The sequence below is a fragment of the Candoia aspera genome, chromosome 6, assembly GCF_035149785.1.
Source record: "Candoia aspera isolate rCanAsp1 chromosome 6, rCanAsp1.hap2, whole genome shotgun sequence".
NCBI classification, from domain to species: Eukaryota; Metazoa; Chordata; class Lepidosauria; order Squamata; family Boidae; genus Candoia; species Candoia aspera.
The window spans coordinates 80,417,280-80,561,458 of NC_086158.1; the positions used below are offsets into that span (position 1 = coordinate 80,417,280).

The following is a 144,179-nucleotide window of genomic DNA, read 5'->3' on the forward strand; positions in this document are numbered from 1 at the left end:
TGTTACCCAAACTTCCTCTCCTGTTTAATCTCAGTAATATTTATTGATTCAATGTTAAATGCAACACAATATGAGAAGATGACAATATAATAATAAGGCACACTATGCTGGGGACAATATAATTACAACAAGCTCATGTACCTTCCTGGCCCAATGCCTTCCAAGTCTTTGGGGCCTTCTTAAAGGCTTGTCATCTGAATCTCTTGAAGGATGCTGTTCTAGAGGGAGGCAGGTGCTGTAGCAGAGAAGGCACTTGTAGGTCCCATAATGTGACATTGCTTAGTTGATGGAACCAGAACATGCCAACCTGTCAGATCTTATACCACTGGCAGAAGTAACTAAAGACAGATGATGCCTCAAGTATTCAGGCCCTGTGCCAGGTACGCCTGTTTAGATGACTGACGGTACCTTGAATGGTACCTGGAAGCCCACTGGTAAGTGCAGCTCACATAGTAGTAATCTTAACAAGTATACTGACCATAACTACTTACCCTGCCAATTCTGGACGACCTTGTAGCTTCTGAGTGGGCAGCCCATGTAAAATAATTACTGTCGGCCCTTCAAGGCAGGCCAGGAAAGGAACAGGATAGCAGGGATTCCAGGATTGCTCTACATTGTAATGAAGTAGAATAACAATCTTGAAAGCCTAGCCAAGTTTTTTTCTGTCCCATAAACAAAATCAAGGTGGGGTTGTTTCGAGTTTCTTTCTCATGCTTCCTTCTGTCTCAGGACTGTGTAATCTCTTCTCTGAGTCCCACAGCCCTGAATGGCCTACTTCTTTCTCCTCAAAATGGCTCTTCCATATCTCCCCCAAGGTTAGCTCTAAATTCCCTTACAAGGCCCAATGAGAGGTAAATAAGGCATGAGTAATTGTGACTAGGGCCAACTGATCCAGAAACAGATGCAATTGGTGCACTGGATGAATTCGTACAAAGGGTGTCCTAGCCACAGCACTACCTTCTCTTTGAATAATCTAGGACGTTGCCCAAATTGTGGAGCAGTTCTATATGGAGAAGGGCAACTCCATCCAGAAATAACAATGGATGGTCATTGGAGAAGTGCAGCCCCCAAACCCACAGCCACTCAGTCTTGCTAGGGTTGAGTCTAAGCCTGTTCGTCCCCATCCAGATCCACACAATATAGTATAATTTGTGCCATTGTAGAGGGAAGAAAACATTGTTGCTGATAGTCTGCAATTGTAAACCTGAAATCCTTGGTGACTTTTTGTAAATAACACAGAAATCAACCAGAAGATTCAGATTGTCTTTCAGCCAACCATGCTCTAAGTTATGATCAATTATTTTAGAGCAGCACATTTCCCTTAGTTTTACAAGGACAAACTTTCTTTTACTACCTCAGTTTGACTGCAGTTCATTACTGGATGTGCCTTACCATCTTTTTTCTAGATTGTCATTATGCTGTTTGCCTTGGGGCATTTCCAACAATTTACTAAAGGTTTATAATCCTTTTCCAACCTTCATCAGACTATGTCCAAATTTCAGCTTGACTATTGTATGAAATTTCTGGAAATGAGATCTGCACCACAAGTGTGCAATATCCCGTCCATGTGTGATACATTTCGCAGTGTAAGGAGGGGATCTTCTTCATATAAAGAATACAAACACATATTATTAATCAAAGGCACAGATGCATTTGAACACTTAACAATTAATGTGATGAGAAAGGGATCAAGCATAAAGGAACTTGCTTTGTTCTTGGTTACTCAAACAACAGGAACCCCCTGCTTTGATAGAAGAGATAGGGAATAGGAAGCAAAATGTTAACATGAAATGCTCATTCCTTTTAGTTTCAATTCAGTTTTGCAGGATGGGATAAAAATATTGCAGAACAGGATGAGAGTGGTTTGCCATTGCCTTTTTCTGAGATTCTTTCTGAACTTCCCAATCTTGCCTAATAATCCTCAGATTCCTTAGTGGTCGTCCATCCAAATGCTAACCTTGCTTGGCTTCCGAATCTGGACATAATTGGCCAGGTGCTGCCATAGTCAAAGCTTGGTGCCTTCCCTTCCCTTCCCTTCTCTTGATCTTGCTAGTTACAGGTGGTCCTCACTTAACAACAATTTGGACCAGAAACTCTGTCTCTAAGTGACACAGTCATTAAGCGAGACATCACGTTTCACTCGCAATTTTACTGCTGGCTTCTCCATTGATTCTGCTTGACGGAAGCCAGCTGTGAAACATGCAAATGGTGATTGTGTGACTGCAGGGATGCTGCAATGGTTGTAGGTGCGAGGACAACTGTAAAATTACTTTTTCAGTGCCGTTGCAACCTTGAACAGTCGTTAAATAGGGCAGTCGTTACATGAAGATTACCTGTATTCCACCACTTACTATTTTCTGTTCAAATTGTAATTATACTGCTTCTAACAAGAGTAGTTGCAGCTCAGTTATATAATGTTGATTAATTCAATTTATTTCAGTGGAATCTGGACACTAAATTGTCCTTCGGACTAGTCCTAAACTGAATATAAAAATAGTTCTTAAAAGGCCCAGTAATGTTGGTATGTAGCAGGACAAAATCATAGTTCAAGCTTGTACAGAGGCTTGTAGAAAAACAAACACCCAAGTCACTAAACAATTGCCATTCAGGAGAGCCAGATTGGTGTAGGGGTTAAGGCACCAGGCTGGAAACCGGGAGACTGGGAGTTCTAGTCCCGCCTTAGGCACAAAGCCAGCTGGGTGACCCTGGGCCAGTCACTCTCTCTCAACCCTAGGAAGGAGGCAATGGCAAACCACTTCTGAAAAACCCTGCCAAGAAAACTGCAGGGACTTGTCCAGGCAGTCGCCAGGAGTCAACACTGACGTGAAGGCATAAAATACAACAACATTCAGGACATTATAGTAATATATAAAATGCACTTAAAACTTCAGAAAGGTTTTACGTGGACACTTGGATTTGTATCTTCCATCCTTCTGGAATTTACCAGGTACCTCATGTAGGAAGTTCATCTGGAACATAATGCCTTGCTTTGATAAAAATTAGTTACAATCTGAAATACACTGGTTTTCTTTCCAGGTAAAATACTGATTGGGTGATGCTGAGGAAATAAGGGATCTAGATAGTTTGTTAAACAAGATACTGCAGTTACGCAAAAGCCAATCCTTTTGAGAAAATCCTAGCGCTGGCAAGAGCAATGATGATGGGACGGTGGCTAGGGGCAGGAGTCATTTTTATTTTATTTTTATTATTTAAATTTGTATCACCCCCCCATCTCCCCCCAACGGGGGACTCTGGGCGGTTTACAATTTTCCACGGCTATCTGGAAGAACCCTCAGCCAAGGCGCTTCAGAAGCCGTTTCACACACCATACTATAATAGACTCTGTTGGGCTAGTTAGTGGCCCAGAGCCTGGGTTGGCTATGGTTAACCCAGAGGGGGGTAGTCCTGGTTCACTTATCACGGGTCGGGATGCTTTACAAAATACACCACTTTGCTAGGATGTTGCGGCCGAGGGGCACGCAAACAGAAGATGGGGTGGAGGGCTGGCTCCGGCAGGGCTGAAACCATCCTCGCTCGGGAAAGCGGACCGAGACTTGCTGCGCATGTGCCTGTCCCCACCGGCGCTGTCGTCCCATCCGTGGCCGGCCCATCCACCCTCCCGCAAGTGCAGCTCAGGAGCGCGGCGGCGGCGGGGGGCGGGTGGTACCAGGGGCTCCCGTGAAGCCGCGGCCCCGCCTGCAGGCTGGAACGGGCGGGCGAAGTTCCGCCTGCCTAGTCGGAGCTGCGCACTCTCGAGGAGCCCGGCGGCGCGTGGATGCGCGGGGAACAAAGGGCTGGCTCTGCGCCCCACCGCTTCGCTTCACTTTCCGGGCCGGCGGGGGATGCAGCCTTTCCGGTAAGCAGTCGCCGAGTTTCGCGGCTTGGGGGCCCCTCCAAGCACCCCCCCCTTCCTCGTTTCTCCCAGCAGGAAGTGCTGCCGTTCTCAGGCGTTTAGACCTCTGCGCCGGTTTGCGGCGAAGCTCTATGGGGAAACCCAGTTTCCCTGTGAATTCTGCGTACTCTCGCGCTCCGGCATCCGACTGTCCTGCGAACAGATGCCGCAGTCAAATTTGGACGAAGCGAGGGGAGGGGTTTCAGGTTTACATTCCAGTGCACCTCTCTTTACTCGTAAGTAAGTCTCACCGGATTCAGGGCACTGTACTTAGCAGGAAGGAGGATGGTTAGGATTGCAACCTTGCGGGTTAAGCTGGAGGCGCTATTCGCACAACAACGTTGGCACCAGGGGAAAGCTGTTAAGACTTAATTTATAATTTGAGTCCAGCTACTGTGATTAGTTTATGATCCAGCGGATTGTGCGAACCAAGGCTGTTGGATTAAATAAACGGCGGTACGTTAATCATGGTTTAGCGTGTTGTGGGAACGCAGATTCTGGCTAGGTTGTATTTCAGCCACATTTTCTCCTAGTGTGTTGTGCAAACCCAGTTGTGCAGTTGCTTTATAATCCAGCGTGTTACAGAAAATTAGGTTGAGTAAATTGCAGATACATTAGTTATGCATGTAGTCCAGACATAGCCTCTTCTAAGTGTAGCTGCAACTGAGCCTTTAAAAGCTTCATTGACTCTGTTGTGTATTCTTTGAAATGGGGTGGGGGGCATGGGTGAGGAAGGAGGATGTAATAAGTTTTTAATGGTTTTGAAAATGCAGGCGTGGGTAGCTTTGCATTGGTAGGGGAAGAGGTAGACAAAGCATTTGATAAAAACGTGAGTGAGCAGATAGTGGAATATGTAGACTTCAGACATTCAGGAGTTCATAGCCACGTTATTGGGGCTTAATTTGATATATTGCTGTTGAGCTCTGCTCTGGGACATGAAATAACAAAATGAGTCTTTCTTGGCATACACAGAAAACTTGTGAGCTGCCCGGGGTCACATAAGTGAGATGGGTGGCTATATAAATTTAAACAAACAAACAAACAAACCTCTTATTCGGGTTACTAACTTCTGTAAGCCCTAATAAAGTTACTGGACATAAAATGCAAATATTACTTCCAAATAATGCTGGATCAGTCAGTTTAGGAATTAAATATTAGCTTGGATGGATGGATGGAACTTCCTCTCTGGGTTTGAATTGGAGACCTGAATCCTCAATTCCTAAATCTCAATGAGTTTAGTGCAGGTATAGGCTGTTAGGTGTCTTCCAGACAGTTGGATTATAATTTGTCTAAACAGTAGTCAGGATTTGATGGGGGATGTGATTTAAAGTAGCTGAAAGTTATTTAGGCTTGTGTTTCACATTCATGATATACCAGCCACCTATGTTTTGAGGTATGGCCATTATCTAGAAATATTAGCATTTTGGTGAAATTTATTTTCTGGGTTCTGCTGTACACATACAGTCTTTATTAAGAAATGGCCAAATCACATTAAATGGCTAATTGTATTTAAAATAAGTCATCTATATCTTATTATTGCTCTTTTCCTGCCTGTTAGTTACCCTCTCTTGATGATCCACTCAAACTTTGCTTGCTATCTAGTGGGCCCCGGGTTTGGGGAAGAGTTCAGTATTCCAGTAACTATGTCTAGTACCTGGGGATGATGGGATTTGCATTCAGCACAACTGTAGGGCACCAGGTTGGAGCAAGAACAGTATAATTCATAATGCTGGTTAAAAGCAGTGCCACTTTTCCATACTTAGCAAAGTGTTTTCTCATTTCTGTTCCACTGACTCTTTCCTCAAACAGTATATATATTTCTAAAAATACTGGGGGGGGGGCACATTCCCCATTTTCCCTTGGGAAGGTTGATAAAATCAGTTATTTCCAGTTTCAACGTCTTCCAGCCAGAGAAGGCAGGGCATATATTTTTTTTTTTTCGTTTTTACTAGGAAGAAATTCTGTTTGCTCTGCATTGGAAGTTACAAGCAGTGTACAGTCTGGAAACAATATTTAACATTTTAAAGGTTTCCCCTGATGGACTTGGCCACATATCAAACCGCAGAGTGTGTTTACTATGGGAGTCCTGTCCAACTGCCATTGACATTTCTTTCCTTCTTTTCAGTGGCTGTGCTGAGGGATGCAAAGCCTTAACAAGTCAGTGTGTTGGTTAGTTTCTGTGATGTGACCTTCCAGGGTAGCCCATGGTCTATCCCTTGTCTTCTTATTTACATGGAGTTCTTCCAAATGTTCATACTGGAAAACTGATACCTTGGTGAAAAAAATTCTGTATGCAAACAAATCAGAGATCTCCTCCTCTTCTATCCCCAATTTTGTTTTGTCTCATTTTAAAAGATCTTTTAGAAAAGAAAAGGAAAGGAAAAGCAAAGCAAAGCTTGGGGTTAATGCTGCATGCCTTGATACTTTCAAATCCAGTAAATTACATACTTTCCAATATCTGTAGCTCTGGGTTGAACTGTGGAGTCCTTGCTGCTCTCTGAGCTTGGTTGTTTGCTTGCAGACATTTCTTTACCCAACTAGATAACATCAGTGCGGGTGAGTGCGAGGTTTGCTCCCTGTTTATATACAGTAGCTTGCCCTGCCAATGTTGGTGGGGGGGGGGGTGGCTTCCTACGTGGTGGTTCCTTGACAGAGTATTGTTTTCTGCCTAATTGTTTGTCTGGCGCTGATCCCTGCTTATCTGAATGTGGGCTGCTGGAGGGGATGTGCTGTAGTCTTTTTGTTTCCTTCCTAGGTTTTTATTTTTGTCTCCTTTGAATGGTATGTGAATGTGGTTTATCTCTGTGTGTCTATTGATGGCTGATGTGTCTGAATGCCAGGCTTCCAAGAATTCCCTAGTGTTTTTGGATTTAGCTTGGTCTAGGATGCTCACAGTTTCCCAGTTGAAACTATGGTTGAGTCTGTCCATGGGTTGTGAGATAAGGAGTTTCCATCCTGTCTTCTGACTGCTAGTCAGTGTTCATGGGTGGGCTCTGCTAGTCTTCTGCCTGTCTGTCCTCCATAGTGGCTGTTGCAGTCCTTAAACTGTAGGTTGTAGATGACTCCTGTTTCTTCTTCTTGGGCTACTGGGTCTTTTGGTTTGCTTAAGGTGTTTTGGAGGGTTTTAGTTTGGAAGGCTTTAGAAAACAACAACACACTACCCTTCCTGGATATCCCCATCAGCAGAGGAAACGACAGCAAATTAGAAATGCAAGTCTATCGATAAACAACCCACACTAACCAAGGGCTCCATTACCAAAGCAACAACCCAACCTCCCACAAGAGGAGCTGTGTAAGAACATTATGCAGATGAGCACAAATGCACTGCAGCAAACCCAGAACACCCGAAAAAGGAAACAGATCATCTATACAGCATCTTCCAGCAAAATGGATACCCATACAATTTTATCAAAAAGTGCCTGACCACTCAACCCACTACAGGACAACCAACACCAAGCTATGAAAAGGATAACTCTACCATACATCAAAAACATCTCAGGAATAACTAACAGACTGTTACATTATTGCAAATTTTATTTTAAAACAGGTAAGAATATAGGACAACGGGACGCGGTGGTGCTGCGGGTTAAACCGCTGAGCTGTCGATCGGAAGGTCGGCGGTTCGAAACCGCGCGGCGGGGTGAGCTCCCGCTGTTAATCCCAGCTCCTGCTCACCTAGCAGTTCGAAAACATGCCAATGTGAGTAGATCAATAGGTACCGCTTCGGCGGGAAGGTAACGGCGTTCCGTGTCGTCATCCTGGCCACATGACCCGGAAGTGTCCTATGGACAACGCCGGCTCTAAGGCTTAGAAACGGAGATGAGCACCGCCCCCTAGAGTAGGACACGACTGGACTTTACGTCAAGGGAAACCTTTACCTTTACCTTTACCTAAGAATATAGGACAGCCTTTCTCAACCTTCTTGACCCTGGAGGAACCCTTGAAATATTTTTCAGGTCTCGGGGAACCCCTACACATTCAGACTCAAATATAGGTCAGAAGTTACAACATTATTACATTAGTTTCATGGGCAGGCCTGTATATATGCATTCACAGTGTTCTTAAACTAAAAATAAAGAGTGAAACTTACAGTACCTCTGTAATATGAAGTTGCCCAAATTTGAAGTAAGTTTTTAAATTACTTTAAATCCTGATCTCCCAGGGAACCCCTGGTGACCTCTTGTGGAACTCTAGGGCTCCATGGAACCCTGGTTGAGAAACTCTGCTGTAGACAGTGTAGAAGGATACCATGGTTGATGATAATGGAAGCCACTGAGAGGTATAAAAGGGCCAGGAGGGATGCAGTCTTTCCATCCAAGTCCTGATGAAGGTCATTTGTCAGAACAATCAGTGTTGGTTCTGTATCATGTCCTGCTCTGACACCTGACAATAAATAAATGTGAGTGTGTTTGCACAATACACAAGTGTGTTATATGCACACATTGATGGTGGGGAGGTTTCAGGATTGTGGGTTCTGCTGGAGTTGTCAACCTTTTTTTCTGGAAGTATGTGTGTATAAAAGAATATTATTTTTATTTGGCTTTTTGCTTGAAGTGGGAGGGTTTCCTCATTGTGTGGCACTCCTGTGGCCTGGGGTAGAAGTTGTGAGAGTTCTCACAACTGATACTCTGTCTATTGTCAGACCAAGAGGCAGACAGAACCCAAGTCTCCTGTCCAGAAGAGAAGGACTGCTAGCCCATTGCATAGCTTGGGTGGGAGGAGGAGGCATAAAATATGAACCTTGATTTGACTATAAATAGAACTTGCTCTTAATAAATAACATTTGCTGGAATTCAGATTTTTACAATAAATTGCTTATTAGAGGTTCTTGGATTCTAGTGTACCTCTTATTTTGGTTTAGCACATCTTGCCAGGGAGAAGCCTAACAGAAATCTGAGATTTTATTTTCTAGCTGCACACAGCAATTCTCTTCTGTTGGCTATTGGAAACCATTGAGGGTGGATCGTTATGGGGGTGAATGGTCCTAATTAGGTCCTAATGGTCCTAATTAAAAATAACAGGATTTTTCTACTAACAGGGGAGTTCACACATTGTACAAAGGTACAGGTAGTTCTTGTTTAGTGACTGTTCACAGTTACGACAGGGATGAAAAAGTAATTTTGCGACTAGTTCTTGCTTTTACAACCTTTGCAGTTCTGTAAAGCAGAGGAAAGCTGAAGTAAAATTATAAGCACAGTCACGGTTTCACTTAGCAACTGCTTTGCTTAATGACTGAGTTGCTGGTCCCAATTGTGGCGGTTAAACAAGGACTACCTGTAATGTTGTTTCTTGAGTTTTGACTTAGTGTAATGAGTGAAGCCTGTCACAGTGCATTCATGGACATGCCCATGCAGTCATAAGACTTTCTTGGCAGCAGTATAGAAGAGATCAGTTGTCAGAATCCATCCTTTAGATGGCCTGAACTCAGTAGAAGCTACCCAGATGCTCCACATAGCTTGAATAAGTTAAGAATCACATTGCACAGTACACTGAAGTTACTTAATTTGGTTATTTGCCAGAATGAGGGTGTGGTACTCCATATATCCTCTGCAGATTAAACCTGGCACTTACTCCTGTTTTTTTTCCACAGCTTTCATGGACACCTTGTTTTACATTTCTCACACTTAGTGAGAAGTAGCAGTTGATTATTGACATACCTGGCATTTCTGCCATGGGAAACTCTAGCTTCCAGCATATCTCCCTCATCTGCCATTGCCGTCTTGATGTTTCTTGATTGATATTTTTTTCAACTTCTTGCAATCCTGGGATTTTCTTGTGTAGTAATCCATCTAGTCAGATATGATCCAGGTTGGCTAGATGCTGCCACCTGCTATAGACACTTGGATTCTGCTGTATTCCCTATAATAGGAAATTAAGTTACTAATCCTATGTTCAGCTGTGGTATGTCACTAAAATCTAGTGGGCTTTTTGTCCCAGCGTGTGACTAAATTTAATTATGTTTTGGAATCATCTACAGTCGGACTTTATAGTTTGCACTGAAAATAGTTAATCCAAGGACTTTGATTTGTTAGAAGGAAGGTTGAAGTTACAGCACAAGAATTCAAGCAAATGCACTACTTTCAAATTGGCACCCATATACAGACAATCAGTGATGACGAAGTTCTTGTTGGTTTCTTCCCATATTTTAGAAGGGAAGAAGCTTGCCTTTCTTGAGAAGGCCGCACAATCTGTATTTGGTGGTAACTGCTATTCCTCTTTATCGGTATGAGAATGCTTGCAACTCCAGTGACTGAGTCCATACAACCAGTTGAACCATCCAGGCATTGTTGATTTGTGGGAAGGAGTGCTCAGGTCTAACCCTTACCATATACCTTAGAACAGTGTTTCTCAACCTTGGCAGCTTGAAGATGTGTGAACTTCAACTCCCAGAATTCCCCAGCCAGCCTGGGAATTCTGGGAGTTGAAGTCCACACATTTTCAAGTTGCCAAGGTTGAGAAACTCTGTCTTTAGATCTTCAGTTCTTAGCTTGCCTATTGCTGCTGAATTAATCACCACTTAATCACATTTTTGTAAATCTACTGAAAGTTTGTAAAGGTATGCCATGTTTTGCCTGGAGGGGTCACCATTACACAAGTTTTCAAGAGGGCTTTTATGTGCCATAGAAATGAAAGTAAAAACTGTGACTGCATACACCAATGAATAAAAGGAAGGGCACCAGTATTAAAGCCAAAAATGCCTGCCTGAACAAGTGTTATATGTTCCGAAGAGCAGAGTGAAGCAGTCTGCGATCATGTTGAAAGAGCAAATTGTTCTGTGATTGACCTGCATTTTTCAATTAACACCTGGAAGAGAGGCTGCTTAGACAAGCCAGCCCTTCCTATTTACCCTTGCACGTTGTGAGATAGCAAACTTTTGGCTCTCACCCTAAGCAGATATTTATTTCCCAGTTTTGTCATAGCAGGCATCCAGTGCCTGCTAGACGCTTAATCCTCATTAACATGTAACCTTCCCTTGCTGATGCTTACATGAAACAACTCTGGGGGTGGAAGGGGAGGGAGAGAGGTTAAAGGGCTATAAAATGAAAGCAGCTGCTTTGTGAGTTGAATTCTGGAGATCATCCCTGCTACCCGGACTCACTGCGGTAATTGGGCAGGGCTGTTGGTGCTGTAAGTAATGTAACAGTTTAATAAACATAATGCTGTTTGTTTTGGTCCTGGTGCCCCCTTTAATGTCCTCCTGCTTCGGTATCTGTCCTGCAAATTCTAAATTGGCCGGCAGCGCAAGAAATTCAAAAAATGAAAAGGGAAGGAGTAAACGATGGGGCACCGTTACTGATGGCTCCTTCCACATTTTCATCCGCCACTGTCCTGCTTTTACGCCATCTTTGTTTTTGGAATCCCGAAGTCATGGGTCATTTTGAAAGTTATTTCGTTCCCCCGCCCCCGTTTAAAGCATTGTCCTTCATACTCTACCGTAAGACACATACTTTTTCCTCCTATCTGAATTTACTTTTGGTGAAGTGTGCCACAGCAGTATCACAGAAAGGTTAATAAAGCCACTATTTTTGTCAGTCAAAGCTAGGGCATTTATAATAGCATTAGTTGGAGGGTTTATGTGGAAACATCTCTCAAAGCGGCTTTTATTTTTTTGGTCACATCTCACTTGAGCTTTTCAAACCTCTAAAAGTTTCTAGTTAATTGCAAGCGGGTTCTCTGTAGAGTACATTTTTATTTGTAGAGATGTAAGAAAGGCTGGGTCTACTTTCCATTAAGCAAAACCAACTATAAGTCTTCATGTGTAACATACTGTTAGTTCCTCTGTCGTTCATCTGTATGGTGTCATTGGAAGATAGTTTGGCAGAGTCTAGGTAAAGGTAAAGGTTTCCCTTGACATTAAGTCCAGTTGTGTCCGACTCTAGGGGGCGGTGCTCATCTCCGTTTCGAAGCCGAAGAGCCGGCGTTTGTCCGTAGACACTTCCTCTGTGGTCATGTGGCCAGTATGACTACACGGAATGCCATTACCTGCCTGCCAAAGCGGTACCTATTAATCTACTCACATTTGCATGTTTTCGAACTGCTAGGTTGGCAGGATTGGCAGAGTCTACCTCTGCATAATTTATTTTTTTTTCCATCCCCTTAGGTCTGCAGGCTTCCTTTCATTAGAAAAGTTAATGCTGAGCTGTTTCCTACTTCTTTGCTTTAACTCTCTAGCTTTACAAATGGCATTGTGGCATAATAGCAAAAATCTGTGAGAGGAACTCATGGTTGCCTGGAAACAGCCTGGCAACCAATCTGTGTTCAAAAAGTCAGGAGAAGAGAGGAAATAAAAGGAATTTATCCTGTTAACCAGCAGTCATGGCTGAACTTCCATATTTTTCAAACCGTGGTGCTTTTGCTTGATTTGGTGTCTTAAAATGCTTGGTAAAAACCTTGTAAGTAATATTTTTGCTGAGCGTTAAGGTCACACCCTTTCTTCCCTTACCTGGGAATGACCACAGGGGTATTGCTGAATAGTGCTGTGGTGTACTTCGTTATATAAAGTCTTTAGTTTAAAAAGCTCTCAGAACAGAATAGTAAAAAAAAAATCAAACAGCCTCCCACTTCGAGTTTTAACAACTAAATTAAAAAGATCCAGCACCAGGGGTGGCTTCAGGGTGTGGTCAAAAAAAGAGTGTCGTACATAAAAAACAAGCAGGACTTTGATTGCACTATTGTGGGTGACATCTTGACTTTTTTAACTGTACCCTTGAATCCCCTGCCCAGCACAGGAGAAAAAAAGAAATCAAGATAACTCAGTCACTTTTTCTTGATGTTTTATAGCTACTAAAATGGTTGGCTATGGTGAAACCCCATGGTTTCATTTTGCAAAACCTATTTATTCTCTTTATACTGATCTTCAGCTAATTAGTGGGTTACATTTTATATTCCAAACATTGAGTTCTTGCCTGAAAGAACTGTTGGCATGATCAGCTTGACACTCGTGGTGGTAACTTGAGTTCCAGAGGTCCAGTTGATTAATAAGGAATGTGTCAGCCCTACAAGGTAGACCAGATTAAGAAACCAATGCCATATAGGTCAGGACTACTTTTATTGGAACAGCTGTAGTAACAGCATCTTGCAAATCTGAATGTGCTTCCCCCTACCCCGATCCCTTTATCTCTGTGTGAACTGGGAAGGAGCTTGTCTGAGACTTTTCTCACATTATTTTCTTGGCCTGGGTTCAAGCTCTTCTTCCCTGACCATTGCCTTGGTAGCAGCTCTTCCTCCTGTCCTTCAGGGCCTTTCCCTTTTTCCTCTTCAACATGTTTAACCAAAGTAAAATTTACTTCCTTGTGCCAGTTTGAAGGGCTGCAAGAACATCTAGCATCTATAATAGGACAAGGTATGCTTTGAAAATGGTTTGCAAGAGATGCTTCAGACCATTGAAAGCACCGCATCTTTCTGCTGTTAATTAAAGCAGCGATGTCGCTTTTTTCGGCGTTTAATGCTTTATGGAGTGAAGTCGTGAAAGTGACTTTTAGACTGGTGGCTTCTCTTTTTACTCTTGCATGGAAGCCTAAAAGAAGTGGCTGCTTTAATAAAGAGCCAAGCAATATGCTCATGCGAGGTCCAAAGCATTACTTCCGAATAATTTTTGAAAGGTGCACAGAGTACGAAGAAACTTTTAAGCCTGCACACTTTACCATTTTCGGGCACTGTCTGGGTCCCATTTACATTCCTCCTGATATTTATTGCCTTGGATCTTTTTCTCACTGTTTTCTTTCAGCCTGATGATATCTTGTAAATATTTGACTTCTGCTTGGCGGCTGCAGCGCAAGTCAGCAACGTTTGTGTAAGAAATACAGTACAGTATTTAAAGAGCGTGTTTCAGTCTCTGTGGTTGGCACTTACGCAGAGGGTTCCTCAGATTAAAATTACTGACCATCAGGAGACTTCCAAAGAGGAAGGAGAGATCTGGTTAAAATGTGGGTGTTCCTGCTATTTTTTCAGGATCAAGGTATAATGGGGCTTACATATGGTATTGACCATAATGCAGAATATTTGGGTTCTAGTAAGCATGTTGTGAATCCCGATATGCTGGAAAAATTCTCCGAGACATCTCTTTCTCTGTCTCTTCCTCCCTCTCCCCACCACCAGCAGTCTCTGGCAGGCCAGGCACATTTGCATCTGAATGTGAAACTAGGGCACAGCGTTTTTTTTTTTTTTTTTTAATGCAGGGTAATCAGGCTTCCCGGTGTATGTAAATAAGACCTAGGCTCAACCTCTTACAAGCATCCTATAGTGGAAGAATCTGTCTGAAATCCATGAGGGATCATGAGTCATCTCTAGTGACACCCTCGACAGGAGTTTCAGCGTTTGCTTTTCTTTCCGTGTGCAATTCTGCTTGTTGGATTGGAGGCAGCACAGAAGTTCACAGGGTTTGGGTGAAGATTGAGCAAATGGATTGCAGGTTTAGGAAGGTGGTAAGAAAAGAATACAGTAACATGGAGAGATGCATTTTGTAGTGTGTGTATCTTGGAAGGAGGAAGTGAAGGAAATTACTCATCTGCCCATCCTTTGTCTTTGCTTTTTTGAAAGTAGCTAAGTCAACATTCTGACAGCCGGCCCAGCAGGATTAGGAAAGTTTTACTGTGGGAATGGCCTTAATGATTCATTGTGGTAAGGCTGAATCTTTTGTAGCCTTTTATTTATTTATGCTTCTGTGCCACTTCAGTCCTGATGATTCCAAGTGGCTTATCTTTCTTTTGTCTCGAGTTTGTAAGTTGCCATTATCAAGTAGAAGAGTGGGTCCTGCTTAAAAGAAGCAAAGTGGTTTGTGCTGCTGTACAATTATGCCAAAAAAGCGGGGTGGGTGGGTGGGTGGGTACCTCTGCAAGTTTATAGTCTAATTTCAGCAGTGGGGAAATATCAAAGAAGATAGAGATGGATGTTAGCAAGGATGTTACCTGAAGGGTGCAAGCAAGTGGGGTTGGATAGACTTTGATTTCTTTGTGTTAAAGGGTGGCTGCTTTTTTGATGCTTAGATATGTCTGTGTGTCTGTGATTAAACATCAAAGCAATCCACATACAACCCAGCCAAGCAACATGCAGTGTTGCATTTTTAGTGCACCAGCTCTCTGCTGTTAAATATTGTTTATGGATAAGTTTGCTTGGAGGGGTTTTAGCAATTTACTTCAGAAGTCCCAAGGGGCTTGCCGCTTCCCCCTCCTTTCCTCCAACTTTGGGAACTGCTGACCTCTTCCCCCTCTTTTGCAAGAAAAGAGAATTAAAAGTAAGACGTGGACGATGGCAGAAAGGAACTATCTAGGAACTGTCATTGTTGCTGGAGCAACCTGGTTTCTCGAAGGTGCCGCGGATGCTTGCCAGCAGCTGGACGCTAGCGGCTCTCTTGCTCCGTCGCAACAAATGAAGCCAAGCCCTGCCTTGGAAGTCCCTCTGACTCGGAGGCTGAGTGCCTGTGGCTTCTGCTGCCAGGAATCTCCAGCTTTTCATTGGCAGAGAAGCCCCTGAGCTGGCCCTCACATGCTCCAGCCCACAGACGGTTCCGCACGGGGAGAGGGTCAGCCCCTGTTGCTCTTGGCTAGTCCTGTTTTAATTGGCAATGACTAGGATTTGATCTCTTGAAAACAAAGTGCTACAGTCTTGGTTGCTCCATCGGTGGCTTGCTTTCCTGCCCCCCACCCCCAAGATGGGCTTAACTGCTTCACCACCAAAGAGAAGCAGCAATGGCAAACTTTGATGGAACGTCTTGAGAATCGGGAGAAAGAATCGGGAGGAAGAACAGAGCAACATCTTGAAAGCACTGCTAGAAAGTTGGTGGCTTTAGTTTTGAAGCTTTGGGTTTGTCCGTCTTCCTTTTTAATTCTTCATTCCAAAGAGAAGACATTGGATGATCTCCCTTGCAACTAAAAATCAGGTACAATAAGAGGGGTTCTGTGGACTTTTTTTTTTTTTTGCTGTCGCCTACAGTTATAAAATCCTGCTTCCTTAACTCTGGAATTTAGAAAAGATGTGATGATTCTGGTGGGATTGTAAAAGAGATGTTTCTTGATGCAAGTTTCACTTGCTGTCTTCAAAGGCTGTTTTGGGGATTGGGGGGTTTTGATAGATCATAAACATCAAGACTTCTAACAGTATAAAATCTGTTTCCACTCATAGAATTTTGAAAAATTTCTCTGATAGTCTTAGATGTTGCTTGTTAACTTAATGCTGGGAATTTAACCTCTTCAGCATTTATGGCTATCGTAAAACTTCACGGGTGCAAGAAAGTTGCAATTTCGTGTATAGGCTGTAAGTGCATGTAATAATAGCCATAATTCTTCACATTCTGGCAGATCATGAGATGTCGCTGGTCAGATAGGCTGAAATCTGAAATGTTGGTATAGTTTGGAAAGTTAAAAAAAGCATATGCATATACAGAATTTGCTCCGCATTTTAAAGAGATCAACGTATTTTTTGTGGCTGATGGGTAATGATGCATTTTGCGATAGAATGGAAATTCTTTCTCAGTTGAAAGGGGTTTATTCTCTTAGAGGTGGGATTCCTGATTATTGCAACTTGAAATTTGGGTAGAAGAAAAAATGCCAGCGAGACCATTTATGTTATCCCTACCTACTGGATACAGTAGATTTGCACCCAGAATGTAATGAAGTTGATTCGGAAATGAATCCTGATCCCAAGGCCATGCATTTCCAAGTGGGTTTGATTAAAGCCTTCTTTTTTTAATTTCTTCTCTTGGCAGATGAGGAAAACTCCCAGCTTCCCCTGGCTTGCATCCTAGGCATTATGTGCCTCCTGAAGATTGTTCTAAACTGGTTATCAAAACATTATACAGCCCTGTAGCAAAGAAAAAGGAAAGTAGATGAACGTTTACCGCAGAGGCAACATGTGTTCAAAATGCCTTCTGTGACGTTTTGAGAAATATTTTAAGAAATGCTGTTTTGGCTGGAATCCCCAGAGAACTTTTTCCCCCCTGTGAGTAAACCCCAGTGGATGAAGTGGGGAGCCTGTTCTGTGTAGCTGGGGAAGATACCACAGGGAATATGGTGCAGAAAATGTTTTATTTATTCATTTATTTATTCTTCAAATTTTTATCACCACCCATCTCTCCCGAAAAGGGGACTCTGGGTGGTTATATTGACCTGTGCTCAGCAAAGGAGAATTGTTGGTTCCTCTGTTACAGCAAAAGCAACACAGCATCTTATAGCACCTGATTTATTATGCCATACATTTTTGTAGGCTAGAGCCTCCTTTGTCAGTAGAACAGAGTGGTTATATTTCTACAAATGCTTCCATTGTTTGAAGTTTTGGCCTCCTTTCTTGGGGAGACAGAAGGAATATTTGGGGAGTTAGGGGGCTTTTGGATGCCTTGACTACAACCTGCCATAGATAGCTTTGATCTCCCCACCCGCACCCGGCGTTCAGTTTTATTTCCCCGATAGGCAAGAAGAATTCCAGTTGGGGCAGGCCCAGGTAATGTACCATTGTATTTCATGATGCAGAGAGCAGAGAGCAGAGAACACAGAATAATGGAATTAGAAATGACATTAGAGGTCATCTAGTCCAACTCCCTGCTCAGTATGGGTTCTGTAAGAGCATTTCTGACAGATTAGTCACAAGTCTCCAAATACCTCCAGTAAAGAAGAGTTTGCTACTCCATATGTCTGCCACCACAGCTTTTACAGTTAGGAAGTTCTTCTTGCCTGAACCTATTATTGTGAAATTTTAAGTTGTGTGTTCTGGTCCTTTTCTCTGGGGCAACACTCCCCAGAGTGTCCACTCCCTCTTCTATTTGGCAACTCTTCATATATCTGAAGACTGCCATCACACCTTCCCTCAGTTATCTTTTCTGTAGGTTAAACTCACTCAGTTCCTTTAACCATTTCCTAGGGCTTCATTTCCAGGTCCCTCACCATCTTGATAGCCCTCCTCCACATCACTCCAGTTTATCAGATACACTTGAATCTGCGCTCTTTCCTCTAAAACATTAATTACCATCCCAGCTTTCAAATCTCTCCGTCTCTGAATATGATGTATGCAGTATTTGAGTAAGAAAGGGTAAAGGCTTGGTGAAGAGGAAGGTGAGAAAACTATGGGCAACAATCTGTGCAAGCTGTTGTCTTCAGCCCTGCCTATCCATGAGCTAAAAATGTGTCTTCCTGGTGAGTGATAATGTATGCTTCATGAAGTTGGACTAGTTACAATAGGAACTCTTGTTTAAGCACCAAGAATGGGTAGACCATGGGGAGTTGGGGGGAGGTATATTGGTGAAATGCTGAGATTAATTTGCGTGCACCGGTTCAGATGTCAAATACGTGCGAAATGGATTTGATTCTTCCTGGTGCTAGCAGCAATCCAACAGTCATGGTGGGATACTCGATCCTCGTGTCATTGACTGAGTCTGGCTTTATCATCAGGGGCTGGATTTGACATCTGGAAAGCCTTTAACAAATGGGTAACAACTGCACATTTGTAGTCAAGCTCAGGCCTTTCTCAGCCCATGATTGCATCTGGGTTACATGGAAGCCCAACTTGACAGTAGTAGTGGTGAGAATTTCAGGACTTTTTCTGTGGTTGGGAATTGTGAGAATTCAAGTCTAACCCATCTGGAGTCGCCCAGTGCAGAGAGGGAGGGTTCACTTGTCACCAAGCTGAGCCTTGAGATTAGCCATAGATGGTGAGGTTGAGGCCTGGCTTATGTTAATCGGTGAGTGTTGGTCGGAATCTTATAATTATACTTCTGCATTGAGGTTTATGCAAGTACCTATTGTACTGGGTTTATTGCTGACTATCTGGATGAGTATTTTTTTTTTCTTGTTCAATTTCCCCCTCCTCAAATTGTACTCAGAGAACACCAGGAGCCCAGCAATTCAATCGTGAGCTTCATATATTCTCCATTTTGGCAAATTGTACTTTTCAGAAAATGATCGTGAGGATCTGTTTTCAATAACAGAAGGAGGTGTGGTGGCCTGAAGACCTTTTATTTAACAGTTCTGCCGTGTTTCCTGTGCCAAATGCAAACCTCAAGGGTTCTGTATATGTATACAGTAATTGGTGTATACCAGAAGAGCAACCATTTTAAAAAATGAAGATTACATTCAAGCCCATCGTGTATCCTGAAGCTTCTATAAATGTTCCTGCTAGAGCTAAGCTGAAGGACATGATGTCTTTTCGAAGAGCCTTTGAAAGGGACCTAAGTGAGTTCCTATTGTGTGGGGCTGTTTTTAAGGGGGAGAAATATGGTGATCCTCCCTTTCTTGCTGCAGTGAGAATGGGCAGTTAGGGGATATATTTTCTTCCTTAGCATGCTTACAGGCTGCATTCACATATCACCTTGAGTCACATGTAGTTTGTTTGATTTTGGCTTAACATGTATGATGAACCCAGCGAGCTGGGGTGAATTCAGTGGACTTCATTTAAACGAACAGTGTGCCTTAGTGTAATTTGCAACCCCAAACACGGGGAGAGAAGGGTGCTCAGTTTTAGCCTCAGAGCTGTTGCCACTTACGCAATTGCTCCCTTACTGATTCTGGATTGTTGGGGATTATTTAAGTAGCAGTAGAACAGGTTTATTTTTCAATGAAGATACCAAAGTGGTGGATAGCTTCTGCCTTTTAGGATCAACCATCAACAGTAAAGGAACAAGCAGTCAAGAAATATGCCTCAGACTAGCACTTGGCAGAGCAGCTATGAAGGCCTTGGAAAAGATACTCAGATGCTGAGATATGTCCATATCTTCCAAGATCAGAATCATGCAAGCCATGGCATTCTTTGGAGACTCTATGGAAGTAAAAGTTGGACTTTGAAGAAGCTGGATAGGAAGAGTATTGATGCCTTTGAACTTTTATTTATTTAACACATTTATATGGCCACCCAACTCTGGTGTTGGGGAAGACTCCTGAGAGTACTGTGCACAGCCAAGAAAACAAACTGATTCTCAAGGCACTAAGAGACACAAATGACCAGGCTCAAATCATCTTGCTTCAGACACATTATGCGACTATTCAGCTCTCTTGAGAAGGCTCTAATGCTGGGAAAAGTGGAAGAAAAGAGAAGAAGAGAATGCCCAGCAGCAAGGTGGACGGATTTAGTTACAGTGGCGATGAGTGCACCATTGGGAGACCTGAAAGACCAGGTTGGGGAAGTGTCATGGAGAAAATCTATGTGGTCACTAGGAGTTGAAAATGACTTGATGGCACATAATCCAACAGAAGAGGTTTAACCATTAGACCGAGTGGCCAGGAAGTGCTGCATTGGCCTCTTAAAAACCTTTCGTTTTCCTTGAAAACATTCATCCACAGCTTAAATCCTTGCAAAGTGTGGCATGACAGTATTTCGATGTATTGACTGTCAAAACTATTTTGTTTCCCTTTTTATTTCTCATCAGGCTGAGGATTGAAGCACACATTTCATTTTTCTTTTTGCTTTTCAGATTTTTGCTATCCTCAGTTGTTTTTTGCATGTAGATGAAGTGTGTTACACAGGATTCTTTTCAAATAAGTAAAGGTCCTTCCTTTATTTGCCTAGGACAGTGCTTCTCAACCTTGGCAATTTTAAGATGTGTAGACTTCAGAATTCTGGGAGTTGAAGTCCATTCATCTTGAAGTTGCTAACGCTGAGAAACACATCCCATATTTTGGATGAATGTAGGTGTAGTGCTCACATTAGATTTATATCTCACTTTTTCTTCCAAACTCAAGGAGATGTACACAGATGTACACGGCACTATCTAAACGGTGCTGTGCATTCCTGTACAAGCTCGGCGCAAAGGGTATTCACAAGACTTCTAGTGAATAAGTGTTTCTGTATATCTGTCTATAGTGACCAAGTGTCAATATGTAGATTAATAATAACTATACCGTCTTTTAACAAAAGTTAACTATATTACATAAATTTCTACTTCTTTTCTCTGCAACTGCCTACCTATCCAAGCTATGCATCTGGCAGTCAGACCACTACAGGTAGTCTTCACTTAATGACCACAATTGGGACCAGAATTTTGGTTGCTGAGCAAAGCAGTCATTAAGCAAATCCAACCTGATTTTATGACCTTTTTTGCAGCGGCCGTTAAGTGAACCACACAGTCGTTAAGCAAACCACATCATTAAGTGAATCATGTGGTTCCACATTGATTTTGCTTGATAGAAGCCAGCTGGGAAGGTAGAAAATGGCAATCATGTAACCTCATGATGCTGCAGTGGTCATAAATGCGAACCGTTGCCAAGCGCCCAAATCCTGATCACATGACCGTGGGAACACTGCAGTGGTTGTAAGTATGAGGACTGGTCGTAAGTTAGTTTTTTCAGCACTGTTGTAAGTCAGAAAGAATGGTTGTTATGTGAGGACTACCTGTACAGAGAAAAAACTTTGACCATCACATATAATATTTTTCTGTTTCAGGGCCGTTCATCCCAAGATCCCAAGTAATCTAGCGAGATTCCATGCCTGAGGGTGAACTTGAATTTAGATCTCTCTAGTCCTGCTTCAGAAAAGGATAGAGGGAAGTTACAGAAAATGGGCTTATCGTTGATGATTAGTCTAAATTCAGGAGTGTAGGCGGAAAGTTGCTATTGGATTTGTATCCCTCTCGTAGGATCACAGACATCTGGTTGATCCCAGATTACTCAGGGCTTTGATTTGCTGATGCCTTCTGATTTTCTAATGCCTCTTTTCTCTCTTTGCTTTTTTATAATTTAGTGAATTACTATTTTAAAAAGCTGACTCCACTTTTCAAATTTGTTCTTCTCTTTGTGTTTCTTCTATTTCATGTAAGTGTGTCTCTCTGTAGGTTTTTTGGTATTACACTTAGCCCTTGATCTGGTCCAGCAGAGTTATTTTGTTCATCTAAACAAAGAATTTCTGTATTTTCTTCCCAGAAGCACCTGGCTAGCCATTGTTAGGAAGAAAATGGTCCTACTCAGCAGAGTCTTTACGTTCTAAGCTTGGAATGAAAACTCTGCTACTTTGGTGCAAGTACTGTAAGAAGCTGTTATATTGTGTATGTCTTAAAAAAGATTAAATCTCTGCGGCGGGATGGCCAAATCGGTGAATAGCTATAAAATAATATTAAAATAAGCAAAAAGAGAATGAAAGCACGGATAGCAGCAATTAAACATCTGAAGTAGGAGTCTTGGTAGTCCTGGCTTCAGACTATCTGCTAATTTCCTGGAAAGTTTGGCAGAGATGTAGGAGGCTCGGACAAACTGTTTTGCTCCCAATTTATCAGTCTGTGTATTGTGTCGGTTCTGCTGGCTCCTTGCTTTAGACTTGACTGCGATTGAAAGGTACTGCATTATTTTATATGGAAAATAAAATTGATTACTGATCTTAAGTGGTCAATAGCAAAGAAAGAAGGCAGGTTTGGAAAATTAAACCTGACAAAAATTCAGCTTTCTGTTCTTCAGAGAGTATATCATATTTTGCTGGTTGCAATAACCTTTTTTTTTTTAGTAGAAGCTGTATTTTCAACTAAGCAAAGGTTGAAGGGATTGGAACATTAGCTTTGTCCCATGTAAATCAAAACATCATAGATAAAAATGTCTATAATGTAGTTCTTTTCTACATGAATAATATAGCTAGATAAGCATATAGTTCCCTTAGAGAACAAATGAATGCAGTTTTCTTTTTGGTGCATCCGCCCACAGATCCAATAACTGAGAACCATTTGCTTCCAATCAAGTCATCCAGTGCTTTACCTATTCCAAGCAGAGAATATTGGTCAGGTATTTTTTGTTCATACTTCCATCATTCTCATTTTTCCTACAAACAACCATTAATAAAGGAGGCATATGGGCTCCTTGACCCTTTGATAATTCCTATGAAGAACAATTCTTGCACATGTTTTCTAACACCATTATCAGCAGCTGCTAATTGTTTTCTACAGCAATCATGTAAGGAAATAAAATGGTTTACTCTTTTGTTCAGCTAACATCCCATCAGCTCTAAGTCATTGTTTGGATTCCTCAGACAAAGGAGAATTACCAGAGTTAAAACCATCTGGGTCACTGTAAATTATTGTATCTCTCTGGTTTTTTCCCCCTACACTAATTAAATCAGTCTTCTAAACATGCTAATAGTTGTAAGGAACATAAGTATTATAAATAAATTTGTCATAATAAATAGAATCTCTGTCCTCTTCAGTGAAGACAGCGATAGAATGTTTTGCTGAACTGGAAGTTCTCTGGGTAACCCTCTGTTGAATGTATATCTATTAAGATATCTGATTTTCCTGAAAATAGAGTAAATTATCTGTACTTTTAGTTATTGCAGGTTTTCTGACAAACTATATTCTTTTGGCAATGCATATAACAGGACATATTCAATCCATTCTTAGCCTGTTTCAGTTGCTTTCCACCTTTTTTAAGCACTCAGGGTGGATTTTCAACTTACTGTGATCAAATGCCCAAATGTTCTAGCATTAGTCTCTGTTATGACATTTTATCCATTAAACTCTGGACATACTAACATTCGTAAGGACACATACTCTTTATTTCCAAAGACATATTCTGGTAATTCACCATGACACAGTGTTTGTATGGAAAATTGCAGTTATTCCCCATATGGCAAGGACTTCTGGTGGTTGAGGGGATAAATGTTGCAGAAGTTGCTTTTTCCTCTTTTTGTATCAGAAGAAAACTTCCAGATGGCTTTGGAGTATCAAATGGATGGTTTAAGGAACAACTTACCCTATGTCCCATTGGTAGTTTCTGGAATCTTCCTTTATCATAGGCACAGTAAGGTTTCCTTTTGTGTTTGACAACTGGAGAGAAAATATATCTTCTCACACTTGTCTCAAGATGTCTTTACCCATAACGTTGTTAATCCACTTGGCAAAAATGAGATGGGTTGTGGGGTGTGGAAGTCTATCCAGAGATCATATTTGAACACTTCGGATGCCAGGCCAAGGTCATCAACATACTAGCCTTCTTGCTTTTAAACTGTCATAGTCATTATTCAGGGAACAGATGCTCCTGATACTGATGCTGAAGAAGCAAGTAAGGCTAGAGTAACTTTTCTGACTCATGTGAGCAGGCTGCTTCTGATCCCAACACTCCAGCCTTTATGGGTGTGGTCTGATGCAGCATTCGTGATTTTAGCCAACATGAGTACTTTTGCTCTGGGGAAGGGGGGCAATGTTGAATTAGGCAGGCTCAGCTCCTCGATGTTAAAGAGCCATGCCTTTTCTCTATAAGGATAACTTGAATTGCAGAGGTGGTGTGGTGTTGTAATTCAGATAATGGACAGATCACAGTCAGGCAGAGAAGCTCAGTGGGTGAATTGGAGCCACTCGTTATCTTTCATTTAAAGTGTATAAGAAAAAGTATTCCCTGGTCATTGAATGGGTGACATTTTTTTCTTGTGACAGAAGACAATCTATTCATCCCTTCCCCTCCTTCTCCCCCAGCCTCTTCTTTCCAACCAGGGAGTCCTGAATCGCCTTGTGATGTTTACTGGGTGTGTTCCACTCTGTGAATAATCTGCCTAAAGGAGGAGAAGGAATGTGTTTGGATTCTTAAAATTGTTCTTTGCGCATTTAAGAAGCCCCATTTTTTTGCTTTCAGGAAAATTATTTGTAGAACTCTGGCCCTTTAATTGGAGCAACGTGAATAGATTATGAGTGCCTTGTAAACTTGATCCTTGTTGCTTTCAGGATCTTGAATTGGCAGGAGAAGTGGCGGTTTTGCTATGAATAGAACAAAAATCATAATGTTGAGCTTCCAAATATACATCCTTTTATATGCAGTGTGTTGTCCCTAAGCCAAAGCTTACATATATGAATGGTTTCATATTATCTGAAGTGCTATAGAGGGGTTTTTTTTTTTTTTTTGGCATGTGTTTCCTTTTATTCTAGGTCAAGAAAATGCATTCTTTCTTTTACAGAGCAAAACTCATGTTGGCACAAGAAGGGGGAAAAGAAAAGGAAATGAAATCCATAGAGGCAATACCTTCACTAGGCAAATGAAAATTTCCAAAATAACAGCCGACTTTTAGATGTCAAGATTGAAGAGTTCTTGAAATTCTAATGCTTCCTATGTAAAACTTCAGTTAGCCTATTGATAACATTGTCTCTATGGGTTTGGGATGATTGTTGTTGTTATTTCAATCTGTACTTCTATTTTGGCAACTCTGTATGGCATGAAGGACAAAATAACCATAAATAACCATTTATTTCTTTACATAGCATTGACAACTTTACAATGTGTTTAACTTTAGGCACCCCAACTAAGTTGTTTCTTTCAATGAAATCCTAAATAAACAGAAATTGACATTGCTTCTGCATGGTACCAGTTAAACACAACAACTTTCTGCAAACTTGAATGTACCCTTGCAGTTATTTACAGATTCAAAATAAGAAAGTGAGTGTGGCCGGTGCAGAAGTTTGAACATGTTTCCATTTAATATACTACTTCATTAGTGTGTGTGTGTGTTTGTGTGTAACGAAAACCCCGAAAGGGATCATAAAGGCCATAAGTTCCTCTAAGCAGCTGTAATTCACTTTTTAAAAAGAAGGGGAAAGCTACAAGAAGATATCTACATGCTTCTAGCTAGTAAATTGAACTGTGAGAAATATTGTTAAGAAATAGAATTTACAGGGAATGGTTGAAGTCAAGGGAAAATGTGGAAGATCAAAAACAAGCACTCTGTTAGAACTGCTCGAAAACTGGTCAGATATGCAAAACAAAGCCACTTTAGCTGACATTGGTGTAGATGTTCAGAGTCCATAGTACAGTGCTCCTTATACAGTAGTGATCTTTATGAGAGAGTTATCAGAAGGAAACCAGTTCTCCAATTTCATTAAAAAAATCCTCTCCAGTTTGCAGACAAAAACTTTGATAGACTTGAAGCATTTTGGAACAAAGCACTTTGGTCTGATGAAAAAAAGATTGCAAAGTTTAGCCTGTACTATACAATTAAATTGGGAGTAATAAGGGTGAAGCATCTGAAGAAAAGAACACCTTGTCAACCGTTAAGCACAGATGTGGCTCTAATATGATTTGGGATTGGGTGGCAACGATTGGCACAGGAAAAGGTGTGTGGGTCAAAGGTAGAATGGGTCCAAATAAATACCAACATATCCTAGAGGCTAATGTCCATTGTTGTTGAAGAAATAGAAGATGAAAAAAGGGTTAGATACTTCAGCAAGGCAACAATCCAGAAGACACCACCTAATCAAGCTTAAGTACTCACAGGAAATAAATATAAAGGTTTTCAAGTCCCCAGACTTGAATAGTGTTGAAAATCTGTACAGTGATCTCAGTCATGCAGTTTGTGCAAAGAGACCCCAGAGTATTTCTGAGCTAGAAGATATCTGCAAGAAAGAGTAGGGAAAAATTCCAGAAAAATAGACTCTTAGCTGATGACAAGAAACAAAACCTGTTATTTCTGTCAGAGCCGGTGTAATGAAGAACCGATATAAAAAGGGGGTCCAAATTTCTCTGCCTGCTGTATTCACTGTTCTCTTACTTTGAACCTCTAAACAATTGCTCACATATGATTTTGCAGAAAGATACCATTATTAACTTCATAACATGTAGACGTTGTGTCAATTTCTATTCACTTAGGGATTCATTGAAATGTACAATTTGGCCAATGTGTGTGTAAGATTGAGATAGCAAAGATGAAGATTTGGGGGAAAGAAATTACATATATCCTTTTCATGTAAGTCTACTATATTTTAGTAAGCACACTTCCCCTTTCCTTTTGGCACACAACTCTTCCCCTGTGTGGAAGAATTATATCCTATATCTAAGTTTCTTGAGAGCCAGTTTGATGTACTGGTTAAGGCATCAGGCTAGAAACTAGGAGACTGTGAATTCTAGTCCCACTTTAGGCATAAAGCCAACTGGGTGACCTTGGGCTAGTCCCTCTCAGCTCTAGGAAGGAGCCATTTCTGAAAAACCTTGCCAAGAAAACTGCAGGGACTAGTCTAAGCAGTCACCAGGAATCAACACTGACTCAAAGGCCGTGCACGTGCGCGCACACACACACACACACGCGTGCACAAACTTTATGTAATTTTGTCCTTATAGTGAGAACAGATGTTACTTATACTGCTTGTCCAACTTTATTGTTCCAAAGTTGTAAAATAAATGGGTCCCCCCACCCCCAAGCAACTGTTTCAGTTTAGTTACCTAATCCAGTTTACGGGAGAGATGATCCAATTTAGAGTAGTTATGTAGGCTTTTAAGTTGAAGTTGTAACATTATGGCTTGATATATAACACCAGAACTGGCATTTACTAGGAAGCAGCTGCACAGCATTTCCTCTGTGTGTGTATGTTGTTTGTGTGAGAAGATCAAGGTAAATCTTGGCCAGTTTATGGCTAAGTAAGAGCCTGCTTTCCATATGCGAGGAAGATGTGTCATGAGCTTTTGTGTTACTAACAAAGAGTTCAGTTCATTGATACTGTGTTGTCAAAAATAACCCAAAGCTCTGTTTGGTTGCCCGCTGAACACTTTCTTTTCAACAGTCCTTTCATTCTGTTCTTTTTTCCCCCCAGTCTTTGTGCTTAACGTAGGGATCACTGTTTGTCCCTTTCTTCATCACAGGTTCTACTTTCTTCTTCCTCAGTTGCAAGAGTGGTTTCTGATGCTACAGCTGTGGACTAGAATTTCATGACTTAGTCTAAACATAATTCAGTAGTCAGAGAGTGGTTACTCTATGCAAATTCCTCAATGGAGTGACCTGAGCAGCCCCTGATGTTGTTCTGGAATTTAGCCGGCTGCTGGAATTTACACTTCTCCAAATGCTGCAACACAGTGATTTTGATTATTCAAATCTGTGTAAATGCATGTTTAAATAATATGTGCAGATGATTTTTTTAAAATGTGCAGTTTAATGTAGAAGTAGAAAGGAACGGAATGATAGTTGAAAAGATGTGAAGGTGACCACAGACTGGGCAGCTTTTCCTACGTCTAATTGTAATACGATGAGATGCAAAACAGCCTTTGCAAGCCGCTTAAACGTATGGAGCTTATAACTTCTTGCATTTGACAAATCAGGTGTCAGGAAGATGGCCTGTAACTTTTTGGTGTGCTCCTTCATAATAGCAGTTCTGTCTCTGCAGTGGAAGAAGTATCCTTTGAGTGATTCTCCTGCTCTTAAAAAAAATAAAAAACAAAACTTACAGTCTGAAGTAACATGGTCTGGGAAGAGTTTTGCTGTATAAGAAATTTCAGTTGTGCCTTGTTGCATGATTGGGGTTTATTTGTCTTAGAGCAAAATGTCACTAATTTGCTCCCTGGAAATTTTGGGTGCATGCAGTGAAGAGACTGGGAGACAGAGAAATTGGCAGTATGGGACTCCTTGCTGGTGGGCTTACAATTCAACAATGCTAAGGACTGTTTGATATCAGAAGGCCAAGATGTTTCTTGCAGCATGTTTAGTGTTCTACAAAAAAGATGAAAAACCAGTGCTGACCTCATGTGAGAGCTTATGGGAAGGCTAGGAAAGTAATGGAAGGGAGGTGAGGCGTAATGAGTCAAGAGATAGAAAGGGAGTCCATTGGCAGCTAATTTTATAAATGGCAGCTCAGCCCAGGTGGCAAGAAACCTGGGAAGAAATGTTTCATCTCATTCAAAGAATCTCTCCCTGAATGAACTTGCTATAAATGAGGGTTGGAAATTCCTCTTGTGGTTTCCTAGGTTCTGTATTTACCCCAAGACTAGCATTAAAGATTTCTTCCTGAAGTCTGTACTTCTTGCTTCCTTGATCTTGCCCAGCTGAGCTGTTTATCAGTAGATAATTGCTATGGCAACCTTGCCCATGTGAATAAACTGTCTTAAGTTAAATATTATTCTGTAGAATTTGCAGTCTATCTCCTCTGGTTCAGGTATTCAACAGCTAGCAATTGGGTAGTAAAAGGTAAAGGTTTCCCTTGACATTAAGTCCAGTCGTGTCTGACTCTCGGGGGCGGTGCTTATCTCCGTTTCAAAGCCGAAGAGCCGGCGTTTGTCCGTAGACACTTCCGTGGTCATGTGGCCGGCATGACTAAACGAAACGCTGTTACCTGCCCGCCGAAGCGGTACCTATTAAACTACTCACATTTGCATGTTTTCAAACTGCTAAGTTGGCAGGAGCTGGGACTAGCAACGGGAGCTCACCCCGTCACGCGGATCCGAACCACCGACCTTCCGATCGGCAGCTCAGCAGCTCAGTGGTTTAACCCGCAGTGCCACCGCCTCCCTAGCTTGGGTAGTATGCCTGCCTAAATTGAACATATCATCATGGTTACTCCAAGCTAATCTCCCTGAAATCATTAAGACAGTACCGAAAATAAATAGTTGGAAGACTTCTAAGCCTTCAATTCTGACACAGACCATGCGTTAAAATATCACCTGTGTTGGACCTTCTCTATCTTAGGATATAATTAATTCGGTGTGAAGCATCAGGTTGCTGTATGTTTAGGGAGTGCAGTGAAAACTATGAAGAGGTGTTACAGATTACAGATGCTTCTCCTGCTGCACAGGATGTATCTCTTGGCTCAGGTCTCATTTCACTAAAGAGCCAACACAAGTTGCCGCTACAGCTTGAGGAGGAAAAACAGGAACCTTTCTTTCCCCTCCCCAAGAATGTCATGCCTCGTGTTCTTTCCTGCCTATATAAGGGGCAGATTGGAAGTCACTTTCTTCTCTTCCCTAGAAGCATTTCTCAGAGTTTCAGCTGACTTGCCAATGAATTTTTCGTGCTTATACAAAAGGACCTGGTGAAGCTTGCCACTTTGTAAGGGGATGAGTGGTCATCATCTATAACCTCTTCTGGTGTTGCGCTGATCCTGGGATTTGATTAGCCTAACTGTTAAGTGTAAAGAAGCTAGGTGCCTGTAAATCATGGTGTTATTGGGGTTTCTGCATCACTGCAAGGTCAGATATATTGAATCTCATATATTGTATTTTCACTGAGTTAAGTGCTATCTCTGCTCTAAACGGTAGCTGTTCTCCAGGCTCATGGGGTGGGGTGGGGTGGGGTTTTGATGTGATGCTGGTCAGATGTATCGCATCAACAAGGAGCCCTCAGTCATATAGGAATTTCACAAAATCAGCAAATGTGTGTCAAAAAACATTCTTACCGTGTCCACCGCTTCCATATACATAATTTGGCATTGACACCAGTCTTGGGTTGCAACAGGCAGTCCAGGTGTATATACCTTACGTGTATGCCTGGATAGCTACTTCATTACATTCAACCAGCCAGAAAGGTAAGCACAGAAACTGGTAACAGATGCATAACTGCCTTTTGTTCATATCATGGTCCTCACGAAACATACCCCCTCCTTCCCTCACAATATTTTTAGCCTTCTGTCAAGATACGTTTAGGACTTGTCAAGACGTTTGAAGGCATCCCTGCGAAACAGCAGAAGTAGAGTTTAAATGAATTCGCCATAAATCTCTTCTCTTCATACATATAGATCTGTCTAAGGGTAATATGTTTAGTAAAGATTTGGGTGGTGGGGAGTACTTTATAGGATAAATAGAACTCTTAACATCCTGCATAATTTCTTGCCACTTCTTATAATTAATGAAATTAGAATGGGTTGTTGAAAATTTTAAAAAATACTGTAAAAACTGAGAAAATAAGTATAACATAGCAAAACTAAAGACTTGAAAACTTAGAAGAAAAAATGCACAAACAGGCCCCTTTTCATATTAAAATGTGGTAATTGCACCCCTTGAATAAATTTATTTCTGTAGAAGTATGAATGGAATGTATGTCATCCTGGATATACTAATAAGTAAGTTTTTAAAGAATCCAGCATCCAAAACTTTTAATTGCAGTTTCCTGATTTTGACTTTTTAATTGCAGTTTATCCCAGCATAGGTTTTTCGGTTTCTGCTGAGAGAATTTGATAGTAATAATCTGCTTTTTGATAGGCTTGGATGATGATGGCTTCTATTTTTTCTCTACCCAGGACTGTACCATTGCGACAAGCCAAAGGGCCCCATGCTTGTAAAATACTCTCGTCTAATCAACACCCTCCACCCCCCCGCATTTTTTCTCTGAATTTTACCTGTCAGCCTTATCCTATTGAATTAAAATCGTTCAAAACGAAGAGTTCAAACTAGGATCTATAATGATAAAGATAAGGTTCCACTAAGGCCTTCTTTGTTGGAAAGAGGACTCACCATTGACTTTTTAAAATAGTTGACTTTTGACATAGGGCTTGAAAAGGAACAAACGCATATACCGGATGTTCCCTGGGAAATGCCAGAAGACAACCTGCTTGGTGAAATCATTTCCTTCTTGGTACTTTCAACTACTAGCTGCTGCTTTCTTCTACAATAACATTTCCCCTGTTCGCTGCCCTTTGCTGTTATTCCATTTTGCTTCCTGGGTTCAGGCCATGCACAGATGTGCCCCTGCTTTTACACACACTGCTTGAGGATGGAAATGCTTCTGGTCTCTCTTGCGTGACACTCTTCTTTCCTGTTGAATTAGTCCTCCGGGTATTGTAATCTTTACTTTTTTAAAAAAATAATAATAATCAAGAATTGAATTCTAGGAGTTAAAACCAGAGGATTAGTTTTGTTAAATATGTTCTTCTATGCTCCTATACCCACTTTGGAGAGGGTTTATACCCCAGCACTTCAGTAAAATCCCTGGGGTCAGATGTGGCGTGTAAGGAGTCCTTTAAACATGTGATTGCTTTTCCAAAAGTCTGAAGAAGTAGCAATCATCAAGAACCCAGTCTCTTTCTGATTGTATAGACCTGCTCCCTTTTGTGAGCATTTGCAGCCCTTCTCATTCTCATTACTGGGAAGAAGAGCAATCTAAAAGGAAAGGAACTAAATAAAAGAAACGGAGGCGAAGAGACGTTGGCTTGCCAAGCTACTGAAGGATGCCTTAGCTTGCTGAAAAATTGGATGAAATGGAACATTCACGCCAAGGGTTCCAAACAGTGGTTTATGATTTTCAGAAAATGACTTGTCTTGCCAATATTTGCAATGGCAAAACTCTGCTTGGCTGTCATGTAGACCCTTTTCCTTATTAGCAGATAGAAAGGAAGTTGAAGCTGTACTAGTCTGGCTGCAAAATATGGTAATATGCGTTGCACTGTCTTGAAAGGCAAAAACAGTGTTCGAGATGTCCTACTTAATTACTGTGTAAGCCATTGCAAAATTCTGGCTCAGATGAAGGGGTTTTTTTGAGGGGGGGGCAGCTAAAGGAGTGTTTGTGTGTGTGAGTGCTTTTTGTTCTTTGCACTGATTCTCTTAGCTAAAAAAGAAGGGCAAAGGGATCCTTCCACCGAAGAAGTAGAGTCCTAGACAGATGCATCCTGCAACTGTGGCCCTCTATTCTCTTCCCTGTTAGCCACACTATCTAAATTTAGTCCATTGTTAGGCTTGTCTCTGATTCCTGCCAAGCTCTCTTCTTCGGTGGAATGTAAATTCAAGATGTGTGAATAACTGTGGCACAGGACAATTCAGGAGAAGGAATGAAGCTCCCCCAAGAGGGACTGGCCGGGAAACAACAGCGCTGTTGTATCTCTCGAAGCAGAGATGTTGCATTTTGCTGTAGCCTTTTGGGGTCCTGGGCTATGAGTCTTTGTGTACAAAGACACCTTCTGATAGATCAGCGTTTCTCAACCTTGGCAATTTTAAGATGTGTGGACTTCAACTTCCAGGCTGGCTGGGGAATTCTGGGAGTGATGTGTGACATGTGTATTTGTTCATGGTCAAATGCAGTGACATTTTAATGATAAAATGCACTGACAGCCAGCATAAAGATTAGCTGTTTGTGCCCTGTCACAGTAACTAGAAAGAAGTGTGATTTATTCATCTTTTAGTTGAGAGAGGCTAAGCTAGGCTCCTGACTCCTAATATCTTAATATCAATGGGTTGTATTGACCAGCTCATCTTTCCCACCTTGCATTGGTTTAGCCATAATATGATTTTGTTTTGGTTTAGCATAGTATGTGAATCCAGTCCCTGTGTTTTATTTAAAGAGCCGTGATTAAGCAAACATGGCTTAGCATGGAATGGAATCCAATCAGTATTGGACTAGGAAGTCCAAATTCAAATTCCCACTTAATTACAAAGTTTGCTGGTTACTTTTGTACCAGTTACCATCTTTCAGTCCAATTTAACTGCTGAACTTACCTGTTAAATTCACCACCGTTTGAAGACAAAATGAGCTAACCCCTTTCATCAGGTTCAGAAGTGTAGTAACTTTGGGTCACTTGTGCTCTCTCAGCTTGTAGATACCTCCCTCCATACCCACAGTATACTTTCTATATCTGATTTTATTTTATTTTAATTAAGCAATAATACTGAATGTTAGCGTATCTTCCTCCTCAAACACAATACTTATTTTCAAGATTGTTCCTGGGACCCATGCATATTCCAGAGGCAACCCTAGGAAATGGAAATGATAGGGAGCTATATTCCAGTGGTCCATTTGGAAATTTAAATGTATCTACCTTGTCATGGGTGACTGGCCTGTAACCATGATAGTCATTTTATGAGAGTGCCCATAAATGTCTCCAGAATTCCTGACATGACAATCAGTTCAATGCATTGGGAACCTTGGTGGATAATTCACCAATGGGAATTTGCTACCGCAAGATGAGCTGGCCGCCAGTTCGGACAGTTCAGTACCAGTTACTGGGGAAGGTAAATGGGAGGATTCTGTTGTATTAATAATCTGTGTGTGAGTTTTTCATCAACATCTGAATGCCTATCGTGGAATAACCCATATGGGACTAGATTGGTCTGATCCAATGTAACTGTTCTTATCCTTGTCTCATGAATTGGGGTAAGGGCACAACACCTTTTGCTTCTCAAAGGAAATTTGGATATTGATGGAATAAATAAAAGCTTTCTCTTTTCTCCTTGAAGTCTACTTTCATACAGTGCCACCACGGGCTCCTGCCTCCCCCATCCACACGGACTTCCGCAACATTGGAGTTAGCTGGCTTTGGCATGTGACTTCCTCAGGTTTGGTTTAGGGGCTGTGGGATGGCAGAGACAATGTCAGTAGATGTATTTGTTTGGCCGTTAGCCAGAAATCTTGTTGGATGGGTGGTTAGGAGAGAGAGCTTGAGGATGTGCTGAGAGAAGGAACACCATAAATCAGTGTCATGGAGCGTAACTTCAGTACTAGTAGATACAGTGGATGGCTTCAGGTGATTTTTTCCCCCTTATGGATAAAAAGTGCTTTCATTAATGGGCTAGGAGTTGCACTCACAGAAATTCTCTCCATGAACAGGAGTAGAGACCGTGAATAGAACTGAATGGAAAGATCCCTTTGGCGAAACATTTTTTAAAAATTTAATTGGACAATAGAAGAGTGCTGATTTGTCATTTGTTCGGGCCCCTATTAATCCCCCCCAAAGGTGGGCAGATTTATTGGTTATTCTTCATTTTTTCTTTACATCTCCATAAAATGTTTCCATTGAATTTTAAGCAAGCTGAATGTTCACAAAGGTCCTTTTGAACATGCCTGGAAAGTCAGCCATCCCTCTTGACACTAGGAATCTTGTGATGACATGTGGTTAGAATGAATGGCTCAGCCAGGGGAGTAGGAACCAAGGAAGGGACAAAAAAGACAAGAAGAGGCCACAAACACAGGCTGATTTTATCAGTAGTTACTTTTCTGATGGTGCCATTGGGTCAGGTTGGTGTGTACAGGTAGTCCTTGCTTAACGACCACAATTGGGACCAGAATTTCAGTTGCTAAGTGAAGCAGTCATTAAGTGAATCAGACCTGATTTAACAACCTTTTTTGCAGCGGCTGTTAAGCAAATCACTGTGGGCATTAAGCAGACCACGTGGTCGTTAAGCAAATCACATGGTTCCCCATTGATTTTGCTTGCCAGAAACTGGCCAGGAAGGTTGAAAATGGCGATCACGTGACTATGGGATGCTGCAATGGTCATAAAGGCGAACCAGTTGCCAAGCGCCCAAATTGTGATCACATGACCATGGGGATGCTGCAAAGGTTGTAAGTGTGAGGACCAGTCATAAGTTGGTTTTTCCAGCACCATCGTAAGTCTGCACTGTCACTAAGTGAATGGTTGTTAAGTGAGGACTACCTGTAATCCAGTCCAGGTTTCTAATGCACACATCTCCAACTTGGTACACTCCCCCACAAGGAGTGGGGAGCTTAGGTTAGGGAAGGTATTCTAAGGCATCCCTCCTCAAGCTGCATGTTCAATCCCATCTGCTTATTCAGAGACGTCTCATGGGATGGATAAAATTAAACAACAGTCTAACTGAGCTTCCCATAAGCTGGTTTCTTTCAAGTCCCATTGTTCCCCATCAGCATGGCTGAGTACTGTAGGTTCTCCATCCTTGCTATCAGTAAGCTTCTAAGTGTTGCATGAAGTACAGAAAAAGTAGAACAAAAGGCATGATTTTAGAATGAAGGTAGTAATTTATTACACTCAATCTTTTTTGGGAGGGGGTGCAGCAGGAGCATCCAGGTTTACTGAGAAAGAAGGTAGGAAAGAATCAAGCATGAGTTTGAAGAACGTGGCAGTTCTTCCAAGGAAGTTAAAATGCTTCTTAGTTTATTCTCTTTGCTTTTTAAGGCTACAGTGTTATTCCCAACTGCTTTGGAAATAAGCGGCTATCTCTTTTTGCCTGGTTAAGACAAAAAGTAAACCACTTTGTCCTTCATGAAGATAGAATACAATTCAGGAAATAAAATAGTATCATAAATTGTTATTCATTCCTCTGTTAACCTGTTTTTAGCAGAGAATTTGAGGCTGTTGTGAAATATTTGCCTTGTCTTTCAAAAGCTATATTTTCCTAAATTATTCAGAAGAGCAATGTAGTACTTGTAACTTATGATGCAAAATATATTATACACGAAATAAATGTTAACAGAAATGACAGCATTTTAAGACACAAAAATGTGGATCAGTTACTGTAAAACTGTCTAGGATGTTGTTCTCCTGTTTTGGCTGTCTAAGTATTGTATTTCAAATTTGCACTCTGAACTTGTTCCCCCCCCTCAAAAATACCCCACAGATCCAGGCTTGGTGATAATAGATATAATCACCCATAGCTATTTTCAGTAAGTTAAAATAGTAAAGAAATCAGTTCTGCAGATTGATTGTGCAGATGACAGTGAACTTGAATTTGGAATTTTGCTCCTTAAGCTCACGCATAATTCTGATTTTTCTCGAGGTGTGGGGTATGCCTGTGCAAAGGAAACATTCAGTCTCTAACCTGCAAGGATAACATGTAGATGCAGGAGATAATAGCCAGGTGTCCTGACTTCTGATTGGCATTTAGCCAAGCTTGTTTCCTATTGATGCAGGTTAGTGTCACCTGAACCAGTTGGAAACCAGCTCAGCTATAGGCCAATCAGAAGTCAGGACACCGGGCTATAAAGACAGGAGACCATTCAACCCCTGCTCAGTTGCTTGTGACCTGTGTAGCAGATCACTTTGCCTCCGAAGATGGCGGTGAAATGTCAGGAAATCTGTTCTCTAGGCCATGGTCACTATACCCTGAAGCCCAACAGATGTCCCAACAGATGTAGGCCATGAAAGCCTACACCAGTATACAGGAGATAATATTTCCCAGCTCATGTTTGCAGCCACAGCTGTACATAATTAACTCATAAATCTACAAATTCTTTGTAATTTAATTTTTTAAAAAATCCTTACAATAATTTTACATGGTAGCAGAGTGCCTGTGAAGCTCACCTGTATTGTTCTGATAAATTTCCTTTCCCAAGCCAATGTGTTGGGTTGCAATTCCTAGGATGACTGAGAATTGTGGAAATGGTTGTCCCAGCACAGCTGGAGGGCAACATGCTGTGAAAAACTCTGCTAAGACGTAATATCCTGGAGTTACTTTTGTGTATTGATTTGTATGCTGTAATACAGACGATTCAATCTTGTACAAATCCTGTGAAGTATCTCTCTCAGCAAAAATATCTTCAGACTGTTTGTATGATTACCTTAATTATATTTGTTATAGGCTAATTTATGATGCAATAATTCCTATAGTTTTCGGTATCTAATTAAAAAAGACACCTTGGCCTTTCCAAATGTTAGCTTTTAAGTATTAGCTTTTAAAATTATTTTGGCAATTCCACTTTAATTTCAATGAGCCTTTTGTTGTGGTTCTTGCTACTTCCTGTGTCCTCACTGTCAGCTGATGGACTTTATTTAATTTAGCTATTAAGAGAGATATGGTGACGGTCTTTGTGTTAAGGATCAGTTGACGCAGCGCCTGGCTGCTGCCAATTTAGGTGCTTATCTTGAACTAAGATTTGTTGTTTTAGAAGCCTTATGAATCATTGCATGGATGTTGCTGTGGATTGGTTTTGATTTTGCTTTAAATTTGTGTTGGAACAAGTTTCATGTTGTCGCTCAATATTACAGCATGTGAAACAGCCATGCATATCATTCTGCTTAGTTATAACATAAATGTAGTGTGGATTGTCCTTCTGTGTTTCCTCCTCCACTGCAAGAAGCAATCAATTAAGTGGATTGAAATGTAGAGAAATCACAAAATAATGGCATGCTTTCATTCATTTGAGGTCTGTGCTCTAGTGTGGAAGACAGAGAGAGATGCGGCCCCTGTTTTGTACAAAATCTATGCCCCATTCCCTTAAAACTCAAAGCAATTTCACTCTCGCTCAGCCCAACTCGCCTCACAGGGTTGCGGTTGTGGGGAAAATAGGAGGAGGGAGGAGTATTAGGTATGTTTGGCGCCTTGAGTTATTTATAAAAATAATAAAGGCGGGGTAAAAATTAAAATAAATAATAAAATAATAATTTGTGTTTAGGATAGGGGGTGTAATGATTGCCCTAGCCCAAATACTCAGACTCACAAGAGGCTGCTAAATGAAATCTGATTTATTAGAGAACTAAAGACAAGTACAAAGAAAGCTGAGAATGAGCAAAAGCGCGCCAAATACAAACTTAAACCCTTGGTGCAAACGTATCCCGCCTCCCTCGTAACAGCCCCGCCCGGCACAGGTGCTAGCAATCGTCAGAGTCGCTAGCCTGGGAAAGTAACCTTGAGCGCAGTAGATAAGACAAATACATTCCAAAGCAAAGCTAAAAGATAACTGTTCCCATCCTCCCCAGAGAGATGAAACACGCATCCAATTAATGACATGCGAAACGTTACGATGTATCAAAGACATTGAAACGGCGAACATGACATACCGCCCCCCTAAAAATACACCTAGGGACCCGGCTTAGTGGGATAAGCAGAGTGAAAACGGGCTACCAGGACAGGGGAAGCCACATCTGGTGCAGCAACCCACTCTGGATGAGGGAAATGTTTCCAACGAACTAAATATTGTAAAGTATTGCGAAGGCGTCTAGAATCCAAAATTTCTTTAATTTCAAAGTGTTGCTGACCGTCAATCATGATGGGGGTTGGAGGTGGAGGTTGGCGATGCCAGCGGTCAGAAGGAATAGTCGGTTTGAGCAAACTGCAATGAAAAACAGGGTGTAAGCGTTTGAGGTTATGAGGCAAGTCAAGTTTAAAAGTCACAGGGTTAATCTGAGCGGTAATCGGGAAAGGACCCACAAATTTAGGCGCAAGTTTCTTTGAAGGTTGTGAGGACTTGAGAAACTTAGTGGAAAGGTACACCGAGTCCCCGACTTGGAATGCAGGGTGGGGGGCCCACTTTCGATCAGCATACAGTTTATAATCCGCTTGTGCATCAGCTAATGCCTGTTGAATCATTGGCCAGGAGTCAGCCAGTTGCGTTGTCCAATCATCTGGAGTGGCTGATCCTGCAGGAGGTTGCGGTAGATCAGGGATAGGTACAAAGTCTTTACCCTGGGCTACCCGAAATGGGGTTTGGCCAGTGCTTTGATGCACTGCATTGTTGTAAGCCACTTCAGCAAACGGTAGGAGGTCTACCCAATTGTCCTGCTGATAATTCACAAAAGCTCGAAGGTACTGCTCCAGAGTAGAGTTTAGAGCCTCAGTGGCCCCGTCCGTCTGAGGATGCCAAGCCGTGGAGAGGGCTTGCTTCGTGCCTAACAGCTTGAGGAACGCCCGCCAAAATTGCGAGGTAAATTGTGTGCCCCTGTCCGAAATTAAGCGGGAGGGACATCCGTGTAGCCTGTACACGTGTACAAGAAACAGGCGAGCCAATTGACGTGCCGACGGAATGGACACGCAAGGGATGAAGTGAGCTTGTTTAGAGAAATAATCTTTGACCACCCAAATGACCGTTTTGCGCTGGCTGGGTGGTAGATCTACAATGAAGTCCATGGAGATTTCCTCCCAAGGGGAAGAAGGGGCGGCCACCGGCTGTAGAAGGCCCTGGGGCTTGCCCACCTTGCGTTTAGACATTGCACAAACAGTGTAGGAGGCAATGTAGTCCTTGACATCTTTACGCAATGTGGGCCACCAAAACTGCCTCCGAACCAGGTGCAAGGTTTTTACAAACCCAAAGTGACTGGCGAGCTTGTCATCGTGTGAACGTAGTAACACATCTTTTCTGAGGCTTTCAGGAACATAGAGGCGGTTAGATTTCCAAGCGAAGCCTCTGTCAAAAGTAACACTGTCTTTATTCGCCAGCAACCAAGTATCCGTTTTCAGTTCTTTCAGACACTTTTGTTGCAACTGGGAGGGAATTGACAAAGTGCTTGGCTGGGCAGCGTCCGTGGTGGGCGGCTGCTGCGCGCGCGTTTGGCTTCGCGTCACAGCCTGCATGCCCAATTGGGGCGCCGTCCATAGGGTGCTAACCACTTCTGGCGCTGCCCCAGCGTCCTGAGGTTGCCTTGACAACGCATCAGCCAAGAAGTTCTTTTTCCCCGGAATAAATTTCAATTGAAAGTTGAATCGATTGAAAAATTGAGCCCAACGGACCTGTTTGGGGCTCAGTTTTCGAGGGGCACTAAGCGCCTCCAAGTTTTTATGATCAGTCCATACTTCAAAGGGATGATTTGCCCCCTCTAACAGATGCCGCCAAGCTTCCAACGCGGCTTTTACTGCAAACGCCTCCTTTTCCCAGACATGCCAACGTCTCTCAGTTTCGGAGAATTTGCGGGATAAGTAGGCACAGGGCTTGAGGCATCCTGTCCCGTCTTGTTGCATCAACAATGCCCCAATGGAATAATCGGAGGCATCTGCCTGTACTACAAAAGGCTTTGAGGGATCAGGATGCTGTAAAATGGGCTCTTTGACAAAAGCTGCTTTCAGCCGCTCAAACGCCGTTTGACAAGCAGGCGTCCAGCGCAACAGCGCCCCGGGATTCTTGACTCTCCGAGTATCTCCCACCCCTTTTGTTCGAAGCAGTTCAGTTAGTGGCAAGGCAATCTCGGCGAACCCCCTTATGAATAATCTGTAGTAGTTGCTGAACCCCAGGAAACTTTGCAGTTGCCTGCGGGTGCGGGGACTCTCCCAGTCCATGATAGCCTGCACCTTGGCAGGGTCCATCTCTATGCCTTTATCTGAAATTCTATACCCCAAGTAGTCAATTCGGGTCTGACATTTAGACAGCTTGGCATACAATTCAGCTGATCTGAGTTTACACAATACTTTCCTTACCAGAGCCACATGCTCTTCCATGGTTTCAGTATAAATCAATACATCATCCAAATACACCAGTACCCCTTTAAACAGATGTTCATGCAGTACCTCATTGATTAATTGCATAAATACCCCAGGGGCCCCAGCTAAACCGAATGGTAACACCTTATACTGGAAAGCTCCCAACGGGCAATTGAATGCAGTTTTCCACTCATCCCCCTCCTTGATTCGTACACGATAGTAGGCTTCTCTTAAATCAAGCTTAGAGAAGATCTTTCCCTTGGCCAGATGTGACAACATGTCCTTGATCAATGGCAAGGGATATTTGTTGGAAATTGAGACGGCATTTAATCCGCGGAAATCGGTACAAAGTCTCAATGTCCCATCCTTTTTTGGGCGAAAAAGCACCGGCGCCCCCACCGGTGAATTCGCCGGCTCAATGAATCCGCGCGCCAGATTTTTGTCCACAAAGTCTCTCAACAGAGTCAGTTCCTTTTGTGTCATGGAATAAATCTTTGGCTTGGGCAATTGGGTGTTGGGCAGCAGTTCTATGGCACAGTCCGTCTTTCGATGGGGGGGCAACTGGTCGGCTTCCTTTTCACCGAATACGTCAGCAAACATCCTGTACTCGGCCGGCAAGCCTTCCAGAGGAGGGACCGGGTAAGGCGGAGTCGCAGCTGCCGCAACCCCCACCATCTCCTCTGGGGCACCCTTCCCCTCGGCCGCTTGATAGAACCCATCCCTGAACGTGATAGTTCGGTAAACCCAGTTTATGTGGGGGTTTTGCTGCACCAACCAGGGTACCCCCAACACCACCAAGGGTCCCCCCACAGGAGCCACGACAAAAGACAACCCTTCCTGGTGGCTGCCCAGTTGCAAGGCTACGCGCCCTGTAAAATGGGTGACCGGTTTGCCCCCTGCCATGGACCCATCCAGTTGAGTAAAAGCGATGGGTCGTTGTAAAGGGAAAATGGGTAGCTCCAAAGCCGCTAACACGTCGGGGTGCATAAGACACCGGGAACACCCCGAATCAATCATGGCCCATACTTCTACAGTCTTGGATTGGGAGCCCAATTTCAATTTCACCGTGAGAATGCGGTAACAGCCACTCACCGATGGAGGCTCGCGCCCTTCCTCTACCACCTGCCCAGCGGCGCCCTTTAGAGCAGGTGGCTGGCGTTTCCCGCCGGCTGCAGGATTTCGGTCTCCCCTTCCATGTCGTAGAACATCACATCGTCTCCCTCGGCTTCAGCCACCGCGGCTTTCTGCTTCCTCGGCAATGCAGGGGACTTCGCCGACGGTTTGCCGGGCCGTTCCTCCCCCTTTGCCTTCGGGCATGCTGCTACTCGATGCCCCTCCTTACCACATCTCAAACACAAGCCTTTTGCGTACCGCTTCTCCCGCTCCTCGTCCCAGGGTCATTGTCCCGGTTTCCCCCCGGTGCTCACTGGGCGGCTGGGTTTCACCTCCCGCCCCGACTTGGCGGTCTTCCGCTGGGCAAAGATCTCCTGGGCATGTTCAGCCCTCCCCGCCAGCAGGATCCATTTGTACAGCGTATATGGGTCGTCCCTCCCCAGGGACCAGCGCAGCACCTCTGTATTCAAGCCATCCTTGAAGAGCTCGATAATGGTTGCTTGGGACCAGTCATCCACCTTCCCAGCTAGCGCTTTAAACTCCAAAGCATAATCTGCGACCGATCTGAACCCCTGCTTGAGTTCCTTCAGGGCTCGCTTTGCTCTCTCTTTTGCTAAGGGGTCCTCGAAGTGTTGTTTCAACGCCCAGAGGAACTCATCGAAACTTTCCAGTTCAGGCGCTTCCGACTGGCACATCTGGACATACCAGTCTGCCGCCCTCCCCTTCAGTTTGGTGGCAATGGTGATTATCCTTGCCTTCTCCGATTGGAAAAACGCCCCCCATTCTTCCATGTAAGTTTTCGCATTCGTCAGGAAGAACGAGAGTTTGGTCGGGTCCCCATCAAACTTGACAGGGAAGTCTCGCATGCCGCCTCCCGCCGGGCTGCGCCCCACCACTGGTGCTGCCGCGGCTGGTGCTTCCCTGGCTCGGGGCGGCACGGGGCCCCGGGGCGATCGCCCTGGCGATGCTGCGATTTCCATCTGGACCGACTGGTCCCCTTCGCGCCTCCGCACCACCCGTCGCCGTTCCGGGGACCTCCCCTGGGAAGAAGGGGTTGAATGCCTCTGGCTTGATTCTTCCCGGACCTCTCGCAACGAGGTCACATCCAAGCTCAGCTGTTTCAGTATAGCCTCCAACGAATCCATTTTGGACTCCAGTACTCGGATCCGATCCGGAGTGGGTGAGCCCTCCGTTGGCTGCACCTGCACCACGTTGGGGGATAATGGGTATCTCTGCTTCCAGGATGGGCCCCCCGCTACGGTGGCATCTCCTTGGGTCTCATCCCAGGTGAGCAGCTCGCCCGGAGAATTCACGGTGGTCTCCGGGGCCGTTTTCAGCCCCCCGGCTTCACTCTCCGACTCGGAGCTCGCCTCTTCCCGGATGGCTGACAGCTCCCCACCTTGGGACGGTCGGCCGGACTGCCTCACGGTCGAGTCCGGTTCCCCTTCTTCCATCATCATGATGTCGGGTTCGGTCATCGCAGGCTCTCTCCCTCACAGGGTTAGACACTTGTCTTTCCTGGACAGGGGCCAGCAGGGTTAGGATCTTAGATTCTCAGCTTTATGTAATGATTGCCCTAGCCCAAATACTCAGACTCACAAGAGGCTGCTAAATGAAATCTGATTTATTAGAGAACTAAAGACAAGTACAAAGAAAGCTGAGAATGAGCAAAAGCGCGCCAAATACAAACTTAAACCCTTGGTGCAAACGTATCCCGCCTCCCTCGTAACAGCCCCGCCCGGCACAGGTGCTAGCAATCGTCAGAGTCGCTAGCCTGGGAAAGTAACCTTGAGCGCAGTAGATAAGACAAATACATTCCAAAGCAAAGCTAAAAGATAACTGTTCCCATCCTCCCCAGAGAGATGAAACACGCATCCAATTAATGACATGCGAAACGTTACGATGTATCAAAGACATTGAAACGGCGAACATGACAGGGGGTAAATGGATTCTTCCAGGTAATTGGACAAGTCAGAAGGGCGACAACAGCAACTACAGGGAAAGGAGATGTCCTGCTGTTAGCAGTTCTATATGGCTGAATTTCCAGATTTGCCTCTCTCTCTCTTCCTTCCCTCAAAGGGAGCCAGTTGCTTTGAACAGCTGGGACCTGTCTCATAAACTTCTTGTTCTAGGGAATTGAGAGTGAGCTAGAAGGAAAAAATTATTTAATTTATTTAATCAATTTATATGGCTGCTAATCTCAAATAAATGTCCCTGGGCAGCTAACAATATTAAAAGTAAATAAAACCAAACACATACACAAAAATTAAAACACACAGCTGAGAAAAATCACAAACAACCATTAGCACAACTAGAAGATGGGTTCCTTCACACACCCGGGGCCTGAGGCTTGAGCACAAAACTAGGTGTTTAAGGCCTTACGAAAGGCCAGCAGAATTGAAGTCAGTCTGATCTCCGGAGGGGTGATGTACCAGAGGGTGGGGGCCACAGCAGAAAAGCCTCACCTTTTAGAGGGAGGTTGGGCCTATTAGACCAGTCCACCCCAGGTCCACCCCTATTAGACCAGTCCACCCCATCCAGAAGGAGCTGGGGTTGTTCCAGAGGATCTGCTGCATGGTCTGACCAAAGTCCCAGTGCCAGTGTTGAAAAATAATAAAGTGTAAAAGTTTAAGTAAAGTAAAAGCTGCCAGTGCTGAAAAATAATAAGTGATCAAATAAGTGATCAAAATTAAAAATGAGTAACTGAAAAGTGATTGGTTGGCCAGCCTTCTTAGAAGGGATGTATTTCATGGTGTGTCAATTTGAGACAGGATTGGGCGTTTTTATATTTTTCATGAAATTGCTCCTGGAATTCTGGATGCTACTTTCCAATAGTTGTCTTTCTTTCTCTATGGATGGGCAGAATTTTCATGGGATCAACTTTAAAAGGATCAATCTTAATTTGTTTCATCAGTCTTTCTCATTGCATGGGTATTTATAATCACATGGTTATGGTGTTTTAAAAATTCACAACCACTGATAGTGTTTTAAGCCATTACAGACAGTGATCTACTTCACCAAATCTTTCGAGTCCTCAGATCTTTCTGTAAGACACAGTTGCAGTTTGTTGTTTCTGTGATGATATAGCAAGTCATTTCTGAGTACTTTGGTTCATTTTTATTTTGTGCTACTATCACAATTACTGATGGCTTCTGGTTAAATTGTTCGGCCACTGAAAAACTGGCAAGAAAGCTTGATTTCAGAAATTGCACAAATTAGCATGAACAAAAAATAGTGTGTGATGATCTGGAGCATCTGCAAGTCATCTCTTTTATATACCATCCAAACAACCAGACATTAGGGGCATGCTAAGCGCATTCTTGGATTCATGTTGCATTGAAGATATATGGTACTTGGGTTTATAGGTGAAAGATTCTGCCTCTGAAATAAAAGTTGCAGAAGCAGTAGTAGAAGAGGGTCCCCTTGGGTGAAAATATCTAGCCTTTCCCAGAGCTCTTTGTTAAAGTTGCATATGTGTTATAAGATATGGAGGCAGTTACTCTCTCTATATCTGAGAAATGTTCATGGAGTAGGATGAAAACGCATGCTTACTATGCTACGTAATAAAGTTTGGTTCTTTGGAAGGTTGGTAAGACCAGGAGACCACTGGCAGTTCATGTGGATACTGCAGATGCTTATACCAAAATAAGCATATGGTTAAAATCTTAGAATACTTGGCCATCTTAGACGATTTCAACAATGTTTTTAATGTTTGGGCCAAGCAGTCACTACCTAGAAAGAACATGCTGACTCAATGTCTTCAATAAAGTTGTGGCACAATACACTGTTTTGTGTGCTACTGGTTTGACTAGTATCTCTTTACCTAATTGGACTTAGATGAAGCTCTGATCACATTGCAGGTCACAACACTGCAGGATTATGGATGGTTCTAAAGGGTTCACATACTTTCTCTCCACGCTATTTACCCAGGGTTTTACTTGTTTTATTAAACAAAAGGCTATTTTGGAAGTCATAAAAGTTGCCAGAATGAACTGTGGGTACAGCGATAGATCAGTGGCTTGTGATCTTTCCAGTTTTAGGCAATGCTTTCAGCACTGATTCATCTGCCAAGAACTCCTTGGTCATCTGCCATAGAATGCCTGGACTTTATATGCTAGATTATGCCCCAAATATTCTGCTTTTCACCCACACTTTTTTTTGGCATAGTTACATAATGCTAGGGGAAGTCTGTGAAAACTGTCCAAGGAATTCCCAAGGAATCCCCAGGTTTTTCTGGAACACAGTATGAAAGCCCCAGTTCTGAAAGAAGATACGCAACTATGTCAAATAGTAACACCACTGCTGCGTGAGCTGCACTGGCATCCAGTCGCTTTCCGGGTGCAATTCAAGGTGCTGGTTATCGCCTTTAAAGCCCTACATGGCACAGGGCCAGGTCATTTGCGGGACTGCTTCTCCCTGAGGGTATCTGCCCATCCTACTAGGTTAGGTAGGGTGGGTGTGCTCCAGGTCCCCTCCCTTAAATGTTGCCATCTGGCGGGACCTTGGAGACATGCCTTCTCGGTGGCCACCCCAGCCCTTCGGAACAGCCTCCCACCTGAGATGTGGGGGATCCCTACCCTTTTAGCCTTCTGGAGGGTTGTGAAGACCTGGCTTTTCCCCAGGATGGGGATTCTCCTAGGATGGGGGTTGAACTGTGAGGATGATCAGTCTGGCGCCCAGGGGGAAGGGTACTTTTGTTTTTGGCTATGTTTTTTAGGGATTGTTGTGAGCTGCCTAGGGTCACCATATGAGATAGGTGGCCATATAAGTCCGGCAAATAAATAAAAACAAGCAAATCCTGATTGCCTTTTCCTGAATATATTTCTTTTTGTGTTGTCTCTCTTTTTTTGCAGACTACTGAAATCTTAACCTTCCCCTTCTCTTTATTCATCTTCTGATTATTTTTATTGATATAGTTGCCTGTGGATTATGGGTACAACTGCCAGCACAGCTCAGCAGACAGTAGCAACAGCAACATTTGAGAATATTCACGGCAGTGGAACCATGGAGGATCACCATTCCCTCAGCATTCACTCCTTCCAGACTATTGGCCTCCACAATAACAAAGCCAAGTCCATTATTACTAATAAGGTGGCGCCTGTTGTCATTACGTGAGTTTCAACCACCAGTTATATTTATGCAGATCTTTTCATCTTTGTGCCAACCCGCTTGAGCTCCTTTGTCTTCTAATGGCTGTGATGTTGTCTACATAAAGGGTTAGGCTAAGAAAAGATGTCCAACATTTTTTCCCTTTTGCATCTTGGATTGAGAGTGTGATAGAAGAGACAGTGTGTTCCCTCTGCAACACTCCTCAACTTGGTACTTCCATGTTCCCTGGGGATGACAGAAGCTGATGTTTAGCACATCTGGAGAACACCAGGTCAAGAAAGGCCTCTCTAAAATGAGCCATCTCTGCTTGTGGCCTACTAAATTAATTACAGCCCATTTGCCATAGATTGTGGTTAGGAATTCTGCTCCCTCTCTTGTTTTCGTTATTTCAGGTGGGAATGACTTAGAGAAAAATATTGAAGCTCCAGAGTGTCAGTAGTTAGTGGTCTTTGTTGGTATAACTTAGGCACCGAAACCTGCCCTACATATGAGAATTTGAATGCTGTTACTTGCTTATACTTATTCCCCAATCCAAGAAAAATTGGATTGCTTATTCTTGCTTATTCTTATTCCCCAATCCAAGAAAAATTAGCCACAGCATAAAATAAAATTAGCAGGCTTTTCTTGCCATATATAGAACATGCAGGTTAAAATCAAGAGAGGAATGACATGTGTTTCCATCTGAACTTAAATGCTAAGCAATAGAGGTTAATGTCCATCTCATTCTCTTGTTTTTCCCAGTCAGCTCATAGCTTTATGTGTGTTATTGCCCCTTAAAGCTGACCTGCCTTATAATTGGTTGGTTAAATTTAAGCATATAAATCAAGAGCAGGCAGCTTTTATGGGCCAATAGCCACAATTGGAATGTTGAGAATAATAAGGACAAATGGCTCTTCTAGGGAGAGTGAATAGTCCCAAAGCATCACTTTACCAAAAGGCAAACTGGTGAAAGTGGTGCTGTACCAACTGCACTAGCTACTTAGAGTATCCTCTGCTGCCTTTTCTTAGTCTAACTCTAACTCTGTCTCTTCTCTGGGTATGTAGATACACATCCAAGCAAACCTCAGAATACAGCCACACACTGTTGTTATGCCTAAGACTGCCTGTAGGGTCTGTGGGGAATTCTGTGGTTTCCTTGGAGTTCTGATGATGCTGTTGGAGAAAATAGAAAGAAATAGCTTCCTATAGGCGCTGATCTTGTAAACTTATTCAGTCTTTTTGGATGGAATTTTTATATAAAAATAGGATAAATCACAACTCAGGCCAGTATATAAGATCCTATATTGGCCTTACTAAGTTGTTTCGATAATGCAACTAACACTTTGAAACATAAAGAATTAATAGTTTTCTTATTGGTTGCAGACAGACAGGTAGTAGCAGGATCCTGGAAAGCAGGAAGGGATTTGAGTATTTTCATATGGGGGCAAATATGCTCGAAAATTGCTGTATAGTAATGGAAAAATGGCTTAAACATATTAATCATGTGCAACATGACATAATGGTTGTCTCCTACGCAGTTCCAAGTCCATAGATAATCTAATCAAATAAGGTTGTATGTATTTTGTTTCTACATATCTGTCACTGTATTGTTAATTGTTAATATTTAAAAAAATAGAATAAGGATGATACAAGAATCTAGGGCTTATGCTAGATTTGCAGGATAACAACTTACCATTTAATTAGTGTGAAATAAATAGATGGGACAAGAGCTTGGTGGACACCACAAAAAGACACCTGTGAGTCTTTGTATTGCCAGTCTTTGATTTAGGTACACAAAACACATGTATAACTCCCTCCTTCGCCCATTAATACTGACAGCCTTGATGGGCCACTTGCTTCTGTTGCTGCATTGCAACTTAAGAGATGCAAGTTATGTTATTATCTTAACTGGGTTGTCATTTTGTACGGACTACATAATAGCATGTATACATATTCAGTGTAAAATAGTACAGCTACACAAACTAATTTTACTTATGGCTGTGAGCTTGTTGTTTGTTTTGTTACAAGACTTACCATCTGGGTAAGATGTATCAATCTTCTGTGGAATAGGAAATTAAGGAAAGGAATGTTATGATGCTTGTAGAGTGTGTAATCACAGGATGTATTTTAATTGCAGAAAATCCAACTATTCAATTTCTGTCATGTGTTTCTTACAGCTACAATTGCAAGGAAGAGTTTCAAATACATGACGACTTATTGAAAGCCAGCTATACCGTGGGGCGGATTACGGAGTCTACTCCAGAACACTATCTTGTACAGGTGAACGTTGTGGACTATGCATGGATATGCAGTAGGATGTGATGATGTAAAAACATAAAAAGGAGCCTTTCTGGGTCAAAAAATCAGCCTCCTGTTTCTCATAATGACCAACAGAGGCCTCCAGAGAAACATAATGTAGCCTTCCTATTCTCATTCTCTGTCCAATGAGTGGTGCTTAGTGGTATAATATTGCTGAATATTATTGAGCTTTAATGGATAATGGCCTTAATAGGAGTGTCTTCCATGAATTTGCCTCGTCATCTGCAGATTCTCGACCATATTATTTTGTGAAGACATCAATGGACTAATTGCTTACACTGCCTTCTCTTGCACATTCACACGTCTCCCCTCCTTTTTGTTGTTGCTGTTGTTGTATCTAGGGGAAATATTTTATGGTTCGTGATGTAAACAGCAAATTAGATGTCCTGAATACTTCCAGTACTTGTGGGGCTCCAAACTTTCGACAGGCCAAAGGGGGATATGCAGTGTTTGGGATGGGCCAGCCCAGCTTTGGTGGATTCAAGCAAGTCCTGAAGAAACTCCAGAATGATGGTCATAAGGTCTGTACCTGAAAGAAAGCAAAACTGAGATACAGTTTCCTATATGTAAGCCAGAATATGAATCTGGTTGATGCTATTATTATTAATTAAATTTATATGTTGCCTGACTCCTAATGACTCTGGGTGGCTGCAGATTAAAAAGTTAAAAACAAAAAAAATACAGCAGTAGTCAATAATGAAGAGTGCATATGGGAAGGGTAACAAACCATACAGGAACAAAAAGAAATAAATCCACGTAGTCCAAAGGGGGGGCTTCACTTACCCTTACCAAAGGCCTAGATCAGTGTTTCTCAACCTCGGCCATTTTAAGCTATGTGGACTTCAACTCCCAGAATTCCCTAACTACTTGCAGCAAAGAAAATTCAATTTCTTAGCTAGCCTGGGACATGGCTCACCTGTTTATCATTTGTTTTCATCTGACTCTTTTTTTCCCACAAAGTTCAGAGCAGAGAAATCTAGACTGAGAGAAAGTGCCTGGGCAGCAAGCTACCCAGCTAAAGCCAAGTTCTGCAGTTTCTAGGCTGTTTGGAGGAGACTGAGCTTTTCTATACGATTTAACAGTCTTGCCAACCGCATGCATAACCTTTCAGATGTTCACTAAGATGAGAGTAAGCTGCAAGGACTACAGAAGCTAGGCCTGTTGCACTCTCTGTCCATGTCGCGTGGCTGCAGTGACAGCACGCCCTGTGTAGAACTTCTCCATGTGAGGTGGGCTGATCAGCATAGCATCTTCTATGGGGGAGGGTATATCTGTAAATGCTTAAGGTCAGCACAGTGCTACTTTTCTGTTGAATCAGACCATTCGTCCACACTATCTCATTTCCGTCCTGAGTAGTAGCAGCCTTACTTTTTTTCTACATTAGGGTTTAGATACCAGGTGCTGGTTGAGCATGCAGTACTGTTTATTCCCTTAACAGTGGCTGAAAGTTCAGCATTCCTATTTGTGTCAGGGCAAAGACATGCTATACCACCCTTGGAACCCCCATGTATCCTTTCAACCAACGAGGTTCAAATGCACCTGCACTGTGTATATGTACACTTGCCTTTATGCACATATCAACGGATGGGAGAAAACAGTGAAACTCCATTTTTCTCTCCATAGGCATTTTGACGTATCTTTGACTTTTTCCTAGCAGCAATAGAAATTGTGTTTCTTGGAGTGCTTTGTTCTCTTGCACAATTTAGTGCTCCCTTGAGCAGTGTCCTGAAGGACAATGTGCAGAACACCCAGGGGTAGTCCAAACTTGTAGATAATTACTGTAGGCAGAGAAGGTTTTTCATGTAAATTAGTGTTTATCAACTATCTGTTGACAAGTTAGCCAACATAGTTCTTTGTCATAGCAGGAATGTATTGTGTTTTGCGTTCGTGAAGAACCTGTACTTTTTCTGCGTATGGACAATGATTTTATCCCCTACACTCCAAGAGGGAAGGAAAACTTGCATGAGAATCTTCACAGACTGCAGAGAGGAGTCAAAGTAGAAAACTTGGAACTCTCTATTCGGAAAGAGGTGATTTTTGAGGGCTACATGAAGGTGCACTGCATTTGAGATTTGCTTGAGATATATTTTCCCATTTTTATTAATGTCACTTATTCTGTAACTTCCAGTCCCTTTGGGCATAACACGTGTCTTTTATCGTGAATATCCTGAATTATTTTTTTTGGACACCATTGCTTATACATTCTTGTTTATTAAAAAAAAAAAGGTACAGCTTCAATCACATTGCTGTATAGTAAAAATATGTCTCAGGGATTTAAATTTGGAATTGGGGATGGCTATGGACTGCATGGTGTCCCTTAATATTTCTGTGCCATTGAGTTGAGATGCCATTTTAGATATCTGCACAATGTAATAGAAGCTTATCTGGCATTATTGTGGTATCTTAGTAGTCTTATGATCTGGTCTTAATATTGGTCCTATAATGTCTGCATGGACAACTTGAGATGCGTAGGAGCAGAGCTGTTTCTTTCGTATCTCTGCAGTGAGCCATTAGAAAGCCAGCAAGTAGGTCTAGGAAAGAAGATTGCATATAAGCATGTTGTGGATAATGTTTTATAAAGCAAGACTCTTCTCAGGTTGGTTTCTTGGATTTATCTGTTGAAGATACATGACTTTGCTCAGCTGAGTGAGAATATATATTATGTCTACAATGATATTGAACATTTCAAAGATGAACCGCATGCAGTCAAGATCCTCTGTGAAGAAGACATCCATGTGACGGAGGAAGTGTACAAGAGACCTGTCTTCCTGCTGCCATCTTACAGGTAAATTTCGCTGGAGAAGAATCTTCTCCTTACTGATAAATCAATTGTATTAACTTGGACATTACTTCTTTTCACCCTTCTTTGTTTTACCTAAGTAGTAGTTTGTCAAAACATTATTACAAGAATGTAGGCCATGTCTTTGAGCTGGTAGGGTTATTAAAATTTACAGAGAAAGTCATGGGTGCTCTTAACTCATAACTGGGATGCATAGCCTCAAAATGGCTGCCACAGTGGGTGTGGCCTGTCACATGCATAGAAAATATTTCCTCAAGGGCAAACTCTTACAGTTACTTGACTCTAATCCTTTTGGTCTCCAGGGCATTTAATACCATCCTAGCTTCCATGCCCTTTTTTGTGGGGGTGAACTGCAACTGCCTCCCATTTTTAAGAATGTTTATGGTTTCAGGTGCTGAAGGCTGGTTCCATGCTTCCCACTAAATTGTTATTTCTAATTGAGAGCATCAAAATTAAAATTAGACAGGGAGCTTTCCAGATGTCCAGGTGACAGATTGCTGCCCACAGATATCAGGTTATCTATTTCTGCATAATAAAGTGACTGGATTAGCATATTTCACTGGCGTAGTGTAGTTTGTTCAGTTTTGACTTAGTGGAGTTTGTAAACTCAGTCACTTTTACCTTATTCAATAGGGCATGGTTAAATAAAGCTTGGCTTTTTGTGATGGGTAAAATTTGTCATTGTTAAGAATGAAGCACCATTTTCTATTCAGAACTTTATAACTGAAACAGTCATATGAGAAAGCAATGGGGAAATGACAGTATTCATTCTTTTCATCGTGCCAATCTGTTGAATTAAATGTTTTCTAAGTGTCTCTGTCCAAGAACACTGTGCAAAGCTTGCCTGTATTTCGGCTGAGGGAGTTTTCAGAACCTGGAAATAATTCCTTTTTGTTGGTAGGTACCATCGGCTCCCTTTGCCTGTGGATGGAGCTCCTTTAGAAACACAATTTGATGCTTTCATCAGTTTTCTCAGGGTAAGGGCTGCTGCCAGATGTTCATCTACAAGCTGTCTTTTATTTAATAACCTCACTTGGAAAAGGAAGCACATGCAAGATGCTTGTTAGCAGAAGCTGGAAGTCCTTCCTGTTGGGTGGAGATACTACAAACATTTGCTTTTCCTCCTCCATACTTGCCTCTGCTGAGTGTTCAGCAGAGAGCTGTGTCTATTTCTGGATCTCCCTAGCTGGTGTTTGAACACATGCATTTGCTAGATGCCTGTATTTGCTTTAGGATCATGACTGCCTGTATGATTTTGTTGTGCAAAATATAAAAGCGTAATATCCCCCCATACTGTAGAAAGAATTACTGCACAAGCCAGCAAGAAATTAAACTTTTAAAGGCCTGTTGATTTATTTAGGAAACTGTTAAAATAAATTCTTAGTTTTTTGCTGGATCAAGTCTATAGTACTGAATTTAATTAATGGGCATCAAATTGCTGGCTACAGTGCCTGTGTTTACTTTGGAAGCTTCATTGTTTTGCTAAGGGTACAGCCAGTTTTGGTAGATACTAAAAATATGTAAAGTGTTGTGGAAACAATTCAGGGTTAGTGTAATTACAGGATAGATTTTGTGCCATGTTTAATATGTTAAGCTAATTTGATTAAGAGAAGGAGAGGGGCTTTCCTCATTTGAGGAACAATAAGCCATTCAGTTGCAATTCTGTGCATATTTTCTTGGGAGAACGTTTCATTCATTCATTTTTTTTTAAAGACTGACTTTTAAAAATCACATGAGGCCTCACATAAGGGTTTTTTTTTTAATCACATAAGATAAAAAGAGAGCCAGTTTGGTGTAGTAGTTAAGGCACCAGGCTAGAAACCAGGAGACTGAGAGTTCTAGTCCCGCCTTAGGCATGAAGCCAGCTGGGTGACCATGGGCCAGTCTCTCTCTCTCAGCCCTGAGAAGGAGGCAATGGCAAACCCCTTCTGAAAAAACCTTGCCAAGAAAACTGCAGGGACCTGTCCAGGCAGTCTCCAGGAGTCCACACTGACTTGAAAGCACAAGAATGAATGAATGAATGAATGAATGAATGCAAAAAGAGATTTTTTGTCCGCTTGCTAGTACTGTTGTTCTGTGTATTAAGAAATGTAAGTAGAGACTTAGGACATACTGAGTTACTGTCTGTCTGCCTGTCTGTCTATCAAATGTATATAGCCGCCCATCTCATGAATGTGACTCTGGGCAGAGTACAATAAAAATGGAACAATAAAGATGCATCTTAATAACCATAGAAAACAAGAAACATACATATAAGAAGGCCAGGGGAGAGTGTTTAAGAACTTATACATAAGCCATCTTGCGGGCTCCTTGCTTCCAAGAGATTCCCAGGCCTGCTGGAAAGACCATGTCTTGAGAGACCTCTGGAAGGCCAACAGAGTTGGGGCTAATCTCACCTCACCTTTTGAGACTGAATAGGTAGAAACAGAGTTAGAAGAGGCTGGGAGGCCATCAACTTCATTCCCCTGCTTGGGCATGGTGAAGAGGAGTTGACTAGAACAGCCATTGCCTGCTTTCTGGCCACCCAAGCGTGTTTCCTTCTCTTGATCTGGAGCAACAACAGACAATTTGCATGAACTTTAGGCGGGTGAAAGTTATTTTTCCTCTTACAAGGCTGTTTGGTGGTCAGTCTTTTGAGCAAATGGCAGCCCAACAAGTGTGTGCAATTCTGTCTTACAGGAAAGTCCAAACCTGCTCCTTCTCCAAGATCCCAGCAAGCCACCTCCTGCTCTGGTTTTTAGTTGCCAAACCGGTGTTGGGAGGACCAATTTAGCCATGGTCTTAGGAACTCTAATCCTCTATCACCGTAAAGGTGGCCTACAAAAACAGGAGTAAGTATAGCATCTCCTCCTGAGGTAAAATGAAATGGGCAGGAAGTCATGATTATTTATAGGTACTGGAAAGTCTGCTTATATCAAGAAGGAATGGCTCTGTTCCTGTCACAGGAACTAGTTTTATCACAAACTAAGGGGAGTTAGAAACTTGTTCCCCTTGTATGATTAGGATTTTATCCCAGTGAAGTGTTGATTGAACTGCATTATTTACATAAGGATTATCAATTTATTATTTTAGGTATCATCCAAAATGCAGATTTTCTGAATATCTGTAGGCGTATGGAATAGATGGCTTGGGAAACTTTATTGACTCCAGCATTATTTTGTATATGACATTAAGAAAACAAAATATAGAACAAAAATACAATTTCAATATGGGTATCAGGGTTTCATGTTTGGTCAAGCTGAATGCTACAGCTTCTTTTTAAATATTATTTTATTTAAAATAAGTGTAATAGTACCAACAGACCAAGCATGTACTAGTTCTTTGCTTCAAGTAGGAACTTGTATTTTTTTTTTAATTCAGTAGTGTGGATAAGTGCAGCATGAAGTGCATCACATACTTTTAATAAAAGGAAAATTAGAAAGTTTGATAAACTTTGTGAGATGCTGTGGATATTTTGCATTAAGGAATATTTTTGACATTATCTAATCACAGCCTTCCACAGTCTACCAAATATTCACCCAGGGAACAATTTCGGATTATTCAGAACTTCATCGGCATGGTACCCAATGGCCAACAGATAGTGGAGGAGGTAAGTGGAACATATTGAATATTGTTTCTTTTGCTTCAGTGGCCTTTCTCTGCTTCAGTGCCCCTTATTCTCATTGTAGCTAGTGAAGACTGTCAGAGTTACTAGTCCCAATCAGTGACAGCATCTGATAAAGATCAGGACATATAGTAACTGCAAATTGAGTGGAAGAACACAAGAGTCATAGAGGCAAACTTCACGGTGCCCTCTTTAAATGGTGTCTTTTAAACTGTGTGTGTGTGTGAGAGAAAGAGTGATTGCAACTCTCTGTGTTTGATTATATTATTAATGTAGCTATTAATGATGAAAACAGGAATGCCTGATTGTCCAGAAAGAAATGTGGAGTTCTCTTCGTTATGACTAGAGAGACAATAAGTCAACCTGCCTTAACCTGGATGCCTCTCCAGAAGTTTTTTGGACCACACTTCCCAGAATTCCCAATACACATGGCTGAGAGAGGCCATGAGGTTGGGGAAAGTGGTACAAAATAGTGATACATTTTATTGAGGAAGCTGTTGAGGATTGAAGACTTGAGGGTAGATAGTTACTATAAGTGAAAATTAAACTATGATAGAGATCCCATCTTGGCTGGAAGAGTTGTTTAGCATGTATAGCATAATAGTTAATTTGGCCCTGCAAGGGATTAAAAATGCTTTTCTTTTTGAGTTAAAGAACTCTTCAATAGATTTAGTGAAAAATGAACAAGCAAATAGGTTCACTTAGTCAAAGTAGTTTGTTCCTTCTTCTGGTGGTTTTCCTCTACCCTAAAGTCCTTTTTTCCATTTTTCAATCAGTTAAAGCTTTTTATGCTGACGATTTTTCAAATAAACACTTCTCATTTCAGCTGTGTATTTATGTCAGCATTTTGGGTATGGGGTGAAAGGAGGGATATATTTTTGAGAGGGGGAAGGAAATGGCCGTTTTTTCCTACCAAAAATTATGAAAAATTGTCCTGCATTTCTTGGGGTTTCACCATCATAAATCACTGGTACAAGTTCTGGAGATGCACAGAGGTTGAAGGACCACATGGGTGCCCATGTCTCATTTCAGTTAAAAAAAAACTTCCAGGTGATCATAGGAACAGAGGAGGCAGATGAAGTAGTCATAAGATTGAAGGGAATGAAATCCTGTCTCTCAATATATTTTGACATTTTCTCTTTGGCCTTCAAAGGTGGATGCTGCCATTGTCTTGTGTTCAGAAATGCATGATATGAAGGAAGCTGTCTATGAATATAAGAGAAAGTTGGAAGGGATTGGAGAAGGTTATCAAAACCAGGTACTAGTAGTTCTTTTTATATGGTGACAAGATCCATGGCACTAGTAACTTCCCTACAGTGCTTTACATATTACATTTCTGATGATTGTTGGCCCACACTGTTGTGACTAGGAATTGCTGTCTTCTTCAGAAAATGTGGATATCTAACTACAATGGAATTAGAATTCTTAGGTTTTATTAGAAGAGTGTCATGAATGGTAAAAGGTTACTTGAATTACAGATCTTCCAACAGCTCATTCGATCAGGAGCCCTTCTTGATAGATGTTGGGGCTGGCGACCTTTTGATGGCTAAGCATTTGTGGGTACCCAAAGCAACTGTGGGATCATAATGCAGAATGGTGGATCCAAAGTTTAAAAATCTGTTTGAAGATTTTGGATTTTTGTTTCTGATTTATACATTATACTGAATCTCTTTTAGGGTTTAATGTCTTTCTGTGTGTGTGTGTGTGTGTATGTTCATGTGTGCACACACTTCCCACCTCAAAATGGTAGGAACCTATGGCACCAGTTTCTGGCAACTATGGTTGGAGGTGGTTGAGGGACAGGGGAGCACTACAGGAAAAGGAATTGGTAGCCCATCTGGGCTATATAGGCCCATTTTTTCAGATTTCCAGAAAGCTGCTATCATTTGGTTGCCCAATAATCATGTGCAAATTTAGATATGATTCTTGGCATTTATGTACATTTCAAGTCCATCTGTCTTGTAAGAAAGGTCGATAGGTTTATACTCTTACAGGCAAAGTGGAGGTCGAACTTGACTTGAGGAATTACATCTTGTAATGAGTTCATTACAGATTTGAACCAGGTACATTCAGAAGAAACATAGCTGCAAATCTTCTGAAGATTTAATCCCTGGCATCTCCAGTTAACAGTCTCATGTAATAGATGGTGGGGAAAACATGTTTCAGGTTCTGGAGAACTGGTGCCAAAGGTGATACTGAGCGGTACTGTTTTAAGATTAAGAAAGCCCCATGTGCACTATCTTCAACTTGATGCTATCCAGATGTCTTGGAGTTCAGTTCTCCTAATTCTGAGCCATTATACATCAAGCCTGGAATCAAGGGAGTTGAAGGATAGATAACCTCAGGTAAGGAAAGGTGGTTTTGTATCCTTGTTACATTTCACAGTGCAGCTTTTGTGAGTACCTGAAACTGGAAACTTACAGTTGTGTCACAGAGTACATAGGTTGTTTGTTCATGTAATGCTAAGTTCTGAGTTTCTTCTAAGAAAAATGATCCATTTGCTAGTTATTTCAATTTAGATGCTTGCCATTTTATTTATTGGTTGGCTGTGTTCTGTGAAGCCTTTCATGAACTTTGCTTTTCTTAGCAAACGTGTAGAAATACATACTTTTGTGACTCAATAACTTGCATTTGGTCACCCCAAATAAGTTGTTGCTTTTACTGTGTATCATAACTATTTCAGTGTGCTAATTATTTTATCTTTTAGTGAGAGAAGTGGTTTTCTGTTACAACCTGTAGCATCGTCTAATGGTGACAAACACTTTGGAGAATTGAAAAAAGAAAGATAAAAACAGGGATATGCGGCTTTAATTCTTCTTTTAAAAGCGCCCCCTCCCTATGCCTAAAGATATATAAACAGGATAGACTATAACATTCTTGAGGTGTAAAAGATGACTATAAACAAAGGACTGTTTGTACTGAAAGCCAGAAAGATTTCCACTGGATAAATGTTTATCCAGAATATCAGAAAGATATTTTGAATTTCCATGTGAACGCTTGGAGCTGAAGATACAAAATCCTTGCTCTTAATTGTTCTATCACTGTTGTGATTTATTATTCTTCCAAGGCATCATGCTTGAAATGGTGTTAGGTCATGGCCTCTGTGCTCCACCTAGTTCCGGCCATAGGAGAGAAGTTGTAGAGTGACCCCACAGCCCAAATGAAACCTTTCTGTATCAGGTAACACCCATGGCTTAGTTAGGTCTTCGTCTTGCTTTCTCCCCTGTTGGTGTTTCACCCTAATTTAATTGTATCACAGAGGTCAGTAACTCAGTTCCTCAAGGCTCCAAGTTCCAGTGACACCCCTCTATGACATCCGTAGAACCCCCGCATTAAATACTTTATTTAAAAAAAATATTTAAAAATGGCTGAAATATTATGAGATTGCCAAGTTCTGTGAGATTCTGTTGTTGTGCAAGGTTGTTTTGGTGGAAGTCCTTTTGAAGATGTTGGCATTCTTTTGTAAGAGGTCTAGTATCTCATAAGTGTGATCTCTAATCTTGCAATAGTTTAGCCATTTTAAAACTTATATTATTGTACTGGAGCACCAAGAAGTTGAAAGGAAGACTAACTCCTGCAGTTCAGGATATTTGGTGTTATGTTCCCAACTAACCCATGTGGTAACCTCAGCTGAGAGATGGAGGTATGCCATGATCACCTGGCTGAGTGGGATTTGACCATGATAGGTGAAAAGCTTTATTCTAATCCAGGAAGATCATTTTTACATTCTTAGTCCTGCTTCTGCTTAAGATAAACAGAGGAGACTCAAAACTGTTCATCTGTTGCAAACTATCTGATAAAGTGGTTGTACGTCAGGGTTGGCTCAAGGCCTATTGCAGCAGTGGAAGACCAAATACCACCCCATTATTTCACATACAGAAGCTTGACTAGTATCATTTATACATGTGATTGGAAGGCATTCTTCATAGCAGTTAAGAATAAGTTTATGAGTTAAAGGTTGGGCTGCATTGCATATTCTATTCTCTCCTCTAGCAGAAGGAAATAACCAAGGACTTCAGCAGAAGAAATTGGGGCAAGAGGACTGCCAGCATCACTGGCCAGTAGTTGCTGCTCTTTTCTGCCTAATGATAATGCCAGCCCTGGGGAGGCTGAGATTCCAATTTCTATTGGGACTTTAGGGCAGTCACCCACTTTTTGAATAAATTCCCTTACAAGTTTGCCTGGTTTCAATGAGGAAGGAAAAGAAATATGTACTGTACACTGCATCCAAACTCCTGGTAGAAAGTACTACAGAAATATGCTAAAGAATATTTTCCTCAGGTCTGTGAGTTATTCTGGACTTGGCCATCTCTTTGGAGAGTAGGTCTAAAGTTACTATCTCTACTGTGATGTGAGACCCTTTCTTTATAGCTGAAATTCACCTGCTGGGATCTTCTCCTTTTGCTGTTCTTGAGCAGTGGTTTTATGAGAACAATTTAGCTTTTCTTTTGAAGTGACTTTCAGGTTGCCCTCACAGCATGTAGTGTATGTCTTCACCGGCTCTAAAAGTCAGCCTTTGGAAGTCATTTTATGTATAAACACAGTTAATGTTTATATGAAATTCAAGCACAGCAACGGCTCTTCTTAAACAATGGAAATTTTTTCTTGAAAAATATTCTTCAGTCAAGTACATCCTTGTGAAAAGCAGGCAATACTTAATTATCTGTAACTCATGGCAGGTCTCTAAGCCAATGCAGCAACGCAAGGTTGACAGACCTCCTGTTTCTGTTGTTACTTTCTGGGGCTGCAAAAATTGGAGCAAAATATCCGATACCCAGCCCATCACCACAATTTATTGTTATGCTATCATTATGTGGTAGGTTGCACAGGTTGTGGAAATTTGATGTATGCACAATCCAGTCTTTCTTTAATAAATAAGAAAAGGCTTAACAAAATACATAATTTATGCACATCTAAATGTATGATATTCTAGAGGTGACGGACTCGTCCCTGGGGGAGCTGGGGGTGTTGACGACCGACAGGAAGCTCTGGCGTGGGCTGGTCCATGAAGTCACGAAGAGTCGGAAGCGACTAAACGAATAAACAACAACAAAATGTATGATAAGATCTCAATAAATATCCTTTCAAGGGCAATCATGAAATATGTTACATTTATTATTTTTTAAACTCTGTTGCATAATCTCTGCGTTTGAGAGTAATGAGGTTTGAATAGGCTTAAATTTGGATGGATGGAAATAGTCTGTGCAGGAAAATATTCAGTTCTAAGCATATTTTCTTAAATCTTTTTGATAAATGACTTCAGGCTGGATTTCTCTTAGAGGATAACAATATTATTGAAAGGCAATTATGTAATCTAAGATTCCAACAGATCCTTGCCAAATTCTCTCTCTTTCAAAACCAAATGAAGCCTCTTTGCAATTGTTCAAGCTCTATTTTTTCCATCCAGAGAGCCAGCCCAGTTAAAAACTGGAGGCAGATCAGGAATATTTTATCTAAATTTCCACTCAGTTTTGAAATTCATGGTGTGGTATTAACAAGTCATTATCTCTGAGCTTAACCTATGTCACAGGAGTTGACATGAGGATAAGTGGTAGGTAATGAGAACCATGAATGTGTTCTTACATTTTTTGGAGGGAGAGTGGTGCTTTTGGAGTTGAGTTGCCTGAAGAACAGAAGTCTTTGGGAAGACAACTTTGTTAGGAAATCATGGTCCTAAGTCCCCAATCTTTGTAGAATCCTCACAAAATGGCTGTTAAGAGATTCGCCCATTTACAAGATGCCTGTCGCAGTGACATAACCACATACAGAGTTGTTGTTGTTCAGTCGTTAAGTCATGTCCAACTCTTCGTGACCCCGTGGACCATAGCACGCCAGGCCTTCCTGTCCTCCACTGTCGTCTGGAGTTTACTCAGATTCATGTTCATTGCATCGGTGATGCTATCTAACCATCTCATCCTCTGCTGTCCCCTTCTCCTTTTGCCTTCAGTCTTTTCCAGCATCGGTCTTTTCCAGTGAGTCCTCTCTTTGCATTAGGTGGCCAATGTATTTGAGCTTCAGCTGCAGTACCAGTTTGCTAGCATGCCATCCCCACTGGTGCCCCCCTTGGCTAGAATATTTTGTACTCCTCTTGGTCCTTTTTATTTTCTAAGACCTTTGGGGTTCAATGAGATTCCTAGAAATAAAAGCTTAAGCTGCTATTTTGCTTGCTTATCATTTTTTTTTAATTAATACTTTAAAAGTGGGTTGCAAATTCCAAGCTGGGAAGCCCAGTTTTTTAAGAAAAAAAAACTATAAAGAATTGTGTCATAGATTATAGAAGTAGAGGAAATAGTCTTGGGACTTCCAAGGTCAAAGATGGGCAGTGCTGCAGCCCTAAAGATACTTTTGCTGAAAAGTATAGATCAAAGAACATTTGTAGAGGTGCTAAGAGGCTGGTGAAAAATCCTGCGATTGTGTAATTGTGATAACATTGAAAGAGAAGTCATAAAGGTGGTTATAAAAGTCAGCCTGTTAATACACTTCGCTCTTACTTAATAAAAATGGAAGCTTTGAATAACCACAGGGGAGGATACATTGTCCTGTACTTGTAATCTCACCATGATTTGAGAAGCCGCATTAATAATACTAAATCGTTTTCTCCAAAGATATCTAGTGTGCCTTGCTGTGGGTTATTTGTGGCATAGTGTAAGTAGTAATTTACATTGAAAGACAAATTTAAATTATCTGCACCTCTTTTTCTCCCTCAATATGTGTATAAATGTATTTGATTCATTGTGATAAGGTAGGCACTGAAAACTACGTTTTCAGTTTAGCATTCCGCAACACATATGCAATTGCCTGGATTGTTATATCTATTTGTGTTGTAGAAGAACAGCACCAAAGAGTATTTCCTTCAGAAGACTTTACAGAGACTTGAACGCTATTTCTTCCTGATTGCTTTCAATTATTACCTTCATGAACAGGTAAGCATTCCTCCATGAATCATCATCTTGCAGTGTGCATTTTCCAATCCCTGCCACAGCCAGGTGGCTTACAACAATCATGTTTGGCCAAGTACTGTCTCAAAGACCCATCTTTTCCCTCATAGTTAGGCAAGGTATAGCTCAGATGTTCAGATATTACTAAACTCCAGCTCCCATTAACCCAAGGCAGTAAGGCTAATAGTGAGGGATAATGAAAGTTCATTTTGACAACATTTAGAGAATCCATCGTGCCTATCTCTGTTAAAGCTACTTAACTGGAGGTGGGGAATAAAATACACAAGTGGGCTCTCCTATGGGAAAACAGTTCCACAGTCTAGGCAGTACAGGTGAAAAATCCATGTAGTTCAGTCATCAAGCTTCAGATCCATTAACAAGTTACTGTAAGTATGTGGGGGCAGGCCTTTAGAAGCTTGGTTTCAGAGAACTGAGCTCCGTCCTGAAGAATTTTGCACAAATACGGGACAGAAGCTGCATGCTCTACCAGTGAATTGATGTGAACATGGAACTCCTCACCTTCCTTGATAGAGAAATGTCTGATGGTAAGACACTTCCATAATTGCTTCTTGACGGTAATCTCTTGGATCTTGATCCGTCAGACCAAATTGCTGAAAAAAGTTGCCTTATGTTGCCAACATCACTCAAACATTGTTCAGTTGTATTAAAATTAAAACATACATAATGTTAAATATTTTGAGGCCTAATAAAAGAAAACTTCAGCACCAATATCAAATCTGCACATAACTTTGGCACTGTGTTTGCCCACTAAATCATCCAAAACGTTTGAGTACCATCAATATGCAGATCATACCCATCTCTCGTTCTCTTTGTCATTAAAGTCAGAAGAGAGAGTGAAGCGGTTGGACTGATGTCTGGATTCTGTAAAGGGCTGGCTAAAGAATGATAAGCTATGATTGAATCTTGATAAGACAGAGGTACTGTGGATTGGGAGCCTAAAGTTCAAAGAATTTGGTGAAGTCTCCAGTTCTCGATGGGGTTGTGCTCCATCAGAAGGAGTAGACGTGTAGGTTTAGTATTCTTCTGAATCTCCTATCGCTTGGGGTCCAAGTATTCTCATAGCCATATGTGTGTTTGGCCAGCTGATTATCATGGACAGGAATGGTCTGGCCATAGTAGTACATGTTCTAGCTACCCTCATAATTAGACGCTTGCTGAGCATTTTACATGAGGCTTCTCATGAAGTTGACCCGGAAACTGGGGTGATTTAACTTTTTTAGAGACTGTGATAAAGGAACTGCAGTTGGCTACCTATACACTGCCAGTTAGACTTCAAGGTTTTAATCATGATATTTAAGATCTTAAATGTTTTAAGACTAGTACTTCAAGGAGCATGTTTCCTGATATGTATATACCTGAACATGAAGGTGTGAGTAGCAGCAAGGCTTCTTGGTGGAGGTATCACAAGTGCCTTTTCTGCTATGGTCATCAGCCAGACTGGTGGTAACATTTTCTTTCTGGAGCCAGGTGAATATTTGGCTTTTTACTATACATTTGGAACTTAATAGCTACTACCTGCCTGTGACTAATTACCTGTCTCTGGAAATCTGTGCCTCCACTATTAAATTGAGGTCATTACAGTTCTACTCCTTTTAAGATTTTAACATGTCATTTTATTTTTATCATCGATTTATTGAATGTCACCACCCTGAGACTCTTGGACTGAGTGGGCTATAAATACTTTAATAAATAACACCTTAGTTTGCATCTCTAAGACCTGAAGCAACTTGTGAATAGGCTCCCTGATGGAACTTTGCTTGGATAAGCCTGGTTGAGTGCCTCCCTGCCCTGTGTGCTGAAAACCTCACAGTGCCATCTTGTGGCTGCTTGCCTGTTGACTTTGTTATGTCATTCAGAAGCCTGTTAAAACATCTGTCTTCAGCATTCTTTCACTGTCAAAGTTGGATGAGTGGAAATGGAAGGCTCCTCAATGGCCTGAAAACCAGATCTTTTGATGAGCTGTTGTGAGGATGACTACAATTCTTGGGGTCATCACATGTTCCTGAAACTGTCCTTTTCTTCTTTCTTCTGGGCTGGCAGTATCCCTTGGCTTTTGCTCTCAATTTCAGTAGATGGATCTGCAGACACCCTGAACTGTACAGACTTCAAGCAAATATGAATCTGTCAGAACTTACAATCACAGGGGAGCAGATAACTAAGGGAGTACGGGTGCTGGTGAGTGTCCTGTTTTGCATCCTCTTAATCTTTGCATTTCTCTGTTAGTGTCCCTTCCACAGTGTCAGAGCCATTGTGCACAACGGTTCATTTAACATATTACTATAACAGTATTCTTGTTGCTGCAGTTCAGCTTAATTCAGTGCTAGGATTGTTTTTCTCCTCTCAGTTGCCCTGAAAATAATTTGTAATCTTCTAATGTCAGGTTCTTAAGATTCTTCCCTACATTTATAAGGAAAACAGGTTTTTTTTTTTTACTTCTAAGGGTTTCATCAAACTTTGCACATGCTAATATAGCTCACTTCTTCCATGATTATCTGCAGAGAACAAAATAAGCTTGTGTATCTCAGAACAACAGTTTTTTCATTCATGTAACCACAGCTATTACTGCCCTTTCTTTGGAATTTGGATTGCTTGAAAGAAGACTGTTTTTCATGACAGAAATTAGAAATATTCAGTTTATCCCTAAAATGAACAAAGGCTTCATAATTTTATCTCTGCTGCAGGTTGTGGATGAACGGTTTTCTCCGGATGTTCTTAGCACTGTCAAAGACATGAATGTGGCCAACTTCCGAAGGGTCCCCAAAATGCCTGTGTATGGAATGGCTCAGCCCAACTCCAAGGTAAGTACATTGCTGTGTGGTTTCCAGAAAGAGATTGAGATGCAGCCAGGTAAATGCAAACCTTATTCCCAAACTAGGGAATACTTTGTAGAATCAGTAATACTTTGTAGAAATAGAAGTTTGTATCAATTGAAGCAAATATTTGTAGCTCAGGGTTGAACTCTGGAGTCCTTGGTGCTCTCTGAGCCTTGTTGTTTTCTTGTAGACGTTTCATTGCCAGACTAGGCAACATCTTCAGTGCGAAGAGGGAGTGGGCCTTGCCACTCCCTCTTCCCACTCCCACTTCCTCTTTGCACTGAAGATGTTGCCTAGTCTGGCAATGAAACGTCTACAAGAAAACAACAAGGCTCAGAGAGCACCAAGGACTCCATAGAAGTTTTTCTTTGAAACGCTTCTTTGTGGCACTCCTTGAAAACAGTTGTGGAACTTTTTGAAAGTCGTAATATTTTTCCTACTGTGTTGGCCCTGATCAGAATTCTCAGTCCCATTGTCTGTCTCCACTCTGTCTCATGTGGCAAGGCCAAAGATCTCTTTCAACACCTGCCTGCTCGCTCTGATGCTCAGAGATGCCTGTTACACTAACTTCAGAGTGCCTCTTATCAAAGCTGATCTGAAAGAAACATGAGCAGCTGAAGGTTTCGCTACAGGTTCTTTGATTTATTCATTTGATTTACTTGTAATAGCCTGGGGAATGGGAAGATGAGACTTATCATCTGTAGACCTTTGTAGATAATTTTTCTTGTTTTCCTTTTTAAGACATTATGACTTTGTTACCATTTCTGTTTAGGCAATTGGGAATGTCTTGAACTACCTGACAGATGCAAAGAGGAAACATTCTCACATCCTATGGATTAATCTCCGTGAAGAGGTAGTTCTAGAAGAGAATGAACAAACCTATACCCTCCGGGAAAGTGGCAATTTGGAACAGCATATAACGGTACCTGTAGCATCATCAGAACAGCTAGAGGTAAGACCTTGGATATTTGCAATTTCTGTTCCTTGCTCTGCACACTTGTACTACTGACAAATTTCTTACTATCCAAAGAGGTCTTGATAGTATATCCAGTGAGAATGAATTCAGTGGTGTGCTGTGGAGATGGTGCAGTGACGGAGAATAAGCTCTGGTAGGTAGGAATGATTCAGGCTCTCTGTTTGTGTTCTCCTTCTTGAGTAATTTCCCAGGTGAAAAGAACGCATTTCCTTGCACTTAGTCTTCTGCAAGTAAAAGGGTGAAGAGAAAGTGCAAAATCACTGATGTTTCCTCTTCTACATTTACAGTCTTAAGACATCCATTGGATGAGTTCACTGCTTAAAGCAGATAAATGTGTTTGTCATATTCGTTTATTGACGTAACAGTTCTTTTCATGTCCACATAAGTGTATCTGTCGTCATCAACAATATTTTAAATCTAAAATGAACTGGAAAATGTTTTTTTAGTTCATTTTCAGAATGGTTGCAGGGTTTGCTCTTCCTGTAGAATTTATTTATTAATTAAAGCCAGTTTGCTTTAGTGGTTAAGGCAACGGGCTAGAAACCAGGAGGCTGTGAGTTCTAGTCCCGCCTCAGGCATGGAAGCCGGCTGGGTGACCTTGGGCCAGTCCCTCTCTCTCAGCCCAACTCACCTCACAGGGTTGTTGTTGTGGGGAAAATAGGAGGAGGAAGGAGCATTAGGTATGTTCCCAGCCTTGAGTTATTTATAAAAATAATAAAGGCGGGATAGAAAATAAATAAATAAATAAATAATAATTCAGTTTGTACCTGCTGCAATCAGCTACACACTTGTTGATTCACAACATACGGTAATAATTCAATAAAACATTCATAGTAAAAAAAAATCAAATCACTCAACAGGTGATTGGTGTCATTTCAATCACAGCATGGCCCTCTGAAGCAGTGTGATCTTTGACAAACTGATATCAATTGGGAGGCTGTTCCATAGCGTAGATGGAGCCCCTTTCACGTCATGAAAGATTCCTAACCAGCAGTCATCTGGAATTTGATATTCAATGTTTAGGAATAATTCACTATTGATATTTTCTCTACTGTACTTGTAAGATGCTAAGTCAGGATTTTGTAACCGTGAATTGTTGAATAAGCCTTAGTGGCCTAGTTTGCACGTAACATTAAGTTGTAGTGAATGAGTTCATATATCATGCTAATCAATAACGCAGCAACTTTCTGACTTCATGTGCGGAAAAGAGAAATAACCAGACATAATCATATGGAGTGGATGTTTAGAGGTAGAATGCTCTTTTATATTATTCAGGAAAATATGGGTTAGTCAAATATTCCTTGGCATGGGAGCAGAAGAAGATAATCTTTTATTCTCCAGTGTGTACTCTACAAAAATAAATCTTGTGAAATACAGTATTTTTGGCAATAAGTGATTAAAGATAGGCATTGATTACTGTAGAAGTAGTAGGCAAAGTAATTTCTTCATGTCATGTTGGTGCTTCTTGGCAATAGCTGGGTGCATGTACTTTTGTGTGTCTGTATAAGACAACAGCCCAATTCAATCATATTCTGAGGGACCTTGATATAAAATGCTTTTCCAAATTCTATAAACCCTTGTAAAGGTATGTAAGGTGTGTATCATAACATGTTCTTGGGGTGGAAAGACAAAAATAGGCATCATTAATACTTCCCTTCTGTCCTTTCAAGGCACTGCAAAGCAGATGTTGTTCCTAGTCTTCGTCCTGTTGAGTTGCAGGGCCTGCAGTTCAGACAGTGAAATAATCAGTGCATTATGAGATGAGGATTTTAGTTTTTCAGCTGGCTTTTTGCAGAGCCTGATGCTGATTTGAGGAAGTGACTGGACCAGGTCACTCAGTGGGCTTCTGGATGTACGGCAGGACCAGAACCTGGGTTTCGCTGCTCCTAGTCCAGCACCTTACCTACTACACCACACTAGCATAGCAGATAGCGACAAAAATGAAATCTTACAGATTTGGAATTATGTGAGTTTGATATATATAGGCTTTGTTAGAAACACTGTAACTTTGTAGGTGACAGAGATTCTATGCTGGACAGGAATGAGGCTTTTTTCCTTGTGAAGTTATACAGCATCTTTTTGTCAAATGAATGGTTTTCCATACATTTCTGCATTGTAAGAAAGCCCAATCTCCCTGTATGCATAATAGGGAAATACAAAGCCAGCAAGTTCCTCATGTGAGTAGTTGGTGTTGTGTTTCTTTGTATCAGTGTACACTCCAACCTGGCTCCCTCCAGATGTGTTTCTATAACCCCTTTCACATTGGAAAGATGGGCATTCTGTTCCAGTATACCTGGAGGGCACCAGGCTAGGGAAAATTAATCTCGAGGGTAGAACAGAAACAAATGAATGACTTTCTGGTTTCTTTGGCATTGCTGTACACATCTTCAGAAACTGGAATCTGTCTTGAAGAATGATCTGTTGAAATCCCAGAAATGGATTGAGGTTTATTTGGAGCAGGAGAAGCAGATGAAAATGTTTAAATCATGCCTAACCATGCAGGAGATATTTAACCAGCACAAAAGCAGTTGCCAGGGGCTGACATACAAACGGATCCCGGTTCCAGACTTCTGTGGACTGAAGGAGAAGGTAAGCATCACAGAAATGTGCTCCTTGGGTAGGTGAAAAGCTTTGCCTGGCAAGTTTCCCATTCTATATTTCAGCCTCTCTTGACATTGTTTGTGTGTATCTGTGTGTGCGAGAGAAAGAGGGAGAGAGAAAGAAGTCTGTTGTGAAACTGTAATGTGTAGTTTGATCTTTAGATTGGTTGTTTTAACTACGTTTGTTCTTCTTTTCTTCCTTGAGTGTGCCCTGGGGTAGGCAGTTTCACACTGCCAGATTTGCCTGGTTTGTAGCTGTTTCTGGGAAGAAATGTGTTTGTGTTTACAAACACACAATCCCAAGCATATGTTGATACCTTGTCTTGTTTTGTCCTGTTTATGCTTATTATTTTATTTTATTTTTGTAACTCAGTTTGTTAGGACACAAATGCTATATAAATAAAATTTATAATGACTACTGCTGCTACTATAAGCACATTGTGGCCTTCTGTTGTTACTGAGGGCCCCAGAAAAAAGATGGGTCCTGCTTGTTTTATTTGAATATTGTTAATGTACTCACATTTGCCCAGCATTTGGGTACATTCATCTCACTTCAGCAACTTCAGCTACCAGAAAAACAATTTTGATTGTGAGACTTCAGCTGCTGCTTACTTAAGTAACCCATCTTCATGAACATAAATAGGTAGGAAGTTTTAAGAAAATGACCTAATTTGAAGGAAGTTAAATTCCCTGCTCTTCTATGCTCCATAGTCAGAGAAGCTTAATGTAAGTGCAACCCATCATTTATGATAGGCATTGACATTTGAGGTTGTTTCCTGTGCCACAAAAGTAAATTGTAGGGGCTGCTTTGGAATGATTAGCAAACTGTTGTTAATTGAAATCTATACATCTGCCAATATCTGTGTGATCTTACTACATTAAAATATATTTATCCTAACACTAACAATATCTCCGATGGTATCTTGCATATGAGGATAGGAACTCACCCAAGAAGAAGGACAGATTATCATACTTCTCAATAACCGGGAGCTATGCTTAAGTGATTTGGAAGTTAACAGAAAAGTTTCAGTTATTTTGCTATCTGAAAAAAAGAGTAAGTTTCTCACAATATCTTTGATTTCTGTCGATAGGATTTTGATCAGATGCTGGAAGCCATGAAAGGCGCTTTGGCTGAAGACTCCCACGCGGCCTTTGTGTTCAACTGTCACAGTGGCAGAGGAAGAACCACAACAGCCATGGTTATCGCTGTCCTCATCCTTTGGCATTTCAATGTATGTGCTTCTTCGGGGAGGAGTGGTCCATTCTCTGAACAGTCTAGAATTCTGTAGGGAGTGGTACTGATATTTTGAATGAAATCCTCAGTGGATTGTGCAAGGAGTATCAGATCCCATATTGTTTCAAAGCTTGCTGGCTTCTGGGTCATGGGTTTTAATTCTTCAAACTACTTTGGGAGCTGCATATCTGGAAGAGAAAGGAATAAAACATAAAGTGCGGCGTCTTTCCATTGATGTGTGCAGATGTTGTCAGTCTTTGTGATCCACCTCTGAGGAAGTGTGTTAAGCAAGAGCTTCCATACTTGTCTCTTCAACCAGTTAGAAAAGCTTGTCATGACTTGCTATTCCAGATGGCCTTTCAAAAGAGAAATTATCCTAGTTCTGATCATGTTGTCCCTTGTGAAATATGTTGCTTCATTTTCTGTTGGAATTTGATTTTTAAAACAGGAGTTGTTTCGAAAAACCAATTAGGTTTATGTGGGTTTGTATGCTCACGTTTAATTTTTGTTATGGATCATGATTTTAGTATAAATATTCCAAGCTGTGCTAAATTGAGGCAGGGGTATTCAGACTGTTTCCCAGGAAACTGGAGTTCTGTGAAAGCTAACAAGGTGGTCGTCAGTGAGAAATTAAAGAGTAACAGAGTTCCATAGGAAACAGCTCACTCTAGCCAGAGGATAACTTGCGATGTTTTTCCAGAATGAATGCTTGTTTGTTTGTGGGATAAAAGCATTTAGTCTATTATCATGTCAATTCCATCCTTAAGAATGTCAGAGCCATCTGAAGGTTGTTCCAGGTGGAGGAGTTGGAATTTGGTCAACCTGGGCTTGTTGCTTAATCCTAACTCAACAAACTGTGGCTAATTTAACAGTTTGACAGTAAGCCAATTTCGATCCCTAGGTTATGAACCTGATGTGTTAACCACAGTTTGAGATTTGGGCAGCATGTTGAATTGCACATAATCAGAAAAAATAGTTACTATATTTCTATACCAAATTATTCCCAAAGTTATCTGCCATTTACAACCTAAAACATCATCGGTCCTCCAATATACCATAACAGTACTCTTTAAGTCATACCCATTATTCTCAAAGTTGTTATTCTCATTATCACATCTTAATGATAGGTGTGCTGAATGACAGTGACCTTAACTTACCAAGGCCATTATGATCAGCTTTGGACCCATCTTGCAGCTGGGCCAAGGGAAGAGGGGAGAAGAAAGGGTGCCTGTAGCTGAGGCTTGCAACAGCATACTCTTCTCATGTTAGACAGACTGCTAGAAAGTTTGCCACATGCACTTAAGAAAACACTTCAGAATCCTATGCAATGTCATGGGATTTCTTGGTGGAGAGAGGGATGTAAAATGTTGGGTTTTTTGTGTGTGTCTGTGTGTGCCCTTGAGTCAGTCTTGGCTCTTGGTGACTGCCCCTGTAGTTTTCTCATAACGGTTTTTTGGAAGTGACTTTTGCCTTCTTCCTAGGGCTGAAAGAGAAGGACTGGCCCAAGGTCACCCAGCTGGCTTCATGCCTAAGGCAGGACTAGAATTGACTAGAACTCACGGTCTCCTGTTCTCTAGTCTGGTGCTACTGCACCACTGCATCAAACTCTCTCTCTGCAAAATGGTTTATCAGTGGTTTGATTATTTATCAGTGTCAAAAGCTTTTTGAAAACCAAAAGATGTAGTGGTTTACAAAAGAATACATTTATTACAAATCAACACAGAGAAAGAAAAGTACCCGAAATTGTTAGTAATCCTGGTTTTGCTGTATTTCTTAAAGAGTTTATTACCAACTTCTTAAAAGAGGGGCCACTGTTTTAGCTTTTCCATGACCTTAAAGTTGAGGCTAAGCCTGTCTTGTTGCTGCAGGGAATTCCTGAGATAACGGAGGATGAGATTGTGAGTGTGCCTGATGCCAAGTACACAAAAGGAGAATTTGAGGTTGGTGTCTTCTAATTAATATGTGCTTTGTATATTCTTAATATAATATTTTTCCAGTAGGGAACCTTCACATTCATAAATAAATGCATTGGCTGAGTTTGTGTTTCATGCCAACCCTGCTGCTTGTAATTTATTCAGTAAAACGTATTTTAATTTAGCAGTGGGAGCATGCATGAAACAGAAGCCATCTTGAACAGCCTTGAACAAAAGAGCCCAACCTGAAATGTTATATCAACATGAGTTCTAAATTGGTTGTGCTCCGACAGAGCGAAATTCAAAAACGTTTTAAGCTTTCTGGCCAGTTTTTATGTAGGTTTCGTTACTGTACTTTCTTAGTGATATCAGTAATAGATTTGCATAATTTTTAGCCTCCCTGCCAGGCACTAGTGCAATAAAAGCAATTGTGGGTTGCTCCTATGTAAAAGTAGTGGCCAACTGCAGAAAAAAAAAAGATTGCTGGTGCTTTTAGATGATGGATAGCATTAACATCGCAGCAAGAGACAAGAGCCGGTAAAGCGTGCACACAAGCAAAGCTTAGCAAGTCAGCCAAACCAATATACCCTTTGCATTTTTGAATGCATCCTGATGCTAGCATGAACAAGGATGGAGAGGATGAACAAAATGCCAAAGCTGAATAGATGAATTACGCTAATAGCGTGCTAAAAGCCTTTGTGTTTACGCATTAAGAACAACACTTCTGCATTATTTGTTTGCAGAGTGAAACTTTGCACAATGCATGAAGACCCACATGCATTCTAATGGCAACCCACCCCAAAAAACTCTTAATGATTTTTAGCAAAGGTTTTTTTTTAAATAGTCTTGTACCAGACAGATCAGCTGATAATGCAGCTTCCAACTATCTTCCTTTTGTGCTTAACTATTGCATTTCTTTCTGTTCTCCACTCCATTTGACCTTCCCAGTGTAAACCCATAACAGCAGGGACATGGTTGATCCCAGCAACTCTACTGATCAGGCTGGAAAAACTTTGGCAAGAAGCAACACAGCTACTAACCGGACAATAACAGAATATTGGCAGCACACAGAACAGACAACACTTGAAAAGTTGCTCCTCAAAATGGCTGCGGCATGTTTTGATTGAACAATTAGCATTTCCCCATCTCTGCTGCTGCTGCCTCTACAGTCACAGAGTAGTTGGAGGAATGCAAGAGATCCCATTGGAGCATGAATGTCAACAGTGGGGTCAACATCTGCCAGATGGCAGGTGTGGCATTGCAACCCAAGCCCTGACATTTTTGTGCTTGTGTGCAATGTAAATGCATGTACAAAGGGGGCAGGTCTTAGATCATGAGGTTGCATCTGCCATCTCACAGGGTTTCACACAGTTACCATGAGAAATGGTCCACAAATTGATCTTACTTAACTACAAGGGTTCAATAAGCAAAGGTTATTGGTGCAAATACTGTATAGTGTGGCATTTGTCTATTTTTTTTTAAAAAGTGAGTCTTCAGTAGATGAAAGGGTAGCATTGACCATGTGAAATATGAAAACTAATGCAAATTCCTGGAGTTTTGGTAGGGATAGGTTTTGTATTAGCAAATGCAAATCAAGGTCTCTTTCCTTAAGCTGTTTTTTTTTTACAATGCAAGGATTGTATTGTACAATTTTTTTACAATATAAGTGCTAAACTTCGAGACAAACTGTTTTTCTTCTTGCACCTGTTGGCCACGTCTTCTTTGCTGAGGTTTTAGTCCCTGTATAGGAAAAGAGATTCCAGAAGGGAAAGCTTCATGATAAGCTGTAAGTTTTGCTTTTATCTGCCAGGTGGTAATGAAGGTGGTTCAGATATTGCCAGAGGGACACCGAATGAAGAAGGAGGTTGACATGGCATTGGATACTGTGAGTGAAACAATGACGCCTATGCACTATCACCTGAGAGAAATCATCATTAGTACTTATAGACAGGTAAGGTTGACCTTGGAGAGAACAGATACAAGTTACTGGATGTATTTCCTGAATTTTTGCTCACTTCTGGACCAATCTGCTATTAAGACAAATAAGTAGATTTGGATATGATATGGGCTTAGTCAGCCACATAATTGAAATGTCACAGAATGCTGCAGTAGACGGATCAGAAATAAGAGGAGGTTGATTAGTCAGGATGAGGATCATCTATGGAGTGAATACCCTGGGGCCTGAGAGGTACATGAGGACCTCCTTCTAATTTCATGGAAGTGATTTTAGCTGTCCTGTTTCTGGACTTCCTAAACAGAACAAGAGTTGGACTTAATGGCTTAAGTCCATATGATCACTTCCAGCTCTCTTTCTTTGTAAACTTCTCAGGGTTGTGTGTTATCTGGGCTTAGGAAAAAAGGAAAAAGGAAATGTCATTCTGTGTCTGGGGAATAAAAGTCCTATAACTTCCCAAATTAACCCTATTAAACTAATTTGCATGATTTCACATATCATTTTGCATAATTTCTTTTAGCCTTGTTAAACATAGTATGATAGTGATGAAAAAGAGTTACCCAGAGTTTAAAAAATTAAAGTTTTTAATTTTAAAAAATTAAAAGCTTTAATTTTACATTTTCTTAGTTTTCTGTAGGTTGCTGGTGGCCATTCTATTTTTTTTTCTTTTTCAAGTTATTGGAAGATAATTTTGAAAATAGTGCAGTATTGGGTTTGTTCTTGCTATCGTTTCTTTTCTTTGTTTGGAAAAGTTCTTCCTCTTTGCAAGATATGTATCCCCATATGGTTTTCCTTTAAAAATAGAAGGATCTTAAGGCCAGCCAGTTGCTGTCACCTGCTAAGACATGAGGAAATGTACTTACATTCTTAAATTTACTTTAAAGGTGCAAATAATCCATGTTGCCTGTAAATATCCCTTCACTTGCTTAGAAAGACCCAGAAATGGAGCAAAAACTGTGGTCCTGCCAACTCAAGTCCCCTGGAGACTGAACGGGTGTTCTGGGGACTGCAGAAAGGATGCTGATGGCCACTTGTAGACCACGATTTGTACATCTACCACCCCTGGTTTTGCGGTCATATGCTGTTGCTCACTTCATTTTTGTTGTTGCTCAGTTGTGGAGTTGCTTCTGATTCTTCATGACTGAATGGTTTCACCAGGATTGTCCATCAGTAACGATTTCTTTGAGTTCTTAGAAGCTCATACTTGTATGTGATAATTATAGCTCACTGCGTTGTCTTCTGTTGCCCTCTACTCTTGATTGCCTTTGATGTTTCCAAGCGTGAACATCTCTTGCATGATGCTTCCAAAATATGTAAGCTTTAGCCTCATTATTAGGATTTTCAGGGAGCGGTCTGGTTTTATTTCATCTAGTACTGACTGATTTGTTCTTCTTGCAGTCAAAACAATTTTCTCCAGCACCACAATTCAAAGACCTCAGTTTTTCTTTCTTAGCCTCCCTGATGGTCCAGCTTTCACAGCCATATGTTACAGTTGGGAAAACCATATTTCTTGACAATATGTATCTTTGTTAATATGTTTCTGCACTTCAGTTTTTTCTCTAGATCATTTGCAGTTTTTGTCCCAAATAGCCAACAGTTTTTTATTTCATGGCTACAGTCAACATCCCTGTTAATTTTGGGGCCGAGGAAGATAAAATCTGTTACCATTTTAGCTTTCTATCTCTGCAATTGGTTGGTGTTGCCTGTTGACATAATCTTAGTTTTTTAAAGATTGAGCAGCAGAGTAGCTCTTCTTTCACTTTCAACAGGATATTCCTTAAGACTGTCACTTTCAGCCATTGAAATTGTATCATAGCCATAACAGAAGTTGTTGCCTCATATATTTTAGTATGTCAAATGAATAAGGCAGTAGTAATCAAAGTGCTCTCTTTTCCTAGTTTTGAACCATTTGGTTTCTCCATATTCTGTTCTAAGTAATGCTTCCTGGACATGGTAAAAATTCTTCCATAGGGAAATGAGGGGAGTACCACTCATGTCTTTAAGAGCTATCAAAAGCTGTGATATAATCAATAAGGCAAAAATAAAGCTCCTTTTACGATTCCCTTGTCCTTTCCATTATCCAGTGCACGTTAGCAGTATGAACAGGGCGGGGGGGGGGGGGGAGAGGAGAGGCTGGCTCTTCTGACACTGGCTTGTACATCTGGCACTTCTTGTTCCACATACTGTTCAAGCCTGGATTGCAAAATTATTTTATTAGTATATGAGACCAGTACAATTGCTTGGTAGCATAAGCATTCTTTGGTATTGCCCTATTTCAGTATTGGAATATAAATCCGTCTTTTCCAGTCTCTTAGCCACTGCTGGGTTTTCCATACCTGCTTAAACCACAAGTGGCCCTAACTGCACCGTCTTGCAAGGCTTTAAGCAGTATGGCTGGTATTTCTAGCTGCAGTGTTAACTATACTTCTAAAGCCCATTTAACGTTTGGCTCCAGTTCAATGATTAAACCTTCATGTATATCATCAACTTGAGGTTGTTTTTCATACAATTCTTTTATATATTCATGTCATCTCTTCTTTATATCTTCTTTCTCCAGTAGATGTTTACCACCTTTGCCTTTTATTGTGCCCATCTTTGCATAAGTTTCCCCAAGTTTTTTGTAATTTTATTCAGTAAATCTCTTCTCCTTCCCATTTGATCGTTATCTGTCTCTTGTGTTTTCCTTGAACTCAGGTGCTTAGTTGGACATATTTTCCTCTGTCACTCTTGTCTTTTTCTTCAGGTACTTTCAGTGTATAAGTGGAGAACCATTTATATTTCTGTGGCTTTGTCTACATATAGTGTAAAGTGTATGCAGTGTGTGGACAATACCACTAGATGTCAGGTTTGAATGCTAATATTTTCCTTGAGGCTACAAGGACAGGATTTTTGGACAATACATTGAAAACATAATTTTAAATCCAATTGTCACTGTGTCTGAATCTTATATATCCTGGTCAGAAAGGCACAAATAATTTTAATTTTACATGTGACTATACATCCTGTAGGGACGCGGTGGCGCTGCGGGTTAAACCGCTGAGCTGTTGATCGGAAGGTCGGCGGTTCGAAACCGCGCAGCGGGGTGAGCTCCCGTTGTTAATCCCAGCTCCTGCTCACCTAGCAGTTCGAAAACATGCAAATGTGAGTAGATCAATAGGTACCGCTTCGGCGGGAAGGTAACGGCGTTCCGAGTCGTCATGCTGGCCACATGACCCGGAAGTGTCTATGACAACGCCGGCTCCAAGGCTTAGAAACGGAGATGAGCACCGCCCCCTAGAGTCGGACTCGACTGGACTTTACGTCAAGGGAAACCTTTACCTTTACTATACATCCTGTATTATGAAGAATGTATATCTAATATTGTTTGAAATGAGAAAGCTCAGAAAGAACGTCATGTAAGACTTACTAAAAATGGAATCCAGAGATCCTTGTGTTGCACAGTGAAGAAAGCCACCATTTCCTTTGTCCCTTGAAGACTCAGGATAATCTGATACTATTGCTATTTAGTTATTTAAATATATTTGTAGATCACCACAGTCCTTAAAACAAAGTACAAAAGATGAACAACAAAGTACAAAAACAAAACAGAAGAATAAAAAGCAATTGACACAAATCATAAACTAATTCAGTTGGTTCCAAGTGGTTAGATAAATTGGATGGATGGATGGATGGATGGATGGATGGATGGATAGATGGATCTTTTTTCCAGTGACCTTGCATGAACCCTCTTCCACATGATGTTTTGGAAAAAAGAAAGCTGAAATATTCCAAAATAACAAGCGCTCTCCTCATAGGCCTTCACAGGAAATTATCAGGTAGCCTGTGCTTGTTGTTTAGGATTTATGTCACTAAAGTAAATGTAACATTGTTATATCATCCTTGTGTTTGTTGTTTTATGTTTTCATTATCAGCATTCCTAATGATCCCCAATGCTGGCAGTTTCAATACTCCTCTGCTCTGAAAAAAAATAATGCTAATTTCTGTTCAGGAATATCAGAAGAGTATCTCTTCTAGAGTAGTCTGGTAGTTTTGTCATTCTTTGAAAAATGATCAGTGCAAGCAATTAGCATCCAGACATCTGAAAAACAGTAGATTCCCTGAACCTGTTCTGGATTCTCTTTTAACTTTGTCTCTGACTCTAATTTGTGGTTGCTGATACTTACAGCAGGTGTCATAAGACTTTGACAATATATTTGGTAGTGTGGGAAGGTTTCCTTAAAATCCCAAGTTGTACTGATCTCTCTCCCTCGCTCCCTCTCTCTCTCTGTATGTATGTATGCTTACATACACACAGAGTCCTTACTACACTTTTTGAGGTATGTCTCCCAATATATCACTTCAAGATCAAGCATGGCCTTTGGCCCTAAACAGGGTTCCCCATCCTCTGCATCTTCTGTTTTAGGATGTTCAAAGTCCTTCATATACCTCATCATAATAACCCTGAGTATGATGTGGTAAACTATTTTGTGGGTATCCCCATATTGAAGATGGGTGGAAGTGCTAAGATTGAGAGAATGGATACTTGTCTAGGGCTTCCTATTGAATTCATGGCAACAAATCAAATCAAATCAAATCACATCTTTATTACAGTCATAGACCAGCATAAGGAGGGTGGGGTACAGTCAATTAAAAAGCATAGAAAATATATCAGAGTCATATATATATATATATACACACACACACACACACACACACACACACATACATACACACACACACACACACACACACACACACACACGAAAAGCTAGAAGATATAAAAGATATATGTATTGAAACAGAAAGTGTATATAAAAAACAAGAGTTGAAAAGAATCTAAAGAGAAGAGGTAGGAGCATTACATTGGTGTAGGGGAGCATAAAAGGTTAGTATGTGGAAGACTATTGAATTCATGGCAACAATGGGATTTGAACCAGGTGTGTAGTTCAATCCATCTCGTAGTAAATAAGCCACACCAGGGTTCTCATGCCTTTTAATCTGATTCTGTCATACAGAACACTCTTACTGTACCCTGTTACTTGGCTTTCTCTGTGTGAAAAGTGGAAATGATAAACCGTTTTTTTGTGGTTACTTTTAAGATTAGCCTAGGCTACCAGTCTGAAAAAACATAGGATCTTTGGGACTCTATAACTTGGGAAAAAAAGGACAACTGGGTGGGTGGGGGGTATGATTGAGGGGTAGAAAGTTTTGCATGGCGTGGAAAAATTTGGCCTGAGAGAAGGCTTTTTCCTTCTCTCAAACCTCTAGGACCAGAGGTTATCCAATGAGTATGATTGGAAAGAGTTTTCTGTTGAAGGCACTTGTTTCGTAGCATGAGACAAGTTAACACGTGGCATTTATTATCTCATGCTGTAGTGATGGTCACCATCTTGAATGACTTTAAAGGGGGATTAGGACAGATCTTTTAAGGCCTTATTAATCTTGAAGACTCAGTATTACTTCTGAATTGGGGCAGCAGGCCCCCAGATGCCAGTTGTAGGAGATCAGTGTTGGGAAAGGACAATGTCTCCATCTCTTGCTTGCAAGCATCCCAGAGGCATCCCATGAATCTTTGTGAGAAACAAAAATATGGCTTGGCACCAAAGTGGTAAACAGGACTGCCTTTAGCTCACAGAAGAAGCACACCCAACTTGACCAGTGTGCACATGCAGTCAACATCTTTTAATGGTCCTCCAGGTAGATAAGAGGAAGGGGGCAGGGGCTCACAGGGAGCATCTTTTTAGTTACAGCCCTATATTATGAAATAGCCTCCCTCTGGAAATTGGACTGGCATCCTGGAAACTAGAAAGTGAGAGCTTTTCTGGAAGGGTTTTGGGGGATGAAAGCCTTTCTGTGAGCATGCTGGTTGGGGAATTCTGGGAGTTGAAGTCCACACATCTTAAAGTTGCCAAGGTTGAGAAACACTGCTCTAAATAAACATATCAGCACCTTGAAAGTTATCTTCTCTTTTCCCATCCCTTTTTCTTTGTCTGTTAGATACATTTATTTGGGGGCTTGAATTACTAGAATCACATACTGGCCATGTATGATTCTGGCAAGCCAGATAATAAAGCCATGGTGAGGGAATGCAGGGGAATTCATTTGTTTTAATTCATTTGTTTCATCAGTTTGTATAGCTGCCTATCTCACAAAAGTGACTCTAGGTGGTGAATGGAGGGTTAAAACCAGACCAGACCAGAGTACACAATAACAACAGACGGACAATATAATCTTATGTGCAAGGTCTAAAATCATTCAGCATTGTTGGAAGAGCACAATTTTCCTGCTCTCCGAGCTATCCCACCATGCTAAACATGTCATTTACATGAAAGTTTTTAAATGTAATTGTATGTGCAGGGATTCCAGGCTTCATAAGGACACACATTGGAAGGAGAAGGAAAAAAGAACTCTTTCCTTTTCAGCCATGTTTTGAAGAAAACCCCGTTTTTTTCCATGTACATCTTAGAGCCCAACAGGGAGGGATGGGTTAAATCTCTTATCCTCATATGGTACAGCCCTGATGCAAATGCAAACTTTAACCAATTTCAGTTTCAACTGATTACAATCAGATATCTGCCCAAAAGTTTAACCATGTTTGCTATGATTTCTTTTTTTTAAATCCTCATCTTGCATCAAACTATGCATTTAGTGTCATGTCTGCATTAGCCACAGATCTTTGCTGCAGGCGATGGGTTGTAATTTGAGCCAATTCTGTTTATAATTATAATGTATTCAATTATAATGCTGCATATAAAGTATTCAAAACTTTTGAATAAAGGAAGGCCCCCCCCACCCTACCCTAAGTATAGCCACTTTATCATAATTCGGCTTGTGATCCTTTCTGGTTTTTATAAAGGTACATTCCCAGTAAACCTGAACATTTGCACAGACTGTCATAACATGTGAAAGAAAGTATCTAGCCAATCTTATGTGTTGTATTAAATAAGGTCATTGTTGCTTGGCACCCAAGTCCTGCCGAGATTATCTTCTGAGAGACTGCTGGGAGGAAGATGTGCACAGGCAATCTGTTTCCTCAGCTGTCACTGTTTCCAGTTTTCATGGCTTTCATGTAGCAAAGCCAAGAGGAATATTTGCAGCTCAGAGTCATGAGAGAGTTGTGTGGTTAGATTTGCCTGTGTTTGTCAGGAGAAGAGCTGCTTAGACTAGCGGGCTTCCTTGTGCAGTTGGTTGGCCACTCTGAGAACAGACTGGTGGACTAGATGGGCCATCTTATTTTATTCATGCACTTATTTATGTATTAATAGGTACGATTTCCATCACTTGCATGCTACTTTTTTGGATACAGATATTTCCAAGTCAGTTTACAAGTCTTATCTGCAATTAAATTAATCCCCATAGACAACTTTTTAAAACATGATCAGGATCCTTTTCATGGGTCAGGGCATAGTAATACTTGCATATGGAGATGTTGGCAAGGATTACTCATTTTATCTGGATGATTTCTGTTCCTGATGGGAGTTCTGGATGTTTGTTTTTAATCCCTCTAAGTTGAATCCAAAAGTACTTGACTGCAGGCCTCCTTCCGTATCATTAAATGATGCATTTTCTCTCCCAGTGCTATACTTGGGAATCTGTTTATGACTTTTTAATAGCTTTAAATGTTAAAACATGGAAGAATCAGTGAGCTGCAGGAAGGGCTACAAGGATGTTTTTAAAGAATAATCCACAAATTCAGTAAAACTCTCTTTAGAAATCTGTCCCTGCTGTTGAAGTTCTTCAGACTTTTTAATAAAATCTTTTTAAAATGTTATTTTACTGGTTTATGGTCTGAGACCAAACCAACATACTGAACATTAAAACATACACAAAATTAATTATTAATTCTATTTTTTTTAAAAAATCTTCTAGTTTATTTGATTTGAACAGTCCATTTGAATTCAGATTTGATATACTGAAAATAAATAATATTTAAACAAAGTACATGACATCTATATGTGTTTCCAGCCATCTGCGCTGTGTTATTTCAGTCACTCTGGTTTTTCCTTACTTTGATCAAGACTCTGCATTATCTCTTCCCTTTTCTTTTTGTGGATTGCATTTTATGTATTGCTGTTAGATATTTCACCCTTGCAGGTTTCTTTGGGCATCAGCATATTTATTCCAGGGTATGGAGTTTATTCCAGAGTATAGAGACATTGGATTTCTAGACTTCTTTCATCAGATTCCCACTATTCATGGTAAAAATACAGAGTCCTGGAAAGTTTGGGTGAATGATTACATTAGTTGAAATATATGTTTCAAACCTGCGTATCTTGTAGGTAAGATCCACTTGTAAAGTCTAGGGGATAGTTGGGGAAGTTTCTAATGGTGCTTCACATTTCTAGAATTTCTTCCCACATTATTTTAATGTCATCCTATCAGTCCAAACTTTTAAGTGGGCCTTAAAGTCATACTAAGTTTAGATTGCTTTCTTTAAAGGTATTTATAGTAGTGTTGATAGTCTGTTCCAAATTCTTTTCGCTAATTCTGTTCATTACTACATTTGCCTGGTGATTACAGAATGTTTTATAACACTAAAGCTAAAATACATAACCAGGGAAGATTTGACAACAGGATAAAGAACACCCCTGCTCTGATAATTGTTTTACATCTCCTATGTTAAAGTGTTTTTTAAAAATGCTAACTACCTTGTGAGGAATTTAGCCGTCAATGAAGCATGCGTGTGTATACTGTCCTACATTTGTTTCTTCTTAGGAGGAAATTACTACAAGTAATTTAGGTTTGGGGCAAGACTTAATCTTTTCAGATGTTCATATTCCTTGAACTGTGTACTTACCCCAGGGAAATTGATATTTTGACAAAAAAATTGATTCTCTGTGTTCTACCTATAGTCAAAGGACTTCAGCATTGGAGAGATAAATAGCTGGCCCCATCTGCTGAATGGTCTGCAGATCTGATGTTATAAGCACCAAATGAATTACTTAGTGATATAAATTAGCAACGGATGGTTACAATGAAGCATGGCTACCGTTTGTTGAAATCCTTAGGTCAAATTTATATATACATTTCTCTGTGTGAATATATACATCCTGTATGTTTTGTTCTATTTTGTTTTAGATATATTTATCTGTATTTATTTATTTAATTAATTATATATTTTGCTCCATCGAGTCAGTGTTGATTCTTAGCAACCACATAAATAGATTTTCTCCATGACAATTTGACCCTAACCTAGTCTTTCAGGTCTTCCAACAGTGCACTTACTGGCACTAACTTAGTCCATTAAAAAAGGACTTCAGCTTAAAGGGTGACCTAGAATTACTTGAAAGAATGGACTGTAATACCCCTGGTCCAGGACCCACTGGTATCTATGAATATTGGGTGGGTGAAAGGTCTCTAATAATCCAGGTATTTATCTGAGGGTAGCACTAATAAAGCTTTCTAAAACTGGTGCCTTCCAACTTTTTGATGGCCAAATGCTAGACAGTAATGCCTACGAATTCTGAAGACTGTATTCTCAACACATCTGGAGGGCAGCAAATCGTGAAATGCCAACACTGTTTGAAGCTGTGGGGAACAACAAGGATGTTTCAGCTTTGGTTGAATCTCTCTGGTTGATGAGATTCAAGAAGCTATAAAGAGGCTGAGCAAACAGGAGCATTGAACAGAAGTTGGAAGAAACTTCACTGGGTTCCCCAGCAGCTGCTCCAGCTAATAGTTGCTTCAGCTGCCTAGAGTTTTTCAACACACAAAGGATTCTTATCTGGACTGTGCAATTTATGTTAATTATATTCGTGTCTAACAACTGTGCAAGGGAACCAGAGTGGCAAAATGCTTACAGTTCGTGATAGGCTTAGATGAAGAAGTCAATTTATGGTGACTTCTAGGATGTTTCTTTAAGGATGTTTCTTCAAAAAGAAACCCAGTGTCTAAAAAATACGGGGTCTATGCATGCTGTTTTTCAAAGGACATACTGAACTATCCATGCCTGCAACTGATTGTATAATAGCACAGTCCAAACCTTATTGAAAAGATGGCCCATCTTCACTGAGTCAGCACTGTCTTTTCATAGTGTGAATAGCTATAAAAGAGATTGCAAGCCTGTTCTAGGCTCCCCTTTCTGAATTGGGCTTTTAGATCAGAGGAATTCTCTGGTTATAACTTGGGAGGGCTCCATCTTCCCTTGTTGCTAGCCACACATAAATATAGACATAATTAAACAAGAGTTTCTCATTACCATCTGTGAGCAACTCACTGGGAGGAAACCCTAAAACATAATTCATAAATAATGTCATCTGCTTCTTGTCAACTTGGATCTGAATGTTTGCAGTTGTTTAACTTTCCATTCAAAAGAGGGCAAGCTGAACAAAATGACTGAATAATCAATATGTTGTATTTGTATGCTATTTATAATTCACTCACATTTTTTAAGCAGTGGTGCTATGTGTATTCTGTTGAGTTCAGTTACATTCGATGGAACAAAGGCTGAATTAATACTAAATAATCACACTTCAGTCAAATCACAGACAATAATCAGGCTACAAGGGGGCATGTTTCATCAAGCCAGGATCTCATTTTAGGTTTTGATCATTGCTGATTAGGCTGACCATATTTCCTTGAGACAAAAGTGGGACATTGGGATGGCAAAACAGGGTGGGGTTAAGGTTCAGAGGCGACGGTAAGCTGGGAAGGTGCAGGAGGGGGAGGGGCGGCAGTGGTTGGGTCTGGAGAGGCTGGTGCAGGGGTGGCGTTGGGCAGAGAGGTTGCAGGAGGGCTGAGGGCGGCGGCAAGCTGGGACGGGAGGACACGAACGGAGACGGCAGCAGGCTGGAGAAGCGCAGGAGGGCTGAGGGCAGCGGTGAGCTGGGATGAGAGGACACAAACGGAGACGGCAGCAGGCTGGAGAAGCGCAGGAGGGCTGAGGGCAGCGGTGAGCTGGGATGGGAGGACACGAACGGAGACGGCAGCAGGCTGGAGAAGCGCAGGAGGGCTGAGGGCAGCGGTGAGCTGGGATGGGAGGACACGAACGGAGACGGCAGCAGGCTGGAGAAGCGCAGGAGGGCTGAGGGCAGCGGTGAGCTGGGATGAGAGGACACAAACGGAGACGGCAGCAGGCTGGAGAAGCGCAGGAGGGCTGAGGGCAGCGGTGAGCTGGGATGGGAGGACACGAACGGAGACGGCAGCAGGCTGGAGAAGCGCAGGAGGGCTGAGGGCAGCGGTTAGCTGGGGCAGAAGAACAGGAACGGAGGAGTCTAGTGAATGGTTGTCCCTGTTCCTCTCTGGCGCGCCCTTTTATTTTATTTTTCTTCCTGCCATTTTGGCCTGAGAGCCAATCGGCTTCTTTTCTGCTGGGTGCGCTTTTCCGACCGTCTTCCACTGCGCTGATTGGTGGCAGCGACTTTCCCCCTTGCTCACCGCCAATCAGCTGTTCCTGCGGTTCCTGCTCCAGGTTTCCTGCAGATTGAGAACTACTGCCAATGGGTAAGTCAGCCTCCTTTTCGATTTCAATTTCAGTTTTGTCCCGCTTTTCCCAAAAATGGCTCAATTTTTTTAAAAAAACGGGACAAAATTGACATATTAAAACGACGGGACGGTCAGGAAATGTTAAAAAAACTGGGACTGTCCCGTTCAAAACGGTACGTAAGGTCAGCCTATTTCTGATCCAAACCCATAAATCTTAAAAGGATCTTGCAGGTCAGCTCATCAGGTGCTTTGCTCTGGAACTGTCATGGAATGTGAGAATGACCTTGGAAGACAGGGGTAAGAGATGCTGCCTTGGGAACAATTTGATAAAAGAGGGAGGAGTCCGAAACTGAGTAACAGACAGAGAAAGAAACTTAGAAAGGACCCGCCCTAACTGATGGCTCCATTGTTGCTTCTACTTTACCCTGTGCTCCTGTCGGTGACTGTGAGGTTCTCATATAAAAACAATAATTACCCAAAAATGTAAGGGCCTGTAAGCTTGAAGTCTGCCACATCAGCTTTAGATGTCTCTCCACTGAAAACAGGGTCTTTCTAAATATCTCTGTTAAAACTTTTCAGTTCTTTGAACTTAAGGGTCTAAATGTCTGTGGCCAGTGCCTCCTGGTCTGTGAATGTGGGGAGCCCTGCATTGTAGAGAAAAAAGAGCTTGGCAGAATATTTGTCTCAGTTCCAGCATTGCTTCATCATCCATGACAGCCCTTTATTTTTTTCACTTGGGGTGTGTGTGTGTGTGTAAAAGTAAGACATATTTCTGGATCTGAGTCACTGAGTGGACAGTTACTAGAGTGGCCTTGCTTGGATCACCCTTCAGATTGCCTGCTGCGTTCCTAGTCTGTTCAGCACACTTGCCTGTTCCCTTGTCAGCTGCTATGATTGTTCGTACTTAGATTCCAAGTTGCAGTTGATTTTATCTCCAAATTAAACCTTACAATAGATTTTTTCCAAATAAGCCATCCTTTTCTGATTCCCATCCTGCCAGGGTTTTCCCTTCAGTCCCCCTTCAGTCCCCTAACATTGATAGGTGGCTTCATCAGTATATCTGAAGGCAGAAATACTCATATGAAGTCTATCATTGGCAGTTTGACTTTATTTGTTGTTTATTCGTTTAGTCGCTTCCGACTCTTCGTGACTTCATGGACCAGCCCACGCCAGAGCTTCCTGTCGGTCGTCAACACCCCCAGCTCCCCCAGGGACGAGTCCGTCACCTCTAGAATATCATCTTCCAGAGATTCATGCATTCGTTTCATAGGAGAATCAGGCCCTTGCTGAGTGACTCTGGACTGTCACTTCCTCTTAAGTCAGTTTATCTTATGGGGTTGTACCTCTGGAAATAAAATTAGGTTAGACCCTTCCCTATGTGCAGTGGTCCCAGAGAAAAAGTGGGATATAAAGTCAAGGAATACAAGCCACAATTGGAAGTCAACCTGTGCCTTACCCACCAGGCACAATGTGAGAAAGTCACTGCCCGTTCTACAGCTGCAGATGCTTAATACGTTTTTTCTATTATTTTCCTTTTAAAAGGTTTCCCACTGCGATGGGATTAGTAATTTTAACTCCAGCATCAGTTGTAGTCTGGCTTTCGTGTCAAATACACAAGCCATTTGCAAATGGGTGCTGAAAAAAATGGGCTCTCTAAATGCATAATTTTCACGCCTGGTGACAACCAACAATAACATTCCAGAATGTAGTGGAAAATGTCATTTTGTGCCTGTTATTTATATTTCTGAAGATCAGCATGCTAAACACTCTGGCTTGGATTCTGGGATAAATTAGCTTAAGGATGTTCGCAAAAAGAAAGGTTTTTTGTCCTTCCCCCTTCCACCACCTGCTCCATCAATTTCAGAAGATGGCAGGTAACATATAAATGCTGATATTTAGATGCTGCAAGGCAACACCAAAAATGAGTGTGGTGTGGAATGGCATGGCATCCCGTAGCAAACATCTGCATGTCAGATTCCTGTGATGTCAGGGAACAACCATCCAACCCAGTCTTCACCCCAAAGAGGGATTTCAGGTCAGCTACAAACAGATAAAACTATTGATTTGCTAAATGGCATATTTTGATGCTATAAGGAGGTAACAAAAAGGAATGTGCATTCCAATGACTTAAGCAAATGAAACAAACTTCCTTGCAAATGTATGTGGGTTTATTTACTTAATTTAGATAGCCACCCACTTGACATGTGACTCAGAATGGCACATGCGGTAGCAACCAACAAAAGAATAAGGAAAAGAATACAGGTAGCCCTTGGGTTACGACCATTCGTTCAGCAACCGTTCAAAGTTACAACAGCGCTGAATGAATGGTACTTACGAGGGGTCCTTGTGGTTCCGGTGGTTGCAATGTCCCCACAGTCATGTGATTGCAACCCAGGCACTCAGTGCCCCACCCACAATTACAACTTTGCAGTGATCTGTGGTCATGTGATCACAATTTCTGATGTTCCCTGCTGGCTTCCCACAAGCAAAATCAATGGGGAAGCTGGTCAGAAGTCGCAGTCATGTGAGGTCCTCGCTTAATAACCCATGTGGTCCTCGCTTAATGACAGCAACAGGGACAGCCAGAATTGCCATCACTAAGCAACACAGTCACGTGATGCTGCATTTTATGACTGTTTCACTTATCAATGGCAATTTGCCAATTTGTAACAGATAATAAAATAAATGAAAGAAGTAATAAAACATACTGGGACAAAGGCAGCTTAAACAACCAGAAACAATCAAGATGGCTTTAGAAAACCTAGCCTAAGACCTGGCAGAAAAGCTAGGTCTTCAGAGATTTTGGAAGCTAGACAGGGTGATCTCTAAACTGTTACCTCAAGGTGGAATTAGTGAGACATCATGGCCGAGGCCCTGCTTCCCAAATCCCCAGTACAGAATTGTGGATCAAAGGAGTAAACCCCATCTTTGAGCTGCTATCAAATCCCAATTCTTGGCATACTTTAATCTCTTGACAATTTTAATTATTGCCCCTATCACATCCAAGTAGAAATTTTCCATTAAGATGAGGGGCTAATAACAATTTTGGTGATACAGGATTCTCTCAGAGGGTTGGTGTCGAGGTTGTTTAACCAACAGAAAACACCAAGGAAGAAGTTGATGTCCCATTTAATTTACAGTGAAGGCATCAGTGGCATCTTCAGATGTTTGCTGTTAATCGTTACACTGATTTTTTTTTTTTTTGCCATGACTGATCATCTTATCTCACTGTTTGAGGGCAATAAAGTTCATTATTTAAAAAGAAGCGCTAGTTTTTGAAGAGTGGGTGCTTTTATGGAAAAGCAATAGTCCAAAAATAATCCAACTCTAGGCTCAAATAATCCAACCCTCTGAAATAGTACTGGAGTGACCCTTGTTGTCTGGGTCACATTGAAACCTAAACAGAGTATGGGCATTAGTATTTGTTCAGCATCTGGAGTCTGTCTAGCAGTAACTGAATTACTGTCACATACCATATCTTAGCTGACATCATCACATTTTATTATTCCTTTGTTCTTCCTTTTCTCTTTTTCCTAATATCCTGAGTGGGGGAGAATGGTGCCTGACTGAATTGTTCTTTAAGTGTTGAATAAGCTCTAACTCACATTGAAACTTTCAGCAGTATTAGAAGTGAAGTTTAGGTAAAAAATTTATGTTTCATTGGGGAGTTTGTGCTGGCATCGCTATCTAGCTAGTGGGTAAAGCACAAAAAGGGCACGTTCCCTAAAGTACTTTGAGAATGATAGATTGGAGGGCCCCATTGGTAGGGGGAGAAGGAAGGTCCTTACTTGGACTGTGATAGCCTCCAGCCCTTTTCATAGATATATATAACTTTAGTTTGTAGCTGACAAGTTGTCTGCTAAGGAAAAGAAATGGCTTTAGCAGACTGAAATAATAGCAAGATGTTATCCTGCCTGGCTTAGCTTATATTTTTTAAACAAATCCTCTAGTTTTATTCTTTTAACAACTTGTAAGAAGCTTTTTTTTAAACTCATCCTCCTTTGTTTTGCTACCAAGCTACAAATCAATGCCATTCACTGATGGAAAAGTTCATATATTGACTCAGTTGGGGTGATTATTTGGGTAGTCAAGACAGACTGAAATGGGACCTTCTCTGTAGCACTCTTCCAGCAGGTTCACAGTTGGTTCACTTTCTCTTGAAATAATGACCCACTTTCCATTTCACTTGAGATTTAGATGGCCCCAAACCCTATGGGGCTGGCTTGCTCCCCAGGCACTGGGGAGCCTGGTATGCATGTTTTTTTTAAAAAATGCTGTTGGACAATTTGTAAGGAGTCTCAACTATTCTTTTTAATTGGTTACTGTTTATGGCATTTTATGCTGTGTTTATTAGCTCCCCAGAGTTACTTGGATAAGATGGGTGGCCATATCAATTTGCTAAGATAAATAAATAACAAATACTAAAACATTGCCTTACCAATTGCAGAGAAGGTGTTTTGTTTTACTGTGCAAATTAGGTTTATGATTTTCATTTACGGCACTCTGGGAGTTATATTGTTTAAACAGTGAGATAATCTAAGCAAATGCTCCATTGCTTATGAGCATCATATTCCTGTGATCCAAATTTTATTTGAAGAGTATTATTATGAAATGCTGGATGTGGAATTGGCTAATGGGGATCAGAGAGAAGAGTTCCCCGTGGGGTCTAGTATCGAGGTGCTAGACCTAGATTCAAATCTTCTTAGCAGTAATATTTATTGGGTAATCTTGTTTAACACTTAACAAAGACTTCTTCTGCCCTTCATTTTAGATTGCTTGAGGTGGACAAAGAAAAACTCCTCCTCTCTCTCTCTCTCCCTCTTTTTTTTACTATACATGTCTGTGTCAATACATGGATAAAATTGCATTTTATTTGTGCAGTGCCTCATTTCAGCACCTTGGAAAAGATGTTCAGATCCTGTGACATGTTTATACCAACAAAGGTCAGAATTGTGCAGGCAGTGGATTTCCCTGTGACATCTGTCAATATGAAAGTTGGACTTTAAAGAAGCAGGATAGAAATAGTACTGATGTCTTTGAACTTTGGTATTGGAGAAGATACTAAAGAATACCATGGATAGTGAAGAAAACAGACAAATGAATCATAAATCAATTCAGAGTTCTCAGGGCACAAATGACCAGGTTCAAATTATCATACTTTGGACACATTATGCAAAGATCTGGCTCTTCTGGGAACTCTTTAATGTTGGGAAAGGTGAAAAGAAAGAAAAAAGGATGACTAGCAAGGTGGATGGACACGGCAGTGATGGGTGCACTGTTGGGAGACCTGAAGGGTCAGATCAGAGGTAGATCATCCTGGAGAAGGGTTGCCTATGTGATTGCTAAGAGTCAACGTCAGCTTGTTGGCACAGAATCAGTGTGTTAGTTGACCAAGCTCCACAAAGCATAAATCATCTCCTGTGGTCTAGCCGCCATGTTATAATCAATTATGAGATGGAGAATATACTTAATTCCTTCATTTAACTGCTGGTTTTTGGAACACAGATATATAATTTACTCATTGTACTCATGGACATTGAAGTCAATTTTACATTGAAACATAGAGTTTTGGGAGTGAATGCAGATGGTCCAGCTCTCAGAGTTGTAATTCTTAAAACAACTAAGGCAGTTTTGGTCACATTGAAAAAGTCCCCATACTTCTCTCCCCCCATTTTCCCAAACTCTTTCTCCCTTAAGATTTTCATGTTTAAGTCCACAGCAAAAATGGAGGGAAAGCATATAGTTTTATCTGCTGCATTGGAGAACTGTTCAGAATGGATACTCCAGGACTATTGGGGATTTGACTGTAGAATGGGACTGGCAAATCATTCTACATTCAGTTCCAAATATATAGCCATTGTCTCATCTTCCACTCACCATCTGACACCATCACCAGGTACACCAAACTTAAATCAACTGTATCTAAAGAGGAGCAAGGGGTGGGGGAGAAGATTCAGTAGCTGTACTTGCAGCATGAGTACTGTTCTTCCACATTGAAAGAAGAAGAGAAAGTCTGAAGTTAAATGAGATCCTTCTTAGTTGATTTGTGGGAATATTGTATACTACTGTAAGTATTAATTATGAAGTTAGGATTTGCAGCTACTTAGTAGCAAGTATGAATTTGCCCCTTTCTCATATGTAAAATGGCCATTAGTAAGTTCTTTTGTAAAAATCCCTTTTGCATCAAGCTTGACTCTGGTGACTTCATACTGTATTTTTACAGCTTTCTTGGCAACATTACATAACAGATTTGCTATTCCCTTTTTCTGGGATGCTTTTTTGTTTTTTAATTATCACCCAGTCCAGTTTACAGCCCTCAAATTCCCTGGCAGTTTCCCATCCAGGTACTAACCAGGTATAATCTTGCTCAGCTTCCAAGGCCAGACAGAGTCACTAGGTCTTGCTACCTGTTAAGACAGCTTTAGGAAATTGCTGTACCACATACTCTTTTAAATCTTGTCCTTAGAGGAGCTTTTAGGTATCTTTACATTTTAAGTTGCATATGGCTTTCTTTTAATGCAACTGACAATGGGAAATTGTCTTCTCAATTACTACATACAGTTTTGTGATTAATTCCCATCCCACTTCTCTCATGTGTAAGATTCAAGAATAGAAAATGACTTGAGAGCAAATAATAATGTAACAAGTGCTCTTTATAACATATGGAATCTGAGTACATGTGTTTCACTTGATCAAAATCACGCTGAGGTGGCATAATCAGTGGGTTTCTACAGCATGCCATTAAAATTATATTTTCTTATGTCTGGATTTAGTTGTCTAAATTGAACATCCTTGGCATTCACATGTTATATGTTATTCCTGTGGGTCAGTTCTTGCTTTCTTGTGAGCTCAGTTGTGTAGTCTGGTAATTCCCAGAAGTCGTGTGGTAGTTGAAGCTAATTCCTTAAAAATGTATGGATGGATTCCTTATGTGCTTATATACGTATGTGCAAATAAATGCATATAAGCATAAAATGCAGGTGATACTAAATAGTGCTTAGAAAGAAACTCTGTCTGGCTACGGGAAGGCCTTATCTTCAGCAAGATACCATGTTGCTGTTTCAACAGGATTATTAAAATAAGGGACCATCAGATTGTCATTCTATAGCTGTTTCTGACTTACTGAATAGATATAGCCAAAGTAGAACTCGCTTATTATAGGCCAAAAATGTATTACATGCTACTCAGATCAATAGCTTACAGATGCTCTACCTGAAAAGAACAAGATGGGGCTAGTCACTCATTTGTTGGGTTTGTTATAACACTTAGCATTAAACGAAGTGTGAAATTTGAAAGGAAATGTCCAGGGGTTCTCTTAGGAACAAGTACAGTTTTACTTTACAAGGTGACAGTGACAGAGCATCTATTCTTCTAAAGTTCAACCTGCACTTCATCCTGCACCAGAAGTAATCTGCCACTTTAGACCACCAATTTGAATGCTGTGATTCTTAGAGGCACCTTGCTGGTTATGTTTTTGAGATCTAGTCACATACTATTACAGCAATCTTGAAATACCATGGACAATCACATAAATGTGGTTTAAGGATAACTGCCTTCCAAACAGCCCATTAATATTTTTCTTGAAATGAATCTAGGGAGTTTTCTCATGTGGCTGCTGACACAGTTTCTTAGAGCATATTTTCATAGGTAACTAAACATCATAAGTTTTAACCATGATTGGATACTTGGCCAAAAGAGAGAATGGAACTGTTGAAGCATTCAAGCAGGATTTTATTTGGATTGAGCACACATGTGGAAATGTGACTTGTTTACATGAACATGTCCATCAACCATGGGTAGGAGCACTTGTAAGGAGCAGAAGGCTGAGTAGGCTGCTCTAACCATCAGATTTATCAACATATAGTCCTTTAGGGCCTTAGCCTTCCTATATTAAGCTGAGAGGTCACTAGTCAAACTTGCAGAGTTTCCAGTTATGTGGAAGCTTCTTTCTTGCTCATGTTAATGTGAGTCATGTGTTCTAAGTCCTCTGTATGCCAATCCTGGGAATATTTGGGTGTGTCTGGGGTACAATACATCTTCCTACGCTTGCCATCTTGAGACATAATGCCTGAATAGAGCTCAAACTATTAAGTCTTGAATTGCTTGTATGATTGGGCCATCTCAGATTTCATATAATGCTTCTACAATTTTGTTTGTCCATTAGTGATTCCCATATTTGGCTGTGGTTACTCAAATGGTCTTATCTTCATGGGCATATTAATTCTCAGTGTTATCAGTTCTCACTAAAACATATTGCCTGCTAAACCCGTCTAGATCCAGAATGATGATAGCCTTGTACTTAAAGGCTGGGGTGGATTCCTCTCTACTCTTAGAAAATTGTACAAAAGAATTGAAAGTGTTGCATAACATTTCAGAAGGCTGATTCTGACACTCCTTTATTTAAATGAGAACACCAAGTTGATCAGCTTTAAAACTAAAGGTCAGTCATTAATGTAAATGTAGTCCCTTGCAGAATTGATCCCCTGGTGAATATTGTAGTCTGCTTCCTTCTGTGGATAATTCCCAGATGACCATCCTAAAACTTCCAGTGGCACAGCTTAAATGAAGCAGGGTTTAAGGAGGGTATTCTGACTATTAAAAATTACCAGATTGCTACAGGAAAGCTTATGTTTACTTCTTTGCAAAGCTGCAGTATTCACAAGAACCAACAACCAGTCAGAGCTTATCCTTCCTGGCCATTTTGGTCTTTCAGAGCTCATCTGCTGGCTGATATGGAGTGCTTGGCCAGTTTTGCACCACAGCAAACATCTCTTCTCCCTCAAAAAACAAACATCTGCAGATCTCTTATCTGCTTGTTATGGTGACACACCTACACACACACACACACACACACACACAAGGGTTCTGCATTTGGACCCTTTTGCGCAGTCATGGCATTTTGCTCTTGTAGCAGGGTAGCAAGAACAAGCCAGCCACTTCCTTTTTCTTTAGCAAAACATGCTGCCTAAAAACCAGCGATTCCCACTTGCTAAAAAGTCAAGCTCATAGAAAAAAGAGGTTGGAAAGATGCAGTGGGTTGATCTAGATGATCTGCAAGGACCCTTTCATCCTGTGGCTGTATGACTGGAGCATGGCATCTAGTGGCAGCATCAACTATTTAGTGGGGCATCAAGTTCAGACATGGAGGGAAAGATGTTGCTCTCTTTATGTTGCTCTGCTTGACTGTCTGAAGGCGGTGCTTGCAAGCCTGTTGAACGTCTGCTTGCAAGCCTGTTGAAATGTGTGATTTAAAAACCAGACAGAACTCTGGCAGATTGACGTGATAGTGGAGGAAGGAGATGGCAGATGGTTTAAATAGGAAACAGTGCAGCAAGATCAGGTTGCGACAAAATAATGAATTCAGTATCTTCTCTTCTTTTGATACTCTTTCTGATATTCTGGCAGTTACCCCACAGGTCCATTAATTTCTCAGCAAGAGAGATCACAGAATATTTCTGCTTTAAATGCTTTGTCTTGTAAGACTACAGCTGGGCATAGATATGTTTAAAAGTTACACATGTTGCATGAGTGTTGAAATAGAACTAAATGTCTCTTGACTGTTGGGGCTTTTACCCAGTTGGGTAGCTGTTGTTGGGCCCATTTTCCAGCGGAGAAGTCTGATTCTAGTTTTTCGATGGATAAACAATTTTTCTAATATCAGTTGAATGAAATGAGTATGTTTTAAACATTTATAATTATATTTTGCTATTTGTCCAAAGGACACCAGGCAACCTGGTCCCCAACCCCCCAACTCACAATTCCTTTGTACTCTGTCTTTCTACTATAGTCTAGGCAAGAAATTATGACATGAGGGTTTGGAATCTGGCTCTCCCAATATCCATCCAACCTTTTAAGCATTGTGCTGATCCACTTGAAAAGAAATCATAATTAGCAGTTGCTGTTTCTTCTCAAGAATGCAGGGTACAGGTAGCCCTTGCTTAGCAACCACAATTGGGACTGGCAGCTCCGTCCCTAAGGGCCGCAGTCACTAAGCAGAGCATCATGTGACTGCAACAGGCTTATGATGTTACTTCCCATTCAGTCATTAAGTGAACCACCATGGTCCTTAAGTAAGACATCACATGACTGCGACTTGCGATTTTACCTCCACATTCTCCATTAACTCTGCTTGTCAGAAGCTGGTTGTGAAGCACGCAAATGGCGATCACATGACCACAGGACATTGAGACAGTCATAAATGTGTGCCCGTCGCAAAGCACCTGAATGGCAATCAGGTGACCGCAGGATGCTGCAAAGGTCGTACACACAAGGATTGGTCACAAAGTGGTTTTTTTCTTTTGCACCATCGTAACTTCAAATGGTTACTAAATGTGACAGTCACTAAGTGAGGACTACCTATATGAACTCTGTTTATTATCAGTATCATTCTGAACAGTGCTCTTCATTTTTTACTAGGATGGTGTCATTAGTAGATTAGGAATGTCTATTGCTGTAGGCTGCCACATTGATCCTTACTTTTAATAAGTCATCTTAGTTGTGCTTAACAAATACAGTGATCTAAGCTGCTAGCTGAACAGTTCTTGAACTAGTCCACTGATGAACAGTCAATGAAAAGACATTGTACTGCTACTAGGTCTTTTCTCCTGATGTTTGTTTATTTATTTTGTGGCAGAAAAACCAGATAAGGACTACAATTAGAAGTAGTCCTTATAATATCTGGAGCACTCCTCAAAGGTACTGAAAGTATAAGTCTTTAATGGTCCAAGTCTTAAAGTTTAAGATCAAAATTCCTTGAATGCCTTGGGGAATTATTAAAGGAACTCCTATTGGACTTAATGAAGGAAGCTAATGAAAGGCTCCTGTCTTAGCTTCCACTGAGGCTATATAATTGTACAGGTGGTCCTTGCTTAATGACAACTTATTCAGCGACCGTTCAAATTTACGACAGCGCTGAATGAGTGGTAGTTATGAATCGTCCTTGTACTTACAGCATCCCTGCGGTCACATGATCGCTATTTGCAACCTTTGCCAGCTTTCTACAAGCAAAGTCAATGGGGACACCAGCAGGAGATCACAAATGGCAACCCCGTGACATCCTCACTTAATGACCCATGGTGACAATGATGACAACAGGAAATGCTGGAATTTCTATTGCTAAGCAGTGTAGTCACATGACATTGCACTTTAACACCGTGTCACTTAGCAATGGAAATTCTGGTCCCAATTACCATCACTGAGTGAGGCGTACCTGTACTGTGTCCTTCCGCTGGTGTGATTAAATTACTTCATTGCAGCAAAAGCAAAATTCAGCAGAATGGGGGATTGGTAATTCCCACAGAGGCTTTTCTCTGTGCAGGCAATTCTCATCCTCACATACATTCCAAGCAAACCTGTTTGAATAATGGGCTGCGAATTCCGATTTGGAAAAATCTTAATGCTGCTTTAAATGGATGCAAACTTAATTCAGAAAAAAGTGGATCTCCACTATCAGATTTTATTGAAAAACCTCCAAGCAGCAACTTACCATTTTTGCAAGTGTTACCACCTAATGGACCACCCCCACTCTGGCTCCTATAAAGGAATAGCAGTCTTTTTCTATTTTTGTTTCTAAAAACCTACATCCTTTTGTGGCTTAGAAGGGGAGTAAGCCCAACTGAGTTCAATGAGCCTTACTCCAAGATAAGTGTGCGCAGCTTTGTAGCCTTATCCTGGCCATTTCCAGACAAGGAACTCCTTGTGCATTGCTTGGCTTATTCACAGAATTTTATGAAGGCTCCAGATGGCATTTTCCCATTTGTGACTCCCCGCTATTCTCCCCTCCTTCCTTCCATCATTTCTCTTACTGCAAGACATCCATAAAAAAGAGGAGGGTGGAGTGGCTCCATATAATACCTTTTGTCTGGCAGTGTTGATGCCATCTGTTTGAAGGCACCCTTTCCCAGTTAATTGCATTATTTTCCCAAGCCCCCTTTCCTGTTTGCTTTCATTCTATTCTATAAAGTTTTAATTGCTAATTTCTACTTATAGCAAAATGGTTATTTTGAGTTGGAGGATGGGTGGTGTTTACATTCATCCTGTAACTATGAATACAAACACAACTATACCGCTGATGTCTACCTCCGTGATTGCTGTTGTGTGGTCATGACTCAACTGAGGTCAAGGCAGGGACAGAAGAGAGGATGGGGCTAATTCTTGGTTGCTACAGTTTTTCAGGAATAGAAGCACTATATAAAACAAGGGTTCAGTTTATAGCTCGAAATCTCAACTGCCTATTCCTGGTTCTCCCCTTCCAGCCCCCCACATTTATAAAAAAGTTGATGTTTGCAACATTTTTTTTCTATTTCAGGGGTCTCCGTGTTAAATGAGGAAAGTTTTAGCATGTAGCACAATTTAATGAGAACCTGGATTTACCAAATTTAAATGTGACCTGAGGTTCGATCCTTTCCAAAATTGTTGGTTTTGCCAACAGGAGCTGCTTCATTATTAGCTGCTGCCGAAAGAGGAGGTTAAAGGGGGAGCATTGCCCAAAGGATGCTAAACCTTGGGTGGTGGTTGTGGGATTGTAATGCTTAGAAGTCTCTTACTACATTAGTCCAGCTGGAAGGACAGTCTTCCGCCTGCCTCCGGGTATGTGCAGTTAATGCACACAGTGAGGCTTTTCGTCTCAGGCTTGAGAGATGTGGCACCTGAACTTTCCCACAGAGTATCTTGTCCATTTTCTCCACTCCAGAGTCATGGGTTTGATTCTCTCAGAATTATCAGCCGTGGGGTTTCGGAGTCAGCATCCGCATCTGAAGTGTGTCCAGTCTGGGGAAGACTGATGGAGAAGCTTGTAAATTGCATCCAGAGTGGGGCATTTAAAATGGGCAGATCTGAAACGGTGAGGTTGAACCAAGTCTGAAAGTAATAGCTTCAACAGAGTCACTCTCATCTTGGTTTGCAATCCAGCTTTCTTTGTGTGGAAGGATTCAGAATGCAAAAGAAGTGGACAGAAATTCCTGACCTAGGGAACTTTCATCCATTCAACTTGTTTCATCCCCCCCCCAAAAAAAAACAAATTTAAAAACATGTTTGTGCCATTCAACCCCAATGCCAGGGCTTCCCTTGAACTGACTAATGATCCTTTCAGCTGATGGGATGAGAGTGCCAAAATCAGCATCTGGCCAGCAGTGTGTCCTTGCTTAACGGAAGACCTTCTGAGCAGCTGTGATGTTATTAAAAAGCAAAGGTGTGGCACCAGTCCCAGCCTAGCCCCTTGTCTGTGGTGTAGTTTTGACTTAGTGTTTCAGATACAAAACACTTAAATGGTGTTCTTGTGCCATTCTGCATGACAGATGTGTTCTTAGTCTTTATGGGACATGTCAAGCTTTTTGGCAGTAAGCTGAATCTGAAAGTGCTTCTTTCCAAGCACAATTCTCACCAAATCTTTTTTACCAAGATTTATTGAGAAGAAAGGCATTTTCAGCAATTGAACTATTTCCTTTCTGGAACTTGTATATCCCTACATATAGTAGGACGGGCTCTTTTTCTACCTGCCTTCCTTTGATCCAATGGAGAGATTTTTTTTTTCCACTGGTACCAGAGAAACTTGCAGCTGGCTATTTACATAATGGTTTTCTTGAATATAGGAATCCATTCCTCCATATTATGTGACACATTTACTGTGTTTTATCACACTCAAGTTTTGGGATAAATTCTAACTGTATAGATTGTAAAGGTACATAAAAAGTGGTGTCATACTAAGTTGAATCTAGTAACAGTAAGTCTGACTGAATTTTTTTCTTGACTCTCCTATAAAGGTCAAGACTGAATCTGGAATTTCATGCTGTGTGTGTGTGTGTGTGAGAGAGAGAGAGAAATCTCCTTCAAGCTGAACTCAACCCATTGACATGACCATGTAGATATTTTGGCAACAATGTGGACATGGTCTGCCATTGCTGACTTTTTTTCCTCTTTTACTTTTTCCTGGTGTTCTCTCATCCAAGTGTTAATCAAGTCAAACCATACTTCACTTTTTGAGAACAGCCAGGGTTGACTAGGTGCTAAAATACTGCTTTGCAGGCTCATCCCACCTGATCTGCAGTGTTTGATTAGGAAAGAATCCCCACAATTGAGCCTGAGCTCTTACAGTTGTGTTTTGATTTCTTTGATACTTTTTGTTAAAATGCAAGTCAACCTACCCATTTAGGAGTTGGAGGACGTCTGATTCCCACCGTTAAAGCCTTTCAAAATTACTGATTTCAGGGGAAAACCGCAAAGGAGGAAGCTGAGATGCAGACATTACAGCTAAGGAGCCTGCAATTCTTGGAACGCTATATTTATCTCATTCTGTTCAACGCGTATCTTCACTTGGGGAAAAAGGACTCCTGGCAAAAGCCTTTCAGCATCTGGATGCATGAGGTCAGTAGCGTTCAATACCAACAGATAGCCCTTGGATAACATTTTGTAGATTTTTGATTTTGATGAATATGCTAGCTGGACGGGTGGGGTCAGGGCAGACAGGAAATGAATTTTCCTATATCTGAAGATGAATTTGCTCTGAACAGAATTCATGGCCTATTTCCCCTTCTCCCAGCTTAGATAGTCTAAATTCTGCACTTTGTCACATAGTTTGGGGGTGCCGTTTTTGAAATCAGAACTTGTCGAGATACCTATGCTATGTTTGCACATTTTGCTAAGCTGTAACACTCTCCCTGGTTCCCTAGATAAATTATATGATGCAGTGAGGATCTGGATCTGAATATCAGTGTATCAAAGACCAAGGTAATTAGGCTTAACAGGGGAAATGGTGTGAACTTGCAACTTACACATAAATAGCAAAAAGATGAAAGCAAGTGGACTAATTTTCATACCTTGGTATTATGTTAATTAAAGATAGGAAGACACGCAGCTGCTGATAGATAGTCCATAGTATATGGTCTGTTATGAGGAAGAATATTTATCAAGAGAAGCAGAAATGCCAGTGTATAATCTTTTTTTGTTTGTTAAAAAATTAAGTTGGATGCATTAAGTTGGATGCATTGGGAAGAAGTGTGTTTCATAAAACAGGAAGAGATAGGGACAAGAATGAAGGGAGCTGAATGAATGTGGGTGGAATACAGAAGTGGGTAATTAGTATGAAAGAAGTATGTTGAGGTGGTATAATCATATTCATAGAGAATATGAATGAGTATGGAATTGCAGTATGACTATGGGAAGGAAGAGTGAATGTTTCAGGATGAAAGGAAGGACTGAATGTGATTGGGTGGAATTGATGTGAGAAGTATCAAAAAAAAGAGGCAGTTATGAATCAAACTATGGATATGGTAGAAGCAAGGATGGTTTGCAAGGACTGAAAGATATAGAGAAGGTATGGTGTACAGTGTTGTAAGCTAGGTTTTATTAGAATTCCTTCCCCTCCCTTTAGTTTTTTCTGCTTTGTACTCTTTTTCTACATTTTGCACAATGTTGCTTACATCAAAGGAAACAGAGTGATGGATATGTATGTATGTATTACAAGGCAGTTGAGTGTTCATAAGCAGGTAGAAGGGGAAAGAACTGTAAGCAGGTAGAAGGAGTTTGTTCCTTGGGCAGAAGAAAGTCAGGGACACCATGATTGTTGGGACTGGGGAGACAGTACAGAGAGGCTGGGAGAGCAGGTTGACTGAGAGTGGTTAAAGCAGGCATTAGGTGGACCATCGTCTCTGGACTCTGCTAGCAGGATCTAGTGGGGCTGTCTGAGACTGTCTTGGAGCATCTTGCAGGAACTTAAAGCTTCTGGGCTGTAAGTTCTAAAGAAGACTTTCCACTTTCATGAGTATACAGTATGTATGTCTTGCTAGATTATTATTATTATTATTTATTAAACTTGTATGCCACTCAACTCTCAATGAGCCTAGGCAGCTCACAACAATTACACAAAGAAGTTACAATAAAATCAATAAAAAATAAAAGATAAAATGGATAAACATTTTACCATTTAGATCATTCTCAGGTCATCACTGGTAGATGAGTTTCTATTTTATTATGATGGCTGAACTCTTTTATATATGATCACAAGTTACCAATCTAAAATATTGAAAATTTACATTATGTCAATAGCTGTCATAAAACTCAGAGAGGTTTGTAGTGATTACTGATTGGCTTAATTTTTTTAGAAGTGTTAAACCCTGGACTTTAACTGATATTTGAAAAGTTGGTCTTGGTGCTTGAGTATAATGTATGTTTTATAGGCTGTTTTCCCTCAATGAGTAGAAGAATAATTACTATTGACCGTTGGATGACTATATAAAAAATGGGAAACTATAAAGACTTTTGGACTGTTACTTAGAGAGGCCCACCCTTTCCTTCAATGTGTATATGTACAGTATGGAACAGTGGGTAACAAACTTGGATAGGAACAGCATTTTATAGTCTTAGTTTTTTGTTTCCAAATTTACATTTGCTGTCTTAGTATGAATCATTGTTCATAGCTGGTTCTAGCTTTCACAGAGATCCTTCACAGGCCTAAAGAAAGGTCCCATCCTTGGTCACTTCACACATTATTGTTATGGCAGAATGCATTATCATTGCATTCCTTGTAGATTCATTCCCATGAACAACACCTGTTCTTGTAATTTGTTGATGATGTTTGTTATTTCTCAGAATATCTTTTTTATTGAGTAAGTGTCTTTGGCAGAGAACAGGATTAGGCCAAGTGGCTTCAGTTGTCCAGGAACTATTAAGAGCTCCTGACTGCAAGCCAGAAGTTTCAGCAGCTGTGGACAGGCAAGGTGGTAACTATTATTGAAACACAGCCATTTTAATGAGAATGGTAGGGGAACAATTGATGGGCTACAGACTCCGTATTCTTGCCTGCTTGATGTCTACAGCCCTTGCTCTCTTTGGGGAAATGGCTAAGATTTTTCACCTGATATACCAGCTAAAAGGATTCAGTCAGGTTCTCCCAATTATGCTGCCGCAGAGTTCATCTGTCATCCATGTTTCTAAAGAAAGAGTGTATAAGCAAGACATCTGATCTCAGACAGCAATGCACATCTTATTATTTGGATCTAGGAAACCTCCATCTAACATGGCAGTCTCATGTACATCAGATTTGAAGAATGGAAAGGGGTATAATGCTTTGTTTTTCTTTGAGATGATCACAAATGAGCTTTTCATAACTGATTAAGTAGCAACTTACTATAGTGTGCATTAACCCCTTAGTTTTTCATGGTCTGTATCATCTTGCCAATTGGAAAGGAGCACTTTGCAACTCCCTGTTCCTCTTGGCAAAACTCCATAGAAAATTGATTTAACAAGTGCTAACATAATGTAAATTCCAGCTGGAAATTTTGGGAGTTGTACTCCTGACGTACCTAGACAGCAGCAGGCTAAAGAATGCCAAGTTGTTACTTGAAAAATGGTGATGAAATATATTTCCTAGTTTAGAATGTTACTTCTTGGGACAAAGATCAGTCGTGTCCATCACAGGACAAGAGGCAGCATGTGTGCAAGAGTTCTTTCAGGGAAGTGGTACAGACCCCAGATAAGTGAAGTTTTGTCTCCCTTTGTTGCAAGGGAGGATTTATTGTACCAAAAGCCCCAGAAAGATTGCTTCTCACAGAAAATTAAAAATATCTCCACTTATTTCCAGGATTTTTCTATAAATTTCTGTGACTCTTACCTATCTTCTGTTTCCTTATTTGTGTGTGTATATGTATATTTCTAAGTTTTATCACTTTATGTTTCTAAAACTTACTTGTGTATCTTACTTCTATATACCATGTATCTTATAGATTTCTATGGGTTTGTATGAACTTCTGTATACTTCTTCCATCCTTTCTCATTGTCTGATCTTCTACAGGTAGGCTTGAGTTGTCCATGCATGTGTTGATTATTAGGCTTAGCTACCACTCTCCTTGGCTGGACTCGCGACTATGGAAGGCAGAGAAACTGGTTGTTTCTCTGTTGTCTCAACCTGAGACCTAGCCAGCATTTAGCCAATCCAGGTTTGGCTGACTTGGTTCTCAGCTAGTGTTTTCTACTGGTGGAGAACATTCTTTGTATGGCAGAGTTTTTAGATTTAATCCAGTACTTCTCCAGAAAACAGCTGAGACCATAAAGCAGCATTTCTCAACCTTAGAAACTTTAAGATATGTGGACTTCAACTCCCAGAATTCCCCAGCCTGCCAGAGAGAGCCATTTTCCATCAATATAGACAATACAGAGCTAGGTGGTTGAATAGTGGGATTCCATAGAAGGCAGCTTTCTATGTCCTTAACTTTTCCATAGTCGAGATAACTGATTTGCTCAAGAATAGCAGGATAGCTGCTGGACCAGAGAAACCCGTCTGCCTCCAATGTGAAAGGAAAGTTATATACTGTGCAATATAGCAGAAGCATTGTAGCTCTTACCAACATTTTGATAGGAGTTCCACAGTGTTGTTGCCTCAGAATGAATCATTCAGACAGAAAACTGAGGGCCTCATGACATTTTCTTTAGTTACGTTTTAGAACTATCATTTATTTGCTTAAATAGAAACAGTTTGTGCTGGAAGGAAGCCATTTATTTCTAGTCTCCTACACCGCTCTGTCTTATTCTCCTTACCCTATCTCCCCACCACACATTCCCATTTGGGGCTCCCTCTGATTATGTTCCCAATTTATCCCCAGTCTATGCCTCCCACACAATTACCCTGTCCTGTTTTCTCTAGAATCCCCCCAAATTGCTTTCATATGCTTTCCCACCTGTCAATCTTTTTAAGGCATCCCTGGTTGTCACATCCAAAGTCTAATTTCGTCCCGGAAAGAAAGAAATATGGTTTGTCCGCATATGAACTCATTGCTGCTTCAATGTCTACTCTCCCATTGTTTCACTGTATGACTTAGAAAATGCGGAATACTGTACACAAAATTGCTAGCTCTTGTTTGAGAGCTAATTTCTGTTGTTACTGTTATTCTTCTCTTCTCTTTTGCTTTGAAGTACCACAAAAAGTACAAACAGAAAAGACAACAAAAATAAACATTGATTACAAAATAAAATGCATTCTATTATGTCAGTAAAGAGCCAGTTCCTAGACAGAGCTTAGATTCATACCTTGAATCTAAGCGCTGTCTTCTCAGTGTTGACCAATAGTACGGGTAGTCCTCGCTTAACAACCAATTGTTTGGTGACAGTTTGGACTTATGACAGTACCAGTCGAAGTGAATATTTGTAGCTCAGGGTTGAACTGTGGAGTCCTTGGTGCTCTCTGAGCCTTGTTGTTTTCTTCCAGACATTTGATTGCCAGACTAGGTATGGGTACCTGCTTGTGTTGGTAGGGGTGTCATAATACAAAAGAAACAACTGGAAGAAACCCACAAAACCATCAATAACATCTTTAATGGAATAAAATTCACAAGGGAGGAATAAAACAACAACTTACTACCATTCTTGGACATCCTCATCAGGGCAAGCCACGGTATATAAACTGAGAGCAAGGCCCACTCCCTCTTTGCACTGAAGATGTTGCCTAGTCTGGCAATGAAACGTCTGCAAGAAAACAACAAGGCTCAGAGAGCACCAAGGACTCCACTTACGACAGTGCTGGGAAAACTGACTTGTGGCCAGTTCTTGCACCTACGACTGTCGCAGCGTCCCTGTGCTCACATGATCATGATTTGGGCACTTGGCAACTGGTTCACATTTACAACCATCACGGCGTCCTGTGGTCATGTGATTGCCATTTTCAACCTTCCTGGCCAGCTTCCAGCAGGCAAAATCAATGGGGAACTGTGTGATTCACTTAATGACCATGTGGTTTGCTTAATGACTGCAGTAATTCGCTTAATGGCCACAGCAAAAAAGGTCATAAAATCAGGTCAAATTTGCTTAATGACCATTTCACTTAGCAACCAAAATTCCAGTCCCAATTGTGGTTGTTAAGTGAGGACTACCTGTATTTGCTTAATAAAGCTGTATAATAGTAACTTGCAACAGTAAAACTAGTAATAGTAATAGTAAAATTAAACCATAATGTTCTTTGTAAAACTGCAATAGCAATCATACAGATGTCAAACCAAAACAGAGCATTAGTAAAGTAAGCCAATACCAGATTTAAGTGTCTCCTCATCCATTTTGTATTTCGAACATAATGAAATTGACCAGCCCTTTTAAAACATTATCTGGAGCGTCCATTAATCATGAAAACCAATCTTTTCTTGAATTAATTTTTTCTTTTTTTTATAAGAATTTTATTAGATTTCAGACAAAGATAAAAGCTACAGAAAAACAAAAAGCTACAAAGAGGAAAAAAAACCAAAAAAGTGTGGAAACACAAGAATTTTTTTTTAAAAAGTGACAAAAAGCGGTGACTTCTGACTTTTAACAGCAAGGATATACAACAATCTTCCATAATCATTCCCTTACTCTATATTAAACCAAAATCACATTATTTCTATAAATCATTCCATCAGCACAATATAAAAATCACTAAATACAATTGCTCCCTCCCCTTATGTTAAAAGAAGATTATAAACACACACACACATATACACATATGCCTCCTAATCAACTCCCCCCCACAAAGGATAACATTTATTTAATTATTTCCTTCCTACTACTATTCTATACATTTCTGTCTACTATAATAAAGATCAAACTAAAAAAACATATAAATTGTCTGCCATTGTAATTAATAATACAATAATTATAATAATCGTATTAAACCCAAAACCATTTATTATTATTTATTTTTTTATACAGTACCTTAATAATCTTAATCCAAATTGTTAAAGATAAATGAAATCAACCAGACTGTAAAAGCAATCCAAATAAATACTCTTAAACCCTTACCCCACTTCAAAATAAACCAGAGCATTTACATATCCCCACAGTGCAGACAGAGCTTTTTTCATAAAGAAACCGAACAACCCAACTGCCCCCTCAAAAACTCCGAAACTCTGGAAAACTTCTGCCTCTTCAGAAAACCTCCCATACATAATAACCCCTTCTTTTCCATAGCATTCCATCAAAAAGACAATTTCACTTGTGGCTTGCAGCTCGATCTCTCCCTTAAATTTCTTCAACTTGTCTATCCAATCTTCATCAAGCATTTCAACAGAAGCCCCAATCTCACTGTTAGAAGAGACATTTTTATCACTGTTAAATTCTTAATTTCATCCACAACATCCCCAACCAGATGACAGATTTTAAACCTCCTGTTTTCCACAATATCCTGAATGCCTTGCATAAGAGCTTGGCAGGAATCAGAAAGCATCTGTTTAAAGTTTCGATGGAAGTCAGAAAAAGTGTGATCAAAATCCTCCACATCTCCTGCAGTAGATTATGGTGCCCCCTGGGAGCTTAACCAGTGAAAGTCAAAGATATGAAAGGATTCCAGAGTGTGTTTACACAAGTGAAAGTGAGATAGCAGACAGTTCCCCAGGGAAAGTAGCAGCAGAAAGCTGAATGTTCAAAACAGCAGATTCAATGTGTAGGGAAATGCTAATATCTTTAAATTTAGTACAAAAATAATAACAGGGAGATGATTATGTACTCTCAACCCTCTTTAGTATTTGGATGGAAAGCAAAGTCCAAAACTTTTAAAAAAATTAATCACAAAAACAATGATAAGCACCAAGAGAACCAGTTTCTCCTTGCTGTCGAAAGCCTCTCTTAGGGTACGCATACTTAAAAGAAAAATAAATTGGGTGATTTAGAAATGGGGTACAAAATACCCCATTCTGAATGTATTTAGTATTTTGAATGTATCAAAATACATTCCCAGCAGTGAAGCTAAAAATCAGGAATATTGAAGACCTAATGATTATTGATAATGATAGTTCAGATAAGGAAAATCTAAGGTATTGTCATTGATATTAAAAAAAATCGTACTATCTTACCAGTCTAGGTGGCAGTACTGCGACCGTATTTGCAACCGAAAACTCTCCCCATGACCCGAGTTTGATCCCAGCGGAAGCTGGATTCTCGGGTAGCTGGCTCAGCCTTCCACTCTTCCGAGGTCGGTAAAATGAGTACCAGCTTGCTGGGGAAGGTGACGGCTGGGGAAGGCAATGGCAAACCACCTCGCTCTATAGTCTGCCAAGAAAACGTCATGAAAGCAGCGTCCCTCCAGAGGGTCAAACATGACTCGGTGCTCGCACAGGGGACCTTTCTCGTTTTTTATTTTTCATCTTACTAGTCCGCTTGAAATAAGCTACAGGTATTAACTAACATGAGGATGCCGTTTACATCCATACTGTAATATGTAAATCTTGAATTAGTATTCTTTTTTGCTACATTTGCCCAAACTCAGTGGAATTTTTGATCATCTGTGTCCATTGATTTTCATTTGAGACGAACCCTTTGACATATTTAGAGATACAAATGAGGAATGTGTGCTTGGAATAACTCTTCCTAACTGTTTTAAAGAATTCAAACCACACTTAAAGCCCCAGTTAATTTCCAGAGAAACAGTAGAACTGAATAGGAGGCATATGGGGCTTATTCCAGGCACGTGAATAACCTGATAAGGTATCAAAGTAACACCTTCAGCGTTGCTAAGTTTTTGTTTAGAAAATCAAGCAATATAATCAGCATATAATAACAGTTTACGTTCAGTCCGTATGTTCAGCCACCGCCTACCTGCAATGTTTTCTGTTTATCTGGTAAAACAGGCAGTGACTCCAATATCCGGTAAAAAGTAAGAAGTTATAAGGGACATTCTTGGCAGTTTCTGTTTGTAAGATTTTTCTTACCACTGAATTGCTGTATCTACTCAAAAACCAGGAATGGAGCAAACCCTCCCAAATTCACTTCATATATAATAATATGTGATTTACCAGACTGATTTCTTGGTTAGTTTTTCAGTCCATGTGCAGTCTAATTTAATCCAGGGCCTAGAAACCTTATTTCTGTGATGATCGTGCTGCAAACCAGCTCCTCCGTGTTTCATTACGTGCTGCAAATTAGCTTTGTCACTTTTCCTATATTGAGGTCAGTTTAGTCCCATCATAGCGACAGGCATGGGAAGAAAGGAACTTAAATGAAATCCGTCTTTCTTCCTTTCTTTACAGCAAGAAAGATGATGATTCATATGGTTATCTCCTCAGGCACAGAATACAACCCATACCCTAGAGACTGACCCATCTTTTCTTAACCTTAATGCTTCCTATTGTGCCCAGTTACAGTTTTTATACAGTCTTGAGCTAATGAGAATTAGAGTCCAGAATTTCTGGAGAGTGTTATGTGGGGGACGTTTGGACTAGCACAGTAGGCTGAGGGAAGATAATGGGTCACAGGATCTCTGTGAAGGACTGTGACTCTGGACTGTTTCTACTCTAGTTACAGCTGACCACTACATGCTGGTATACCGTATGTGAGATCTGACCTCAGACAGCTTTGCTTTCCTCTTTTCTCCCCCATTCCAGCTTCCCATTCTTCTCTGTCAGTATTCCTTAAAAATAAATATTATCATGATTTTATTTATGATATATGGAAGCAGAGGAAAGATTCTCCTGTCCTTGTAAGAATGTGCCAAGATATGCCTGTTGTTTCTAAGATGTCACAGTGTCAGTATTTATTTATCTATCAAATTTGACACTGCCCAGCTCCTCTCACCAGAGGGACTCTGGACAGTCAGTATCCTAGTGAATCAATCTCTGTGCCATTTGGTCAGATGGACGTACATAGTAGGAAATGGAATTTGAATACCTTCTTCACAAATTATAGTGAATTGATCAGCTCTTACTACTTAGATGTGTTACGTTGATCTTTTTCACCTTGGCTGAAGAGAATGCATTGTCACAGTGCAATGACAGTAAAGTGGCCCAGATTCCTTTTCTGTAATAAGAGAGGCATTCTCTGGTATTTTATACTAATATGCCTAGGCTAATATTACTAATATGCCTAATTTTATACTAATATGCCTAGGCATATCCTATCCATAATGGGAACATTAAATAAACATGTAGGCTTTGCACTGATCAATCACAAAAGCTGTCAACAAAATACTCTCGTTTTTGTTCCAGTTATGGACAATCAGTGTGGATAAATATAGAGAACAAGCAAAACACTCCATAGATTTAGTTCCATGTGTGTATTTTCAAGACATGAATATGGGATGTGTGGTTCATAAAGATATTTTTAGAAATTAATTTTGCTTATTTTCCCTATTAGTTCAAATAATTTATTATTGTAGGTATATTTTTCTATTTTGAAGAAGGAGTATCTACAAAATGTGACTATTTAAAAGACAATTACCTCTTTTTTCTGTTGAAGGTACACTTAGAAGTAACTCTCCTAGTCTGAGATCAGTTAGTCATTCTCTTGCTTGCTGAAAAAACAGGACAGAAAGTTATTCAACTCTTCAGAGTGGATTAGGTTACAGTCCCTAGAACAGACATATAAGAAGTGCGTTCCTTGGGCCATAAGAGGATGACATTTTTCCAGACCCCCCTAGATTGTGGGGGGGAGGACTCTCCACATCCCAGAATAAGTACTGTCCCTATTTTTGGAATACACTCCTTGGCACACATGAAAAATTTAGTGTGGCCTTTGAGCCCAAGGAAGCTTTCTACCCTGTTCTCTGGGATGAGCTCATATTGGGGAAATGAGTGAGGTCAACTGCAACCCATTGCTGTTTTTGACAGTGAGGCTTAGAATTGCTCTCCCTGCCCCCCAGCCCTTTAATAAGTATCTAAAGTATCTTTCTTCACTACATTATTCTGCACAAAAGATCTTTTGATGTCTTTGTTTCATTGCATCTTTGGCTTTCTTCTCTCTCCTTTATCCATGAGCAGTCAAATCTTTCTGAGCTGTTGTCACCCCCATGCTATAACTTGGAAAGCTCTGTGGAAGCAACTGGGGTGGTCCTCATCTCCTACTTTTTCTCTTTCTTCCCCTAATTTGAAACTTTTTTCTGTGTGCAGAGAATTGCAGTGAGAACTATTAGCTGGAAGTAAGAGGTGTTCAAAAATTAACCTCTAGTCTGATCCAGCAGAGATGTAGATGGCAGGATGATATTTTACGCAACAAGCATGACTATTCCACGTGGGGCAATGTTGCACCAGTATTTCATGAAGAAAATGCATATAATGTGGAGATTATCCCCGCATTTGTACATACTCATGTACATGGACTGGAAATGCTATTCATAAGGTGCAGAAGAACTGGAGATATATTATTAGGTCTCTGTGAAATATTTTTGTTAAATAGCTTGTTACATATAAGTCAGTGTTAAATAGTTGACTATTTGTTGTATATCTAATGTTAAATATTTGTCATTTTTATTAAGACTGACATAAAATACAATCAGGAATAATTACAGTTATTTCAATAATGACACTGAAACTAAATAAAATAAAAGGTAACTAAAAGCTATGATTGCTAGACAATACTATAAAATTAAAACACTAAAAAAACTATAAAAATTCTTAATACTAAGACTGTGTACTAAAAGGGGGGCTCTGAAGGCCACAAAAAGGATGTAAAAACAGATAAACATTAAAAAAATAAAATTAAAGAGAAATATTTGTTACATTTTTATGTTACTAAGGAACTGAAGGCAATATATGTGGTTTATCCACTCTATTTTATTCTCACAGGAACCCTGTGCACTTCTCTATATGTACCCACAGCAATAATTTTATGGGAGCATCTACTAAATGCTTCCAAAAATTCCAAATATGCCCACCAATCATCAAAAGAGAGTGCCCAAGCTTGTGCAAGTGATGCATGTGTGTGAATATCAGAATACGCATCACACTTTTTCAGTGAAAAATGACAGCATAAGCAGAAGTAATAATTGAATTGCAAAGGAAAGAGTGAGAGAATAGATTCCCTTTAAGTTAGATAACAGTTTCCTCCTTTTTTTTTTAAGCCAAATACCTGTAACCAAAGTAAAATAATTTTCTTGGCACCTTCCAATTTATTTCAAATTATTATTTTACAAGCCATTAGACTAGAGAAGTAACACAATCCAACTTACTATTTCTTAGATATCTTAATGATGCCATGATATGTAGAGTTGCTAGGAGAGTAACACATTTGCAAACAAAAATCTACTCAAGCATTTGAGAAAAGCTTGTTATGAAAATGCTTAACCTTCCAAAAGAATACTTTTTTAGCCTATATTCATAAGCAAATTCTAATCCCTTCCCCTGGTTTTTCAGTTTTGTAATGTTTTTCTCCAAAAGATAACTGAATATTTTTTGTGTGTGAACAAAAATCATCATTTCGATGCTTCCCTTTAGAGGGGTCTAAACAGAGGTTCCATTGTTTCCTTTTAATGGTTACTCTAAGAGAAGAAAAAAAACCAACTTGTTATAGTGATTTTTATAAAAACTTATTCCAGCAGCAAGAACTCTGAAACAAAACCGCTGACCATGAGTTGAATTCCTCTTTCGGAGACAGCAAGAAAGGGAAACCGAGCATTATTCCTTAAATACCCATACCTATAATATCAGTCTAAAGTTGTCTAACCTGCATATAGAAAAAGATATAAATGTCTCTGGAGAAAAACTGTCGTATCTCACTCCCTTTTTTGATGCCTAGACAAGGTCAAGAAAAAGATCTGCTGCAACTATTGAATGCCATCACTAACCCACAGTCTAAAGTACCCATCTAACATGGTGCGTTCCAGATATCTTGGCCTACCATGCCTGTTGGCCATGCTGGCTAGGGATTTGAGATTTATGAGATTTGTAAACCAAGGTATCTGGAAGGCAGCAAGTTCAGCAGATCTGCTATGGATCAACGATTGGCAAATTCTAAAGTAAATTTGACCTGTTGAGGGATGATTTGGATTCTTGACTGCTTCAGAGAGGATAAAGTGATAATGTGGAGAAAATAACAAAGACTGTAGCTGTGAGACTTGTTAGAATGAATGTTAGAACCTGCTGTATATGTGTTTTGTCTCTTCCCTCAATTTTCTAATGGACAGTAGCTCACCAAGGTCATTCCATCTCCCACTGTCTGAGATCATTTTCATTAAAGATGTCCAGTCATTCTGAGTGCAAAGCATATGCTTTTCCACCAAGCTCTCTGTTTATTCCTTTCCAGTCAAGATAGAAGAACAGCAAAAAGGGATTGATAGAAGATTAGCTGAGGATGGAATTGGTGTGATTGAAATGGAATTTGCAAAATAAAATTAGCACCATCATCTTCTGTTGCATTTCGGGCATTCACTTCAAGTGAGAGTCCATAAAGAGCTACCCCTACCACCACCAAAACCCACCCTTTGATAAATAGGATGTTCCAGTGGCTTAAATGATTCTTAGTAGGCTTAACAGCACTTGAAATGTAGCTCCAATGATTAACTTTACAGTGGAATTGCACAGCAGAAGTACCATGCAAATAATTACTTGGAATAGGAGAAGGTGAAATGGCAGGAAATGGGTTGCTTAAGCACATTTTATCTGTTCCCTTGAGATTAGCCTCTCTCCTTTTCTTGCTTGTGTAAGCTGTAAGCAAAGAGCCCCTGTATGTATGATGGGAAAGCCTCATCTCTTCTGTGTCTCAGCTAGCTTTGCAAATTCATATTGGCATGTTTGATCTCCTTGGTGAGAGATGAAAGAGGAATCTGCCAGCTGTGGTTACGATCACAGTCTGGCTGTTCTCGATTGAAGAGATTTGCTGGAAAATGACACTAATCCAGTGGGTGGAGGAGAGATGGAGCCGAAATGCACAGGTTAGAAATGTACAGCATGAAAGGGGTTGAGCAGGAAGAGAAAGAATATTATCTGCACACATTTATTCTGCACTTGAAAAAAGAGCTTACAGTGCCATAAAACAGATTGTGTGAGGGTGACACACCTGTTTTGCTGTTATGGAAACCATTTTTTCCCCCTTTGTCAAGAACTTCTGGGAGCCAAGTTGTGATCCATATTGTGAGTCACACTCCCAACCTCCTGATTCACTAATTATTTGCCACATCTAACAAATAGGTATGGGTTGTTGTTAAGATCCATCCAGAGCTATGAATACATTTGGTTGAATTTATGGAAATATAGCTCCAGTGGTCCACCTAACTAAAAAGAGGTAAGATAGTACTCTCCAGATGTTTTGAACATCATTTCCAGTTAGTGCCAAGCAGCATTGTAAGTGGCCCAACAATTTTGGGAATTTTAGTCCAAAGCACCTGGAAGGCACCAGCTTACCTCCCCACAGTTTATGCTTCCCATCCCTTTCTGGAGCACTGGGAATATAATCTGAGACCCTCTGCATGTGCAACATGCACTCTTCTACTAAACTATAGAAGGGTTCCTCAAAGCCTGATACAGAAAGTTGAATTTCTTTATGTTGCCTATCCAATCAAAGGGCTGATGTTGCACACCCTTAGTCCTACATCCTCCCAAAGAGATTTATCAGGCTTAAGAATATAATTTCTAGGGAGAGCCGGCATGATATAGCTGCTAAGGTGCTGGACTAGGATTGGGGAGACCCAGGTTCTAGTCCTCCCTTAACTCCAGAAGCCAGCTAGGCAACCTTGGGGCAGTCAGTCCCTTTCAGCTCTAATCAGTGTCAGATTCTGCAGACAAGCCAATGGGAGGTGGAGTGGGGCCTTACATTGGTAAGCTTCACAGTAAGAAGTAGGCAAGTATGCTATAAAAGAAGTGGGCCCTGCAACTAAGCGGAACACACACTAAAGAACAAACAACAAGCATGTAATTTCTAGGTTATCTCATCAAGCTGCAAGCGCTTGTGGTTCTTAGTTAATGAAAAGGCAGCTACATGTTACATAGGTATTTACATAAGTGTCTTTCATTAATCTTCCAGTGAAACTGTAGTATTTTTCAATATATTCTTTGGTCTGCATGTGTGTAACCAGTTTTGTCTTGTAGCTATAAAACTGAATGAAGCCTTGTTTCCAACGTTTGACTGTTCAAACTTAGAACAGAGCTGAACGAGTGGTAATTATGACCAGACCTCATACTTACGGCAGTTGCAGCATCCTGTGGACATGTGATCACAATTTGCCACCTTTAAAGTTCTGACACAGTTGACTCAACAAAGTTCTGACTCATGCATCCGGATGAAATGCAGATTTCAGATTTATTGATGATGTGTACAGATTAACTTCAGCAAAGGATCGTTACCTTGCCCTGGTGCTGGAGCTTGAGCACCTCTATGATGCCATGAGCTAAACCGTGAAGGGCCACCCAAGACGGGAAGGTCATGACAGAGAGGTCAGACTAAATGCGATCCCTGGGGAAGGTAATGGCAACCCACCCCAGTATTCTTGCCGTGAAAACTAAATGGATCAGTACAACCAGAGATATGTCGGTATACCATCGGAAGATTAGACCCCCAGGTCGGAAGATGGTCAAAATGCTACTGGGGAGGAACAGAGGATGAGCTCAACTAGCCCCAGACGTGATGACGCAGCTAGCTCAAAGCCGAAAGGACGGCTAGCGGCCGACGGTGCTGGTGGTGAATGGCGAATCCCATGTTCTAAGGATCAACACACCATTGGAACCTGGAATGTAAGATCTATGAGCCAGGGCAAATTGGATGTGGTTATTGGTGAGATGTCAAGATTAAAGATAGACATTTTGGGCGTCATGAACTGAAATGGACTGGAATGGGCCACTTCACATCAAATGACCACTAGATCTACTACAGTGGACAAGAGGACCACAGAAGAAATGGAGTAGCCTTCATAATTAATAGTAAAGTGGCTAAAGCAGTGCTTGGATACAATCCAAAAAACGATAGAATGATCTCAATTCGAATTCAGGGCAAGCCATCGAACATCACAGTGATCCAAATATACGCCCCAACCACAAATGCTGAAGAATCTGAAGTAGAGCAGTTCTATGAGGATCTGCAGCACCTATTGGACAACACGCCTAAAAGAGATGTTATTTTCATCCCAGGAGACTGGAATGCTAAGGTGGGCAGTCAAATGACACCTGGAATTACAGGTCAGCATGGCCTGGGAGAACAAAATGAAGCAGGACATAGGCTGATAGAATTTTGCCAAGACAACTCACTCTGCAGAACAAACACTCTCTTCCAGCAACCTAAGAGACGGCGTTATATATGGACTTCACTAGATGGACAACACCGAAATCAGATTGACTACATCCTTTGCAGCCAAAGGTGGCAGACATCTATACAGTTGGTAAAAACAAGACCTGGAGCTGACTGTAGTTCAGATCATAAACTTCTTCTTGCACAATTTAGGATCAGACTAAAGAGATTAGGGAAGACCCAGAGTTCAGCTAGATATGAGCTCACTAATATTCCTAAGGAATATGCAGTGGAGGTGAAGAATAGATTTAAGGGACTGGACTTAGTAGAGAGGGTCCCGGAAGAACTCTGGACAGAAGTTCGCAACATTGTTCAGGAGGCGGCAACAAAATACATCCCAAAGAAAGAGAAAACCAAGAAGGCAAAATGGCTGTCTGCTGAGACACTAGAAGTAGCCCAAGAAAGAAGGAAAGCAAAAGGCAACAGTGATAGGGGGAGATATGGCCAATTAAATGCAAAATTCCAGAGATTAGCCAGAAGAGATAGGGAATTATTTTTAAACAAGCCATGTGTGGAAGTGGAAGAAGACAATAGAATAGGAAGGACAAGATACCTCTTCCAGAAAATTAGAAACATCGGAGGTAAATTCCAGGCCAAAATGGGTATGATCAAAAACAAAGATGGCAAGGACCTAAGAGAAGAAGAAGAGATCAAGAAAAGGTGGCAAGAATATACGGAAGACCTGTATAGGAAGGATAACAATATTGGGGATAGCTTTGACGGTGTGGTCAGTGAGCTAGAGCCAGACATCCTGAAGAGTGATGTTGAATGGGCCTTAAGAAGCATTGCTAATAACAAGGCAGCAGGAGACGATGGCATCCCAGCTGAGCTGTTCAAAATCTTGCAAGATGATGCTGTCAAGGTAATGCATGCTATATGCCAGCAAATTTGGAAAACACAAGAATGGCCATCAGACTGGAAAAAATCAACCTATATCCCCATACCAAAAAAGGGAAACACTAAAGAATGTTCAAACTATCGAACAGTGGCACTCATTTCACATGCCAGTAAGGTAATGCTCAAGATCCTGCAAGGTAGACTTCAGCAATTCATGGAGCAAGAATTGCCAAGTGTACAAGCTGGGTTTAGAAAAGGCAGAGGAACTAGGGATCAAATTGCCAATATCCGCTGGATAATGGAAAAAGCCAGGGAGTTTCAGAAAAAGATCTATTTCTGTTTCATTGACTATTCTAAAGCCTTTGACTGTGTGGACCATAACAAATTGTGGCACGTTCTTAGCGTTATGGGGATACCAAGTCATCTTGTATGCCCCCTGAAGGATCTGTATAACGACCAAGTAGCAACAGTAAGAACAGACCACGGAACAACGGACTGGTTTAAGATTGGGAAAGGAGTACAGCAGGGCTGTATACTCTCACCCTACCTATTCAACTTGTACGCAGAACACATCATGCGACATGCTGGGCTTGAGGAATCCAAGGCTGGGGTTAAAATCGCTGGAAGAAACATTAACAATCTCAGATATGCAGATGATACCACTTTGATGGCTGAAAGCGAAGAGGAACTGAGGAGCCTTATGATGAAGGTGAAAGAAAAAAGTGCAAAAGCTGGCTTGCAGCTAAACCTCAAAAAAACCAAGATTATGGCAACCAGCTTGATTGATAACTGGCAAATAGCGGGAGAAAATGTAGAAGCAGTGAAAGACTTTGTATTTCTAGGTGCGAAGATTACTGCAGATGCTGACTGCAGTCAGGAAATCAGAAGACGCTTAATCCTTGGGAGAAGAGCAATGTCAAATCTCGATAAAATAGTTAAGAGCAGAGACATCACACTGACAACAAAGGTCCACATAGTTAAAGCAATGGCGTTCCCCGTAGTAACATATGGCTGCGAGAGCTGGACCGTAAGGAAGGCTGAGAGAAGGAAGATAGATGCTTTTGAACTGTGGTGTTGGAGGAAAATTCTGAGAGTGCCTTGGACTGCAAGAAGATCAAACCAGTCCATCCTCCAGGAAATAAAGCCAGACTGCTCACTTGAGGGAATGATATTAAAGGCAAAACTGAAATACTTTGACCACATAATGAGAAGACAGGACACCCTGGAGAAGATGCTGATGCTAGGGAGAGTGGAGGGCAAAAGGAAGAGGGGCCGACCAAGGGCAAGGTGGATGGATGATATTCTAGAGGTGATGGACTCGTCCCTGGGGGAGCTGGGGGTGTTGACGACCAACAGGAAGCTCTGGCGTGGGCTGGTCCATGAAGTCACGAAGAGTCGGAAGCGACTAAACGAATAAACAACAACAAAACAGATTAAAGCAAAAAGCCACGACTAAAAACCATTCTCACACAGGCTATCGAATAAAAAGTACACAGACACGTCAGAACCCCCTTCACGTTCCATCCCCCATTTCCCTCAACAGTTCAGCATTCCAACTCTACGCATCTCGGCCTAGTATGACCTTGGACCCCACCATTAGATGACACATAATTCTTTCTCACCGTCAGCATCCCTCCCCCTCCCATCCGGAGCCTGACACGCATTGCTTCGATGGCAGAGAACACAATGGAATGATTTAACTATTCTTTGATTGTGGATTCTGACACCACCTTCCCTGCCAGCTTCCCACAAGCAAAGTCAATGTGAAGCCGGCAGGAAGTTGCAAGTCATAGTCGTGAGGCCCTCATTTAACGATCCACACAGTCCTCATTTAATGACAGCAACTGGAACTGCTGACGCTAAGCAGCCAGTCATCTGGTTTTTCGATTTACATGTTGCTTAACAACAGAGTTTCCAGTCCCAATTAGCATTGTTAAATGAGAACTACCTCATTTACTGATTTTAGGAGCGTGTACATTTATGAGACTCCAGGTATAGTAGCTAAAGTTAAAGGAAAATAACATTTGTAAAAGATGCTATTGATAATGCAGTAAGCCTCAGAAAAGTTACTTTCATGTTAGAGTCAGCTGAATGACTGTGGGCCCCTTTCTTAGTTTTTGTTTGCGTTTTATCCCTGCCTTTCTTAGTGATTTTCTGTTGTTCTTGGTACTTATTTGGATTTAGTTATTTATGATAATTATGTTGTTTTGCTTTTGTTTGATCTACGCTGCCCAGAGTCTTTTGGCATTAGGGCAGGTTATGAAAACTGTTAAGTAAGCAAAGAATAAATTTAACTCATTTTAACAAGAAAAAAATGGTTCATCCCATAAAAAAACAACAAGACTCTTGTGGCATTTTAGAATAACCAATTATTATGACACAAGTTTCCATGGAATATAAAGCATACATATGCCCCTGATTAGGAATTGTAACAGTGGGGTCATAGGGAAATGGAATGCAGAAAATTTAGTGATGAGGACCTTATTAGCAGTGGCAATTAGTTGATGAAGTTAGTATTTTTGCATTGGTGGACTACTTAAAATATATACCATGATTTGGCCATCTGGATGGCAGTGTTAGAGTAACCATGGAGGCTTGGTGTACTGTAGTTACCTTAATGTAGTCATAAGTTTGTGAGAAAAAAATTATTAGGATAATAACTGGTGTTAGTGGTTCATATTGAAAGCGATTAGAATTTTGAACCCCACTAGAGATACAATTCAAGATCTACTGGTTAAAAAGGAAATGTACTGAAGATGTGCCTAATGATTTATGAGCAAGCATTTTGGAGTAGATTAGTATTTGTGTAAGCACACGGTGTCCCAAATTGAGTCAGGACCACTGCATATGAATTAGAGACATGCTTAAACCTTCTGCTCACCTACCTGACCCTTGTACATGTATGTAATAATAAAGAAATAATAATAAAGAAAAGACCGCCCCCCCCCCCCGTTCCTATTCTTCTCCAACCAATACACAGCTGACCATAATTCAGGCTCTCCTCATAACTCATTTGGTCCACCACAATGTATTCTACATGGGCTGCTGTAATGGTATGTGGGAATGACCTTGGGAGACAGAGATGGGGAAGAGATGCCTAGTGAATGATCAGATAAAAGAGGGCATATCCCATAGCTGCATAAGGGGAAGAGAAAGAAACACAGAAAGGAACCTCCGTGACTTACCAGGCTGTAAAAGAGATTGGACAACCATTTGTCTGAGATGGTATGAGGATTCCTGCCTTGGGCAGGGGGTTGGACTAGAAGACCTCCAGGGTCCCTTCCAACCCTGATTCTATGATTCTCAGCTGGTCAGAGACTTGCTTTGCAAAGTTGCTTTAAATGCTTGATGGAGAGAGGTTTATTAATAAAAGTTTCAGGGGAAATAATGAAGACTGTGCATTTTAGGAGAAAAAATGTAAACTTATTTATGTTTGTCTTATTCCAGCAGAATTAGACGAAACATTCTCCCAAATTGTTTTTGGATTACTTTTGTACTTATTTGATGTGGACTGGGGAGAAATATTCCAGAAACATTTTCTTACTTTTACAAACCGTTGTTACTATCTTTTTTCCGTTTGTTTTGCCACCTCAGCAACCTTCTTAACACTATACAGAAGGATGCATATATGTAGAGAGACAAATAACTTGATAACTGCAAATATGCATTTACTATGATTCCATTAAACTCTAAATTATTTTTAAAGTGCAATACTAAATTAAGTTTTATGTTCTTTTGCAAGCCTTTTAGTGGGTTGATATATGTCCCTAGTTTGTAGAGGTGATGCATGTAAAGAGGCCCACAGCCTTCTTCTGCTGGGAAGATTTGGCTTTACGTCTTCTGTTGAAAGGGGTCATTTGCAGTTAGTTTTGTGGAAGCAAATATGTGACTTGGCATTCATGACTCAGCATTTCTTGGCCAAGGTCCTTCACTGTAAGCATCATCAGTTGAGCTTCTCTTGGGGAAGAACATTTGTGAGTTCAAAAAAGGGGCATTGCATTGTGGAGCTCTTCCTTGCGATTAGGTTCCTGGGCAAGTCAGCTTCTCTTTTAATCTCACTGGTTTGTTGGCTGGGAAATAGTGCTTTGAGCCAAGCAAGGGGTTTTAACAGGGATAAGTGTCTGTCGCTGCTCTCCAAGTCATTTGGTGGGAGCACACGCAACATTGTCAAAATTCAAAATGCACCTACCAGCTCAAAATGTCAGAGAACCCTGCTCAAGTGAATCAAAGTGTGTGTGATATAATAAGTGGTTGGAAAATACATAGACTGGAGCATTGCAAATATATCTGAAAGTACTTTAGAAAAGAGTTAAGGATTCCTTCAACGTGCCCTTAACCATTCTGACATAGAAACACACACAACGTACAAACCTGTACGTATTTTGATGCTTGCTGCAAACAAGCTGCTTCTTTTTAGCATTCTGGTAACCTAAACATCAGATACCATTTTTCTGCTTTAAAAAACCTGTTAAGACCATCTTTCTCTCTCTGTTCCCCCTTCCTTCCCAATCCCTGGTTTGTTTTTTTCCTCTCTTCAGGTGGCAGCCAAGGCAGGTGTCTACGAGATCCTAAACCAGCTGGGTTTTTCTGAATTTGAAATTCTGGAGAACAGGCCACTCTCCCGGCTACGCTACCGCTGGCAGGAGCAAAGTCGTAGCTCCCTGCCATTCCGAGGAGAATTCATTTAGGACCCAACATTATTAAGGGCCCGAAGGACTTCAGCACTTCTCCAGATGTGGCCAAATCACTTTCTTTTTCTACTTTTCTGAGTGGATTTTTAAATATACATACATACATATATATGTGCCTTAAAGAAGGACTGTATTTCCAAGAAAAAGAGGTAAAACTGCTTTGAAGACATTTTTAGGGTCTTTCAGATAGAATAAAATAAATTTAAACAAAGCAGATGCTCTATATTTTCTCCTGATCCCTAGGATGCCACAAAAGCTCTTTTTCCAAGACTTTTTCTGAGGACTTGGTGCCCAAGGTAACTTGTATATTATGTATATGCAGATGTAGGAAGAATTTAATAGGCAGTTCTGTATGGCTTCAGTATTTCTTGTGCTTGAATCTTGTTCAGTTATGATGATTGAAATGTACATTTATGATACTTTAATTGGTGGTCACCATTGTTGGGCAGTTGTACAGTGCTAAGAATGGGAGAAGTTTACCTACACTGCCCAATGTGGATTTTTCACTGCATGCATAAGAGGATGCTGAAATTTCTAGAGTGTCTGGGATTTCATATATATGGTGCTTATCTGAATACAGCAGATGGGTAGATTCACCTATCCTACCCTCTCGGTTTGAACTGGGTTGGGGAACCTGTAGACTGGCAGATGTTAAACTAGAGCTCATCATTTTTGCATTGTTGATAGGAGCTTCAGTGCAACAACATCTACAAGGTTGTAGGTTCCTCATCTTAGTGTAGATGCTTCCTTCCAGACAATATTTTTAGGTTCTGTGACTACTCTGCACTTGATTTAATGTGTAAATGTATAGGTTGAGCCAATTTGGAGCAAGCAGCTATGCTAGCTGTAGAATAGTATCAGCACCTATATTCCTGGAGTCCCCAGCTCCAAATCTTGGCTTTTTTTCTCAAATTCAGACTGCCAGCAATAATGAAATGTACTTACCTTTCTGCACCAGGTCTGTCCAATCACTTTTAAAAGCAAAAGTGGAAATTTCTAGGGTGTTGTATTATGTACCCATATCCGTTCTGCATATGCATAGTCCTACATTTATGATAGCATTTTTAAAATCAGTCTCTTCCTCCTCAAGAGTAGGCTAAGTGCAGTATGGAGAAACAGTATTTGCTGTTTTTAAGGTGAACATCCTAAATCAAGAACTACCACTTCAAAAAAAACAACAACGTGTGAGTTGTCAGAAGAAATACTTTAACTTAGAAATTAAATTTAGGTCCTCTACTACATTGCAAAAAAAAGGTTACTTTAAGGGGTGCAGCAATAAGAAGTTTGACTTGTGACCCTTTAACTCCAGGCACCAACTCTGGAAGACACCAATGCCTCTTCTGTACTTCTTGACAACACTAGTCTATGTGCTATAGAGTGTCGTGGTGTGAAAAATGTTTCCAGGCAAACCATTTTGTATTCAAGACACCCCATTCTGAGGAGAAAGCGATTGGTTTGCGTGTGGAAAGGGCTGCGGCAAACATTTTGGAAGTGGTTTTTGCTTTGGGTGGCTCTGTTGCATGGAACCCCACTTCAAGCTTGAGTCATTTCCATTAAACTTGAACTGGCTGCTTTGCGCTTGAGAAAACGATGTTTTGGATTTAAAGCCCTTTGCACATCTTTCATATTGTATCATTTCCCCCCTTAATTACTGTTTCTGTTTTGTTTTTGTTTTTTTTACTGCTTTGTTTCCACTGTTTTTTTCCTGCTTCATTTTTCTCTAATAGAGTTGCAGAACCTGTGAGCCTCCGTGCGCTGCTGAAGTGCAAGTCCTAGCACAACCTACCCTTAGTAGGCTATGCTGGGAATTGTAAAGCTGGGAATTGTAGTTCAGCAACATATGGAAGGCTACAGGTTCCCTGTCCCTGACTCAGCAGAACTTAAAGGCTTGCAAGACTTTGCTGAAGTTGCAATTTCAGCAGAGAGAGCAAGGAAGGGCTTTCACAACACACCATGCTTTAAAACTTGCATTTTTGATGTGCACCAAAATGATACTGAATCGTTTCTGTGAGTGCTGTTTTGTCTTCTGTGGGTGCTGTTTGCCTGTGCAAACATGGTAGAAGTGTGTTGTTATAAGAAAAAGATCTTAATAAGATGCTGCGAAACAAAACCACAACCCTGGAAGAGGATAGTCTAGCTTGAATTCCAATAAGGCCACGTATTTTGTTGTTTATTTGTCTAGTCACAGGGGTTGGTTCATAGTTTACCAGAAATAAATCATCCAGAACATAAAGACTTTTACCATCCATTTTAGAATGTAATTCCATCTATAGAGTAAATACAAAAACCATCTCAATATTATTGAGTATCTCAGTATTATTACCTGAGACAAAACACAATGAGGAACATTATGATTGTTTGCATGTGGACTTTAAATGTGTAACATTCAAAATCTCCAGAGATTCAGACCTATAAGATGTCATATTTTTACACAGTTTTCTCTTTGTACATTTGGTACTGTATGTGTAATTCTACAACTGTGCACAGATATGCAGGAGAATCAACACCTCCCCACCACCACCCAATTTGGAGTTTAAAAATCACTACTAACAGTTTTGTACTATGTTGTTGTTTATTCGTTTAGTCGCTTCCGACTCTTCGTGACTTCATGGACAAGCCCATGCCAGAGCTTCCTGTCGGTCGTCAACACCCCCAGCTCCCCCAGGGACGAGTCCGTCACCTCTAGAATATCATCCATCCATCTTGCCCTTGGTCAGGCCCTCTTTCTTTTGCCTTCCACTCTCCCTAGCATCACCTTCTTCTCCAGGGGGTCCTGTCTTCTCATTATGTGGCCAAAGTCCTTCAGTTTTGCCTTTAATATCATTCCCTCAAGTGAGCAGTCTGGCTTTATTTCCTGGAGGGTGGACTGGTTTGATCTTCTTGCAGTCCAAGGCACTCTCAGAATTTTCCTCCAACACCACAGTTCAAAAGCATCTATCTTCCTTCTCTCAGCCTTCCTTATGGTCCAGCTCTCACAGCCATACGTTACTGCGGGGAACACCATTGCTTTAACTATGCGGACCTTTGTTGTCAGTGTGATGTCTCTGCTCTTAACTATTTTATCAAGATTTGTCTGAGTATAATGGGACAGGAGAGGAGGGTATTAATAAAATGTTCAAGCACGCAGCTTTCCTTAGAACATTTATTTTGTGAAGAGTTACATGAAGAGGTGAGGTGGATGGTTTAGTGTAGGAATAAGTTAAACAAAAAGAGCAGTTTATAAACCTACCAAACAATGGTTCTTTTGTGAAATGAAAGTGAGTATGCCCATCAGTCAACAGAGATCTTTAGAAATCTCATTTACTATCTAAGGGATGCCTCAGTATGTAATTAATTCAACCTTAATTGCATCAAACTCTGCTCCTTTGATCATATCAGTGCATGAACTAGAAGTTCAAATGACATCACCCACCTTCTCTTTCTTTCCATTCAGCGGGTTGCAAAACTATAGGGTGGTCTAGCAAACATTTCCTGAACTTTCAGCTGCTCCTACAGTGTTACTTGGCTTCATCGTTACAGTACAACTCCTGATCTAATCTTGGATTGAAACAAATTATTATTACTACAGTTCTACTGAAGACTAAATTCAGATTTGATCAATATATTTGGAAAAAAAAAAAAGAAGAAGCCAAGCACGGTTACTGGGAAATTACTACAGTGTGGCAGACTCACAACGCTGGTGGGAGGTTGTGCAGTCTTCCTCCAAGAAGACCAGCACTACCTGGCATTTTCCGAGAACAGGTGAGCAATCTAGTACCTTCTGGGTCTGCTGGCAATAGTAGATTAAAATGTCTGATTGTCCTTCCCTGTTCTGTTTGCTTACAGAACTCTTCTCTTGGACATCTTGGGAATGCCAAATCAGGAAGCCTAAAATAGAGCTTATCTTGAGAAAGAAGGTCCAGTTGAATGGGAGGTGTCAGTAGTTAGTTATTCTTGTCTGTTAAGAGGAAAAATACACCTCTGACTCAGCTTTAACTCCTGGTTACTACATGGAGGTAACCATTCAACGTTCTTGGAAGTGATCTAGAAGTGGCCTGCCATTGATGCCTCTTAGAATTTGTGTCAAGTTCCCAATCAGTCCTACAACCCTGATACTCACTGGTGGTATTCCTGTCTAATTTGGCTTAACCTAGCTTCTAAACCCAGACGAGGTCAGCTAAGTGCTATCCTGTTCTCTAGTATCTAAAATTAAGCCACCTTTGATCCTAACATAATAGCTACTATTCAAAAATCATAGGATTAACCCTGAGAGACCCCTGCATCTTCTTTAGTTGTGTATCCAGAATATGGTTAGACTATGCTTGCCATGTTTTAATGGCAGCTTTTCAGTAACCAAGTATTAGTAATGTACATACATTGGGGGAGGAGAGGAGGATTATGCATATCCTGGGCACATCAGAATGTGTGCAAATTTGCTTTTTGGGGGGAAAAAAGTTCACATTTTCCTTGTGGTTTTGCACTGAACCAAACCAGGACTGGGGAGATGATATAAATACTTGGGAGGTGAACTTAATGCATTTGCATGGACATGTCACATCATCCAGTTCTGAAGGAGAGATGGAAAACCCGATGTTGCTGCACTACAAATCCAAGAACAGCCAGCCAGCATGGCCAGTGGTGGAAGTTAGATTTTAGCAATATCTGGAAGACTGGATGTTCCCTACCCTTGTGGTAATACTCAGAGAACCTTCTTCAAAGAACTACTTCAATTTAAATATGGATTTTGCCACTTATTTTTAGTATAACATCAAATATTCAGAAAATACAAGTTGGCTGGAGGAAGTCCAGACATTCCTCATATGGCTTTCTATAAGCTTAATGCTGTATGTTCACAAATCTTACAAGGACTTTGTAGGATCATTCATTGCAAATATCTGATAGGAAACACCTTGTTCCATTGATTGTCACACACTCAGGCAAAAGCTGATACAAACTGTGAGGTTCAATTTTACCTCAGGCCAAAATAGGACAGGCTTGAATTCTGAGTGAATACTGATTTCCCCCCCCTTTTCCAAACTAGATTAAATACTCTGAAAATTAATAGTTTTACTGTGTTGATAAATTGTTTTTTAAATTGTGCAATGAAAAAAGTCCTTAACCACAGTGACAAATGGATTAGTACTGTAGTGTGATGGAGGTAGAGTATCTACAGCCAACGAGGAGAAATGGTGAGGTGGGTCATGGGTAAAATACAAATAGTTAAACAATAAAAGTTCCTATCATTATTACTTAGCACATAGTATTTGTGGTAGTTGCTATTTATATCAGATTTGATCCAAACTTAGTAATAATTTAATTCTGAAATCAGTGAGACTTTTATCTATGCCAAAAGTATTCTCCTTTATTTTGGTAAAAATTTAAGACACTTGTGGTTCTGTATTACAGCATGAAAAGAATGAAGTACGGTCAACTGGGAGGAACAGGAAGGGACATTTGAATTAGTGAATATAGTTTCACTAATCATTAGCAAGGTTGGACAGTAATATCTGGCATTGGTAAGCTAGTTCAAGCATGAAGGATGGTTTTAAAAATGCAAAATTAGATTAGGATCAACTTGGCCTGATCCAACCTGTAGTGCTTTCCCTTCACATTCAGCAAGTTTCACATGTACTATGTCATTATAATAGATTAAAAGAAAGCAAAAATCTTCAAAGAAGGCCAGTTTAATTCCCCATCATATCATAAAGTTGGGATATGTTTAGGCTTGTCCACGCATCATGACCTGTGGCCTAAAGCACACTCTTTCAGTACCAAGTGTACTTTGATTCACAGTGTGTCCTCTCAATTTCTCTTTTTTAGTTTGTACATCTCAGCACCTAGTTAGCCTTGCCTAACTTTCCTCTGAGTACTGTGTCCAAAGCATATCTTTGGAGCTTAGCAAGAATCTTGCAGTGAATGAAATAGTTCTCATTGCCCATACCTTCAGACTGGCATTTCAGAGTTCTAACTGCTTAATTTCTTAATACTTGATCTGACATTAGGATCTTTACTAAGGAATAAATGCTACCAAAATACACAGTTGAGAACCAGAGTCTTTTTTAAAAAGGCAAACAGCAATCAGTTTGAAAAATACCAGGTACAGCATGTTTCAGCAAAAGCGTGGCATGGTAAGTAATCCTCTGACATTGCATTTCAATATTTTGGAGGAAGTGTTTATCCCTCCTCACAAACCGGGAAAGGAATTTGTAACTGATGAATGACATTGACCTCCACTAGCTGAAATGCTAGAAAAATAAGTAAGTTTCCCACCCCACCTTTTCTGTGACTATTGTGGTGGTTTGGAGTTATCTATATTTCTCATCAACTTCTTCCTATGCATAAAATGAATATTGGTATCAACAATTTTCATGAACATATTTGTTTAAAAAGTAACTACTGAACACCCTTTTGAAGTACAAGAAACTCAAGTTCTTTTGACATGGAGTTATTTTCTTGAGGGGAGGGCTTAAAAGCTGAGTAAGGGGTACCATTAAATCCTGCTTTAAAACTTGGTCTCTGTTACCTATGGCCTGAAAAGACCCTTGTGAACTTAACAGGCTCCTCAGCCTTCTCTGACATGAAATGCTTTCTCTCTGTCTTCTACCTGTTCCAAGGCATGCCAAGGAAGAAACAGATCAGCCTTGTTGAATGTCAGAGCTGATGACTTGGCAGAAGTCTCCTAAAATTAGGCCAAAATCCCCACCCCATTTTAGACTACACAAGTAGATTGATTACTGTGGCATATATATGTATATAAATATTGCAAGGTTGCCTTGTAATAAATATTTGATTATTTTACTTTGGCATGGGGGCTGTCCCTCTGCTAAGAAGATTCTGGTCTTCCATCTCCAATTCCTACTTGAGAGCAAGCGTCTCATGCAGGCAAGATATCTGAGCATGTAGCCGTGTGATAATACAATTGCTACTGTTTACGTTTGTGACTTTCAAAGCAGGAATTTGCCTTCATCTTTCAGGTGGTCATTCAATTAAACTATATTTTGATTGAGGGATTTGGGGGAGCCTCACAGATCTCTTGACCTAATCTGGATTCTGTAAAAAGAAACTTGAAATTTTCTTTGTGCAAAGAAAATTGTGACCTGCTTTAAGAGCATTGGTTTCATCAGAGCATGGCTCATGCAGATAAAGATAAAAACTCTTTTATCTGTGCATTCAGTGATCACCTGTTAAATATGCCTGAGAAAGTTTTCTCAGATTAATTTACTAACCGAGACATGGTTTCATAGATAATGTCAGAATTAACTGTTTTGCCCAAAATGCAAATAGCTATTTGGAATACATTCAAGAGTTCACACACGAACAGTAGAATTCCTTCTTTTAGTGTGAACAGTTCCAAACTTGTCCTGCCTTCCCCCAATATATCAAAATGGTTTCTGCAACAACTCTCAGTCTCTGAAGAGGCTCCCACTAAGGCAGTATTTGCACAAGAGGAGCCTGAACAGCCCTTGAAGTCATAGAGTTTGTTGTGTAGGGTCTGTTGTGAGAGCTGCCTAATGCGTTACTACCTCAACCCTAATCAAATGTATTTTGAAGGAACGACAGAAAGAGCTTTCCAGAATTAAGTGTTATTTTAATATGTCTGCCCTACAGGAGATGAAGTCTAAACAAAGCATGGTGAATGGGGGGGCGGGGGGCAGAGTTATCTCAAGCTGGTTTATAAGTTTTGCTGTGAGTTGTTCCATTCTTTAAGGTATCTGGAGTCTGTCCAGACCAGTGTTCCTCAACCTTGACAACTTTAAGATGTGTGGACTTCAACTCCCAGAATTCCCTAGCCAGCAGTCCACACATCTTAAAGTTGCCAAGGTTGAGAACACTGGTCTAGACTGAAACCTTTGACGTTTCATCCACAAAGTTGTTGGATGGTTCAGTTTCCAAGGAGGATGGTTATAGCTAAGCTCCTGTTGGAATTATAACAATGGCTAAATCTGATACGTAAGAAGGGGACTACAAGGGTGACCTGTATTTTATCAGACAGTTTCTTGTCTTCAGTGCTCCTTCACCTTAATAAACAACTCTTTTGTCTCCAGAGTTACAGTGGCTTTCAGTTTTTAACTATTGTAATTTTATCTCTTCTTTTGGTCAGGAAAAGATGTGTTTGCCAAGCAACTTGAGAGGAAGAATTCTTATTGCTCATGGTCATTAAGTACATGTTTGTATATCTTTTCAGGCATCTTCCTAAGATTTTGTGTTTAAGCATATGCATAAAAATTAACTTATAAGTATTCTCTGAAAACATACTGATTTTTTTTTTAATCCAGCAGCCCCCACAGGGCAATATCAACCAAACTGCTGTACTAGATTTTTTACATCATGGGCCAATGCTGCTTTTAAAAGTACCATTGTGCACATTTGGTTTCAAATTCAGATTTGTTCCACATAATATGCGGAAAACATGGCTCTAAGATTCTTGGAAACCCAAAAATTCAGGCTGGAAAGGTTAATTAAGAGCATCTATCTTTCCCATACTTCACTCCCACTACCATCACCCCACCTTGACCTAATTAAGAGAGATTCTGAAATTTAACTTTTCACCTTGTTAGTGTAGTGCAATAAAACAACAAATCTTACAGTATTTTAAAGATGTGCATGTTTATTATGTTGTAAAGATTTTGGGCAGTTAACATCCATTACTGCAAATGTCTGATAACATATTCTTTCTTTTTTTACAGAAAAACTTCATTATTTTTCAAAGTATAGTTAAAATACAAAATATAGAATATGGAAAAGCTAGAGTACAGAACTAAAGAAAAAACTATAGAGGTGCAGAAGAGAGAGAAAATAGAAACAGAAAGTGGCTTCCGATCTTCTCCAGTACAGATATGAATACATTTACAAATATAATCTCTTAAAATTAGTTAAACCTTAATAACATTATTTCTATCAAATCAAACCATTTAATCATTAAAACCCAAAATCAGAACTTCATTTTTTTCTGACACAAGCTAGTAGTCTAAAAGTGGTTGCCAAGTCGAAAGAAATCCAGAAACAGTATTGTCCCTTGCCTGATAACATATTCTAACCTAGCAATCTAGGCATGCTTGAAGACCCTGGAAAGCAGGAAAAAATAAGTATGGTCTGAAGAAAATGAAATGTGAAAAGTACGAATTGTGTTGGTTGTGTAGAAACCTTCTGTAAAATTGCTACCTTACAAAGCAGCATTGATGATAACCCAGATATTCTGAAATTGCTAAGTTAATTAACACCTGTAATGGAATAAAAGCCTAGGACCTAAATTCAGGTGCCAGAAAAAAGAACCAAACAGATAAGCTGCCATTGTCTGGATACACAATGAGGTCCTGCTTTGAAGTTTGTGTGAATGGCCATGTTTGCTTAGAAAATCCTAAAAAGTCTGAATATTGCCTACCAGGTTGAGCAATCCTCAGACTCAACTTGAGAGCATTTGACTACACAGAAAAGATCAATTAGTAGGTTGTACTATAATCAATCTGATCTAGTCTTTCAGGTCAAGGGGAGTGGGGGTAAAATAAGATGAGGTATTGTAAAAATGAGACAGAGCTTTGATTGGTTGTAGCTACCATCTTGACTTTTTTGACCCCCCTCTGGTGGATGCCCCTGCTTCAGTATGGGGAGAATGGGAAAATCAATTCTAGCTGGGCATTTAGCCTTTGTTAAGGAGCATGGGCTCCAGAAGCATCCAGTGGGTCTGTGATTCTGATGTCAGCCCACAGCCTTCTCCTATCACTTCCCTCTGATGTTACCCAGAAGCTGGATCTTTGCAGTGTTGTTTCAGGATTATAATTCTTCCCAAATCCACTGAACGTCAAAGTATAAAACCTTCCAGATGTTACAGAATTCTAACTCTTCATCAGCCCTAATCACCCATACCAATGGTGAAAAATGATGGGATCTGTAGTCCAACAGTTCTTGGAACACCACTTTTAGTTCAAACAGGCTTTAATATTTAATTTTCCCATACTGAACTTTACTAAATGATCTTGCCAGCATGGCCCGGATTGACCCCAGACCAGTTACATGGGAATTATTAAATATAGAATGTATTGCTACTATGAAAGCAGGACGGGGTTGATTTACCAAATAGCTTTGTTTCATGTGTATCATGTGATTTTCCAGATGTTGACAGTATGCTTAAGCAATCAGAATAGCTTATGCCAATAACCTGATGTGAAATATTCAGCATTCTGCCTTCTAATGGCAGTGCTATAGGGAAGTTCAGGACTGACACGGATCAGCAACCTTGGGTGGGGCTTCTGAAAAATGGAAAAGAAAATAATGGTAATGACAACTGCCTTCCATCACCATGGGTTGGCCTTGACTTACCAGCCTTTTCAAACATACTATGCAGTGATAAATGCACCCTGTGTGGAAACTTCTTCTCCCCTTATATGTTTATGCCATTCCCTGCCGTCATTCCCTGTAGCTCTGCTTCAGTGAGAGTTGGTCTTTGAATGCTGGTGGGCTGGCTTTCTTCATGGTCCCTCACCCCATCCTGGAATGCCCTCCGTAGCAGAATATACTTGGGATCGGCTTCCTGACTTTTCTGGCACCAGATAAAATAGTTACTATTCTCCAGGCCCTTTAATATTTTTTTAAGTGTGTGCTGCTGGTGCTACATGTTGTTGTTCTTGTTACTCCAAATCAAACCTTTTAAAACTATCCGTTTCCATATTTGCCTCTGCTTTTAATTTTTTTCAATAAATTTCCAAACATTTCGAATAAATGCATTCAAAACTCATTGAATTATATGAAGAAGTAAGAGTAAGAGACAAGTGTGGGTACGAGTTGGTTTCAACTCCAGCCTTGACAGAATGGCTGAAGAAGGAACATCTTAGGTAAACAGACCTAAATGCATTTACACCGATTCAGATTAGAAGATTCAGAAATCAGTTCCCAATTGCCAGCAGCTTCCTGGATCATGGAATATAGGCATTTGTCATATTGACTTGAAGGCCTGGGTATTGTGGAAGGTCTGTATCTATGGAGAAATGTAATCACTTGCTGTGTGTTGCTTTGAAGCATAAGCTGTCTATGATTAACTTGTGGATCTCTGGCTCCAAATGTCCTCCATCATTTCCCAAGGTGACAAACATAAACCAAGCTTGTTTTTCTGACAAAAGGAACACTTGTTAAGTCAACAGAACAGCACAGGGCGATTTTGTGATGTGGCAGCATTAGATTTCACTGGCAAATAGCAACAGAAAAATGACTCTGCTCAACTGCCCCTTGAACAGAATTTATTTAGAAGGATCCTCCAGCAGAAGGTGATCAGGACTTAATGGAAAAGTTAGCCCCATCCCTCAAAGTTTTCGTTAAGATGTGGAGGGACTGATGGGATATTTCTCTTTCCCTCAACAAGTATTCATTTATCATTAGCTGTGATGTCACCATTTCAAGAACATATTGGAAGATCTGGAGTCCCTTAAACTGCTGGAATTCTGAAGTAATGGAAGTGGATTCAGTAAGAGAAAACAGCACATCCTGATAGGTGAACATTTATAGGTGTAATGTGCATGGTGTTAATTGGTTAATTTATTCCTATTCTCTAGTGAAATCAGAGTTCTATATAGGATCTCCCCATTCCAAGTTGTGCACACAATGACCCCATGAGGTACATTAGCTTATGGAAGAATGGCCCCAAATTGCCTAGAGAACTTTGTGACTGAGTAGATACTGGAAGTGGTTTTCCTTGGCCCTAGCCACTTACTCTAACCCAGCCTTCCCCCACCACCCCAATGTGTTGAATTTTGATTCCTATGATCCTTAGCTAACATAACCTTTGACTGAGGGATCATGGAAGCCGAACCTCTCTTGAGCATCAGATTAGGAAAGGTTGGATTCAAAGACCCCTATGGGGTATTGGAGAAAATTCAATTTATGCCAGAGTTTTCCACTTTGGAAATCATAATGGTGAAGTAGGATGTACTGGATCATAGGTCCTGCTTCTGGTTTTGGCAGCTAAAGTAGGATGGATGTTGTTAGCCCCTTGCCAAGTAGTCAAATGAGATCAAGAAGGAACTTAAGCCTGCAATCTACAATCCAACTTTGGCATTAAGAAGCAGTCTAAAATGAAACATTCAGTCATCCCTCAGAATACACAAGTTGGCCCACAGCCACTCAATTATTGCTGGCAGGGAGAGACTGTTCTTCAAAAATAATCTCCATATTTTTACTTCTGTGACGTTCCACTATACATGAAACTCTATTCAAATGTTGGCCAAAACCACAGGAAAGCCATCTGGGTTGCATTGAAGAGCAAAAGAATATGATAATTAAGAAATTTCTTTGGAGCCAGGATTTTAAATACTTAAAGATAATACCAAGTGGTGCATGATATTGTCTCTCTGAATTTCATTAGTTCCCCCCCCCAGCCCCTTTTTGTCATTCTAGTCCTTCCATTATTTCCCCCACATCCAACACACCAGTTTACATCTTCCCACAATAATTCACCTCTAACAAACCAAACAACTACTTTACATTCCATGGCATTGGGGAGTAAAATTAGGAGTCTACCCTGGATCAAAAGAGAGGTAAAAATTTGAGAATGCATAAAATGGGATTATGGGCTTGTAGCAATAGGCAATGAGAATGCAAGTGGAATGTAACCAGCACATTTAATCCAGAATAAAAGATAGAGATTCTGCTTAGCAAACATGCATAATTCATGAATGTAGAACCTGTGGCCCATAGGTTGAATATAACCCATTAAACCTCTCAACTTGAATCAATGGAGCCTCTTAATTTTTTATCCTTTAGCAGCTATTGCTATTGCCTTTGAGTCAGTCTTGGCTCCTATAATGACCTGGCAATATTCTGCAAATATTATTGCAAATCACAATTATTTAGCAATATTTCAGAAGTAGTTTGCCCTTGCCTGCTTCCTAGGGCTAAGATAGAATGACCCAAAGTCACCCAGCTGTTTTCTGCACCTAAGTCAGGACTAGAACTGAAAGTCTCCTGCTGTGGTCCAGAGCCTTTAATCACTGCACCAAACTGGCTCTCTTTAGCAGCTATTAGTCCTGGACAAAACCTTCCACTGATTTCAACAGAAGACTTCCCAGGACTAGAATGGAAGGATGTGCCAGGACTCGGGGGGTTGCAGCTGGAAAAGGAACCATGTGCACCCCAATGCACCCCATGACACACTATTTGTAAGCTGTTCAGACTCTATTAAAGTGGGTGGCCATAACTTACTGTTGCTGGTGCTATTATTAATAACATCACATCCCCTGCAACTGAAAAAAGGTTTAAATTTTCCTATAGGCTTCAACTATTCCCCAAAGCCCTTTCCCATGATACAATGAGTGTGTGTGTGTGTGTATAAATAATATATATATATATAAGATAGGCATACGCCTTTTAGGTTTGATCCTCTTTCTTCAGGAACTACACACGTTTAAGAAGAACCACCCCACCCCACCCCCAAATTTGCCATCTTTGTGATAATTTCCTGTGGAATCATAATGTTGTGTATCTATTAAAACAGCTTCTCTAAAATGCTACGTTCTTCTCTAGTGAAAACATGACTTTAGCAACTCCTGTTTCACTGTAAACAGTTTCCTGAAAGCTGGAGTGTTTATGTTGCCATTCCCAACCCTGACTCAGAGTGGATGGAAAGAAGTCTTGGCCAAGCCAGTAAGAGCCATATGAAACTTCTCTTTGCCTGAAGCTTAGTCAACCCCCCATATTGTATTGCATCTCCTCTGATAGCAAAAACCACAAGAAGGAAAAATAACAATCTGTAAATCTGCTGCTAGATTGTGGGAGGGGAAGGGAAGAAAGCGGCAGGAGGATTATGTCTGGAGCAGTCTTGGTTTTTAACCACTACATGCTCATACCACTCTTCCTTAGGCAACTTCTGAGTAATCGCAAACTCTGGAGATCTTGCTCAGCTAAACCACTTAAAAGGGTTTTGCATGCTGGCGTTAGCTTGCTTTTCTTGAATGAAGAAATAAGAAGCATCTTGGAACTTCTTAAATAAATGTTTACTTTTGTTGAACAGCAATTAACAAATATCATGTAAGTAAGTAAGTAACATAAATCTGTGATGCATAGAAAGAACAGTAAACAATAGATAATATACACATATTTACCGTACATCAAAAGTGTTGCCGATAGTAAGTCTATTGCAATTAAGATAAAGTATAAAGTCCACCCAAGTTTGATTGAATAATGTGGTTCCTGCCTCTGATGGTTCATCAAAGGTATCTTGTCACTTTAATAAATTGACCAACAGGGTTGAGAAGTAAATGGAGATATTTAGGAAGCATGCCAACCTCTGCAATGCACACAGTCTCCAATCATTTCTTTACCTCTTTCATTAAAAGAAAAGTATGTTTTTCAATGCTTTATCTTATGGCACTTGTAATTGTCAACATTTCTATTTTGAGTGAATTTCTAGGAGCTGTGTACTAGAAAGAAAAAGATAAATTAAGTCTCACATAAGTTTCACACACCTATTTTGGAGAGTATGAGGTCAAACACCACCCCAATAAATGCAGTTCTCAAAATCAAAGCATTTGCCATCATATTTCAACAGCTCAATGTGGAAGGTCTCCCAAGCCAATGAACAAATGGGCCATAGACTGCCTATCTCTGGGATGAGGAGTACAATAATATTAGGACAAATCTACCTATTTAGAGAAAGGCCGTTTACTCTGCCCTACTACAAATGTCAGAATTTGAACCTAGGACATTTGTATGCAAAACAGGGCTCTACCACTGAGATTCTGAGACTCCTAAATCTGTTGGAGATACTTGCCATTACTGAGCCAAACAAAAGTTACACCAACTCCCAAGTTTCAAAACTCTTAATCAGACTTAATCAAAACAGTGTCTGCTGCTTACTCCTGCACTTTATATACTGCCTTCTGCTTAGGAATCAAGGCTGTTTATAATTACAGAAATAAAATGTTAAAATACAGTAATATCCCTATGTAAACAAACCAGACATAGGCCCGTCACCATAAGCGGCAACACCCTGCAAACTAATGCTTGAAGGAGTGACATGAAGCTCCTTCAGTCCTTGCAGAGTGGGAACACTCAGCACCCCTTCCTATAGAAGAATGCACAGAGTAGGTTGAATCTTCCTGGGAAAGATGGTTGTATAAGTACCTGGAAGCTGTTCCATATAGTGTTCTATAGGCAATAGCCAATGCTGTCCATTAGGTCTAGAGGCAAATTGATAACTATTACAAGCAACCGTGGCATTGATATGGCACTGCTAAATCTGCTACCACTGATCAGCAGACAGACTGCCTAAGTTTGGACCAGATGAAGCTTCTGACAAAGGCAGGTCCATACAGAGAACACTGCAGTAGGACATCAGTGCCATTAGAGCAGAGATGGCTGGAACAGACTCAGTATTTATTACTTAAGCTCTCTCCCCCCCAACCCACCCACTTTTCAGATTTTTTTTTTTACCAATTCACTTGATAAAATTTGAATGCTTGCACACCACTCGTAACCTTGAGTTGGCCAATAGAGAAATGGCATTGTTCTCCTCTTATGACCAACAGAGCTACTATTGTTGTTTTTGTCTCCTTGTGACCTGATGTACAGCACTTTGCCAGGATTGCCTATCAGTAACTGCTTGAGTTCTTGTAAACTCCTACTTGTGTCATCAGTGATAGTATCTAGCCAGCGTGTTGCCTATCAGCCTCTTTTTCCACTGCTTTTGATTTTTTCAAGCATCAGCATCTTTGCCAGAGGCTGTTGCCTTTAAACTACGTATCTAAAATATTTAGGCTTAAGGTTCGCTATTAGTGTTTTCAGTGAATAGTGTGGTTTTCAGAACTACCAACAGAAATACTGTTATCTTCAGTAAATCCTGTGAACTAGGCTTGGATGTCAGAATAATTTGGGTAATTGGACCTGTTTTAAAATAAGAATCATATCTGTATATAGGAATGAAGGACACTGCATTTACCCAGTCAAGTTTTTGATCCATGTATCTTATTGTCTTAATGCTAACTGGCATAGTTTTCTAGTATTTTAGACAGGGATCTTTTCAAGTTGCTACTGCTGAGGAATTTCTGGCCATTGAGTGCATGAGTTTCAGCCACTTATATAAAAAATAGTTCCTTGCAGGAACTGGTCCTAGGAAACATGATGGGAACATGGCTAAAATTGAAGGATGTATCTCATTTTGCCATGGTTTATACCATTTCCATGTTGCTTCCACCATAGTTGCATTTGACCCCTATGAAATATAAACTCAGCGTGATTTTCCCAATTGCTAGAACTGGAGATTACATTGTCCCTTGACTGACCTAGGATTTAGAAACCGATGACTCAGAGATGACTTAGCAGAGTCATAGCTATGTTGCCTTCAAAATGAGGATGGCTAGAAGCTGGCCTATTTATCAGGCTTCCACAGAAATTAATGTATTATTCCATCACTGTTCAGTGTCCTTGTTCCTTTGCATCAAGGAATGTAGACCAGAGATTTGTCTGATCAAATTAGTGAGTGGTAGAAATTAAGAGGGATCTTGGATTCTTGAGAAGATAGAAATAGTATTAAAACTGCAGCATAAATACCTTTTCATAAATGAGAAAAGATGTACCTAAATCAAGATTCATATAACATGGTTTTCCTAAGGCTGAATGACAGATGACCATTACAACTATAGCATGGGGCTTGGGGGGAAAAGACCATGCAAAAGACAGTTAAGGAAAACTACATGAATCAACTCTATCAGAGCATGATCAAAATACTTCTGGAAAAAAGTCCTCCTGCATTATACAGGATTACAGAAATAGGGCATGTAAACAGTGAAGTAATAATCCTGCTCTGCTTAATTCCAATTAATTGTATTATAAACACTTGGAAGAGGGAACAAACAAAATAGCCAAGGGTGGGTTTTTTAAATGGAAAAGTTCAGGAAGAAGAGCGAGCAACTCTCAGGTATTTAATAACTTCAGTACAGCTGCCCTGTCTTACCCCATCAATAGAAGAATGGATAATTAAGATAATGGACTTGGCCCAGATGGCAAAACTAACGGACCTGTTAAATGATAAAAATATGGACGATTTTAAGAATGAATGGCGACCTTTTCTCGATTATATAAAGACAACGCAAAAAATAACTATATGTATATAAGATTTAGTAACTAAACAATCAAATAGAAATAGGGGTGACATAGACTGAAAATAGAGAAGAAGTTAAGAGAACACAACTATAGATCCAAAATCAGAGTTTAGATAGTCGGAAACCACTTTTTAATAAGCTTTGTTTTCTTTTTGTCCTTTTTCTTTTCTTTTTCTTCTTTTCTCTTTGTTCACTGTTACATGTATTTGTATGTATTATGTTGTTTATGTTATTTTGCTTTCTAATAAAGTATTTTTAAAAAACAATTATAAATCTGAAAAAAAAATCCAGCTGCCCTGTCTTCATCAGGAGCTGGAAGAATATAGCAGAAAAATCAGTGCCAGTCTGTCTATGAATCCCCCAAATCAAAATTATTTCAGATTCAAATGTCATAACCCAGAAAAAGGAACTGGTATGATTCCATACCAGAAACTGATTTTTGCTGCCAAACCAGGGGACTTACACTCTAATGCACATTTATCCAATGAACTTTAGAGGAACTGAGTGGATTTCACTATGAATGTCACGGTTTCCTTTCCACAATGTCATTATTAATATCTGATCTGGGAATGCCCTAAGAATGTATGAATTTGGAATAATTGCCTTCTGCATTTCTTAGGAGCTTGTCTCCCGTGACACCTCTCTGGCTTGTACTTGGAAAGGAGATTTCTCTGTCTCCCCTTGTCTGTTCCCTCTAATATAGATAGCTGGGGGGTGCTATCTATATTGGCTTTTTAGAAGGCTTTTACAAATACTTTTCAATTGCCTAAAAGGCTACATTGGCTGTTTAGAATGTTTTAATCCTCCTTCAAAAATGCTAATTTGATTCTCTTTTAAAATAAAGTTTTACTATTTTTGTTCATCTTAAATCATTTTACATATCTTAAATTGTGACTTTTGGTACACCAGCCCAGGTCTTCACTGATGGGTGGTTTATAAGCTAAATGAAGAAATGTTTGCTGCCATTATAGATTTGCTATATTTAGATCAGAGTTCCATGAAGTATTGCAAAATTTCTGGGGATTTAGGTAATATACAGTAGAATGCTACTTTGTGTCTTACAAATAAAGGAGAACATACAGAAATCATATTTTGAAAATGCACCAGATAGGCCTGCTTTTGTGAGCAAAGGTCTTCCAAAGTCTGTGTGTGGCATCCACCCATTTTATCCTTATGCCCATATCCAGCATCCACCCTCTTCCTGAACCTCAAGATCGCATATCATGAAAATCCAGTCCCACAGAGATATTCATAGCAACAAGTCCTGGAATATGCGCTAGTTTGTCTGCATGTTCTGGAGATATCTCAGTGCGTTTGAATCTAAAACTGTTTATGCTCCAAGAACACTCTCTCCAACCTTGCCTTGGTGGAGTACTAATTTGAAACTTACTTGATCAGCCATTTATAGTTTAATATTGTAATTTTCCTTGACCTGCATCTTATTCAGGGACATCCAAGGGGGCAAGGAGTCAAAAAAGTCAAGACGGCAGCCATGTCGGCATCAGAGATAAAAAAGAGACTTCAATCATACAACTGCACCGCCACCCTGACTTTGACACCCCTCCCTTATTGTTTATGCCTTTCATTTTAACTGACAAAGAAAATTGAACACCTGATACCTTTTATCCTGAATAATGAATAATAACTGGTGATGGGAATAGGATGACACAACATTTAGACAGACTTTAAAGGATTCAAAAGGTGAATTGAGTAACAAGCAACAAAACAAAGCACAGATAGAAGTAAATAAAATCAAAAGATGCTTGTGGATGCCTGGTTTGTTACTGTTCAAAACAAGTTCATTTTGAGGGAGCAATGATTTAAAATATTCAAGTCTTACATTAAAATTCAGGTCAGACTTCTCACTTTCCACCAAGGAGTTAACACACACAAACACACAAAGATTACATTCCTTCCCCACAGGAACATTAGTAAAACATACTCTTTGTCTGGTGTTTGCTTATGTATTAATTCCTCTGGAAATTCCAATTTGCTATGGTAGAACATCATTTGTCCCCAAACCACTACTGTGTTCGGCTCCTTTTCCTTAGGATGTTGTTTTCTGCTTCTGTTCTTCTTTCTTTTTAATCTCCTGCTGATCTATTCCTGGTGGTCCCTATTACCTCAGAGTTTACTCCCTGAGCAACTACTTCCTTTTATTTCATTTTCCTTCCAAACCAGCTTTCAGCTAATTGGTGGCACAGCTTGGAAACTCTGCTGTTTTAATTGGATCTTAGCTTAGCTGTTTTGCTACCCCTGAAACCAGTAAAGGAGCAGAGCCCACACAGCTAGTACAGATGGTGGTTAGCACAATGTTGTCCATGACAAACAGCATTTGTATTTAGTGAAGTAGGATGTTTGTCAGCCAACCTGGTGCTTTACAAAGAAAAGGGAAGAAACCCTCTTATTTATTCAGTTTTTTCCAGCACAGTCAAAAGACATTTGGTGTGTTAGCATCCATGATACAAAACAATTACAACAATAATAATGAAGCAGATAAAAATGAGGGAACTACCATGTAACATAATCACTTAAAAATTACCGAAGCAAACAAAAATATAACCACTAAATAGGTGACAACATTCTTAGTTTAAAAGCTCTCCTAAATACCTCTGTTTTCAATAAACAGTTCCATGGGAGAGGAGCAGCCAGTGAGGACCCGTAATTGTAGATACAGATAGTAGGCACTCTGTATTCACCAGGTCAGGAAGGCAGAATTTACTTAGGAAGGGTGGTTGCTAAGATGGGCTCTGAACCATGTAAGGCTTTTTAGGTGATATCTGGGACCTTGAATTGAACTTGGAAAGAAATCAGCCAGTTTGGTCTAGTGGTTAAGGCAACAGGCTAGAAACCAGGAGACTGTGAGTTCTAGTCCTGCCTTAAGCATGAAAGCCGGCTGGGTGACCTTGGGACAGTCCCTCTCTCTCAGCCCAACTCACCTCACAGGGTGGTTGTTGTGGGGAAAATAGGAGGAGGAAGGAGTATTAGGTATGTTCGCCGCCTTGAGTTATTTATACAAATAATAAAGGCGGGATAATAAATAAATCAGTAGCCAGTGAAGTTCTTGTAGTAGAAGTGGTAAGTGACAATACTATAATTGACTGCTGAGCAAATGGGAAACCACGTTCTGCACCAGATGAAGTGTTGAGGTGGTCTTCAAGAGCAGCCCCATATAAAGTGAATGACAGTAACCCAACTGGAAGGTGGCAAGGATGTGAGTTCCAGCTCATCCAGTTCTAGGTAAGCCACAAAGGTCCTTCAGCAAACATTGACTAAGTAAAGGCCAGTCTACTGAGAACAGGGATATCATTCTCCTTATATTTTGAAGAAGCCCTCCCCCCACTTTTGTTTCTGAGTTGTTGTTTTAGAAATGTCTCCTCTAAGGACAGCTCATTCTGTTGCATCTCAGCTTATACTGCTGCCCTATCAGATTTCCAGGACTAAATTTTCAAGCAAAAGCATAAACAAGTGTTCCAGAATTGAATCATCCAACCTCACAGATCACAGAATTAGTAGGAAAAAGATGTGGTCAAGAAATAGTCCAAGGTTTAAACTACGCAGACAAAGCAGGAGTGTCAAAAATAAAGGACTGAGCAGAAAAAGTGTGCATGCTTTGAAAAAGATTTGGAAGAATTGTTTTGGAATTCATACAAACACAAAACCTTTCTGTTGTACATTAAAGCATGAATACTTTCTTTCAGGCTTCCTCACGAGGTCTTAGGGCTTCTCAAGGACCTTTTTTGAAGTGTACTTAGCCCTATTGAGCAGGAAGATGTGATTTTAAGGTGGTTCGGGGAGTCAAGTTCAAAGTTCTGAAGATACAAAAGATTGGTGTAGATGTTTTAATACTAGTGTGTCTTTTATACAGCAGGTTTCCTGGCAACCGTCTATACCCAGTTGGATCAAATTATCTTGAATGAGGATGCAGGGTTACTTGGAAGTACCTCTTGATTTACAACTTACTCATATAGCCCTCTTCGTTCTTTGACTCTCGGTCTGGTGCCACTGAAGGCTTGGAGGTACATCAGAGTAGAAGTCGAGTCACAGAACTGGAGCAGGTTCTGCCATGGTATTTATATGAAGTCTGAATCTTCAGGATTAGACTCAACAGACTTTATGCTGGCTTTGCTCCTCACTTAAAGATTTTTCTGACAAATGGAGGCCAGAAAAACAGCTCGGCATCCTCTTCCATAGGAAGGCCAAGAGCAGCTGACAACTGGTCATCACTCTAGCAAGTTCTCTCATGGCACATATTTTGAAAATGACTCCTCACAATGATGACATTCACCACAGTTGTAGTATGTCTGTCTAAAGAAGAGGATGTGGGACCCTTCTTTCTGCTATTAGAGCAGCCATAAATATTTTCCATTCTAATATAATCCTAGCTTTGCATATTTGGGAGATGAAGTAACTCTCATTCATGGAGGATAGTGCTAGCAGCTTTTCAGTGGTCCCTTTAATGACCATAAAAGATCTTAAAGATAAAAGTAAATTTCATGATCTAATCTGATAGGCTTACAAGCATCAGATACTCAGCATACTTGCTTTGCGCTCCTCATTTTCTAGATGAGAAGCTTCAACCCTTCTTTAGTATCCAGTTTCATTTGTAGAGCAGAAAGTACTATAGACACAACACTGCCGTATTAGAGCTGTTTGTTGAAAGTTGCACAAAGTTGCACACAAACAGGCATGAAGAAGCAGTGGAAGAGATAGGCAATGCAAGATTATTATTTATTATTATTTTATTAAAAATGTTGAAATGCCTAATGGCTGAAGCTGTCAGGGTAGTTTACAGTAAAGCCCACTAAAAGATACAGTTTGAATAAAAACACATAGAATAAAATCAACATACAAAATAAAACCAAATAAAATGCAAAATGGAAACACCATACAAACTAGGTAGCAGCAATCAACATCTAAAACAATATGACTTAAAAGCCAATGAAAAAGCCTGGGAAAATAGAAAGGTCTTCACTGGCTGCCAAAATGACACCAGTGTAGGGACAGTCAAGTCTCTCTGGGAAGGGAATTCCATAAATGGCAGCTCCACACCAGGAAAGCTCCACTTGCTATGTTTTTCCAGCTTGTTCCACAATTCCATTATGTTTTCTTATTTTCTCAGCCAGCTCAAAGTGCATCTTTTTCAGCCCATACTCAGGTCCTATACAAGACACTCTCAGTGATTAGAAGTTACCACCAACCATCGAAACTGAAGACATTCTGTTGACAAACCATACTATTAAAGACTTGAGAAAAAATAATCTGGGGCCTCCAGAATTCAAGCTAGCATCATACTAGAACTTTGATTTGAACCACACTGATGTTTCCTTTTTCTCCCAACAGCTGCACTATTGTTTTGATTCCTCAGCAAAGGAATATTTTTTTCCCATCATACTACCTTTGATAGTCTGACATAAGCACAATTATGTGCCATCAAGTCATTTTTGACTCCTCATGACATAAATTTTTCTTCATGTTGATTTATCTCTAATCAGTTCTTTCAGGTCTTCCAACAGTGCCACCATCGCCACTGTAACTGAGTCCATCCACCTTGCTGCTGGTCGTCCTCTTCTTCTCTTTCCTTCCATCTTTCCCAGCATTAGAGCCTTTCCAGAAAGCTGGATCTTCACATCATCTGTCCAAAGTAGGATAATTTTGAGCCTGGTCATTTGTGCCTCAACAGAGAACTCTGGGTTGATTTGTTCGATGATCCATTGGTTTGTTTTCTTGGATGTCCACGATATTCTCAGAAGTCTTCTCCAACACCAAAATTCAAAAGCGTCAATACTGTTCCTATTCTGCTTCTGCTTTAAAGTCCAACTTTTGCTTCCATAGAGTGTCACAGGGAATACCATGGCTTGCATGAGTCTGATCTTTTAAGTACATAAGGATGATACGGCCATTAAATCATATAATAAACTATTTCTTTGCAGTGTTCAAACTGTCAAGGCAAAAAAGGGGACTATAAAGGCTTGTCCCACTGAAACCTATGGTACGTATAATGAAACATATGAGTTTGCTTAATGTAATCCTTGGTCACATTAATAAAATTATTCCTAAGAGCACCTTTTATTATCACTTTTTAAATATAATTTTCACTGTTTTCCATTCTTACATCAGAGGTATAGAGATATTGGACCATATTCATGAGACAGGGACACTAAATTTTGTACCAATATAAGGCATAAACGAAGAAGTATTTTAACAATTCTAGATTAGGTCTTGGTAAAAATGTGACAAATGCAAAATCCTTACAACACTGGGTGACGGTCATATAGATACTTATTTGAGACATACATTTTTTTCCAAATGTCCCAGATTTATGATTAATCAGCCAATTCTTAAATACAAGTGACTTACAAAACCTGGGTCAGAATGTGCTCAATATTTATAAAACTTTATTTCTAAAAGGACCTAGAGGGCTCTGAAAATAGGCATATCTATTGAGGGCAAATGACATCAAGCACAAATCAAAATGTGGATAGAAGTGTGTGTTATGTAGCAATAGACATTCCTGAGTGCTGCTTGAAATATTCCCATACGCAA

General features: G+C 40.5%; 1 protein-coding gene across 3 annotated transcripts; it reads left to right on the forward strand.

Annotated features, from left to right (window-relative positions):
* The first annotated feature begins 3,741 nt into the window (after positions 1–3,741).
* Positions 3,742–120,781, forward strand: PALD1 (phosphatase domain containing paladin 1). 3 transcript variants are annotated; one of them, XM_063307513.1, is made up of 20 exons: positions 3,742–3,856; positions 46,362–46,556; positions 48,711–48,813; positions 49,194–49,373; positions 50,718–50,882; positions 51,477–51,637; positions 52,554–52,629; positions 54,332–54,483; positions 55,145–55,241; positions 56,410–56,514; positions 62,084–62,179; positions 64,256–64,390; positions 64,897–65,013; positions 65,801–65,980; positions 68,396–68,593; positions 69,696–69,836; positions 71,707–71,778; positions 73,562–73,702; positions 99,314–99,469; positions 120,418–120,781. In XM_063307513.1, exons 1-20 carry the CDS (start codon positions 3,843–3,845, stop codon positions 120,565–120,567), a joined length of 2,634 nt encoding a protein of 877 aa, XP_063163583.1. In that variant the 5' UTR covers positions 3,742–3,842; the 3' UTR covers positions 120,568–120,781. The 3 variants fall into 3 exon arrangements, with proteins under 3 accessions (XP_063163583.1, XP_063163585.1, XP_063163584.1); XM_063307515.1 differs by lacking the exon at positions 3,742–3,856 and adding an exon at positions 3,983–4,128; XM_063307514.1 differs by lacking the exon at positions 3,742–3,856 and adding an exon at positions 15,633–15,770.
* The last annotated feature ends 23,398 nt before the right edge of the window (positions 120,782–144,179 follow it).

Bases quoted from the DNA above. Each gene is read 5' to 3' on its own strand.
- PALD1 (XM_063307513.1), top strand. The intron at 48,814-49,193 runs GTGAACGTTGTG...TGTTGTATCTAG, and splicing joins CAGAACACTATCTTGTACAG to GGGAAATATTTTATGGTTCG. The intron at 56,515-62,083 runs GTACTAGTAGTT...TTTGTGTTGTAG, and splicing joins GAGAAGGTTATCAAAACCAG to AAGAACAGCACCAAAGAGTA.